This window comes from Culicoides brevitarsis, chromosome 1 (assembly GCF_036172545.1).
Source record: "Culicoides brevitarsis isolate CSIRO-B50_1 chromosome 1, AGI_CSIRO_Cbre_v1, whole genome shotgun sequence".
Taxonomy (NCBI): domain Eukaryota; kingdom Metazoa; phylum Arthropoda; class Insecta; order Diptera; family Ceratopogonidae; genus Culicoides; species Culicoides brevitarsis.
Window position 1 is genome coordinate 35,575,903 of NC_087085.1, and position 125,057 is coordinate 35,700,959.

At 27.1% G+C, this 125,057-nt stretch overlaps 6 protein-coding genes across 8 annotated transcripts; 4 read left to right on the forward strand and 2 right to left on the reverse strand.

Annotated features, from left to right (window-relative positions):
• Positions 1–758: 758 nt before the first annotated feature.
• LOC134830326 (cytoplasmic 60S subunit biogenesis factor ZNF622) lies at positions 759–2,102 on the forward strand. The gene is made up of 2 exons (XM_063843773.1): positions 759–923; positions 984–2,102. Exons 1-2 carry the CDS (start codon positions 848–850, stop codon positions 2,057–2,059), a joined length of 1,152 nt encoding a protein of 383 aa, XP_063699843.1. The 5' UTR covers positions 759–847; the 3' UTR covers positions 2,060–2,102.
• Positions 2,103–3,781: 1,679 nt separating this feature from the next.
• On the reverse strand, positions 3,782–35,712 carry LOC134837354 (serine/threonine-protein kinase minibrain). 2 transcript variants are annotated; one of them, XM_063852762.1, is made up of 10 exons: positions 34,832–35,712; positions 18,643–18,755; positions 17,898–18,035; positions 10,873–11,041; positions 10,454–10,621; positions 9,148–9,321; positions 8,971–9,083; positions 8,340–8,916; positions 5,475–6,152; positions 3,782–4,321 (listed from the first exon to the last, which is right to left on the reverse strand). In XM_063852762.1, exons 1-9 carry the CDS (start codon positions 35,475–35,477, stop codon positions 5,494–5,496), a joined length of 2,757 nt encoding a protein of 918 aa, XP_063708832.1. In that variant the 5' UTR covers positions 35,478–35,712; the 3' UTR covers positions 3,782–4,321; positions 5,475–5,493. The 2 variants fall into 2 exon arrangements, with proteins under 2 accessions (XP_063708832.1, XP_063708907.1); XM_063852837.1 differs by lacking the exon at positions 34,832–35,712 and adding an exon at positions 29,142–30,020 and having other exon boundaries at positions 3,784–4,321.
• A 10,207-nt stretch (positions 35,713–45,919) lies between these two features.
• On the forward strand, positions 45,920–97,678 carry LOC134833292 (adenylate cyclase type 9). 2 transcript variants are annotated; one of them, XM_063847577.1, is made up of 7 exons: positions 45,920–45,956; positions 72,651–72,943; positions 84,540–85,670; positions 86,828–86,928; positions 86,991–89,900; positions 97,091–97,129; positions 97,195–97,678. In XM_063847577.1, the coding sequence occupies exons 2-7, from the start codon at positions 72,699–72,701 to the stop codon at positions 97,416–97,418; spliced, it is 4,650 nt and encodes a 1,549-aa protein (XP_063703647.1). In that variant the 5' UTR covers positions 45,920–45,956; positions 72,651–72,698; the 3' UTR covers positions 97,419–97,678. The 2 variants fall into 2 exon arrangements, with proteins under 2 accessions (XP_063703647.1, XP_063703638.1); XM_063847568.1 differs by lacking the exon at positions 45,920–45,956 and adding an exon at positions 48,678–48,896.
• Positions 97,679–99,828: 2,150 nt separating this feature from the next.
• Positions 99,829–100,590, forward strand: LOC134836882 (COP9 signalosome complex subunit 8). The gene has a single exon (XM_063852152.1). The coding sequence runs from the start codon at positions 99,952–99,954 to the stop codon at positions 100,507–100,509; it is 558 nt and encodes a 185-aa protein (XP_063708222.1). The 5' UTR covers positions 99,829–99,951; the 3' UTR covers positions 100,510–100,590.
• Positions 100,591–101,143: 553 nt separating this feature from the next.
• LOC134838193 (large ribosomal subunit protein mL65) lies at positions 101,144–103,217 on the forward strand. The gene is made up of 2 exons (XM_063853668.1): positions 101,144–101,720; positions 101,781–103,217. Exons 1-2 carry the CDS (start codon positions 101,275–101,277, stop codon positions 103,138–103,140), a joined length of 1,806 nt encoding a protein of 601 aa, XP_063709738.1. The 5' UTR covers positions 101,144–101,274; the 3' UTR covers positions 103,141–103,217.
• Positions 103,218–103,955: 738 nt separating this feature from the next.
• LOC134837061 (TBC1 domain family member whacked) lies at positions 103,956–108,003 on the reverse strand. Its single transcript, XM_063852376.1, has 3 exons — positions 107,860–108,003; positions 106,640–107,053; positions 103,956–105,743 (listed from the first exon to the last, which is right to left on the reverse strand). Exons 2-3 carry the CDS (start codon positions 106,916–106,918, stop codon positions 104,913–104,915), a joined length of 1,110 nt encoding a protein of 369 aa, XP_063708446.1. The 5' UTR covers positions 106,919–107,053; positions 107,860–108,003; the 3' UTR covers positions 103,956–104,912.
• Positions 108,004–125,057: the final 17,054 nt, after the last annotated feature.

A 125,057-nucleotide genomic window follows, 5' to 3' on the forward strand; every position in this document is an offset into this window, starting at 1 on the left:
CAAATTTTTATCCATTTGGAGCAAGATTTGACAAAATTGGCTTTGACACAGTTTTTTTGCTCTTGATTTAGTTTTCAAAACAAAACTATGTCAAAGAAAAAATTTTTTTTCAGTTTCAATTTTTTTCAGTTTTGAGTTATAAAATGATTAAAAATGATAAATTAGACAAATTTTTATCCATTTTTTTAAAACAAAACACAGTTTTTTTGCTCTTGATTTAGTTTTTAAAACAAAAATGTCAAAGAAAAAAATTTTTTTCAGTTTCAATTTTTTGGCAGTTTTGAGTTATAAAATGATTAAAAATGATAAATTAGAGCCCTCTGACAAATTTTTATCCATTTGGAGCAAAATTTGACAAAATTGGCTTTGACACAGTTTTTGACACAGTTTTTTTGCTCTTGATTTAGTTTTTAAAACAAAACTATGTCAAAGAAAAAAATTTTTTTCAGTTTCAATTTTTTGGCAGTTTTGAGTTATAAAATGATTAAAAATGATAAATTAGAGCCCTCTGACAAATTTTTATCCATTTGGAGCAAGATTTGTCAAAAATGGCTTTGACACAGTTTTGAAAAAATAAACTAAACCAAGCTGCAAATTAAGCAAATTTTATAAATTTTTATTGATTAATTTAGATTAAAAACTTAATCTTTAAACTTTAAAAATATTTGAATATTCTTAAGAAAATTTTTTAAAAATAATTTTTAAAATATTTCAAAAAATAGGAAACACATTTTTTATTTGTATCGGCCTTAGTTGAGTCAAATTGCGAAATAAAACGTGTTGAGCACCAAAACATTGAAAACAAATCAATTTTGAAGCACTTTCAACGTGATCATCTCGTGAAAAGATGTCAAATTTAACGTGCTTAAACTGCAGCGTTCGTTTCCAGACGTTCGAACAACAAAGAGATCATTTCAAAACAGGTAAATTTCCTCAATCATTTCCTAAAAATCAAAATTTTTCATTTTTTCACATTTTTCTAGATTGGCATCGCTACAATCTCAAACGAAAAATCGCCGAATTGCCTCCCGTATCAGCAGAAGGTTTCGAAAAACTCCTCAACGAGCAACGAAACGCCGAAAAAAGTCAATCGGAGGACAACAGTTTATACTGCAAAGCCTGCGGAAAATTGTTCAAAACGATAAACGCGCACGACAACCACTTGAACAGCAAAAAACACAAAGAAGCCTTGAAACGATTCGTGGAACAGCATGCCGACGAAGATGTTTCCGTCAAAGCCACGGGCGAATCAAAGTACGAACAAGCCAGACCGTTTGTAGCTGAGGCAGAAAGCGACGACGATGACGACGACGACATGGAAGTAGAAGAAGTCGATTCTGACGAATGGGAAGCCGACGAGAACTTTGAAAATCCCATCGCGAACAATAATTGCCTGTTTTGCGATCATCACAGCAAAAATATCGTCAACAACGTCAAACACATGTCACTCGAGCACTCATTTTTCATTCCGGATGCCGAATTTGTCGTAGATCTCGAGGGGCTTTTGTCGTATTTGGCGGAAAAAATTTGCAAATATTTCATCTGCATCTGGTGCAACGATCGCGGAAAGACTTTTTACTCGATGCAGGGCGCCCGCAAACACATGATCGACAAAGGACACTGCAAAATGTTGCATGAAGGAGCTGCCCTTGCGGAGTACGTCGATTTTTACGATTACAGCACGAGTTATCCGGATGCCGGCACAGAAGGAATGGATATTGATGCCGAAATAGACCCGGAGGAAAATACTCTCGATGGAGACGATTATCAATTGGTACTTCCGTCGGGCATCACAATTGGACATCGTTCGCTTATGCGATACTACAATCAACGTATTAACCCGAATAGAGCTGTGGTCGTGAAAAAATCCGATAAAAAAATGCACAAAGTCTTGGCTGAGTACAAAAGTATCGGATGGACTTCGACAAATCAGGAAATGGCAGCGAGAAATGCACGAGATATCCACACCATGAAACGCCAAATGCAGAAATTGCAACAAAAAATCGGCATTAAGGCAAATAAGTTACAGAAACATTATCGCGCGCAAGTCATGTTCTAAGAAAATTCGCTGAAATAAATCAAAAAATGATGAAATATCAAGAAAAAAACTAATTATTTTTTTATCAATCATTTTTTTAAGATATATTTTTTTTAACAAATTGTCATTTTTTTTACGATACTTATTACTTGTTTATTTTAGTCTTAAAACTACATTTTTTTTTATTTATTTATTACTTTTATCAATACTTCTCTACCCTTTCTATAATATTTTTTTTTTATTTATCTCAACAATTACTTGACATTTTGTTTTTTTTTTAAATCAAACGTTGATTTAATATTTTTTATTTTGTTGAAACATCAAATCCTTATTTTTGAAATTATTCATCCTAAATATTTATTTTTTTTAATAATATTTTTGGAATCCAGAAAGACCTTTCACACGCCTCGTTGAACGCGAAAAACACGAAACGACGTCAAAAAATGAGTTTTTTTGTTAAATATTTTTTTGTTTGGTATCATAATTAAAGGTATCTTTTTTTTTCTTTAAATATTTGTAGGTACTTTTTTATTTTTTTTTTATATTTTGTAATATTTTTTATTTTATTTTTTTTATTTCACCATGAAAATAATGTGTCTCAGGTATTTTTCCTCCAAAAATGAATATTTTGTTACAAGAGCCCAAATTTATTGTTAACTTTCTGCGCTTCTTTTCTGTTTTGAACAACCTACGACCGTTTTATTTATTTTTTTTTCATAAATACCCTTTTTTATTATTATTATTTTTTTTTGATAATAATTTCTATAATAATAATAATTGTAAATGACTTGACTTCTTTTCATTTATATTTTTTTCTCGACTAAATCTAATTTTTTTCTTTAAATTTATATCATATATATAATATAATATATTATTTTAATTAAATTTTAAGTAGGAAAATGAAAAAATTCTGGCAGTATCATGTATATCATGTGTTCACTTGTTGTGTTCTTGTTGTTCTCGTATTGTATATTTTAATTGTTTTTTAATGCAATCATATTTTTCTTACATAATGATTACAATAAACATACAATATGATCGATTTTTAATATTATTTTAATTTTTTTTTAATGATAATAATTAATTAATGTATTATGTGTGATGTTTAGAATGATTTATTTTATTATGTGTGTATTTAAAATTGTTGAAAAATTAGATTATGTTAAAAAAATAAATAATAATAACTATTATTATTTATTATGAATAAATAAAAATGAAAGTTATCAAGTCTTGTCAAGTCATAATTAGTTTCAGTTCTTATAGGACTCGTATTTATTTTTTATTTATTTGACGCGATTTATTTTTTTAAAAATTATTTCGAGTAAAAATTTTGTAACTAAAAAAATCTTACCATTGAAAAATTTTAAATTTGCCAATTACTTACCAAAAAATTTTTAAATAATTATTTTTTTTTAGAATAAAAAAAATTGAAAAAAATATAATATAATAAATATTAAAGTACGGAAGCCGAATTTCATAAATAATAATTAAAGATTTAAAAATTTATGTTTAAAAACATTTTTTTTCTGTTTTATTTATTTCAAATCATTTTTTTTTGTTTTGTTGCTTTATGATCGAAATTTCTGAAAAGCAATGATTTCAAATAATAATTAATTAATTTAACTTAAAGTTATCACTTCTTAGCCAATAATTTTTTTTTACGTTAATATTATACTTAATATTTATAATTATTTTTTTTACTTTTTTCATGTTTTTTATTATTTAATTTTTTTATATTTATTTATTATGTACAAGAATCAAGTCTTTGTTTTATTTTTTTTTCAGATATTGTTCGTCAAAAAATTTCCAAGTAAGGGCATTTCGTCTCGCGAATGAGGTTTTAATCTTCATTTTTTTTTAAATATTAATTAATAATAAATTGTTTAACGACCTCGTAAAAAATCGTCAAATAGGATGTTTTTTTTATTTAAAACTATATTTGCATTTTTTTTAATTAAAATTAAAATAATAAAAATTGAGTCGAGACGGATGATTTTCGTCATTTTTTTTTACAATATTTTATTTAATTATATAAATTAGGTTAAAAATTTTACTACAATTTTTCATCATAAATCGTCCAATTTTTTAATAAATTTATTATTTTTTAAAAATTAATTCTTTTTTTTTTCAAATAAAAAAATATTTATAAACGAGGTAAAAAAAATATACAATAAAATAATTTTTTTCTTGTTTCCCGATCGTTGTGAAATGCCATTTTGTTGATCCTGTAGTGTTTTTTTCTCTTTATAAATATGTATGTACTTTATACGTGTTTAAGTTTTTCTGTAAAAAAAAGAAGAAGTTATTTTCGGTTATTGCTATTTTTTTTTTCTTGTTATGTTTGTTGTTTTTTTTTTGACTCTATTTTTTTTCGTAACAGCTATCGTCGTTATCTTCGTAAAAAAAAGTCTTTTCAAGATAATATGTGATATTGATTTTTTTTTTAAGTAAGAATATTGTAATAATGTCTATGAATTATATTATTTTTTTTTTATTTTTATCCAGCAATTCAAAAACTCATTGCCACTGTTTAAAAATTAATTTAAAGTCTCAGTTTTTTTTTTCAGTTGGATTCGTCGGATTATTGTTGTTGTTGTTTTTTGTGTTAATTAATGTATTTTTTTCCGTAAAAAGTTTTTTTTTCGTGACTTTCGTAAGTTTTTTATCTTAAATTATCCTGTACTTATTTATTTTTAAGTCTATCAGTATTATCACTAATTTCTGTTTTTTTAGCATTTTTTTTAAATTTTTATATTTACACAGGTTTCTTTGCTCATCATCATTTTTTTATACCAACTATTAATTTTTTATTTTTTTTCTGTTTTTTTTGTATCATAAATAGTTATGCTAGATAATGTTTATGCTAAATAATGTACTCGGTAATTATTTTTTTTATTTAATTATTATAAATAATCATTATTATTGGTCTTAAGTGAATAGCATTTTTCTCATATCGTAGTTTTTTTTTATTTTCTAAATTAATATTAAATTATTTTATTTTTTTTTGCATTATATCAATTAGGTATGATGACGTCGACTTATGTTATGTATGTTGTGTGTATGAAAAATCTATTTTTTGTCAGATATTTTTTTTTAGAACGCCCAAATTTCTTGTTTTGAGAAATTTTTGCGGCGTTTTGTGAATATGTATGAAGAATAAGTTAAGCTAAGCTTGAGTAATAGTTTATTATGTTGATAATAATGATAATTAATTTAAAAAATGTGTAACAAATAATAAATAGTTTGCGAGAAATGTTGTCACTTGATGTTTTTTTGTGTTTAAAAATAAAATAAAAATTCATTAATTTAATGAAATGTGAGTTTTTTGTGTAAATGTTATAAATAGTGCATAATATAATTATTTTAGTATGGATTTTTCGCTAGTTACAGTTAATCTGACAAGTTTACAGGTCCGAGTTTTCGTTAAAATGTTTACCTTCGCGTCGTCGTCTTCGTTAGTGAATGACGACGGGACTTTGTTGCACGCAAACCCCAACCATGGGTGATTCGTCGGAATCGGGATTATTGCTGCCATTATTGCTGGCTGCATTGTTGCTGTTTACGCCGCCAACGACATGCGGCACAAAACTCGCGCCGCCATTTCCGCTGTTCGCATGATGCGCCTGGTAACTGTGCATCGAATGCATGTCTCCGGCACTGACGCCCGGCAAAAGTCCTCCAATGCCTTGATTACTCACGAGATCGAGGGGCAACGAAGCAGGTGCGAAACTCGATGTGCCGCCCATACCGAGACTCTGACTCGTTCGACTTCCGCTGCTGAGGAGACTTTGGGGCATCTGCGTAAGTAATGCCGATGGATAAATGCCGCTGACGCCGCCGCCGCGCGCACTCCTACTGTGATTGACTGCTGAGTGACTGTTGATGAGTGAGGAGAGTGATAATGTGGGATCAACGTCCATTGCTAGCGGTGCTGATGATTTGTTGTTGATGTTGCTTCCCTGAGACATTAACACCAAATTGTTGGATGCTGATTGCGAATTCTGTTGTTGCTGCTGATTTGTTGTTGTTGAATTTATTAAATGACTATTATTCGGCTGGTATAAGTTCAGTACATGATCCATACGTTGGGAACGAGGTTGCTGTAGTGATAGGCCTGAGTAACGAAAAAAATATTTCATTAGATTAAATTTTTAAAAAAATTAATTTTTTTAATTAAAAACAAAATTTTAATAAAATTCTTACAAAAATTTTAAAATTCATTAAACGACTAAATATTTTTATTTCACTTTTTGTCAGATAATTTAATTAAATTAATTTTAAAATATTAAACATACATTTTTTTTATTGAAAAAAAATTTCTTTTATAATGAAAAAAATAAATAAAATAATAAAAATAAAGAAAATTAATTTAATGTTTATTTAAATTAAAAAAAAATATTTAAATTATTTTTATGTTAAAATTTATTTATTATTTTCATTTAAATAATTACTTATTTGTATTTAATTTATTTTTTTTCTAATTTGAACTAATACTTATTCATATAAAATTTTTAAATTAAATATCAATTCAATTTTTTTCATTAGATTTTAAAACTTTTAAATTTTAAAAATTTTAAAATTTTTTTTAAATTTTTTATTTAATTTTAAAATTTATTTTTAAAATTTATTTAAAAAATTAAATTTTTAAATTTTTTTTTATATTTAGACAAATTTAAATTTTTTAAATATTCAATTCTTATTTTTTTTTAATTTACTTTTTATTATTTAAAAAAAATTAAAATTTTTAAAAATTATTTAAAAAATTTTCAAATCTCTTGATTAATGTTTCTCGAAAAATTTATATAAATTAGAAGAAAAAAAATAATAAAAAAATAAATTTTCGTTAATAATTTTTAATTTTTAAAATAATTTTTTTCAATTTTTGAGAAAATTTTTGAAATAATTTTAAAAATTATTAAGCGTTAAAATTAAAAAGTTTAAATTTTAAATAAATTTAAAAAAATAATTCAAAATATTTTTAAAACATTTTAATTGACAAAAAGTGAAATAAAAAAATTTATTCGCTTAAATTTTATTTTTTAAAATTGTAAAACACAAAAAAATGAAGACAAGCAAGCAATGAAAATATTTTGTTAGTAATAAAAAAAAAACATTTATCGACAAAATGTCCAAAATGAAAATTTAACGATATTGATAGTATGTCGCGACACACATCAACTGTCAATTTTGCAGCGAAATTTATGACTTGCCAATTTGCAAAATAAATCATTTATTCAGGGAATTTTGAATTTTGGGCCGAAATCGAGAGAGAACAGTTAGATTCATTGATCGAATTAAATTTCCTCAAAAATTATTTTTTAATTTTTATCGAATCTAACTGCCCTGTAAAACACATTGCAAGCACGAAACACATAAAAAAGTGTAAAACTACTGAAAATCAGCTACGTACTTAACAAAAATTTACCTAATATTGTTAACAATGCGTAACGGCTTGTGTGTCATACACCTTATCTCTTTTTTTATTTTTATTTTCTTTCAAACAACTTCTGTCACAACTTGCGCTGTTTTTTTTTGTATAATATTTGTTTTAAATAATTCTACGCTTTGATCTCTATTCGTGTACTTGATTACGTGTCTACTACATTTTTTTTTTATTTTATATTGATAATTCCAACGAAAAAGGGTAAAAAAATCTATTTGACTCTATTGTTACTTAACGAAGAAAAAATTGTAAAAAATGTCAAATTATTTTTTTTGGTGGTTGGATCCATGTCTCTTGATTGACTTTGTTACGAAAAAAAACTTTGAGATCATTTTTGGCGGTTTTTTCACATTTTCGATTTTTTTTTTTTGTGTTTTTTTAGATTAGATAACTGTTGAATTTGCTCGGTTGAGTCGCGTGCGAGCTGGGAGTCGAAGTTGTGTCCTGTGTAGGCACTTCAAGTCATCGGCGATCATCTTAATTGGCAGCAAGAAAAAAAAGGAAGGAAAGAGAAAAAATTGTTGAAAGTCGTCGCAAATATTTAATTTTTTTTTTTTTGATGAAACAACAAATCAATGTTGGCCCAAATGTCTTGTGTGTGTGTGCGTGCGATGATAGATGGAATTAAATTTATTGAATGAAGAGCGAAGTTCAAAAAGCGAGCGCGCAATAAAATGTAATGACAGATAAGTGATTGATTAATTAATTCGCCGTCGCACGTGAAATGTGGATATTTTGAATTAGTTAAAAGCACATAACAGCACATTTTCCACAAAAATATTTTTTTTTTAGTGATTTTTGGTTAGTGGATGATTTTTGACGTGAATTTCGTGGGAAATTACGGAAAAAATGACTCACCATGCCCTTGGTCTTGCGAACTAACAGAAGGACTCGTGCTAACGCTACTGAGCGAGTTTGCGGTATTCGTGCCCTCGTCAGTGGTGCGTTTGAAAAAGTTGTGCTGCAGCGCGTAATACGGTCGCACTCGCGTATTTGGATCGTAATCGAGCATCCGCAAAATGAGGTCTTTGAATTTCAGGTAGTCCGATACGCTGTGTCCCGGTTCGCCGTGCCTCCTGCCGCCAGGACCTCCCGTTTCGACACCCAAAATATCATGGAGCTTCCGGGTGCCTGGCAGTTTGTATTTTCGCTGATTTTGTGTCTTCTTTAGCACGTAGCTGCCGTCGGAGGGCAACTTGTCAAAGTATTTGCGTGTTTTGTGCGCTTGATCGAGAATGTGTTTCGGCGGCATGCCCAGCACCTCGACAATCTTGTTCATCTGATCGATCTCGTTGGAGCCGCTGAATAGAGGTTCGCCTGTGTGCATTTCCACGAGAATACAACCGAGAGACCACATATCGATGGCAAGGTTGTACGGGATGCCCAACAGAACTTCCGGCGATCGATAGAAGCGAGATTGGATGTATTGGTATATCTAAAAAAAATAAAAATTAAAAAGAAATCAAAAATATTAAAAATAAAAACTCACCCGTTGACCCATCTGACACGAACTACCGAAATCGACAATTTTAATTGCCGACCTTTTTGGATTACAGAGTAGAATATTTTCGGGTTTCAAATCACAGTGAATGATATTTAATTCTGCGAAGAGAAAAATATTAAGTTTATTCCGTGAAAAATGAGGAAAAAATAAAAATCAACTTACCTGGTGTACCTAAAAAACACAGAGCCATGCACAATTGCTGGGCAAACTTTCTCGTGAGATTTAGTGATACACCACGAAAATTTGTATTGCGTAATAAATCGTATAGGTTGTATGATAATAATTCAAATACTAAACATAAGTGATTGCGCCACATAAAATGTCGTTTTAGTTTCACTGAAAAAGAAAATAAAAATATTTTTATTAAGAAAATTTTTATTTTAAATAAATTAGGAATTTTTATTATTTATTTAAAAAAAAATATTTTTAAAATTATTTTTTCATTATTTATTTTAAATTAATGTTTTATGTATAATATTTCTAAATTTAAAGAAAAATAATATTTTGTAAAAAAAAATTAATTAATTTTATTTAAATTAAAATAATTTTCATTATAAATTTTTCATTGATTTAAGATTTTAATTTAGAGAAAAAATTTAAATATTAAAAAAAATTAATTTAATATAAAAATTAATTTATTTTTGATTATTTAATTTGATAAATATAATATAATAAAATAAAAATTCACTAAATTTAATTTTTATAAATTTTAAAATAAAATATAAATAATTATTAATTTGTAAAAATTTTCATGAATTTACGATTTTTTTTTTTAAATTTATTTTTAGCTCTCTTTTATTATTTTTCTATCATTTAAAGTTTTGAAATTGATTAAAAATTTAAAATTTGTTTTATTTTAATTTAAATATTTTTCAAGTAAATCTGTAAAAATTTGTGAATATCAATTAAAAAAAAAATATCATCAAAAATTTGAAAGTTTTATTTTAATAAATAAAAATAAATAAATATTTTATTTTTAAAATTAAGAATATTTATTTATAAAAGTAAATATTTATAAATATTAAACATACATTTTTTTATTGAAAAAAATTTTTTTTATAATGAAAAAAATAAATAAAATAAAATAAAAATAAAGAAAATTAAATTAAATGTTTATTTAAATAAAAAAAAAATATTTAAATTATTTATTATTACGAAATTTGATTTTTTTAAATATCTAAATTTTTTGAAAATTTTAACTCAAATATCAATTCAATTTTTTTCATAATAAAATAAATAAATAAATATTTTATTTTTAAAATTAAGAATATTTATTTATAAAAATAAATATTTATAAATATGAATATTTTTTTTAATATAAAAAAAAATAAAACATTTTTTTAAAATAAATTTTAATTTATTTTAATATTTTAAATTTAATTTTTTTGAATTAAAAAAAAATAATCAAATTTTTTGAAATTCAAATATTTTAAAAAATTAATTTAATAGAAATTTTAGTACAACTTACCAATATAATATTTATTTTCTGCATCTGCTCGATTCATCATTTCCAGTAGTTTAACTTCGATTTGTGCCTGATTCAAAAACGGTTTCTTATTCTTAATTATCTTTATCGCTACATGACATTGTTCCTCGTGATCGTACGCTTTCACGACTTGTCCAAAGCTTCCTTTGCCTGTTTTTTTGTGCAAAAAAAAATAAATTGATTTTAGTCATAGTTTTTTGGTTGAGCGGAGGATAATCCACGAAAATTCCAATTACTCATGTTGAAAAAGCAATTTTAAAATTTTATTATTAAACTCTGTGTGTGTTCGTTGACCATCGGTGTAATGTGTGCTCACGTTGATAATTCATCAACAATTCATTGGAAACGTGGATATATCACGAAAAATATAATAATAACGATAATAATTTTCAACAACTTACCAATCGACGAGTCAATTTCATATCGATCTAAAAATTTCTCTCCAGTTTTTATGATATAGTCATGATTTTCATCGTCATAACCGTCGTTATAGAGTTTTCGTTCCTTTTTATGTGACGAATCATCACCCTGTGTTTGTTGAGCACGTCGTTTCTTCTTGGTATAATAAACCTAGAAAAGAAAATTATTTTTATTTTTGCGTACTTTTGGCTGGAGAAAAGGAGGGAAAACAAATATTGGACGAGATCTGTGGCGCACTTTGGATGACTTGATGGTGCGGGATCAATTGTACGTGTTTATCATGCGAAATATTATTAGAAAATTTTACATTGACAATGTCATTCGTGCCACTTGTTTGTTTATTCGAACGCAATTTGATTGTTTTTCCGAGGAAATGTCCTTCTTATTATTCCTCTTCTAATGTCTTTGTTTGTTTTGCGATGTAAAAGTCGTGATTTCAGGCAAAAAAATGTCCTTTCGTTAAATTTGTCTCCAATAAAACTTTTCATTTTCCGCAAATACTCGGAAATTCACCATGCTCGTACCATAGAATCCTGTACTAAATGCCGCCGCGCGTGGGAGTGTGTACGTGCTAACTCATGTCCCGTGTAAGCAGAACAACGAGGACGACAACGACGTACGGCAAGGATAAAGGGAAATTTTTTAACAACACGTGTCATTCGAGTTTTCCTCGTAAGTTGCGTTTTTCGTCATCGACTTTCGCAAACAAGTGGAATTTCGAGTGAGACACCAACTGTGGAGTGACGAAGGGAATTTCTTCGATGACTTACAGGAAAGTTGTGGACATCATCAGGGAAAAAATAAACACGTGACATGTTTCATGATAAATTTTATTATTTTTTTTTTCGTTTCATGACTGCTGGAAAAAAAAGAATTAATGAGGCCAGAGGTTGTTTCCTCATTCAATCAATCAGGTTTGCAGCAAAAAAAAAAGAAAATGAAGAGCAGCAACAATCGCTCTTGTGATCAAGAGGTTGGAGTGGAAAGCAAATGGTTGTTAATCATGGTCAGAATAACGAACAAATTATTTTTTTTCTATTTTTTTTTCACTTAGGTCGTTAAAAATTGCAGTTTTTAGTTGATTTATTTTTTTAACAATTTTAAAAATTTTTTAAAGAAATAATTTTTAGTTTTTGATATATTTTTAAAATTTTTTTCAGAATTTTTTTTTATTTTCGTTTAAAAAAAAAATATTAAAAATAATAAAAAATTTTTAAAAAAATTTTCTTAAATTTTTTAATTTTTTTTTTAAACTACCTAAATTAAATTTAAAAAATCAGAAAATTCAAATTATTTTAATTTATTTTTTTTTAATATTTTTTTCTCTTTTTTTAATTTAAAAATTAATTAATCATTAAATTATTTTTGATTAATTTTACTTAATTTTTGTTTAAATAAATTGTTTAAATATTTTCGGTTAATTTATTTTTAAAAAATATTTACAAATTAATAAATCTTCTTTTTTTTTAATTAAAAATAATTGATTCAAAAAAATTAAATTAAATTAATTAAACAAAAATGAAATTTAAATAAAAATTTAATTAAATTTTAAATTTCCAATTAAAATTCAGAAAATTAATTTAAGAATTTAAATGAGAAATTCTATAATAATGAAAATTAAAAATTAAATTAAAAAAAAAATAATTAAATAAAAATCCTTAAAAATTGGTAATTTTAACCAAAATAAAAACATAAAAAATAAATATCAATAAAATTATTTATTTTTCAATATTTCAGCCGATTTTCTTTAATATTTCAGCCGATTTGATATAAAAAAATTGATTGAAAATAAAAAAAATAAATTCAAAAAATTAAAAATAAATTTAAAAAAAATTAATTCTGAAATTGTATTTCAAATTAAGTAAATTTTTTTTAATTTAAAAAAAAAATAATTATAAAATTTATTTATTAATTAATAAAATTATTAAAAAAATTCTCGAATTTTAAGACCTGAACAAAAAAAATTAAAATTTTTAACAACCTTCCTTTATTTTCTTCACCATGCCTGGCTTTTGTCACACATGTGACGACGTTGACGACGACGACGACAACCGATAACACAGAGAGAGAGTGCTTTGTGCAATTGTACCTAGGTCATTATAATGTGACAACAGCAACGAATCGTCAACGACGAAGAGTTACAGATAAAATTGTGTGGTATTTGACATGATGATGTATGATCTCCAACCATTTTTCCTTGCACACACATTGTATTATTATTGTTATCTGGAGTATTTTGAAGGAGACGACGACGGAAAAACGTGCCAAGGACACAAGTATCCTCTTCATCGTTTATATATCTTCCAGACATCAGAAATTAAATTAATTTTTTTTTCTTCTCTCTTTCTGTCAAGCATGTTCATTTGAATATTTTTGTCTCCATTCTTCGTGAGAAGATTTTTTTTTATTTTATTTTTTTTTTCATAAAAAATGGTTGTAAACCACGAAATTCCCCTGACACATTTTTCTTTTCTTCTTCATTCCATGAAAAAAATTTTTTTTTTCTAAATTTTGTTTATTTTATTTTTTTTTGTAGATGTTTACGCAGCATCCAAGGAGCTGAAATAACGAAGCATGGAGTCGTGCCGATGGTGAATGTGCCACAGACGAGGCTTCGTTGTGTTGGTAAAAGTCCTGTATGTGTCGTACAGCTGCGGAGCCGGAGAAATAAAATCGATATGGGTGGTAACGAAAGCCGCCGCGTCGTTATTTCGATGACGAACGACGATGATGATGATGACTGTTGTGTACGGAAGGCATGACGAGACGCGGCAAGGAAATGTGGGGAGATGGCATGAACGAGAATGTACGCAATACAAAGGATATTGGGATGGGTGCACAACACGTTGGCTTGCTACTGCCGTTTCACCCAAATAATAATAATAATAAAGTTTGGCGCGATACGAGCTGCACCAACACAAACGCAGGCACAATTCCCTGTACAATAGACGGGATAAAGAGGATGAATGTACGTGGCTGCAGCTGGATCGAGTCTCTCTCTCGCATACAAAATCAAAATGGATGCGGTCTTGATATCAATGATTATCATCATTTTAGTGGCATTTTAGTGCATGCCCTGTTTTTTCCCTCGTCACACACTCACACACACACACAGGACGTTATCGCCGTTTGCTGCACATTTTGATTTGATTATGCGATGCCGCACTTTTGTTCCCTTTTTCCTTCCATATCGTGTGTCGTCATAACATATTCATGCCACTGCCACCGAAATTTTACATAGAAGCACAGGCAAGCAGCGACTTTTCGCAAAAGATGCATTCCTGGTGCACCGAATTCCTTGCATCCCCTACCCCCGAAAATCGTCGAGGACGACGAGAAAAAAGTTTTGAGGATAATTTATGCAAGTCTCACTACTGCACAATTATTTTTAAATTTAAATAAATCATCGTCGTGAAAGTGATAAATGAAAAAAAGGAGCGCCAATGCCGTTTTTCCGATGCAATTTTATGATAATAAATGGAGAGAGATAAAAATTTATAGAAAATCATGAAAATGAATGAAAACGAAAAGGGAGAAAGACGGAACAAAAACACTCGAGATTTATTACTTTTCAATTTTGTTTGCATTTGAAACAAAGCGAGCGACGTTAACTATGTCAATAATAATAAAAATAAGAAGACGTTCGAGACAACAAAAGCCAAGAGGCAATTAACTTTTCTTCTTCTTCTATTTTTTTCTCTTTCCCGATAATTTGCACCTTTTTTTTGTTTTAAGCAAAAAAAAAAAAATAAATTTTCGCCGCAAATGTGACGTCTATTAGATAAATACCAATAATAATATTTTTTTTTATTAAAAAACTTTTGTAATAAAATATTGACCATCGATGACAAAAAAAAACTATCGTAATGGAAGCTCGTAACATATGGTCCAAATGACACTTTTTTCTCTTTTTTTTGTTGCGAAACAAACGCAAAATACCGATAATTACCCATCATGGTTTTTTATGACGTGACAAAGAATGAGGAGATGTGTCTGGAAAGTTTAGAGAGCAAGAAGAAAAATAGCTGAACGTGCAGTCTAATTTTTTTATTGTTGGTTGAGTTAGAGGTATGCGAGGACAAACGAGACAAACGTCCCGCAGAAATGTCTCAAGAATGAGAAAAAATTCCGTTAGATTTTTTTTTGTTAAGAATTTCATGGAGAAATGGAATTTTTTAAGTCTGTCTGAATTTTTTTTCTATTTTTTTTTTTTTTTTTTTGAAGAAATATTTTAAAGAAAATAATAAATATTTCGATAAATTTAAAAAGATTTTAATTTTTATAATTTTCATTATAAATTAAAAAAATTAAATTAAATTTAAAAAAAATAATTAAAATAATAAATAAAATTAATAAAAATAATTAAATTAATGTTATTTATTATTTATTTATTTTTATTAAATATTAATAAAATAATCAAAAAAATTATAATTTTTTTTTAAATTTTATCATTTTTGAATGTTATTTTTTTTCAAAAAATTTTAGATAATAAAAGTAATTTAATTTTTTTAGGTTTAATTTAATAATTTTTTATAAAAAAATAATTGTTAATTAAATTGATTAATTTGTTTGTTAAAAATTTTTTACCGAATTATTTTTTTTAAAATTAATTTTATAAAAAAAAAAATAAAATTTTATTAAAAACAGCGAAGATTCAAAATAAAATTTTATGTTTAAAATTGTCATAAAAATTAATTTAAGGTTTAAAACGTTAAAAAAATTATTTTAATTAAAATTTTATATTTTTTAATTAAACGTTTGATAAGAAAAAGATATTATTTTATAAAAAAATATTTTAAATTTAAAAAATTTTTAAATAAATTTAAATAATTTTTTTTAATTATAAAAAAAACTTTTAAAATGAGAAAAATTGCGAAAAGATTTTGAGAATTTCTCGTAAAAAATATTTTTAAAAAAATTTGAAGGCTTAATTGAATTAATTAATAAATTATTAAAACTAAAATATTAAAAAAAAATTAATTTAAAATAAAAATTTCTTCATATTTTATAATTTTTCCCTTAATTTAAGTAAAAATTGTAAATTTTCGAGAAAAAAAGACGCTTCGGTAAATTCTCTTCACTCGAATCATGAATTATAAAGCAAAAATGTCTCCAAAGTGCATAACAGCACACACAAAGAGAAAAGTAAGTAAACGACTTTTTTTGCTTCTCTCCACATTCCACGTACGCTCCTTTCATTCCTATGGTTACACAAAATCCCGACCTATCCACCTGATACTACATTATGGTTTACTGCCTGCCTGCACAAAAGAATGCACATTCCATTGTATTCGCTGTGTGTGCATGCAAAAAAGCAACAACAACAACGTCTGTCTTCAATGTGCGGTTTTTTTTAATCTGAAGCTGAGCCAAGACCAAATAATAATAAAAATAATAAAAAAATAGGGGAGCACGCTACTACTCTTGGGCTCGTTTCATCTCGTGTATATCTTTTCATTATTATTATGATTATTGTGATATGTTGCAGTTTTTTTTTTGCGCGCGCGGTGCATGCACGAGATATCTTAGATAGAGAAGCAGACCGTTTCATTACACACATAAAAAAATAAAAAAAAGAGGAGGGTCGTTGAACTTAATCATCATCTCTCATCCAGCATATTTACTTTTTTTTTATTATTATTTTGCTAGTCTGTGTATGACGCGACGAGAACACAGAGCGAGAGAGAGAAAAGAAGAAGCATAATAAAGAACAATAATAGATTACAAAAAAATGAACTTTAACTGCTTGTAACGAGACGCGCATAGGGGCAGTGTAGACAAATTTATTGTGATTTGCAAGTGACATAGCGAGAAATTTAGTGAGAGAGACATGTCTGTGACTAAATTTAGCAATCGAGCATCAAATGTCGCGTGATGATGGAGGCGGCGGGTATTTTTTTGTAAAGTTTTTCCTTGTTTTCTTGTCTGTTTGGCTCAAAAGTAACTGGAAAAAGTTTGCAATGAGTTGATATTGGTTCCTTGTTGCAATTACATTGTAAGCAGTGATGGGATTTGAGGGATTTAAAAATTGTTGATAATCGAATTTGATGAAAATTTTGTAAAAAAATATTTTTTTGCATCCAAATTTTTGAATTTTTGAAATTTTTTTTTGAGTTTTGATAAAAATTTTAAGAAAAATAAATTTTTTTAAACAAAATTTATTATCTTTAGATTTTTTGAAGTAAATTGAGGTTCAATTCTTCAAGTTTTTCCGATTTTTTTAAAATTTTGTAAATATTTGACAAAATTTTTGAAAAATAAAATATTGTTTCAAGAAGGCTCTTTTGATACTTTTTAATTATAATTTTAAAAATTTATTCTTGTCAAAGAAAAATTTAAAATTTTTTTGATATTTTGTATCAATTTTTAATTAATTTTGATGAAAAAAAAATTTAATTTTAATTTATTTAATTATTTTTAAGTAATAATTTTACGTTTAAAACTCACTTTTTCGAAACAAAAAATTTTTTAAAAATAAAAAGTATTTTTTTTTAAGTAAAAAATATTTTTTTAAAAAATTTAATAAATTTTGAATAATTTTATTAAAAAATTTGAACATAAAATTAATTTTTGAGTGATTTTTAATGAATTTTTAATTCTTTTTGGACCAAATTTCAGATATTTTCAATTAAATTTTGTCAAAAAATCCGCAATCCATCACTGAATATATTGAAAAAGCATCTCGTCTCACGTACCATGTCACATATGGCAGCTACAGATACGGAAACGAACGAGCATTCAACAAAATGAAAGAAAGAAAAAAAAAATGTAATAATGGATCTTTTCTAATAAGAACGCTCATTGTGTTTACAGAAAAGAAAAAAAAAATCGAGGAATTTTCCGTTTGTTGCTGTTGTTTCAAAATAAGACGAAGAAGAAAAAAAGTAATTTTTCTTGTTGTAAAATGAAAACTCAACCACATCCACGTACAATTGATTTTCCGGCAACATCGTCGAAGTAGAAGAAGTTTTTTTCCCTGATTTTTACTTAGACATGACAAAATTACCTCATTAATGTGTTTATACGTCTTAATTAGATCAACACTCAATTTTCTCAGAGGTGCTGTTTCAGGATCACGAAAATGTGTCGGTATTCTGGCTTGCATTGCACGAATGTCTGTTGATGAGGTAGGACTAAGGGAGCGCTGAAATTTAAAAAAAATAAAATTATTAATTTTTTTATTTTAATTTTTTTCAGAAGGTTTAATTTAATTATTTCAATTGTTGTCAATTAATATTTTTTAAAAATATTTTTAATGATATTTTTCATAAATTTTGATTTTTTTTAAAAACTTTGGGCGTTAAAAAAATTTTAACATTAAATTTGATCTTAAAATTATAGAAAATTCGAAAATTTGCCAAAATCGATTGAATTTTAATATTGAAGTTAATGTGCTAAATTTTATTTATTATTTTTTTTATCATAATGAACAAAATTGGAAATTTTTATTATTTTCATTTTAATAAAAATAATTTAATTTAAATAAAATAAATTAAATAATTAATTAAAAAAATAATTAAAAAAAATAATGATTTTTATTTAAATATTTTAGTTTTTTTAAATTTTTTTTATTAATTAATTAATTAATTTAATGAAATAATTAATATTTTTTTTCATATTGTGTAATTTTTATTTTTTTTAAATCAAATTAATTTTAATAAAATTATTTTAAATTTTTCATCTTAATATTTTTTAGAAAATTGACAAAAATTAAAATAATTAAATTAAATTGCCAACTTTTAATTACTTACTTGATGCACATCACGATGCGACGCCGGTAAATGCTCTTCAGCAACCAATCGGCCATAGAGAGGTGCATGACGTTGTCTTGTTGATTCCGGTATTGGCCCCGTCACATATGAAGCTGCAAGAAAAAAACGAAGAGAAAAATATGTTTAGAATAAATTTCGGACTCGTAAAGACAATCTGGCGACAATTTTATTATCGAAAAATCTTGATTTCCCAATGACGATGGTTTAGTACTTTGTATGCCTTGTACCTGATGAATGCTGCCAAAAAATGTCAAATGGGCTTCCCACTGACATTTTTTTCTTCATAAATTTGAAGGGGATGACGATAAAGAGGACAATCACCTCACTTTTATGGAGACATTAAAATTTGAATTAAAAAAAAATTTTTTTTCGCAATAGCGTTTTTTTTTTATTTTTAGCAGAAAAATGTGACTTTAATTGGGTCACAAAATAAACGGAAAAATATTCAAAGGGCAGTAATTAACGTGAAAAACAACGATGTTTACCGTTCTGGATCAATATTGAACAGCAAGGTAAACAAAACATCTTTAATTTGCTCGAACCAAACAAAAGCCCATGGACGACGATCAACTACGCATTCAATTTATTTATTTTTAAACCGATATCGACCGTATCCTTCCTACTACGACGACGACAACAACAATAAAAGGAAAAAATGAGCATATTAAAATAGACACGAGAGTGGGTTGTGCTCATGAACTATAAAATTAGATATGGAAGATTATTGTCGGTCAGTGATAAGAGAATGACGTAAATTTAAAAATAATGGAAAAAAACTCGAAATAAATGTCAAAAAATTGTTACATCATCATCACAAATTATTTTACATGAGCTTGTCTCAAAAACAATTTTTTTTTTGTTTTCACGTCATGTCAGTTTTTCTGTGATGCGAACGAAAATAGAAGTTGTCGTGAATTTCGTGATCTATATTTTATATTTATCTACATGAAATTTAGAAAGCAGCATGCAATTTAGAAGAAGAAACAGAAAATGATGAACAACGGAATGAGTGACACAATAAATAATACTTGAAAAAATAAAAAAAAAAACGAAGAAAGGAATTTTCCGCCCACACAAGAATTTCTCTCAATCTTTAAGAAGCATTATTTTTATTGAAAAAAAAAAAAATAAGTAAAATACTGAAATGAACAAATTGCACTAATCTCGGTTGACAAGACACACTCACCTTGTCCCACATTTTTTTTTGTCAACCTACCATCTCGCACACACACCTTCAATAACTCTCAAAGATTAGCTCGAGATGCTTTTATTTTTTGTTTGGGATTGTAGCTGAAGGCATTTTAATTCATTTCGTTGGTAGAAAAAAAATTCGTGACAACTTATGGAAAAAAATTTCTCATAACAAAATAGGTTTTAAAAAAATTTAGTTTTAAATTAAAAAAAAATAAAATCTTATAAAAATTTTAAATTAAATTAATAATTAATTTTTTTTTTAATTTTTTTAATTTTTTTTTAAATTTTAATTTTTTTTTTTAATTTTAATTTATTTTTTTTTTAATTTTATATTTAATTTAATTTTTAATTTAATTTTTTTTTTAATTTTAATTATTTTTTTAAAATTATATTTTAATTTTTTTCATTAAAAATTTTGTAAATGTCAATTCAAAAAATGACCGTTAAAAATTTGAAATTCGCTTTTTTGCTAATTCAATTTTTATTTAATTTTATTCAATTTAAATTTTATTTTAATTAATAATTTTATTTAATTTTAATTTAATATAATTTTGATTTAATAATCTTAAAATATTAATATTTAATTTGACTTTGAATATTTTTTTTAGTCTGGTTATTAATATTTTTTATGAATTTTATAATTTTCTTTTTAAAGTTTTGTTAAAAAGAGCGAAATTTCAAATAAAAATTTAATTAACATAACCTCAAAATAACTTTAAGTTCAAATAAGAGAAAATTTTGACAGCTGTCATTTTTTTTAATGTGAAAATTGATTTAAAAAAACAAAAAATTGACATAAATATTGTCTTGAATTAGCAAAGAAGCGAATCCCAAATTTTCAACGGTCATTTTTTGAATTGACATTTTCAAATTTTTTAAGGAAAAACGTCAAAAATTCTTATATTTTTGATTAATTTTAAAGAAATTTTCTAATTTTTGGATTTTTATTAATAGGTAATTTGTAATTATGGAAAATTATGGAAAAAATTAGATTAAATATGAAACAATTTCACTAATTGCTTCATTTTCATTCAGTTAATATCTTTTGTTCCGAGAACGTTACGCAGCAACCTCAAAGTACGTCAGAGACTAAGTGATTTTCTCAGAAGCAAAGTCTTTCTCTAAGACATCGCATTGAGAAGAATTATCGATTACCTTTCCGAGAATCCGAGACGAAGTGAGAGCAAAAAAAAAAATAACGAGCAGGTAAATAAATATTTTAAGGGGAGTTTTCTCATGTTTATTAATGAATGTCTTTTGTGTTCTATTGTTTCTTTTCATTTTGCTCGCTGCCACACAAAAAAAAAATTGCCAAATTCGCGAATTCTGTACCGGTTTCTTCTTCCGTTGTCTTCATACGTCGTTTTCGTGGCGCGGCAACAACGAACCAAAATAAAATAATAATTACGTTTCGCATGTTTTTTTTTTCGAACACACATATTTACTACGCGAAATCGACCACGACAACGACAACGCGACGTCTGTTTACAAGCAGTGCGCGTTCTTTTTTCGTCCATGGGACACACGAAAAAAAGTTTAGCTGTTGCTAAGCCGAATTGCCGAAGTAATATAATGGACGTGCGCTCTTTCTCGCTCTATATTTGTTCGACGATGTACGACGCGCGTTGTCGTGACACATACGTCAGATATTAGCGCAAAATTGCATGTGATATGGATACATATGACGACAATGAGTGTGTGACACATTGCGAGAGAGCGAGCTTAGAAATAAAGCAGTAGCAAAAGTTTTGATGGGAACTGTCAAAAATACGTTCCCGGCAATCAAATCAAGAGACAATTAGAGATAATTTATGTCTTCTTTTTTTGTTTGAAACTCTTTCAAAAGAACCAGAACGGAGATTTTTGAACTCGACCTTGAGACAAACTATTTGTCAATCGGTTTGTCGATGATATTGGCCGAGAATCAAGAAGGAGAATGAGAGATGAAGCGCGCAAAAAACAGACAATTTTCCGAGAAACGAGCACAAAAAAAGGAATGAGGTGCTTGCCTTATTAACACACAAAAAATGAAATAAAATAAAAATAAGCGGAATGTAACAAAAGAGGGAATCTAGTTAGCATAGCACGACATCTAATGAAACAACAAATGAGGTTAATTAAGCGCGGAATGTTTGTATAATGTTCGTGTCTGACTCAAGCTTTGGAGCTCGGGGTTGAGTGACAAATTTTTTTTTAAGGTTGCCTCGCGACAGACAATTGTCTGATACACAAATTAATTTGGAACGAAATGTTCAAGTTCAATTTGAGATGTTCTTGATAAAAATTTGTTCAAAAGTAATTTTAAAGTTAATTTTTGGCACTTATTTTGATCTAATATTGGTTTGTTTAAATTTTCGCGCGCTTTTTTAGATCGATCTTTTATTTTTTTTCAAATGTCATCTGGGTCAATGTCATATTTAGCGCCAAAAATGAGATAGATACAGTTAACTTGTGCATTGGGTTTCCCGCCAAAAGTTTGTTTACATTAAAAATGGACGACTTAAAGAATTTTGAGGTTAGATTTGCTTAAATATCTTTAAATAAGGTAATTTTTGTTCGATTCTCTTGATTTTTTGGTATCTAAACGAGATTTTAGTTCCTTGATTTTCTGTAAAAAGTTTTTTAAAAAATCAAATTGATTCAAAAAGCTCCAAAGAAATCTTTAAGTGATCTGTTAAGATCTTTTAAGATCTTTTAGACCTTTAAGATCTTTATTTTATTGATCTGCTAATTACTTTCAAGATTACCCAAAAAAAAGTTTAAACTTTAAAGAAATGAATTTTTTAAACAATTTAAAATACCTCTGAAAGCAAATTTTTTGTTAAAAAGAGTCAAAGATCTTTTTGAACTCTTTTAAAACGAATTTCAAGACAATCTAATTAAACCTTCTTAATATTCAGAAGTCTTGCATTTTTAATTTTTCTCAGTCACAAAGCGAGACTTGACGATTGTGAATAAATCAAGTTGTCTCAGTGAGAAGAGAAAAAAAAAACAAATAGTAACAAAATACTGCGAGTCATTGGGGTTCAATCAACTTTTTCGGTGGTATTAATATACGACTTCTTTCTTTTTTTTTCTTCTCATTTGTTTGTATTTATATTTTTATTATTGTACAGCATTCATGGACTGACTGCCAGTTCTATAAATGAAATGAACGACAAAAAACACGTTCTTTTAAATTTTATTTTGGAGATTTCTTTGACTTTTCTCCGCAGTACGTGTACACGAGTGTGTACGAGAAGAAGTGACTGACCTTTCTCTAAGAAAGCAAAACAAAACAAAAGCCATGAATTTCTCACAAGATTTTCGTCTATTCACTACTTTTTTTTCTGTTTATTTCTTTGTTTTTGTTTGGTGCGATGTGAATGATATCATCTTCAGAGCTGGAGAGATTTGGATCGTGCTACTCGTTTTGAGTTCAAAGACTCGCGCGTTAAAAATTTACATTCTGTCAACATCGTAAAAGTGTTTGACCTCGTGAACTTTTGAGCTCGTAATAGCGCGTCACTGAATTAAGAGCATTAATAAATGATGCTTTTATAAATAGGTTTTAATAGAAATAGAATAATAACGGCTTTGAAAATTTCATATGAGAGATGCGTCGAACGTTGTTGAGTGGCGATAGCGTCAGACATCATGTTACGATTCACGTCTAGACATATAATTTAAATTAATGTCATTATTACGGCACAAAAATTGTTTTTTTTTCCTTCTAATTCTTCGCCGCAAATTGAATTAGGAGAATCCCTTCTTCGGCGGTTTTCTTGCACAACCATTGATTATTGGTTATTTCCTTAAATGGACTTAATGCCTGTGAGTAAAATGAATGTAAAGCGAAATGTCTTTCGTCGAGGCACGACAATTTGAGTTGTTAGCGGATGCATGCATGCAGCGCGAAATTTTGTCCGGAAATAGAATAATTTGATATAAATGTGAGTTTGCTCACAATACGCGTGACGTGAGTTGGATGTGAATGCATTTGTGACTGTAGCGCAGGAAATGACAATATTTTTGTTACTTTTCTTCGCGGTATGGCGTGAGAAATTTCGCATTTGAGATTGAAATTTTTACAATTTACCTGAAGATTTTTTTTCAGAAAAAAAAAATTTGTTGAAAGTTTATAAAAAAATAAATAATATGATTTGATTAATAAATAATAAAATAAAAATTAAATTTTCGCTCATTTTTAATTTTTTTAAAATTAAATTAAATTAATTAATTTTTTATCTTAATTTTAAAATTTTTTAAATAAAAAAAAAATATTTTATTTTTTTTTAATTTTTTAAATTTTAGGTATATTAAATTTTTATTTATTTTTTTATAAGAGAAAATTTTTTTTCGTCAATTTTTTTAAAATTATAAATATTTTATTTTTTAATTTATTTAAATTTTAATATTTTTATTTTTTATCATATTTTAAATATTTTTTTAATATAAAATTTAGCCTTAAATTTTTAAAATTATTTTCTAAAGAAAATTTTTAATTTTTTTATAAGAGAAAATTTTTTTTCGTCAATTTTTTTTAAATTACTTTAAATTTTAATATTTTTATTTTTTATTATATTTTAAATATTTTTTTTTATTTTTTTAATATAAAATTTAGCCTTTAATTTTTAATTTAATTTTAATATAAAATTTTTAAAATTATTTTGTAAAGAAAATTTTTAATTTAATATTTTTTGAAAGGTTCATTAAAGTAAGATAAAAAATTAACAAATCGCTCTGTATTTAAAAAAAATATTTTTTTTACTAAAAATCTTCACAAATTTGAAAATTTTAAAAAAATTTAATATAAAATAATTTTTTTAATTGAATTTTTTGCCTTTCAGAAACTATTTTTTATGTAAAAAGCTTTTAAAATTATTAATTTAATCAAAAAAACTAAAGAAATTTTTTTTAACGAATGTTTGTAAGAAAAATTTTCAATCAATTTTAATTTTCTTCCCTTATTGCAATCCAACATTAAAAATCCTACGCTTTTATCACCAACAAAGGTCAACTTCTACCCACAATTCATCTGAAAAATGATTTTCCTGTCTATCTCTTAAGCATTTTCCAATCGCATTTTCCTCTTTTGATGGAAAATTCCATCCATAAAAGGTCAAAGTTACATTTCAACACACACACACGCATTTTGTGCAACATGTCACTTGTTTGTGCATTCATTACTTACTGACTCACTATTATTCCGTATTATTGATTTTTACGTTTTGTTGTCTGGTTCGGAATTTTGCATGAACTTTAACATTTTTTTTAATTTTATTTCAATTAAAAATTTTTTTTTTCATTCCAGATATTCGACAGTAAATTAAATTCACACTAATTTCCCAAAATAAATGCAATTTGCGGCTAATTCGTGTCAGTTACACTACACTGCAAGCAGCGAACAAACAATAATCGTTCCGATGCTCACACAACCGAAAAACTTTAAACAACTCAATTAGCTGGAAGGTGTAAAAGCAACAGATTTTTATCATCTGCGGTTCGTTCAAAGTCCGGTAAACGGCTTTAACGTGTCAATTATAATGAAGTTTTCTTACGAAACGTAATCAGATTAGAGATTTTTTTTATTAAAAATCATCTCTGAACCAAAGATGGCAAGTAACGGTCAAAAAAAAAATTTTATTAGAAATTATTGACGTCATTTTTGTCGTGATTCATATTTTTTTATTCGTGATTTCTTTCATTTCTCGCACATGAATGTCAAAAAATGGAACCGGGAATTCGTTATTCATTCGCAAGTAATTCATTTATGTTGCAGGCAGACAAAAAAGTGCAATATTTCACTATTAGTCTCCATAAATTTGGTATGCAAGCACGCTTGGTGGGCACTCAAACCGGTACTTGCAGCATTTTTGTTGTTGTTTTACCAAACAACTCTCGCAAAAAAAAAAATGAATAAATAAAAAAATGTCTATTTTTATCTATTTAGGTCAAATCAATATGGGTTGAATTAATTTTTTCGTGTGTCATATAGGCCAGAACTCGTCATTTTGCTGTACATAGATGTGACAGGCATCCATAAATTTTCATATATAACCGACAGACCGACATGAGAGAGAGTTATTACTGGCGAGACGAGAGCACAGTTGCAGCTGATAATAAACTACAGAATATTTATTACATACTTCTGGCCTTGGATGGATGTCTCTTTGTGCAACGTACATCATCTAAGATTACATAAAAGTCGTCCGTTTGTAACAATCATCACATTTCGTCGTCGTTGTCGTCGTCGTTATTATCAACTGACGTCTCAAGGCCGCTCACTTGAATCTCGCATAAGAACTGCAAGAATATTGAAGGTTTATCACGCGATTCAAATTACAAAACAGCAAATTTATGGGAAGAACATCGTTACATAAGAAAAAAAAATAAAAATAAAACGTTACAATGTGGCACAAGTTGAATAAATAGTGTAACAAATGTTTAGAATGCAAGTCATATTAACTGACATTCACTTGCATTTATTTTATTGCACAGACGATGAAACGAACAGATGCGAAGTAAATTTTATTATTTTTTTTTTGGTTTTCAGTAAGAAACGTTGTTTGTTGGGTTTTAACTGGAATTCATTAGTCATCTACGATTTGTGAGTATATATTGCTGGCTGATAAACAAATAAATGTTTTGTGGTGTCAGATGATTGCGATGTGACGCATTGTTTTTTCTTTCCTTGCGGAAATGGTAATTTTATAAGGTTTTTTTTTGTCAGACAATTTGTAGCAAATTTGTCGAATCATGATGTTTTGTGCTTTTTTCTGGATTTTATTAAAGGGATTTTTTTGCATTATTAATTAATTTTTAAAGATTTTATAATTAGCTCAAAAGTTGATTTTTTAAAAATTAATTTTAGTTAAAAAAAATAAAAATATTAAATTTTTATTAAATTAATTTATTTAATATATTATTTAATTAATAATATTTTTAATTATTGAAATTTTAAATTAAATTTAAAAATTATTTTAGAAAAATTGTCAAAACGATTAAATTGATTTTTTTTTAATTTTTAATTTAAAATAATATTTTTGTTAAATAAAAAACAATTAAATTATCTTTAATTGATGAGCACTTAATTGTTGAATTAATTTTTCAATTTAATAAAATATTTTTTTTTATTATTTACTTTATTTTAACTTTTTTTTTATTGCAATTTCATTATATTTTAATTTTAATTCAATTTATTTAAAATTTTTAAAATCAAAAACAATTTACTAAAATATTATTTTATTAATTAAGAAATAATTTTATGTTAGATTTTTTTAAATTTAATATTTTTATTAAAATCAAAAATAAATTACTACCTACTTTTTTTAATTTAAATAATTAAAAATAATTTATTAATTTATTAATTGAAAAATTAATTAAAAATTAAAATTAATTAATTAACTAATAAAAGAATTTTTAAATTAATAATTACATATGTTAAAATAATAAAAAAAAATTAAATTATTTTTTTTTATTTTTAAATACTTTAACAAACATCTGAAAATAATTATAATTCTTAAATAAATAAAAAAATAATTATTTTAAATTAAATTACTAAAATTGAACGAAAATTATTATAAAGTTATTGAAAATTAGAAAATTATTAAATTCAAACATTTTTTCATTTTTTTTTTAATCAAAATACTTTGAAACAAAAATCCTCAAACACTCATTAAAATGGAAATAATATGCAAATTTTAACTCAAAATCATGTAGGACTTATAGTCCTTCCACAAAGGAACCAATTTTGCAAAATTCCATTTAAACAACAAAAGAATCATCAAAATTTAACGGAATTTATTATATCGTCAAGGCCAACCGCCGACAGACCTTTTATTTATTTAATAATAATATCAAAACAAACAATAACGATCGACTTTCCTTTTTTCCAGAAATGTGTCAGTAATTCATAACAAACAAGAATAAAACGACGCAATTTCCCTCAACAAACTTTTCCTCTTCTCTCATTTCAGAGAAAAAAATGTCTTGAAGGACTTCTTTTTTTTTAAACCCACACATGAATAAAAAAAATTGTATTAAATTTCTTTGATAAATTCATTTTTCATGAAGTTGGATAGAGGAGATACTTTAAATTTAATATCATTTATTTATTTTTTTTTGTACGAAAAATGCCGAAGAGCTGATAGGTACGTCGTGAAACTTACACCATGACAACAAACAGGTCGAAGTGCATTAGGAAGATATTGCGCGCAATTTTATTACATTTATTATTGTTGTTCCATATTTTCTGACGTAGGTACAGTTTATTTTTCCATAAATACAAAAATTTGTACAGAAAAATAATTTTCTCTTTTTTTTTCATGGAATGGAGAATTTTCATTGTCAAGGTAGATTTTTTTTGTTTGAAAAAAAAAAAATAACAAAAAATAAAATAAATAAAAATACGTCAATGGAAAGTTTTTTCCTGAAAATTTTTTCTGCGTTTCGGGAAAGAACGTTAATTTAAATATTATTTCAAAACAAACAAATCCCGAGGAAAAAAAAATAAAAATAAATACACGTGTTTTTATTATTTGTTGTTGCTTAGGACACCGTTTTATATTAAAAAAATCTAAGCTCTGTATTTATTTATTATTTTTATTATTATTTGTATATGTGTGGAGGATGATGCGATAAGACGTCGTCAATTTAAAATTGTTCTCTGATCACGTTTGCGCTAGTATGGAAGTTGACAGAGATAATAAGAATAACAATGTTTTGAATTCCTCGGCACATGTTTTGACTTTGCACCGTTCATATTGTTTATTTATTACGCATTTATTTGTATGTACTTTCAATATTTTCTCAGTAAGCCTGATAACAACAAAAAAAAAATAATTTATCGCTTATCAATAGATTTTTTTTCCACAGAAAATTTTTTTTTCAATAATTAAAGCCTGTCAATATGTCGTTTTTTTGTATGGAAAAAAATAAATAAAAAAAAACAGTCGTCATTACCTCACTCAATTCATTCAAGGAAAAAAAATCGAGTTCTTATCGAGTGAGAGAGAAGAAGGTGATGCAACAGTTAGTCGTGTTTTATTTAGTTTCAGCTCATTTCGCAACCAGTAGTCACACTTGACAGAACCTTATCTTGGCGCCGATTTTGTGCTCTAGTTATTTTCTAAAATCCGCGGTGTTCCCGTCAAGGCCATTGCAATATTTTAACGAACAAAAAAAAAACTCCCACTCACAAGCATGACTCATTCCAAAAACTCCAATTTTATTTTTTTTCTCGTTCAATTTATGAACAATGAAAGTTGCTTAGGTTGCCGTGCCACAAATACACGTAAACTCACCGTCACGATAATCAACATTATCATCGTCGTCGTCTTCGGGCGGCGAATGGTGCTGTTGCCATTCCCAATTGTTCTGCGAGCGCACCATATTTTGATTGTTATTGGAATTAGTTGTTGTTGATGCAGGGATGAAACAAACAGCCGCTGACATATTATAAAGATATTTCCTTGTAGACTTGAGAAATGTCGTTCACACTTTTTGTGCGCCGCGCCGTCGATTCTTTGTTTCCGAGCCAAAAAAAAAAATTGAACGCACTGAATTTTATTTTATTTATATTTAAACTTTTGATGAAGAATTTCTCACGTATGTGATTTTTTTCTTCTTTCAACGATGTTGCGAAGACGAGTTGAAGGAACGACGTTCAATACATAAAATGATTGAGTTTATTTTTAACTCGATTTAATTCTTTTATTTCCTCTATTTTTTTATATCTTTTAATTCTTTCGTCGTCGTTAGTTAGTTAGCCTCTTTCACAGCAATTAAATTTTCACTAACATATTTTTTTTTTGCACAACTTTATGTTCCTCTTTTATTATTATTTTTTATTGCTCCATTTTTTTATACGAGCTCATGTAATAATAATAATAACTCTCTAGAATTTTTTGCAGCAGTAATTTGACTGTTACGTATTTTTTTCTATTTTTTTTTTATTTGACCAATTTTCTTTTTTCTCTTTTTTTTTGTTTTTGATGATTACACAAGTATTTCCTTTTTGCTTTATTTTTTTTTATTTTCGAATAAAGACGAAAAAGTATCTAGTAATTATTTTGCCGCAGAAAGATTTTTTTTTCTTTCTTTATATAATTAGCAAAATACTTTTTTTTTAGTTTTTTAGGGAATTATTTTTCTCCCTTATTTGGTTTGCAGAATAAAATTGCAATAGAATGCGTGATGATAAAATTTAAATAAAAAAGTTTCATAGAAAACAGAGAGACTCTTGCATGTCTTGCTGTCTAAGAAACAACACTGAACTGCTCAGTGCATACGGTAAGAAAGTAAGGTGATCAAGTTGAGTACTCAAATTAGGGATGGCGGAGAGGAAATTAACGGTTTTCGGTATTTTTGATTGATTTTGTTCAATAAAAAAATAATTAAAAGGAATTAATTAATAAAATTAAAATGAATTAAATTAAATAAAAATAATTAATTATTTATTTTAATAATAAATTAAATAAAATAATTAAATTAAATTAATAATTAAATTAGTTTTATTTTAATTAATTTTTAGTTTTATTAATTTATTTTTTTAAATTTTAATTAATTTAAAATGAATTATAATTTTAATTTATAAAAAAATTAATTTAATTTTTTAAATTATTTTTTTTAAATTTTAATTAAATTAGAATGAATTATAATTTTATTTATAAAAAATTATTTTTTTTTAATTAATTAATTTTGCTTTTGATAATTAATTAATTTATTTTTTTAATTAATTAAATTAAATTTTTTTTTTATTTATTTTTTTTTAAATTATATTTTATTTTATTTTAAAAATTTTAAATTAAAAAAAAATATTTTTAATGGATACGTCTGGTACTTTTTTAAATTTTTATTAAAAATTTTGTTTTTAATTAAAAAACAGTTTAAAACATTTTTTTAAAATGACAAGAAAAAAAATTAACAAAAATTATTTAAATTTAATATAAAAACTGGATATATTCAATAAATACCGTTAATTCCAAAACACATCGAACAACACTAAATTCCCATACAAGTGAGAAAAAAACCCTCACTCAACAAGAGTCTCGTAATATTTGTGTGTCACGTCACATCATACACTCGCTCGCTCGCACATTGCAGAATGAACCTACATCCATTGACGCTACATTGTCGTAGGCAGATTATATTTTTGCCCACACAAAAAAGTCGTATTCGCAACTCAACACAACCTACGAAATCGACACACTGTCACGCCACACAAACAAAGGCGTCGTGATCATCGTGTAATTCAATAAAATGAGAAGAGAATTGTCACTCGGACCATCAAGTTCTAAGTTAAGTAAATTTTTCCAAAGACATCGAAAACACACACACAAAACGACAGATTTTTGCCCGAACAAAAAAGTTAATTAGATTAAAATGGAGTGACACAAGAGAAAAGAGATAAATAAATATCGTGGTCGTATGCGCGCGCTCTCATCCGCGCGAGAGAACCAAGTGGGTGAGTGAACAAATTAGCTGAAAGGTGGTCTGGAAGTGAATAAAAAATTTTTTATCGGACACGTTTCCGCACACTCGATCGACATCATCAAATTTAAAATTTAAAGAAAAAAAATCTCAGACAAAATTTTGTTTACAGGAAAATTCATTTCTTTTTTTTTATTTATTTATTTATAAATAGCGAGATCAGGAAATAGGGGAAGGCATGTAAAACACACATATGAATATTTTTAATAATATCAGCTGATTGCTTTCGTGCGAGGTGCCAAGAAAATATTTTAAATCGGATTTTTTCTTTCAAGGCAAGTTCCTTAGCCGAGTTAACGATTGAGCTCTCATGAACTCACTTTGAAATTTTCCTGTTTAATTTTTTTAAATTTTTTTTCGTATGAGAATTTTAATAAAATAATTTAAATCAATAATTATTTTTAATTTTTAAAAAAAATTTTTTTGTTAAAATTATTTTTTATTTTAAATATTTATTTTTTGCAAAATTAATATATTTAAGTATTTTTTAAATTAAATTTTATTTAAATTTTAATTTAAAATAAAATATTTTGTCGATAAAAAATAGAACAAATTTTCATGTAATTTTTCGTTTGATGATTTTCATAAACAAATAATTATTTTTATTTTAAAAATTATTTTTTTTTTATTTTTAAATATTTTGTCGCAAATTTGGATAAAAAAAAAATTATTTAATTTAATTATAAAATTTATTTTTAATATTTATTTTTATAATTATATAATTTTAAAATATTATGAATTTTAAAATAAATAAATAAAAAAAATTATTTTAAAATAGAATTGAATTAATTTGAGCTGAAATTAATAAAAAATTATAAACTTCGATTTTGCTTACTTGACCTAAATATTTTTTTTTACCTAAATATTGATAAATTTTAATAAGCTTAAGCCAAATTTTCATTAAAAATATCAAAATAATAAAAAATAATTTTTTACTAAATTTTTCAAAGCAAGAAAAATGACAAAATATTAGAGAAACTAATTCAAATCGCTCAAAAAATAATTTTTCTCTGACAAAAATTGAAAATAAATTTTCCAATACATTTCCGTATGTGCAAGTAATTAATTATAGAAACCCAAAGTAATGAGATGACCGATATAAATTTGCAAAACCACAGTATTAATAGCATGGTATCATCACCACGATCGTAAATTAACGTGCAGTTATATGCAGAAAGATGAGTCAGCTGATGATGATGCCCAAAAAAAATAATAAAAAAATCAAATTCTGAGAAACTTTTCGCACAAAGCAATTTTTTATAATATTTTTTTTTTGTTTCTTGTTCTTGTCATCGTTTCATATAATTAGATACGTTTCGGACTATTTTGGCATACATTATATGCGGAATATTCCGTACGTTCGTTGATTGCATGGAAAAAAAAAGTCGTCAAATGAACTGTATAGCACGGGGTTCAAAGAGCAATAAACATTGTAATAAGCAGCAACAGTCTACGGTTGACGTCAACTTTTTTTTTTCAACTCGTTACATTGTTTGCTCAGACATGGCGCGGGCGAAATATTTATTTATTAATTTTTATGGTGTGTTTATAATGATGTGTTTTCTTTCATGTCTTTGTGTTTAGAAAATTTTCTTGTGTTTATTTTTTTTTTTAATTCGCGACCCATTTTCGCGATGTGCACTGTGAGAACGAAAAAGGGGAGTGTTGATAAAATGCTGATTTTATGCAAGTTATCATCGGCACTCTCATTAAAAGTTACAAGTTTTGCTCTCGTTAGTACCTCATAAAGCAAAAGAGAGTCTCCCATAGTTTAATAACAGTAATAAAATGCATAAAAGGCTGTCATGGTTAAATGTTTATAATTATACGGAAGTTAATATGGTAAAATATTACAATGGAAATGGTAGTTGCATCGTTAATGAATGTAATTTAATTCAATATATGAATAATTTTTTCCTCTTGATGCAAGATGATGCCGCCGACATTCACCGACTTTCAATTTTTTTTTTGTTGTTTGAAAATTAAAAGTTAATTATTATGACGAAAAATGAAGGTTAAAAAGCGTTCAACCAACAACAAATACTTAATAATAATTAGTACAGTTGAAAAAAATGTTAAAATTAAAGATTTTCAGTTACAAAAATAATTTTTATAAAAATAGAACTGTTACTTCATCCGCCGTTGTTGTGTTCAAATTTTTGCGAAACTTAAAAAAAATGATTATTTGAAGAAAAAAAAAATATGAATAAATGTTAAACAACAACAAAAGTGTACAAGATTGATAGTTTGAAAAACTTTTTTGAAATATTTGACGAGCCAAATGACATAAATCACTTTTAAATATTTTTACTTTGCTCACGCTTCACAGAGCAAATTTTTTATGATATTTAATGGAAAATGAGTTATTTTAATTTTTTTGTGAGAATTTTTTTTTTCAATATATTTTTTTAAAATTCTAATGTAAGAATTTATATTTGTTTAAATTCTCAAAAAAATTGATTAAATCAAGAAATATTTTTTGATCAAAGAAATATTTTAAATATTTTTTAATTAAATTTTAATTATTTTTAATTTTAATTAAATATTTTTTTATTTTTAAAATATTTTTAAAATTAAAAAAAAAATATTCTAAAAAATTTAAACTTATTTAATATTCATGGTAAAATATTAAAAAAAATAAATTTAAATGTTTAAGCGATTTTCTTCAAAATTTATTTAAAATTAACAATTTAAATTTAAAAAAATTAATTTACTAAATTTAAAAAAAATATTTAAGCATTTAATTTTTAAATATAATAATTTTTTTTCTCAAGTAGTTGTAAAATAATATTTATTTATTTTTTTTTGATTTTCGATTCAAATCGCATTAAAAAAATAAATTTAAATTTTTTTTTACAAGAAATTGGTTCAATGATAAAAATTTGAATAAAAATATTGATTTTTTCAAAAGAAACGCGTTAAAAAATTTTTCAAATGAAAAAATGTAATTAACAGACACACCTTTGTTACTTCAAATTGAACAAGTGACATTTTTTCTGAATGAATATTTGATAATATAGCGCCTTTTGATATCAATTCAAAAAAAATTGTCACGATTTTTTTTTATCAAAGTATTTTTTTTTTTTGATAAGATGCAATAAATTTAAAATAAATTAAAGTGAATAATAATAATTAAAAAAAAAAATAAACAACCGGGATTTTCCGTCTTGAGTCAGTCTAAAATCTGATTAAAGGAAAAAAAATAATAAATGCATGGCGATGACAAAAAGTGCTCAATAAAATGGCGCGGCGCCTATTAGATGTGCCAATTTTTTTCTTCGTCATTTTTAATAAAATAATAATAATAAAGCACATGAGTGAGCATGCGAGCGAGAGAATGCAGTTACATCATTTTTTATTATCATTACTTGAAAGAAGAAGAAAATTGTCATAATTTATGTGAGTTTTTTTTCTGTGTGTGGGGGCGTCTCGTGGAATTTATTTATTGCATTCGTCGAATATTTTTTGGGAAATCAAGATGAAAATTTTCGAGTTTACTCACGTTTCTGTTTGGCCTTATCCATGAGCATTCTACTTGCGGGATCTTTGTTCAACCAATAGAAGCTTTGTTGCTGGTATGTCGCTGCGGGATTTTGTCCGGATTGTGCAACGACAGTTGCTTGCTGCGTGCCGCCCGAACTGCCGACAGTTGTCGAGGCTGCTTGTTGCGCTGTCGTCGTACCACTTGCGGTCGGTGGATTTTGCGTTTCCTTTGGATTATCCACTTTTAATGTTTTTATGCCACTCACAAGGTTATAATTCAGTAGTGTGTCTATGTCTACACTGACACTGCAATTGTTCAAGTTACTCAGCGAATAGCGGTGATGCGGATGATGGTAGTTTTTACCGGTTTCCGGATAAATGCTCAAGTCGTAGAGTTGCTGTTCGATGGAGCGACTTTGGTGCGGAATGCGTGGCGGAGGCGCGTGTTGATGATGAACGTGCTGCTGCTGCTGCGGTCCTTGCAAGTAGTGAAAATGCTCCTGCGAAGTCGTTGGCGCGAGATGAGATGAATGTTGATGATGGAGATGATGCGAATGGAGATGCTGCGACGATGATGATGAAGACGATGTTGCTGAGGATGATGAAGAATTAGGCCCCCCACTTCGTTTATTCAGTGTAGCAGCCAATTGAGGGGGGGCTAACATCGAGCTGCACTAACGAACGGCATTCAACTAACAAAAATTAATGCACGAATGTTGTACTGGCTCAAAATTTTCTTCTTTTTTCACTTTTTTCCTCTTTTATTTTTAATTTTTTTCTTTTAATTAATTTTTCAAAAATTTATTATTTTTTTTAATTCACTTTTTCTTTGCAATTTCTCACTTTTTTCTCTTTACATGCAATTTTTAGCGTAATTTGATGTCTCTCCTCCGCAGATTCCTGTCAAAAAAAGATAAAAATAAATCTGTTAATATCTCCAAATAAATACAATAAACTCTTTTGCTGCCACAATTCGTTATTTAGTTGCTAACTGATTCGCCTCGTTATTATTACGTACATTACAAACTATATCAAACAAGTCGTTGTGTGAAGAGAGAAAAAAAGATGAACAAAAGACGTCACATTCTTAAAACAAACAATTGTTGTTACTAAGGTCGCTCGATGTGACAGAGATCGCTCTGAATTTGTCAATAAATGTTACGGCAATAAAAAAAAATTGGTGTTCAGACAGCTGATTAAATGTTTGCACGACCAGGTGTCTCCTCGACGCAAGACAACAAAGCAACAATTTTATTTTTGTTTGATAAAAAAATTAAATTTATTGAAAAATTATTAATTAAAAAAATTTTTTCGAAGTTAATTTCGAATATTGTGATTTTTTTTAATTTTTTTTTTAATATTTAAAATATTTTTATTTTTTTTAATAGTTTTTTTTTAAATGTTAGTTGAATTTCAAAAAAAAATACCTTTAATTTATCTAAGCATTTTCGAAAATAACAAAAAAAAATTTTTTTCGAACTTAATTTCGAAAATTAAAAATTTTCGAAAAATAAATATTTTTAATTAATTAGAATTTTTTAAAAAAATTAATCAAAATTTAGATTTTTAAAATTTTCGATCTAAAACTGTAAATTAAAAATTTTAAGAGTTTTCGAATTTTTTTAAATGTTCTCCTAAAATCAAAAAATAAACAAAATTTTTATGTATATAATTTTTTTTTTAATTTTAAGCAAATTTAGTTTTTCGATATTTTTTTGAAAATTTGAGCTTTATGCAAATAAATTATTTCTAAATAAATTTTGTACATTCGAAAATTTGAAAAAAAAATTCGAACTTGTATAAAAAATTTGGAACTTTTATATTTGAAAATATTAAATTTTTTAAAAATTATTTTCCTTTTATAAAAAATAAAAATATATAATAATTTATCATTTTTAGAATTATTTTTCGAAATTTAATTTCATCAAAAATCTTCGAAAATTCGAACTCTAATGCAAAAAATGCATCATGCAGTTTTTTACACAAATTCACGATATCATAATTTTTTTATTCAAAACAAAAACGTAACTTTTCATAACAGTAAATAAATTCGGTAAATAAACAAATAATAGCATGTTTACCGTAAAGCAGAAAAAAAAAATAAAATAAAGAGAGCGAACTGCACGCTATATCAAAAAGTAAAAAGAAATGTAACAAAAATGAGCTTTTAACTAAATTGTAAATTATTGTGCTCATTTTTTGATTTATTTGCATTAGTTTTTCGCGGGAACTCTTTTAGCTTCACATTTCTCGTGTATCTGAAAAATTTAGTTATAAAATTCTCGCAGGTGTTCGAAGCGAACATTAACAACATTTTCCTCGAATCTCATACGTTTTCCGGGAAATCACAAAGTGCATGCGTGTCGATTTTAAATTGAACTTTAACCTTTATTTCTTTTCCGGGAAATTCGTGAATGCAATTTTTTTTTCGAACAAAAAGAAGAAAAAAAATGTTGCTTTGAGAGCATTTTCGTGTGATGAAGTAAAATTTTCTTCTTTTTTTTTTATTATGATCGCGTAATAATGTAACAAAGGCAGGTTTATGGTCACCAACTTCTAGTTCTTTTCTTTTTATGGATTCCTTGATGTAGACATAAAATTTCTTAAATTCGCAAGACGAAAAAAAGGAAGCCATAAAAAATACCAAGAAAAATGGGGTAAAGTCATGTTTATGAAAAAAAAAGTATTTTAGGGTGTCAAGCAATTTTTTTTTGTTTTGTAAAAAAAAAGTTTGTCAATAAAAAAAAAATTGTTGCAACAAAAATGTGACACACTGACATACAGTAATGACAATTCGATGCAAAAAGTATTTTTAATGAGGTTATTAAAGCGAAAAATTGCATTACTCATGTGTGAGTGTATGACCGATAAAGTAGCAAAAAATAACTTTTTATCGAGAATCTCCTCTCTTTTGACGAATAAAATTGTTTTTTTGCAACGTCAGACATTCCAGCCGGCTTCATGATAAACAAACACGAGGCACGACGAAGAAAAGTACGAAAGAGAGACGACGAAAAAAAGCAACTAATTGATTATAACAGTAATTTCGGACTTCTCTCCATCGTCTTTCGTGCAAAAGCAACCACGTGGTTCGTCATAAAATGAAGCAAAAGCCGGTTCTCAAAAGACGCATGATTTGCCAAAAAATAAAAAAAAAATATTTTCTGTTGCAAAATAATAAAAAGGATTGCGTATAAAGCGGACATTGACGCCAATTTCGGTATCATCATGAAACGAGCAACCATCATCGAAACACGATTTGTGTCTACACAGCTCGCCTGATGACGACACAAACACCTTGATGCCATGTGCGTGCATCGACGTCACTTGGCGAACCATATTGTGAATTTATTCTCAGCTTTGTCCGATTTCTCGGGTAAAAATTCTCAGACAGTGACACGAAACGACAAGTAGAGCAGGATGTAGGTGTTGTCGAAGATATGCTTTGCTTACATCCTCTTTTTTCAGTTTTTTTTTGTTGTTGCCTCGCGTGTTTCGTCGTTTTTTAATAAGTCGTCGTTGCTGCAAGAGTTGAGATTTCTTAGAAGGATGGCGTGCGAGTTTCACATATAAATTCAATTTTAAACATCCTTGTGCATTTTTGCTGCTTGTTCTAACTCGAGTACTTGTGCCTGAAACGGTTCCGTAATGAGAGTTGCAATTGAAATTAATTAATAACGGAAGTTCGTGAGGGAAGAAGATGATAAATGGCGAGCATGTTAGGAGCTTGAGGGTTTTAAAACTTGATTTTATAAGCAAAAAATATTAAATTGGGATCAAAATTTCTTAAAATTTACATAAATTTGTAAAAAAATTCAATTTTTATTTGCAGATGAAATTAATTAAATTTTATTTTAAAAATAAAAAAAAAATATTTTTTTTCATAAATAATTTTATAATTAATTAATTTGATTTAATTTAAATATTTTTTATTTAGATAGTTTTATATTATTTTTTTATTTAATTTTTTATAATAAAAAATAAAAAAAATATTTAATAAAAGTATTTTTTTTATAAAATATTAAATTAAATAATTAATAAATTTTACTTAATTTAAGTTTTAATTTATTATTTATTTTTATTTTTTTTAATAAATAAAAATTATCAAAGTTTTAATTAAAAGTCAAAATTCTAAGGCAAAAAACTTTAATTATTTTAATTAATTAATTTAGTGTTAAATTTCGTAAAAATTGGTCAAAATTTCAATTTTTTGAAAAAGATGAATACAAAAAATAATTCTTAAAAATATTAAAAAATGAAAGCTGTCAAAATATTTCAAGGCTATTTACCCAAATTTTGAGATAAAAATTATATTTTGAAATAAATAAATTTAAATACCTAATTAAAATAATTAAATAAATAATTAATTAATTAATTAAATTAAAAATTAAATAAATTTTGTAATAAATTTTCGTATTTCAGCGTAATTGAAATTTTTTCTTAGAAAAAATTATTTTTTTAAAATTTATTCAGATATCAAATATGACAAATGTCATTTATTTCAACTGAAATCTCATTTTAAATAATTTTTATTTTAATTATTGTTCATAAAATGCATTTTCAAGTCTTCATAATGAAATTCCCTCGAAAAAAATTGACAATAATTATTTTATGGTTACTCAGAATGGTCAAAATTATTCCATGTCTTTATTGTTTCAACAAATTCTAGGTAAATCCATAAACATTTATTTATGAATTCCTAACGCTTCCGTTATTTTCTCTTTGTTTCACATCAAAAAACATCATCTTTTCTGCGTCTTTTTTGCATGGCGGCATATACGAAATCGAATCAAATCGATCATCGAACCAACCTTCAATGTTCCATTCACCTTATTATCGTCTTTGCTGCTTCTCTTCGCACACAACGCTCTCGCTGCTCGTCAATTCACATCATCATCTCACATGTACGTAAGTATTAAAATTTTAATCAATACCAGAGAATTAAAAATCTTTCGTATGTATTTTTATTTTTTTTTTCGTGTATTCGTCATTTTTGTATTTCAGTTCGACCAACAAACATGATATTCTTCTTCTTGTTCGGCATATTCTTTTTTTCATTCACATTTTTTTTTTATTATTATTGTAGCAAATAAACATAGCCAGCCAGTTCTCGTGCACGTTGAGAACGTTGACGACAACGACGACGACGAACAACGGGCAACAACATGAAAAAACATCCAAAACTCAAAAGTGTATTGACCTATTCACTTAATGGCCCATTCACAATATGTCGCGCATTTTTTTTCTCTGTTCTTCACTCGTTGTGTGCGCTTTTTATCGGGAATTCCTGCGTTTTTCGTCATTATTTGGCATTACACGGCGATTTTGTCGAATGAAAATGTCATTTGTGTGATTTAAAAATATTTTTTGTCGCTTTTTTCGTAAAATTATCACAATATCACTGAACATAAATTTTATCAAACTTTGTTTTTGGGTGGACTTTGTCTCGTTTTTGTACGATTTTTCTCATAAATTTAAATAAATTCTCACTTAAATTGTTAAAATTTTGCGGAAAAAAATCTAAAGATCACTTTTTCATATAAAATCCCGTGAATTTCGTGACATTTCATGACAAACAGAGTCAAAACATTCCGCTGGCGTTGATAAATTTTTGTAGAGGCAGCCGCCATGTTACATGTTTTTCCATATCATGTGTGTTTGTGTGCGTGCTAATATGTGACTAATACATACAAAGAGCGCTGCTTGCCTGAACAAGGGTATTGTTTTTGTTTAATTTATGCCTTTTTTCCACAATCAATTAATGTTCTTATCATTTTATTTCAATTTATGAATTTTTTGCTGGATGTGAGTCACTGAAATTGTGGCTTTTAACTCAATTTTTATTCACTTTTCGTGCGGGGAACCTACCTATTTGTCTTGTGATATCCAAAAAATTTGTCGTGCCAAAGTTTCACTTTATTTCGCGAATTCACTTGATTTATTGTTGTTGAATTTTTTATTTATTTTTATTTTATTTTAATAATACTTTTTATTATTTTTACACAAAATATTTTTTTTAAAACACTACAATTTATTTTTTTTTAGAAATTTTATTTCTATTTTTAATTATTTATTTTTTTATCATTAAAATTTAAAATAAAACGTAAAAATAACATGCTCCCATGTTTTTCATCATTAATATTTTTCACGGTTATTCAGTTAAAATCATGTTAATTTATTTTTGCTGCTCACGTTATTTTTTTATTTTTAAAACGATCGCACACTTATCATTTCTCCTCTTTTATTCTCGACTTTTTTTTTATTATTATGATTTTTTAGAGACCATTCAACTTTGGTTTTTTTGAGACGAATTGAAGTGATGCAATGGAAATCGTCACTGCTAATGCATGCGGGTTCGAGATAGCGCCCCCTTTTTTCAATTTATCAATCACTTTCGTCTCGTGAACTCTCTGGCTTTGTAGCTTGAATTTTTTTCTCTCTCTTGTCGGACACGGAACACAAAATTGATGAAAAACTTGTGATTTAAATGAGAAAACATAAAGAATTCCACTAAATTTAGGTGCATCTATGATTCTTGCTTCACAATTTACATAGTTTTTTAATTTATTTACTTATATTTACTTATTTTAAGGGTTTTCTAGGATCCAACCGTGTAACTTGACTGTCTCTTGCTCGAATCAAAGTGACGTTTAACACTTGTTCAAATCGACCCAAGTGCACATTTTACGAATTAATAGAGGCCCAAAGCACAATTGGAATTGGGTCTGTCACAAATTATTTTTTCATGTTGGGAATTTAGATGACTGAATTTCATTTGATTTTTCTGGGGATTTTTTTGTGAATTATCTTTTTTAATAGTTTTTTAGAAACTTTAAGTAAATTCAAGTTAAGTTTCTCTTATGAAGTTTTTTTATAGAATAATTAAAGTAATCATGTTTATTAGGTCGGTTGATTCCAATTCGATTTCGATAAAAGTGTCGCCATTACAATAAGAATCGAGTTGCCAATCGAGTTGTTGTCGCATATCATATTGAAACAGGGGATTGTTTTTCTATGGGATCTCCAATTAGTCGATTTGAATACGAAAAATTGTTATCTTGAATTAATTAGTCTGACAATTTTCGCCAATTTGAAATTTTTGTATAAAATTTAACACATTTTTCCAAAATTTGACAGTGCATAAAAGTTTCGAATTAATTAAGAAAAACTCCAGACAGTTCAAAGCAAATAATGGCCCTCTGACAAATTTTTATCCATTTGGAGCAAGATTTGACAAAAATGGCTTTGACATAGTTTTTGACACAGTTTTTGATTTGGTTTTTTCTCTTGATTTAGTTTTCAAAACAAAACTATGTCAAAGAAAAAAAATTTTTTTCAGTTTCAATTTTTTGGCAGTTTTGAGTAATAAAATGATTAAAAATGATAAATTAGAGCCCTCTGACAAATTTTTATCCATTTGGAGCAAGATTTGACAAAAATGGCTTTGACACAGTTTTTGATTTGGTTTTTTCTCTTGATTTAGTTTTCAAAACAAAACTATGTCAAAGAAAAAAAATTTTTTCAGTTTCAATTTTTTTGCAGTTTTGAGTTGCAAAATGATTAAAAATGATAAATTAGAGGCCCTCTGACAAATTTTTATCCATTTGGAACAAGATTTGACAAAAATGGCTTTGACACAGTTTTTGACACAGTTTTTTTGCTCTTGATTTAGTTTTCAAAACAAAACTATGTCAAAGAAAAAATTTTTTTTTCAGTTTCAATTTTTTTGGCAGTTTTGAGTTACTAAATGATTAAAAATGATAAATTAGAGCCCTCTGACAAATTTTTATCCATTTGGAGCAAGATTTGACAAAAATGGCTTTGACACAGTTTTTGACACAGTTTTTTTCTTGATTTAGTTTTCAAAACAAAACTATGTCAAAGAAAAAAAATTTTTTCAGTTTCAATTTTTTTGGCAGTTTTGAGTTATAAAATGATTAAAAATGATAAATTAGAGCCCTTTGACAAATTTTTATCCATTTGGAACAAGATTTGACAAAAATGGCTTTGACACAGTTTTTGACACAGTTTTTGATTTAGTTTTTTCTCTTGATTTAGTTTTCAAAACAAAACTTTGTCAAAGAAAAAAATTTTTTTCAGTTTCAATTTTTTGGCAGTTTTGAGTTACAAAATGATTAAAAATGATAAATTAGAGCCCTCTTCAATATTAAAAAACCTTGGAGGAATGATCAACTAAGAGCTAAATTTCAAAGAGAACACATATTTCGCAAAAATGAGGATCACAAAAAGTCTATTTCTGAAAAGAATGAGAAGGACAATTGACAAAGACACAAAGTTAACGTTGTATGGCGCAACAATGTTGAAAATGGCAAACGAGAATGACTTCAAAGAAATGCAAGTGATGTGTAATAAAGCATATAGAAGCATCCCTTTGGAAGACAGATATACAAATGTGGGTGAAATGTTGAAGACTCTTGATATCTTGGATGTGAAGCAAAGAATTTATTATGATGCTCTGCTCTTTATTTACCAAATGAAGAATCAAATGTTGCCGAATTATCTGTCAAGAAACCTTAAACCTATTTTACACAAATCTTTCCAACTCACCCATTTACCATTTCGACTAATTTCGAATAATCGTAATGTACCATTGTATATTCATCTACACTTCTACGGTCTACATTAAACACTTGCTACACGGAACTGCTCTATCTCTCACTCTGTGTGAAACACACAATGGGCAACAGTAGGCACAACAATGTCTACAAGTGCCACACAGAGGAGCATGAATGAACGGAGCAGTGTCGTAACGCCAAGACTTGAATGAAAAGGCACACATTCGACTTGGATCGAGGCGTTTCTGCTCCGCTTTAGGACGTCGTGTCTACAGACCAGAAATTAAAAAACCATTTAAATATACAGACAACTTGTTCTTTCGTTGTGCGGTACGTTGTTCGTCGTCGTCGTCGTGTGGCTCGGCACAAAATCAACGCTCGTATAGCAGGAAAAAGCTCAGTGTGTTTGTGCGGCGGCGGAGAGTTAGTCGTGTGGAGTAGTATTTTTTTGTTGTATTTTTACTACAAGCAGACTCGATTTGTTTATCATCGAATGCAGTCGTGTAGAAATTGTTCGTGGCAAAAACACAGATTTTTTTTCTTTCGAAGCCTTCACTCTCTGCTGCTTACTTTTGTGCATTATTTACGATTTAATAAGAAAAAATAAATAAATTAAAAAAAATGTAGTGCATGCAAAAAAAATATTTATTCTCACTTCTTCTTAAAAAAAAAAAAAAATTAAATTTAAAATTGAGCGAAACGAAGATTAAGTAAGAAAAAAAACGTAAAGTGATAAGAACTCCTTTTCGTGATGTGATGTGATAATAACAAAACACGACTAATTAGGAAAGTCAGACCTTGTAACGAGCAAAAAGAATCGAAAAGAAAGTGAAAAGGAGATTAGGACAACATAAGAATGAAGCAAAAAATATTGTTTCTATGGCATTTAACAGCATAATAATATTATGTGAGCAACATTTCTACTCAACTCTTCTCGTACCGAGCTCAGCCGACGACACAGTGGTGAAGTTGTAGACATAATATACTGAAAAAAAAAATTATAAAATACAACCACACGATTACCTATAACGTACAACGAATGTGTCTGTGTATAAAATAAAATAAATATTATTAAAAAGGGAGTACTCTGCGACAACAACAACGATGATGTCTCCCGAAATATACGACACGAATGTGTGTTAAAAGAGCATTTTTGGTGTCTTGTCTTAAAAAAAATATAAAAAAAATAAATAAATTTATATTATTTTTGCAGTGTAAGCGTGTACCTGCGTCGTTTCAACTATATACGGGGATTACAAGTCACTTTAATACGGTGATGTGATGTTATTGTGTATTGCGAAACACACTCACTCACTTAGCGTTACAAGTGTTTTATTTTTTTTTTTTCGAAAAAAAAAATCATGCATTTTCATTACAGCAATTGTTTTGCTCGAAAAGGTTTTACTTGGACCGTCAAATAAACACTGATTAATTTTTTTTTTTTTTTGTGACATCAAATGACCCGAAATCCGAAACTCATGGAATTTTTTTTTGTATTAAGTAACTCTCAGGTGAATTCTCTCGCGCAGAGGCTCTTAAATTATTTTTACAAGTAAAATTGAAAAAAAAAAAATCTTAAGACAATAAGTTAACAAAAAAAAAAAAATGATAAGACAAGTTACTTATTTTTTTTTTATTTATTTAAAAAAATAAATAAACGAATATGCGCGCGCTCTGATCTTTGTCTCTAGCGCACGTGGGTACCTATATCGCTATCTATCATGATTACACATGTTCGTACATTTTCTTACACAGACAACTGATGAGCGAGCGAAAAGTTTGTCCGTATGTAGCTCTGCGTGAAATTTTCTCTCTGTTTATATTATTCCGTATGTTCTACAAAGAAAAAAAAAACAGATGAGATAATAAACAAGAGGCATAAACAGACAAATTTCGGTATAAGTCACTTCAGTTACTGTTGAACCATTCAAAGTGTTGGTCGACAAAAAAATAAAAATTAAAAAAAAAAAATAATCGCGAATTTTTTAATAATTAAAAAAATATAAAAAAAAATATTTATTTAAATAAAAAAATAATTAATTAATTATTTATTTAAAAATTAAAAAAAAAATTAAATTGAAAAAAAAATTAAAATTTTAATTTAAAAAAAATACAAAATCGTGAGTGACAGTGACTTGGTAACAAACAATTAACATACTATATCATTTACATCCTCACTCTCGTGTTTTATTTATACAATGATACGAAATGCAACAATAAATATTAAATGTCTCTTCCACGACACAATCTGTATATTTATTTAAAATATTACATTAAAAAAAATATTAAATCAAGATTATTATTTTTTTCCAGTAAATTCTGCAATGTAATTGTAACAATAATAAATAATTTTAGTCTGGTCAATGATGATGATGATTAAGATTTAAAGTGAAAAAAAAAATAAATAAATAAAAGGAACACAAGAGCAACCCCATAACTGACAAGATAATAATTTTTACAGTGAAAATAATAAATAATAATAATAATTAAATTCTTCTTGTGTATGTTCATAATAATAAAATGACAATGACAGTGGAAGCAGATAAATAATAAATTACACAGAGTCAAGTATGTTTCTCTTTCATATTTTTGTGACATGTGAGAATAATAATAATAAACCGAAAGAAAAGTAGAAAATGACAAAAATTACTACCTTGCAAGTTAAATAATAATAATAGTAATAAAAGTTGAGATTTTTTTTAAAAAAAAAATTCCTTTTAATTTTTTTTTCTTTTTTTTTTATCACACGTTGATAGATTTATAAATGTATCGCAGTTTACCTTCGTAATTGTCACTATACGACGCGATATATTTGTAAACTACTTACTTAGCGAGTGTCTGGCAAGATAAAATTTTTCGACAGTCGATTATTATTGTTATTAATGTTCGCTCAATAAAATATAATAAAATAATAACATTCAAAAAGTGTTAATTTATTTTTTGCACGAACATGAACTTTTTGTAGTAAGTGGGAAGCGCCTGGTTATTTTTTCAAAAATTTTTTTAGCAAACTTTCGGTATAATGATGATTAAGAAATTAAATATTTATACGAAATTGTTGCTTTGAGATTTTTTTACAAGTTTTTTTTGTTGTTGTTCAACAAAGCCTTTAATTGTATTTTTTGTGACCCAATTTTAAATTATAATTAAAGCTGATTTATATTAAATTTTGTCTTTTTTATAAAAAATATTTTTTTTTTAAATAAAAATAAATTGAAAAAAAAAACGAAAATAAATTTATAATAATTAAAAATCTAGAAAATTTTCTTTGCCAAACACAATATTTGTAGATTTTGGTTGCTTAGCACATTATTTGATAGACACTAATAGCAACTGACAACATTTTATTGTTAAATTATAATTTCCGTGCTAGACCAACAAACCAACAACAACGCCTTCTAGCAAGCTAAAAATAAGTTGGATGACTTTGCACTAAAATAATAAATAATAATGGTACAATATTCGCAATTATTATTTATTGTTGATCAATATAAACAACAGAGAGCAGTGACACAAGTACACCGAGTAAAAAGGAACGAAAAATTAACGAATTGTTGCTTTCAATGTCAATATTTGGCGGCTAAAGCGAGTCATTTGTAAGCAAACATAATTCTCATTTTTTTTTCTTTACATTGATTGATTCTTGATTATGATTTATTATTAGTAAATATCGGAAAGGATGTCCTTTTCTTTGTGTACTTGTTTGTCATATAATAGTTGAATGTAATTATTTGATACAGTGGGTTTATTTGATTTTTCACATTTTTTTTTTAAATATTCGATTTATTTTTTTTTTATTTTTTTAGTTTTGAAAATTAAAAGTATGAAAATTTTCAATAAATTTTTTTTTTAATTTTTAAGAAATTATTTGACTTTAACTCATTGATGAAATTAATTTTAATTTTTTAAATTCAAAAAAAAAAAAAAAATAAAAAAATAAAATAAAATAAATAAATAAAAAATAATAATAATCTATAAAATTAAAAAAAATCAAATTTTTTCACAAACTTTGGTCGAAAAGCCAAAGATTGAATAAAAAAAAATAAATAATAATTAAATGAATTAAATTATTTAATAAATTTAAAAAAAATAATTTAAGTAATGATCAATAATTTTACACAAAATCGTTAATGAAAAAAAATTATTTAAAGTATTAAAAAAATTATTAGAATAAAATTTTAAATAATTAATTAAAAATAGGTACCTATTTCATATTTATTCAAAGGTATTTTATTAAAAATTAAAAAAAGTAAAAAAAAAATTAAAAGTATTAAAATTAAAATAAAATTAAAAAATAAAATTTCTAAAAAATAAAAATTAAAAATATTTTTAATATATACCTGAGTAAAAGTGAAAAAATATTTAAACTAATTTTTTTTTTATTAAAAAATGAAAAAAAAGAAAAAAATTAAATTAATATTTCACTATTCTACCTTTTTTGCGAAAAATATTTGTTTTCCTTATTAATTTTTAGAAATTTATTTAAATTTTTATGTTTTTGAATTAAAAACACTTATTCAAGTATCAAAAAAATAATTAATATCGAGTCAAAAGTTTTAATTTAATATTAAAAAATTAAAAAAATTTTTTTTTACAAATTAAAATTTAAGTCAATTTCTAAGTTATCTAAACACTAAATAATCTAAAATATAAAACTATGCAAACCAAATTTTTACTTGGGATTCTTTAATAGAATAAAAACAAAGAAAAACATTGCATAAATCAATTAAACTCCCTGTAAGCTCATTGCGAAAAAAATCCCAACGAAAAACCCGGCACAAAAACAATTCAATTGATTCATCAACTTGTAAAACATTCATCTACTTCAACGCAATCCGAGCGCTGGTACTGACATTATTACTCACAGATAACAAAAAAAAAACTCGTTATAATTTGCTTCGAATCACCGACATTAACTCACGTTTTGCGGCAATCATATTTTTTTTACCTAATTTGGTTAGAAAAAAAAAATCAAGTCTCTAATGCATAAAATTATGTCATGTTGAACATGCGTTTTTCTCCTTACAAGACTATATTACGTCGTCACTACTGTGTCTCGGCTGTTTAAGAGAAGCTTAACAAGTTACAAATCCAATTAAGAAAAAAAAATCCAAAGAACAATTCTCACGAATAGAAAAAATTAATATTCATGTTCTTAAATTTTCGTTACAGGTAAAAAAAATGTTGTTGTTGTAATACAAGATAAAATGTGAAAAAAAACAGAAAATTAATGTTAAAAAAAGTGCAAGTGACTGCTTGAGTGTAAACAACATGTAAAAAATAAAGCAAATGTCTAAATAAATTTAATTTCATAAAAAAAAAAATAATAAAAAAATTATAACGTTCAAAAAAGGCAACTAATCGAGTAGATCAATTCACACAAATTATTGTGAATAAAAAAAAAAGTGTTTATTGTTTACAACTAATTAGCAGCAAAAAACATCATCGCCTAACATTTTCCTATAAAAAAAGGAAATTTTTCAGGAATAAACAAAAAAAATGTCAGAGGTGAGTTCATTATTTGCCATTTTTTTCAACAGATGTAACAAAATGACACCTATTAGTGTTTTGTTTTTTTTTTGCTGAACGTAATTCGAGAAATACCGAGACAAAAATACGAAATTTGATTCTAAACACCGTATCTCTCGACATTCCTTTGAATATAATTAATATTAGTTGGCAAGAGTTTATATTTTGAATCGTGTCGTTTTGCATATTTCTCGACTTTTCGAGTGAATGAACTACTACTGCTTGCTTGGTTTGGACTAAGAGGAATAATGAATGCTGAGTTGGCGAAACATTTTCCGTTAATTGAGCGAAAAGGTGCCGGTCATGGAAAAAATGTTTTAGAAAATAGCTGAAATTGTCAGATAATAAATCATTTGAGTGGGAGTTGCACGGGATGTTTTTTAATCGTCGTGATGAATGGATGAAGAAAAAAATATGTTAGATAATAATCGAGAGAGAAGCAGATGTCATTTTACTCGTGTGTTGCTGGAATGATCTAATCCACGTAAGAAAGTTGTTGTTGGATAATAATATCTTTTCATTGTTAGTTTTTCCTCCTTCTTCGTTTTTCTATTCATGACGATGATTTACAAAAGACCAGTCGTTCGCTGAGTAATTTATCTTTTTGTCTGCACGTCGCGTGGTAAGCTACCACGGTAAAAATGATAAATTATGTAGGGTAAATATGAATAATAAAAAAGAGTCCTGTACTTACCGCTTTCTTCGTCGTCGTCGTCGTCGAGTCTTAAGTATAAATTGTCTTCCAAATACCCGTTTTTAGTGGATAAATAGATGGATAGAAACGATAAGGAAATGAGTTCAAGGTCAATTAACACTTCTTTCCGTTACCTATTTATTTATTGAAAGAAATGAAAAAATGAAGAAGGGAAAAAATTTATCATTCCTTAATGCTTTTTTTCTTACCTGCAAGAGAATTTAATATAAATATTTTGTTGGCTCGTGCCACAAATTCGATTATAATGCTTCCTTATTATTAGTATTTATTATTAGAATTTATTGTTCAGGCAGTCTTGAACTCAATTTTCATGGCAAAGGGCTTCCATTTATTTGTGAAAACAGTCATTAAAGCGTTTATCGTTAAATTTTGTGAAATTTTTGGCAAGGACTTAAAAGAGAATAAATTTCTTGAAATAACAACAATTTCGTATAAATTGTTTAACCAGATGTTCATTTTTATAATAAATTATTTTTCATTTAATTTTGACAAAAATATTGATAAATTATTTTTTTTTCTTTTAATTAATTATTTTTTGTCAATTTTTTACAAGAAAAAATTTATTTTAATTTTTATCAATAAATTTTTATTTTATATTATTTTTTTTAATAATTTATTTAAGAATTTATTAAAGTTTGGAGAATGTTAAAATTTCATTATTTATTAAAAAATTAAAATTAATTTAAATAAATTTAAAATTTAATAAAATGTTAAATTTTATTAAAAAGACACTTTTAAAAAAATCCGTATTTTTTGTTCAATTTCAAGCTATCGCTGTTGAAATTTAATTAATTATTAATTAAATGAATTAAAAAAATTATTTTATTTTATTTAAAATAATTAAAAATAAATTAATTATTAAAATTTTAAAAATTATTAAATGATTTATGATTTTTTATTAATAAAATTATTTAATTTTATTAAAAATAATTAATTAAAAAAAAAATAATTTTTTATTCAATGTTCAAATTATTGATGTTGAAATTTAATTAATTATTAATTAAATAAATAAAAAAAAATATATTATATTTTATTTAAAATAATTAAATTTAAATTAAATTAAAAATAAATTAATTATTAAAATTTTTAAATGATTTATAATTAAATTATTTATAATGTTAAAATTTAAATAATTTAATAAATAAAAAAAATATATTTAAAATTAAAAAAAAATAAATATTTAAAATTGGCGCCAATAAATATTTATTTAGGATTTTAATAAAAATTAAAAAATTAGGAAAAACCATAATTTTTTTTTGTATGAATTTTTTAATATTATTTTTTTTTGCTTCTACAGGAGATTTTCTTTATTTTTTTAACGCAATTTCCAATTTTCCAAGAAAAAATGAAAAACATTTTTCTATTAACGTTTTCTTTTTCGAGAATGCCAACAATTTTCCTTTCCATTACGTTTTATAGTATCAACTTTGCATACAAACAATTGTTTTGCCGCTCAAGAAGAAAAACATCAAGAACGTCTAAAAATGTATTCAAAGCAAATTCAAAGAGGATTTTTCTCGCATAACAACAAGCCACTTTTATATTTTATTTTTTATTATGATATAACGACAACAACAACAACTTCTTCCAACATTTTCCTAATTCAATGTCAATGTTTCTCTTTCCGCACACAAATTTCATTATCGTCGTTGTGTCATGTTTACTTGGTGCAGAAAATAAATCTTTTTTTGTTTTGCATTTCGTAAAGTAAGTGAACTAAACACAAATTTCGTCACTAATTCGCACTTTTTTCTTTTGTTCGGTGTTCGACGTGGCCCAAGCTAAAGATAGAAATGAAATATTTACGAGCGTTTATCGTAAAAGTAAATATTGGAACAGGGCGTGTGAGAGCAGATGAGAACTTATTGACTTGTATTTCTATTTTTTTCTCGTTTTCATCAGCAACAATAGTGTTAATTGTGTTCACGAACTTTTTTTTCTTGTTCGTTCATCACACGATTCTTCTCGTTAACTTGGCAATTCTTACTAATTTTCATTGTTTATTTGTTTGTTTTTTCTTATCATTTACTCGTTTTATTGTTATTTTTATAGACACCCACTTTTTCTTCATCATCATTTTTTCTCGCGTTATCACGACGAGAAGGAGAGCGAAAAACGTCAGAAACAAACTTTTTTTTACTCGTAGAAATTTTTTTTTTAGTATTAAACGTTAACACCAATTATATTTTTCACTCATAATTTTTCCATTATTATGACATTAGACGCCTATTTTCTCAATTGTACGACAAACACAAACACTTAAATTAATTGAGTTATTCAATAACTTTTCTCTTTTACGGCTTTTTTTATATTCGTGTACTGTTTCACGTCGACAATAACAATGAAAAATAAAAAAAAATGTTCAAGTAAAAAAAAAATTCTAGGAATATTTTTTTTTTGTTATTTATTGTAGATAAATGTTAGAAAATACGAAGAAATTCTAAAGTCAACAAGAAGGTAAATATCATGAGTGAGTGAGCAAAAAAAAAGTATTTTAGACAAAAAGGTTATTCTTAGAAGTTGTTAAGAGTGAAGGAGTTGCACGAAAAAATGGCTAGAGTGTTTTGGAAGTTAATTTTGTGTGTCAAAACTTTCAAGATTTATATTTAAATAATTGACGTAAGAAAAATATAAAAAATTTATTTTAAGAAAAAAAATTGTAATAAAAAATTATAAAATATGGAAAAAATAGCTTATTATCAAGTCAAATATATAAAATTTATTTTTTTTTAATAAATTTAAATAAAATAAATTTTAATTTAAATAAATTTTAATGATTTTTTAAAAAAAATAATAATAATTTTTTTTAATAATAAACTTTTTTATTATTTTTTTAAATTTAATATAAATAATTTTTTTCAGTATTATTTTAAAAATTTATTATCTTTAAAAAAAAATAATTCAAGTTATTTTTTTGATTTTTTAACTTAATTTTATTTTTTTTTTAAATTAAAATATTTATTTTTTTAATTTTTAAAAATAATTAATTTAAGAAATTTTTTTTAAAGAAAATCAAAAATAAATATTTGAATATTTCTTTGATCAAAAAAAAAAATAATAAAAAATAAATAAATAAAAAAATAAAATAAAAATAAATAAATAATTAAATTATAAAAAAAAACAAATTACCTAATTTAGAAAATAAAAAAAAATAATTTAAATAAAAAAATCTTAAGCTTCTTGATAAAAATTTTTTTGTTTTTAATCCCATTGAATATTTAAAACTCGTAAAAAATCTTTTGCCATAGAAAAATAAAAAATATCTGCTTTTGATATTTTTCGTATTTTATATTTTTTTTTTGTTAACAGAACTTTAATTTTTCACATTTTACAAATTTTCATCCAGACACATTAAAAATCCTTAAATAGATAAAGATAAATTGATCCTTTTACAATTTTTCTTCTACTCGTCGCGATGAACATTAGACAACTTACCTAATATTTATTCAAGAGCAAGACGACTTTGCATATGAATTTTTAACCATTTTCAAATATTTCTCAAAAGAAATTATTCAAAATGTTTGATTTTTATTCCAACTTTTTATTCATTTTTTGTCATTTCGCATTCATACAGTCGCGCCATCTCAATCCAAATATTTTTGTTTATTCTGATTAAAAACTTTTTAAATCAAATTCGACTCCGCCGAATTGTAACAAGCACAACAGCAAGCAACGAGTAACCAAATTAGCTCGAATTTACAGAAAATTTTTTGTAAATATTTCCACACACAGAGAAAGAAAAAGTTACATAAAAATTTGTCATCGTCGGTTGTTGTTTGAGCAAGACAAATATTTGTGTTGTTGTTGTTGCTTTGTCTCTCTCGTCAGAATAAAATGTCAGAATTGCAGATGCCACGCGATGGAAACAGAAGGTAATGAAATAAATTACGAAAAAAAGAAGAGAAAAAAAGGAAAAAGGTAGAAAAGTTTCCGAATTACATTTCGAGTCATCTTTGTGAGATTTAATTACTTTTTTTTCTGTGAGACGGTTGTTTATTTGTTCGCTCGCGGCGCAGCACGAAAACTTTAAATCAAAATTTTAATTGACACGAAAAATTGGATTCAGTTTTTCTGCTTCTTGGTGTGCAAATCATTTCCGAGCTTGCTGCGAGACGAACTGCTTTGAGCAGAAAATTTAAAATTTATGTAAATAAATTTATAGAACGTTCATAATCGGCATGTTTGTGCTGATTATTTGATTTTATTTAGCATTACAAATCTCGCTTGAGGCGAAGAATTTTTTCTTCTCCGCTTTACGGATCGATATCTGCAATGAACGATTTCTGATGAAATTGCACTTTTTGCTTAATTATCATAAATTTACACTCAAAAGTGAGTCTGCGACGTCAACTGTGAACAATTAGAGTAAATATTTGGCGTTCTCCCAAAGAGAGAGAAAAGTGACACTGATAAGATTCATTTTTCAGCTTTTTTGTCTCTCTTTTTCATTTTCTTTATCTTTGTTTTATGTTACAGCAATTTTTGAACATAAAAAGCGATAAAAAGTAATTTGCTGCGAAAGTTCCTGTTTTGAGCTATAAATCGGTGATGTAATTTAGTCACTTGAGTCACGTTCTTTCACGGAATATATTTGCACAATTGTGACGCAAACTCGCCAGTAGTCGACACAGAAGTAGGTAGTTCCATTTTTCGCTCTATTTATTTGCTTTAGAATCATTTTTTTTTGAAACTGAAAAATTTGCGATAAGATAAACAACTTTTGTGCACATGACAAGACCTTAAAACGAATTTTTCTCTCGTTATTTCATTCATAAATTGAGTTATTTTTACACAGAAAAAAAAAATCAAAAAGATTTTATCGGAGTATTAAATTACTTCTATTGACTATTCCACACCTGCGAATGACTTAAAATTGCTTATTAACACCTACGAGCTACCAGCTACCAGTGGCATGTAATTTCGTGAGAGAATTCGTTACATTTTTCATTAATTGGGAATCAAAAAAAAAACGAGGCCTTGCAGCAGTAAACAACAGAACAGCAATAAAAACATAAAAACTGTGATTTATTGATCTCGAGTCTCCCTTAAAAAATGATAAATGTGCGACAATGAACAAGCTCCAGCCAAAAAAGTCACTTGGCAAACATTAATTAAACAATTTCATAAACTAGTTAAAACCACCATAAATAACCACGAAAGTTTATAATGTGTTGTTTTCACACATCGTTAATAATTGTGTTAAAATTATTATTGTAAATTATTACAGAAGAGCATTTTTTTTGTGAATGAAATCACGGCACACGAGCCACAAAACACATCCACAATATTTCCCTCGCAATTACATGAAAGGATTAACAACTGTGACATTGAAGTGAATAACGGGCTGGGCTGATGCAATTACTGAAAATGTTTCATGTGTGATGAACGATATTATATATAGTTTGAATTAGCGAAGAAGCGATTTTCAAATTTTATAAAGGTAATCATTAAAAATCACTTTTTTTATGTCCTAATGTATTTATTATAATTAGCAACTATTGTGAAGATGAAAGTATAGAAAATTATCTTAAAAGACTCGAGGTCTCTTGTGAAATGAAACAAATTAATAATAAACTCGAAATTGCTAAACTTCTTGCAGTCTATGGCGGAAAAAACCTTTATGAAAGAATAAAAGTCTTATCTACATCTGAGATTCTCGACAAAGTTTTTAGTCTGAAGCCAAAATCGCTCACGAATTCAAAAAAACGTTGAAACGGGGGACATTGAGAAGCTCCTACGACTGTTATTTCTCTTTTGTTTTCATCGAAACAACTTATCTGAACCAAAAATGTTCAAGTCATATTAAAAACTATCTTTAACATCATCAGCTTCATTATGCGGACCAGCATTGACATCATATTTAATCATGGAAACTTGAGTTAATAACCATAGGCTGAGAAGACTTTCTTTCTGAATTATCCTTCGGATCACTTAACTTCGACTTAACTACTCGGCAGTTAGTTTAAAACCTTAAGTGAGTTTTCTCATTCCTTTATTGAAAGAATTAATTTTGACTCCTTAAGAGGGTAATTTAAACCCATTGGAAATTTTTCATACACAGACCAAAAAAAAAATAATCTCTTAATAGTTCTTTAAAGGATACCAATTAACCTCAGAAGGGGTATTTTTTTCGGTCTGTACTTGACAAATTTTTGATGGATTTTAGTTAACATTTTAATGAGTCAAAATAATTCCTTGAAGAGGTAAGTTAATCCATTTGGAGTTTCAAAACTAACTTAAAGGGTTAAATTAAAAACCGAAGGGTTAACCAAGGGGTAACTGACCCGTTTTTCAGTCCAAAGAATTAAACATAGTTTTAAAATAATTTTTCAATTTTTAAAAGCTTAATAAAATAAGATATGAAACACTTTTCAAATTTATAACGTCCTTATGCTGAACTATGGTACAACTCCCACAAACTTTTCTTGCATAGTTTTCGCGGTACTTTGAATAAGAATGGCGCAAAACTAAAGCGCAGTGACTCGTAAAAAAGGGTTCAAAGGTTTCATTTCTATAGCTTTGTGATAATTCGTAAAAAGCAATTAAGTCTCATAATCAGCTAAGCAAACAACAAAAACCCGCGTATCACATGAATCGCGCACTACACTTGATGATTCATTCGTACGTTTCGCGTTCATCAGAAGCAAGAAAAAAAAACTTTTTCACCACACACGTTCAAACCAGATGAAAGTAACTAAAACAAAAATTAAACGTGATTAACGACGACACAAACGCCACAATTCATCTCATTACAACATCTCTTTGCGAGCTTTCGAGTGTTGGATGGCATTGAAATACCTCTTCACGTTGTGTTTGTCACATACACCCATTTAGCATGTGTGTTAGTTGGCTCAGAAGTCATAAAACGCGTTGTCACACTCATAATTTTATTTTATCACTGCTACCGGAACATCATCGTACGTTTGTGAGAATTGTTGAGATATGAATTACTGTCGCTATTGAATAAGAAGCTCATTACCTCATAGGCAGTTAATTTGCAAAAAAATCCAATTCATTCGGAAATAATGAAGGAAAATTTATGGGAGTTATCGATTCACGGATTTTTTTTTTGTCTTTGTACCGGCGGCGAAAGATGACAGAAATATTAATTATTTTAATCATGATCGGACATGGCGATAGCGAGACATCATGCTTAACTGATATAATCTCACTACCACAAAAGAAGAAAAATTATTAACTTATTAAAAAAGTTTATCATCGTGTCATCATAACTTTTTCTTATCGCTCATGTTGTTTAAAGGCAAAAAAGACAAGATAGAGACTGTGATGATAATAAAAAGGGTGGCGGCTTTGTACGGATGTGCGAGAGATATCGCCGAGTTATGGAGTGATAATGTGATTAAAGTGAAGATGTGACATTTATGACCGAAAAAACACTTTTTTTTACGTGCAAGGAGGTTTGGTTAGGAAGGAAGAAAGTTTGTATGTAGAAAGTGTGTTATTAGGAAAGTTTTCTAATTCCAGGCAACTCCCTGTGGGCAAAGTTTTTACTTTACTTCGAATTAAGTTCTCATTGATCGATGTAGTCAGTAAATTTAATGAATTTTAGCTTTCGGGAGTTTTAAAAAGGTGAAAATTAACCAAATTTTTATAAAAAAAATATATATTTTTTTTAGTTTTTCTTCAAAGTTTTTTACTTCGGAACTTTTTTTACATTTTTTTTCAATAAAAATTTATTTTTGAAGTGGTTATTTTATATTTTTTAAATTTTTATTTTTGTAAAAATTAATTAAAGAAAATTAAATTATTAAAGGAAAGTATTTAAAAATTTAACTTAAGCTTAACTTAAGAAAGTTTAAATTTTAAATTTAAATTTTTTTTTTAAATTTTTAATTCAAGGAAAACTTAATGTTTTAGGTCAAGAATAAGTCAAACTTCGAAAAAGTCCTCGCTTAGAAGTCAAAAATAAAAGTTGAAAAATTTTCTTAAGTCGAAATGTTAAGTCAATTAAGTCAAAAATAAAAAAAATAATTTTCTAAAAATATCATTATTTTTAAGTAAAAAAAAATTTTTTTTTGCCAAAATTAAGTCTCTGAGGAAAACATGAAAATTAATTAAAGATTTTTTAAGGAAAAATTAAACATTTTGGAAAAAATTCAGTTATTTATTTTGACTTAATTGACTTAAGAGCTTGACTTAAGAAAAAGTAAATGTACTTGATGAGCATTTACTTTTGACTTTTAAGTAAAAGTCCTTAATTTTTACTTATTTTTAACCTAAAGCATTAAATTTTATTTTGAATTAAAGTATTTTTTTTAAAATAAAATTCAAAATAAACAAATAAAACAAAATTTTTGACATAAAAATAAAATAATTCTAAAAAATATTTAAATAAAAAAAAATTAATTAATAAAAAAATTTATCCTCAAATGACTTTTTTTTATTTTTTTTTGTTCAATCACGAACATGTAAAAAAATAAAAAAAAAATCAAACAAAAACTACAAATTCCCCATAAGACTTCAACTTACATATTTCCCGAGAAATCCACTCACCAACATTTCCATTTAATCTTCTTTTCCATTAATCGTTTTGTCCATAAACCTATCTCTTTTTTTATTAAAGGAATTCAGATAACACCAGATAATACTCTTCAGAGTTTTGCGAATAATTTTCCTCTTTTTCATCATAAAAATTTATTTACTCCACACGTAAATCGATTTCTACATTTTTTTTGCCTGTTGTAGGTTACAGGTCACTTACGTAGCATCACATCAACGTCATCATCGCTCTCTCTCACATATTCTCGCATATTAATAATATATCGAATGGCAAAAGGTTCGATGAAAAAAAAAGTTGAAAATTATCCAAGATAATTCTTTCATTGACGGCAATAACAAGAGAGAGAAAAAAAAGTTTATTGTTAACGACAGGTTATTTTTTTTGCTTGTTTCGATTAATTCATACAATAATGAATAAACAGCGCGCCGTATAATAATGATAATAATGAAGCCAACGCACAATGTTCTCGTTTTTACGAACTCTCATCAATTTTATAATGTGCCGCAATGACATGTGAGTCTATAAAAGTGTTTTACGATCGGTCCCGGTCAATTTTGTCTCTACGTTCATTCATCGTTCGTCGTCGTTGTCTTGTCAATATTTAATGATGATGATGATCGGTGATTCACTGCGCCATGAAAATTGACAAGAGATCAACGTCGAAGTGTTTTAAAAATAATTACGAGGCGCCTCCACGTAATTAGAATGATTTCTCTTGGCACGGAAGTCAATTAAAATGACGCGAGATCGTGACGTGACGTGATGGGTGATCAGAAAAAAAAATAATTAGACGGCGCGTCATTTTGTGACACCTGTCAAAAAATTGGCATCCTTGACATTAATTTAAAAAAATTTTTTCCTCGTCGTCGTCATAAAATAAAAAAATAAAAATTTAAATAGAAATTGATCATTAATAAACATTAAAATATTTTCCAAGCCAGTCGCTCGAGAGAAAATGAAGTAGCACGATTAAAAAAAATAAACACGTGTTTTATTCATTAAAGTTGTAAAAGAGACGCAAAAGACGTAAAAAAATGGCAACATGTTTATCCGTAAAAATAATAAGTTTGCTAAAGGCAGAAGAGCATCATCTCAATAGAATTGAGGCAACTTTGTGGTCTGTCGACGTGCTTTTGTTCGCAGCAGATAAAAATCGGTAGAATGAACTTTTGTGGAAAAAGCAGAAAAAAGGTAGAAAAGCAAACTTAACAAATTGAATTAAAACTTTGTAAGAAGGTTTCTCTTCCATAGAAAAATAATATGATATGACTTGATGCGACGTGTTGTTGTTGTTGTTGCGGCTGCTGTTATAAAAAAGTGATATAAAACCATTCTTAATTAAATTTCTTAAAAAAAAAGTAGAAAATATCATCTCGTCTTTTATTGATGGAACATGCTAGAACTAGATATTACTTACTTTTCGGTATGGAATTCAATTTTTGATTGGGGCAATATCCGACCTAACCAACCTCCATTTGTCCATCGCACGCAACTTTTGCCTCGCAAAGGTCTTCAAATAATTTTTTTTTTCAATCAGACAAGAATCGTAAATTGAATTGAAAATAAAAAAAAGGCGTAGGAGAAGTTTTTTCTTCATTGAAATTGATTGGATATCGATATGATTTGAAATTTCTTTCACATTTATTTTTTTTATACAAACAAATAAATTTAATGACTATTGTAATATTTTGTATCCACTATTCGGTATTCGAGGTTAATAAAATCGTGACCTATCTTGAAAATGAGAGGATCCGACGGTAATTGGACAGAAAATTGACTGAATTGATATTTTTGTGACGAATTGTGAAAATTTTGTGTTTTGCAAATTTTTGCGATGTTTGATATATATTTATTATTATTATTTTTTTTAAATTTTGAAAAAAAAATTTTTTAATTATTTTTTACTGAAAATCAGAAAAAAATTTGTTAAAATATGATCAAAAATTTTTTTAATAATTTTTTCTATAAATTTTTTAACTTTTAATTTATAAAAAAAATAAAAATAATAATTATAATAATGCTAGTTTTTTGATCAAATTTTTACTTTTAGAAAATTAATTTTTTTAAATATTTTTTTTTTTGTTAAAAAAAAGTTATTATTTTGTTTTTCAACAATTATATTTTTAATAATTTTTTTTTAATATTTTTTTTTTATAAAATTAATAGAAATTATACAATTTTATTTTTTACTAATTATTTAATTAGTAAGAAAAAATTAAATAAAAATTTTTCCACAGATTTGCTTTTACTTATTTTTTAATTAATTTTATTTTTTTTTTAAATTCAAGATTTTTTTAAAATTCAAATTTTTTTTTAAATTAAATTAATTTTAAATAGATTAGATATTAAAACTAAAAATAATTTACCTTTATTGAAAATTTTTAAATTTTTTGGCTTAATTTACTTGAAAAAAAAATTGTGAGAATTTATTTTTTCACAAAAAAAAATAATAAATAAATAACAAGGCGTCTCCATCCCAAAATATCCCGCTTTTCTTTCATTATTTATCAAAAAAAATGGTAACTTGACAACATATCAGTCTATCTCTAAAATAAACAACTTGAAAATTGAATTGAGACCCAAATCAAAATAAAATATACGAAAAAAAACATTGTCGCTGCGGTTTGTCATTCTGCGGTACGGATAGTAGGTACTCAATAAATGGATGGATGATACACATTATAATGTTCAACCATCATTATTCAATTTATCACATCACACGCAATTATATATTATTTTTTTTTTCTCTCTCTCTCGGGTTTTCGCTTGACTAATAATAGAATTGAATTAAATAATATGCGGATGGCACATTGAATTTATTTTTGTTATGCATGCCGGCAGCGGTGACTCTCGTCACTCGCTAAGCTGTTGTTATTGAAAAATAATAAAATAAACAAATTTAATACCTGTCATGCCGTTTTCAAATAAACATATCGCTCCTTATCAAAAATGAATGAAAATATGTAAATTCGGAACGGTCAAAAATTTGTTTACTCGTGTTGTTCGTTGTTATTATATTAAAAAAAATAAATAAAAAAAAATATTTATTTATTTTTTTAAAAAGAAGTGAAAAAAATACGTGAACAATGTAAAAAAAGTTGAAAAATATGCCCTTCAAAAAGTGTAATAATTTGCTTGTGGTTCATAAAAATAAGCAAACGTAAATAAAGCCAAAAAATAATAAAAATAATCATGATAAAGGTTTTATTATTTTTAGTTTTCAATAAAATAGCATTCGGAATTCTGTGAAGTGGAACAACATGTAAAATGGCTTATTTATTGTTATTATAGATTTTTATTTTGTCAGAGTGTTTGTCTTGCTTTGTGCATTGTTGTAATGTGGGAATAAAGACATACATTCAATTTTACTTTGTTTTGAGCCAGCTTACGATAAATATAAGCAACTTTGGCAAAAAAAAAGATTTTACATTAAAATCAGTTATAATATTATTGATTTCTTGTAAGCAGATAAGAGATTCATAAGAGCTTTACCCTTTGAAGTATGTAGTATTGCTTGTTATATTTTAGAAGAAGACTTTTGATCTTGAATTGATGAATTTTGATCAAATATGAATCGTGAGAGGGTAAAAGTTATTACATAAACGAATTTGAAAAATGTTGAGTTTTGATAAAAGGATTTGATTTTTTTATTGAATTATTTTTTATTAAAATTCTTTAAAAACATTACAAAAATGTTTAAAATGTCATTTCAAAAAATTGAGAAATTTTTAATAATTTTTATGATTCTCAATTTTAATGAAAACTTAACTTTAAAATTAAAATTATTAAATTATAAATTAAAAAAATTGTGAGATAAATTTTATCCATAAATTTTTTAAATTTTAAAACATCAAAAAATGAAGCAAATGTCAATTTAAAAAAAAATATTAAAAATTTGTAAATCGCATTTTGCTTATTCAAAATTTTTTTTTATTATTTTTTTATATTCAAAAATTTTTTAACTATTAAAGTCTTTATTTAAAATAAAATCACTAATGTCAATTTAAAAATTTTGCCGTTAAAATTTAAAAATTGACTCTTTGATTCAATTTTTTTTATTAATTTAAATAAGCGATATTTTCAAAATTTTGTCAATTTTCAAAACATTTTTTTTAATTTGTAAATGTCAATTCAAAAAATTACCGTTAAAAATTTGTAAATCGCTTTTTGCTGATTCAAATATTTTTTTAAATTCAAATAAACGTTATTTGTTTTTTAGTTTTGAAAAAAATAAAAAACAAAATTAAAAATAAATTTAATTTAAATTAAATTAAAATATAAAAAAAAATAAAATAAAATTTAAATTTTTAAGTTCATTCCTTTTCTATCGAATAATTTCATCAGAATTAACATAAAAAATTTTAAAAGACTCCTCCTTCTCCTGATAAAAATTTTCAAATAATTTCCCAATAAAATTTCAAGTACCCTTCAACTCCCTCGTAAAAAACTTCTTGACATAATACTTTTTATGTCTTCTATTTTTAGTTTAAAACTTAATTACAAGATTCAATTACTCGCGAACATCGATGATGCTGTTGATGATGCGATGATGTTTATAAATAATTAATGAGCTAGCGTTTATCAGTTAATTCTATTACTGCCACTCTCGTGTGTTTGCGATTCTTTGGGTAAACAAATAATAACAATCGCGTTTTCTGCGGAATTCGATCTCACATGATTTTCATTCACGCTTGCCTTTACTTCGGTAAACATAAATTTTGTTGCTAAATTTAAACTTCAGGATATTTGAACTTTCAATTAGAGCAAAAAAAAAGATCTTTAACCGTTTGAAGGACTTTAATAAATTTCGCGTGTCTGTGTTTACAATACAAAAAAAAAATCGAGCAAAAAATTGGATTGTTTACTCGTTTTCGTCAGAATCAATCGCGGATTGAATGAAACAGATCGATGTTTATTTTACAATTGACTAATCAAGTTAAATTCTTAATGAAATTATTCAAGCACATTGATTTTAATCTGATCAGGTGTTGTTGTTGTTTCGTCGGGCATCAAGTTCGCGGAATGGAATGCACTTACGACGAGTTATTTTAAACAATTAGCAATGGAATGTCATTATTTTGAAAGTAAAGAATTGGAGAAATAACGCGAAAATTGAGTGCAAATCACCGTTCAATGCCAAGCCACGACTTCGAACTATTATTAGAAACTCTTTCGCGAGAGCGAAAAAAAAATTAAATTAACTTCACATGTTCTGCACGTGTGTCACATTCGACGATGATGTGGTAATAAACTAGTTTTTACGAGTATTGGTTTTCAAGCTTGCCTTTTTCGCTCGCCATTTATCGACGCAAATAAATAAAATATGACTCGCAGTGCTTGGAATACGATCCTTTTTTAATGCGATTAGAGCGAGGAATGAGAAAGAGAGGAAAATTAATGAGGAGATCATGTATACCACAAAAAAAAGAGCAAAAAACGACACAATTTTCCATCATCATCAACCGTCGTCGTCAACGATGAAAAACAAAAAAAAAAAAAAAAATAAACGAGAAATAGCGGAACGGGAAAATAATACCCTCTTTATGATTGCCTTGTGTGCATGAAACGCAATAAAATACAAGTAAACAAAAATAAAATGCAGTAAATTTCATCTTTTTTTCTGCTTTCATTGGATACACGCGTCTTCCTGTTTAATACAGAATAAACATCTATTTATGTATGCAAAAAATCGTACGAAGAAAAACATTGTGGAATCCACTTAAATTCTATACGCGCCGCACACAGAAATTTAATTTCCACGCTGAAAAATAGTTTTTTACGTTTAGTGCATGAAAAAGTAAAATGAATGGCTGTGCAGAGACGCTTAACTTAGTTTTTCCTGTCTAACAATAATTGTGTTTGTGGATCAAAACAGTTTGAATGACGACCCACTTTCCAGAAGTGAATTGAAACTATTTGTTATTTTTAATCTGGAGTCTCTGCATAAAACGTAAACAGAAGTTTTTACTATTTTTCTGGTGAATTAGCGTGTGTTTTATGCTTTTTTAAATTTTCATATATGAAAAAAAATTAAATTTAATAAAAATTTATAGGTATCATTATAGTAAAAATTATTTAGAAATGAACTTCAAATAATTTTTATTTTTTTGATAAAGTATTTAGATTCTATTTTTAATTTTCAAGGCAAATTAAATTTTTTTTTATCGAAATTAAAATCTTAAAAGATAGAAATTTTGAATAAAAAAAATAAATTTAGTTTTATTTTTTAATTATTTTGATATTTTATCAGTTAAAAAAACATATTTTTCTTGATTTCGGTAACTTTTGTATTTTAAAATAATTGTTTTTTGTCAAAAATAATTCAAAAATATTTCAAAAAAAATTTTTTTTTAAAATAATTTTTTTTTTAAATTTAAATTTTTTGTATTTTTGGTCATTAAAAATTAAATATAAAGTTTTTAAAAAAATAATTAAATTAAATTTAAATTTTTTTATTAAATTTAAATTTAATTAGTTTTTATTTTTTTTTTTTTTTTTGAATTAAAAAAAAATTAAAAAATATATTTTTTATTAAAAAAAATTAAAAAACATAAAACAATTAAATTAAAATAAAAATTTTGAATTTTTTTAAATATTTAAAAAAATAAAATTAATTAATTCAAATAATTTTTAATTTTTTTTAAATATTTTAATAAATTTAAATCATTTTTCAAAACAAAAAAAAAATTTTGCAATTATTTATATTTTTCTTATTATTAATTATTTTTCATACATGAATGATTTTATTTTTTTTTTAAAACAATTTTTTATAAGATTTTTACCGCATTTCTGTGAAAAATCATTCATTTCCATTCTAAATCATATTAATCCTTTTTACAAGAAAAAAGGTTATTTTTTGACTGAAAAAGTTTTTTTTTTACCGCGAGCAAAATTCTTTCTACCAAACCCACAAGTACATGCAAAAAAATATATAATTTAAATTTCCTTTCAATCCCTTTTTCTGCCTCTTACACGTCAGAAGAAGACTTTAAAGCAATCAAGTGAAACCGAAGAAACCGCAAGAGTTTCAATTTCAAACGAACACAACCAACGGAGCTGCAACAAGTTGTCAACGATACAAAAATAAACTTTAACAAGTTGTGTGTGGGTTTTTCTTTTTTCTTGTCTTCCTTTTACGACGATGACGTGAAGAGTGCCGTCAGACTGATTGTATCCTTTTTTCATGCACGTTTCATTTAACAAAGTTAATTGATTGACAGAACTTTATTTTTTCTTGCCACTTTTTTTGCTGTTCTGCACATCAAAGTCACCTAAAATTGACGAGCTGCACGCACGGATCATCACCCTTTTATTTTATTTTTCGAAAAGTTCGCTTGTGCAAAAATCAAGAGAAAAATACGAAAGAATCACTCACACAGGAAATGCGGTAAAATGTTTTCTTTTTGCGTCAGTCACGTAATTGACTTGATTATATAAAACCTTTTATTAAAAGCTTTTCCTTTTGAGTGAATTCCCGGCAATGTGACGATCGGCGTGTGTGAGAGAAACCTAAAAAACAGAAGAAAATTACGCAAAATCAATTAAATTACTTACGACATTTATGCGATTTCTTATTCCGTTTTCCGTGAATAATTAACCAAAAAGATTTTTTTTCTTCTTAAATTAAAAAAGTGACACTTTTAATGTCTTCTTAATTGACTTCATTGCCTAATGAAATAATTTATGGCAAAATAAATGAATCAGAATTCGTCGTGTTTGCATTTCTCATCGTTTTATTGTTTATTATTATTATTATTGAATTATTTGCAACACACTAGTTATCAACGTTGATCGTCGTCGTCGTTGGTTTATTGATAGAGGAAACTTTTTTTTATATTTATAACTTCGATGTTTGTCGACTCATCATCGACTGTCATAAAAATACAAAATAATAACAAAAATGAGAGATAGCCGAGCTATGAGCAATAAAATTGAAAAAAAAAGAGTTGTAAAGTAAATATTTGTCCGTTTTTGTGTTGTTTTATAATCAAAATAATAATAATTTGCTTCGAGTTATTTTGAAATGACTTCATTTGAGAAAAAATTGTGTTCTGGTGTGGAAAATGGGGGAAAATTAATTCCTTTGAAACTAACGAGACTTTTAATTAGTCCCTTGGGAGGCTAATTAAAGGTCTCTAATGCAGTTAAGTTAGAACCAAAAATTAATGAAACGGGGAATTTTTAAATAAAAATATAAAATTAAATATTTAATTAATTTAAATTCATAATTAAATTTAAAAATAATGAAAAATATTTTATTTTTAAAAAATTATCAATTTAAATTAAATTAATTAATTAAAAAATTATTAAAAATAATAAAAAATATTTTTCAAGTTAATTTTTTTTAATTTAAATTAATTGAAGTTAATCTTTAAAAAAATTAAAATAAAAGCATATTAATTTTAATTTTTTTAATTAAATATTTAATTTATTTTTTTTCAAAGAACAAAATAGATTAATAAAAATATATTTAATTAATTAAATTAATATTTAAAACATTTTAAACAATTAAAAATTGTAAAATATTAATTAACTAAAAATTTAATTAAAAAACAAAAAGAAATATTTTATTTTAATTTATTTCATAAATCTTTAAGTATTTTGAAATTAATTCAATAAATAAATAATAAAATAAATTAAACAAAATAAAATAAAATAAATAAATCTTTAAAAAAAAATTAAATTAATTTAATAAATAAATAATAAAAAATCCTTTGATAATTTTTTTTTCAAAGTTCAAATAAATAATTTTAAGAATATTTTTTAGGTCCATTCAAACTCAAATGGATTAAAATTCCTCTATTTTAATAATAATGTCACAGAGTACAAAAGCCTACATATTTCATTAATTTTTGCCAATTAAGTAGCTTATGTTTTCTAAATTAACAACTTAATACCCTCATTCATGGTCCAGCTTTAAATTTTCGCCATAATTCTCTTTATTCATGATTTTGACCTAATTTTGGTACAAATTTTTGCCCATGCAAGTGACGACTACGGCAATAAAATTGCAAATCATCCAAGTAACTTTTTCTGAAATGTGTCACCGTCACACACAAACATAAACATAATCGAGTGAAAATGGACTAGACTCGTACCTGTCGCATTGCATGACATTGAATATTTATTATTATTCATACCACTTTGGAAAGCACATGCATTTACCGTAAAGTAAAGCGAAATGGGAAATTTCATGCAAAAAATCGTCTTTTTTCACATGCTAGTTGCTTTTTTGCGCACTCTAGCACGACACATCTCGAGAATTCTTCACATGAAAAGTGCATGACTTGAAATGACTGTGAAACGAGTCAACATTGTATGAGGACATAAATTTCCAAAGCAAAGGAAAAAAAATTCTCTACGATAGACAGACATGCAAATGTATTTAAAAATTGAATAAAATGTGCTTTAAGAGATTCTTGAAAGCAGCAAAAGGAGGGTTTTTGATGTAAAACAGAACAATTAGACGAGATAATAATTTTAAGCTCTTGAGTTACTGTTTGGACGACGATAAGAGGATCACAAAAGAAATTAATTAAGAGATGGAGCAAACTGGAAGCTCTTTGTTTGTCGAACAACAAAAGTTTAATAGTTCACAAACTATCAGATTTCTCTCTATTTCTCTCACCCGAATTTTGTGCGCTGGCAAACATACAAGAAACTTTTCACGTAAATTTCGATGTAATCCATGTTCTGTCAAGATTGGATTAAAAAGTTATCATAGAGCATGATTTTCTACAAATTTATAGGTGAATTTTACTTTTTGATGTCTTCATTGAGAAGAGTCTCCGTTGAGGCATGTTTCAGCTTAATTTTTTTTAAAAAAAGTTAATTTTTGTAAGAAAACACATGAGGAATAAAAATTTAAAGTTTCAATATATATTTTTGGGAAATTTATTAAAATTTAAATATTTAATTTTGTTTAAATTCAGACAATTTTTGAAAAATTTTTCACAAAAATGATTAAATAAAATGAAATAAAAAATTTAATTTAATTTATTTCATTTTTTTATTTTTATACCAAAAATTTTTTTAAAGATTTAAAGAAAAATAAATTTTAAGCTCTTTTCATTTTTTTCAATTTATTATATTTTTAAAATAGCTCCATGATTTTTTTAAAATTATAAAAACTAAAATAAATAAACATTAAAAAAAATAATAAAAATTACTATTAATAAATTAAATTTTTAATTAAAAATATTTTTTAGGTTAATTACATTTTTAATTGATTTTATATATTTTAAATTTATTTTTAAAACTTAATTTAATTTTTAAAAAGTTTATTTTGAAGAATGCTTTAGAATAATTTTTCATCAATATTCGCATAAAAAAGAATTTTCAAGATTATTCAATAAATTTATAATGAAATATTTTCTTTAAATATCTTTGAATAAAATTTTAAGTTATATGTTTTTTTAAAATAATTTTTTAAAAATATTTTTTTTAATTAAAAAAAATAAATTAAACAATAAAATTAAATTAATAATGATAAAAAAACATTTGAGTAAAAACGTTTAAATTTTTACTTTAATTTATGAAAATTTCCGTACAACATAAAACGTCAAAAGCAATTTTGATAAAAACATTTCATCAAATTAAAAAAAATACGCTCTAACTGCATTATTCGATGATTTCCATCACGAAAAAATGCATCAAAAGCAATTTATTAACATATTTGTAAATATGCCAACTTCCATTTGTTGGTATTTACGACAAGAACGAGAAAGAATGAACGTAAAACTTTATAATTGAAATGAATGCCATTTCCACTGCAAATATTTGGTAAGACCTGCAACTTTTTTTTTTCGTTTGCCATAAAGCAAGTTTCAGGACAAAGTTTAGACTTGTTAAATTTTTCAGTATGTGTGTTTACATTGCATGAAATTCCATTGAAAAAGAAGCGAAAAAAAGCGAGATAGAGATGCAAATTTAAGTACAAAGGAATAAAATTACATTAACATTTTATGCATGCAAAATTAGGGAAAACACGAAGACTTTTAAGAGAATTTCATCATTTTTCTTTGTGTTTTTCGCATCCGCTGACAGGAATAACAACAATTCAGAGCAAGATTGACAAGTTCCTTGCTGTGTCACGGTGAAAAAAAGAGAGAAAAAAAATGGAAATGAGTTTATTTTTTTTTCTGCTGTAAACTCACCTGATCCTTGTTTGCATTTGCGCGCGTATATGCTACGAAGCGATATGTAGGTCAGTGCTAAAGGTAAGAGCTACATTGTGAAACAATTAGACCTTTATAATCAACGCGGATGGAAACACACAGGATGTTTGAACAAGCAGTGTTAGAAGCATGAGGCATGTTTTAATATCTCATTTCCCTCGATGTTTTTGTTGTTGTGTTAGTTTTCCTCATAAACGGGCCCAGAAGGAGTTTGATATGATCCGTGCCTTGGAACAATATTAATTTTTTTTTATTGAAGGGGCTGAAAAAGAAAAATTCAAAAATAATTTATTTTTTATTAATTTTCTTTAAAAATATTTTTTATTAATTTTTATTTTTTTTTTAATTTAGGTATTAATTTTTAAATAATAAATACTAAAAAAAAATTTCTTCGCAATATATTGCAAAATATTGTCAATATTGCATTTTAAATCTAATAAAAAATTTTTAATTAAAAAAATAATTTTTATTTTTTTTTTAATAATTGTCATTTTCAAAATATTTCTCATAAATTAAAAAAATTTTTTTAACATTTATTTATTTTTCATAATTTGAAAAAAAAAATAATTATTTAAAATTAATGTATTATTAAAAAAATAATTATGAATTATTTTATTGAATTATTATTAATTAATTAATTGCAATAAATATTATTTAAAAATATTATTGTTCCAAATCTTGATCAGATCTCTTATTATTATTTTTTGCTCTAAAAAAAACATTTATTCACACACAAAAGGGGGATTATGATTTGAATGTGAATTCACTTCCCTGCCATAAAGAGAGAGAGAGATATTTAATCCTTTCGGATCTGATACGCAGTGTAACACTCGAGAGGCGAGTCCACAGCCACAACCAGCTTAAAACTTTCCCTTGCATATGTTATGCAAATTTTCCAGTAGGATTTAAACGTGTTGTTTATTCTTTTGCAAAGGAAAAATAATGCAGTGTGAATGTGTAATGAGTGAATTTTTTTTTTCGCATAAGCTTGAAACACACCTTGAAAAACAAAAGAAGAAATCTAACCTTGTCATGATCATACAAATTGGAGCATCATTCATAAATATCATCGCAAAATTTATTTGTCAGTCGCACTCTGTGATAAGGTCATATTAATTGACTCTCGTGCGAATTGTGTGCGAGTCCCCGTGTCTAAATTTAAAATATATGCAAATAAATAAATAAAAACAAGAAATTCTCTCGCCGCAGTCTCGTTGCAGTTCATTTAAATGTGAAACAAAATAAATCATATTTTAAATGAATGTATTTTTTAATGCCACAAATAAATCTTATCTCTATTGTCGCGTCAATCAGACAAACCGCTTATTTTGCCGGAGTTCTTGTTTTTGTTTACTCAAGAATTTCTTTAAAAAATCTTTAATTTTATTTTATGATTTTTATTACCTCTAATCGACCATGAGGAGTACATAAATGAGAAAATTTGTATTTTTTTTAAATAAAATTTTTTAATAAAATTTTAGTTCAGGAATAAAATTTTTATTTTTTTTTGTTAAATTTTGAAACATTTTACTGAAAAAATAACAAATTTTTAGTTACTTATGTCATAAAATATTTTTGAGGAGTACGAATATGTGAAAATTTGACCTTTACTCGAATTTTTATTAAGAATTAAGTTTAAATTTATAAGTTTTTTTCTTCGAACTTGAAATATTTTTAGTGAATTTTGCAAAAAATAATAAAATTTCGATATTTTTAGTTTTTTCATAATTTTGAGGAGTACGAGAAAGTAAAAATTTCATTTTTAATTCAATATTTTTAAATTAATTAATTTACTTCTTGCTAAAAATATTAAAATAAATACAATTTTTCATAAGTTTAGAAAAATTTCCTATTTTTTTTCGCAAAACACTATGTATTTTTAATGAGGAGTACAAAAATGTGAAAAATAATAGTTTCATTTCAATTTATTTTTTTTTCCTTTAATTTAAAAATAAACTAAAGCAACTGTTCAATTTTAATTTTGAATTCATCAAAAAAATTTCATCATTCAATACTTGAAATAAAACTTTTTTAATAAAATTCGCTTCTAATTATTTCGTTCTATATTTCATGGCTTTCATCAATCAATAGGAAATGCAAAGAATTTCATCAATTTTGATTGAATTTTTGTAGCGTAAAACAAGAAAGAAAAAATAAAATTAAATTTTTTAAATAAATCATCAGAAATTTTTTGTTTATTCGTTATTTTTATTTACTTTTCCCAAAGTTGTAGTTCTCTTTGTGAGTGAATTGTAAATAAAAAAAGAACCTTGACTGCTACTATACTGGATTACAGGAACGCCTCTAAAATTCGAATAAAAATTTAACAGCTCACATTCGAGAATTTATTTCCAATTCTTCTCGTTATCGAACACACGTCGCCGTCAGAGGAATAAAACGTGACTGAATTAAAATATTAGAAAATCTTTGTTCTGATTTTTTTTTATTTTTTGACATTGAATAAATCAAGAATAAATTTTATTGAGACCACACTGTAAAAAAAATTCAAGTAAAATTTTTAAACAAACAATTTTTTTCTGTGTGTAAGTTTATGATGATTTTAAGTTATGTTTAAAAATTATTAGAAAATTTACAAAATTTTGTTTATTATTATTTCATATTATTACTTGAAAAAAAAATAGCAAAATTTTGTTCTGGCAAGCGTTACAAAAGAAAATTTCTCAATAATAGGTGCGCTAATTTATTGATGGTTATCGTAACGAGACCACACAAAAAGAAAGCTGTTACCATGAGAATATTTTTTTTGGATAGTATTCAAAAAAATAAACAACTTTTTCCACTTTATTCGACGTGAAAGCAAAACAATGGCAGGAAAAATGTCAACTTTAACAAAAATTTTGCAAGTCTCTTGTGTGTGGTAAATTTCTATAAATATCAGACACATCCTGTTGTAACTGCCTCCGATAACTTATGCTCCGTCTTCCTTTTTGCCAAAATGGATGCTCTCACATAAATTTCGTCTTAAACGAGCCCGCACTAGATTTATTACCCGCAATTTAAGTGTACAAGATTTTTTTCTCTTACGTTTGTGAGTTTTGTTAATATGCGAAAAAAAAAACTAGATGAAAGAGAATGAATAAGTTATTGATGTACCTATCATGCAAGCGAACAAAAAAAAGGCAAAGAAAAGAGTTCGAGAACGTGCGACGATGATGACGACGAAGCATGTGTAAACATTGTCGAGTCAAAAGATCATGAAAGTTCAGTAAACTTCGCGACGGCGAGTTTACTGCTAGACTTGTAGGAGTCACATTTTGAATGAATATTAACGAGGCATTTTTTGTTATTTCTCCTTTCAGTCTGCAAACAACTCATCGTACAACCATCCGTCGGTTTCATTTACACCAATGCCCCCCGGAGTGATGGACGGCAGCAGATGCAGTTCCGTCGAAGACATACAAATTTCATTAGCACCACACATCCAAGAGTACCTAACAAAGCACGGGCGGCGACATTCGTGTTGTAGCGTAACGTTGCCCGTGGCATTCGAACGTGCTGCTCCAAAAGCATGGATAGATCCGCATTTCGATTCTGCCGTGCTGGAGGGACAATATCTCGCAAGCGTTTTCCCACAAATACGACTAAGGTTTCGGTGAGTAATTAATTCAGCGAAATTTAATGCAAATCATTCACTGTAAAAAATTCATGTCTCGCAAGCTAAAATATTCGCGAAGATGCTATTTTGAAATGTGCCTTGGGGCAAAAATTTCAGAATGTGCATTGGGACAAAAAAATTAGAATGTACATTGGGGCAAAATTTTTAAAATGTGCATTGGGATGATTTGCTCAAATCCTAATGCACATTCTAAAATTTTGTCCCAATGCGAATTTTTAAATAGCATCCCAAAGCACATTCTGAAAAATTGCCCCAATGTAAAATCTTGTTGGTCTCGCGAATATTTTGGCTTGCGAAACATGAATTTTTCATAGTGTTCCTCCTCTTTAGTGTCGTCGACGTCGTTTTCTCAGAAATTCTTTATTAAGAGTGTCACCAAATTTAATGTAAATTACTTTTCTATACCTATATGCATGACGTGACAAACTACAAAACAGACAAATAAATCAAGCATTACTTATCCGCACTTTAGGCGCGCGCGAAGGATACGAAAAAACGTTCATAAGAGATAAGAGACAAATTTAAATAAATGATAAAGAAAAAGCGGAAAAATCCTTAAAAGATGGAAAATTAATGTTAATTCACTTGAATTTTCCCACACTTTTCGTCCCTTTTTTCCATCTTTTTACCATAATGAACAACAACAACAACAATATTGGACTCATCAATGTCGATTTTTCGTTGTTTGCCATTTACAAATTAAATTTGTTGAATAAATGTTGTTGCCCTTTTCGCTTCCAGCAAAATATATTTTTTGCTTTTACCAAAGAAGATAGAGAGAAAACTCTCGCATGGGAAATCAAAAAGAGCAAAATCAAAGAACTTTTTAGTTTTGTGAATAAAACAAAATATTTTGAAATATATAATTCGAGCAAAGACAATCCAAGAAAAGGTTGATTAATTGCCGTGAGCGTGAAAGAGAAGAGACGACAAAGCCATGTCTCTCTTTGAACAATGATAATGAGTTGCGTTTTGTGTCTCGAAAGGAAATCATTTGCGATTTTATTTTTGCTTTTTTTTTTATTAATTATACGAAAAAGCACCGCAATCGGAGACATTGTAATAATTTCCGGAACAGCCACCAAAAAAAACATGTCATTAATAAACATAATAGACTGGCTTGAATGAATGACACTCGCCGCATGATTTTCCGAAAAGATAAAAAAATAATTTGTGACCGTTTTAGGTTCATCGACGGTTTGTTTTTTTTCTTTCATGGGGTGTTAAAAAGAAATTGACACAAAAGGGGACGTTTTAGTGAAACGTTTAGTTTAATGACCTCTTGGAATAATAATATTTAATAAATGGCTAAATATGAGACGTTCAATGGAATGAAAAGGGAAAAATGAATTGTTACAACTTTTTTTTTTGAAAGTGTTTCGTGGAAATCGAGCAGAAGAAAGGTTTTGTAATGCCTTTTTTCTTTGATATGGCAAATTATGAAATAATATTTATTAAAAAAGCTTTTGTATCAACATAAAAAAAGTGTGCTTGAGCGCATTTTAAAAAATACTCAGAAAATACAAATGAAATCGAAGGTTGATATGTTTGATATTTAATTGCATACTTTACAATTTTTTATTAAGATTTTTTTTTTATTTTTACACCTTTTTCAAAATATTCCGAAGCTCGTTCATTTACATTTTACTCTTAAAGATTCATTTATGTCATTATAAAATTTCACTGCCCTATCAACTGAAGCCTTTTTCTTGACTCTAAACGAATCTCCTTTTCAAGTTATAAATTATTTTTATTTTTTAATTCACTTTTTTGTGTTCACGATTCAAGTTGATCATAAGACAAAGTTTCTACAATTTTTAACAAGAGATCAATGAATTGATATCAAATATATGTTTTGCTTTTGAAAACCATGATGTTTCGTCGAAAATGTTTTTTACGTTCATTTTTCTGGCTCGAGTTACTAAATGTCTTAGAACACAAAAGCTGTTTCTCGAATTACCTGAGTAGTCGTTATGGCAAATTAAGCCAATCTTACTTCATACACTTCTGCGTCAGTATCTTGAAAGTGTGCCTTCTATTTCAGAGCACTTGAGCTTAGACAATGTCGTCTTAATAGAGATGACTAAGTTAGAACTTTCTGTTCTTTCTGTTATTCCATTGATATTTATATTGTGGTTTGATGTACAATTAGTTAGTATAAAATTTTTTTACTCATTGAAGCTTTAAAATTTGCTTTAGATTTAACAATGTTTATAAAAAAAAAGTTTTTTTTTCAGTTTTTGAATTTTTTATGAATTTAATAAATAAAATAAGAATATCTTCAAAATTTTTAGCACTTTGGTTAATTTTTAAAATTCAACTTAAATACAGACAGACATCCAAATTCAAAAGCATTTTTTATTTCAAAATGAAATGCGCTTGAAAAATGGAGTTGCCTGGTTGTTTACGTACCCTTTTGTTTTTCATACGTTCTTTCATCTTCACAAACTTGCTTGGAGGCAACATGTGCATTCACGTGTTTTTTCCGTTTACACGTGACTCGAGTAACATTTTTTTCATGTAAAATTTTCTTTACTTTAAAATACTTCGTTTAAAAAAGAAACAAAATATACCTGCAAAAACTTTGAGTTTTGCAGAAAAGTATTCCACTTTGCGCAGAGCACAGCAGCATATGATTACATTTTTTTTTTCAAACAAATTACTATCTAATTTTATACACATTAATTCTCCGTCAGCCACGGTATAATATGCGCTATAATTCTGTAAAATGAGTCGATATTATTATAATTTACTCCGTAATGCACGCAGACACTCAGGACAAGATACTGCATTGCTTGCATTTCTCTGTTATTAGTACCATATTTTATGGGTTCAAATTGTTACTCGGCAACAGGTGTGTGTTTGTGCATTGCATATGGAATATTGCAGTAATTCGATCTTTTGACATTCTCTTCCATTAATTTAGTTGAGGCAAGTTGATTCTAATTTTGTCAGTTAGTGAGTAGCTCAAGGCATTTCTCTCGTTCCAAGTTCTGCGCTGCTAATTTCCTAATAGCATGATCCGATTACAATTCCAGCAATGCCTCGAAGAGACAAATTCCTTCGTTAGAGCCAAGTCAGCTTGGTTAAATTAAATTTCCGTTTAATATTACCTCTGCCTACCTGCCGGTTGTCATTGCTGTGCAGGTCGATCTATCACACACAAGTCAATCAATCAGATGTAAAATGGACAGGGGATGTACTTTTCTCTCGAAATCCGGATTACTTGGATGTTGATGATGACAACACGATGACTTTGCTTCGTATCAATTTCAATCATGTAATAAAAATAACGAACAACAGAATCTCTCGTCGGCGCAAAAAAGGATGTTATTTGTCCGGGAAAATAAATATTGATATTTGTGAAACCAGAAAATGAATTTCCAACAATTTTTCTTGCTCTTCGTGACTTGAGTCGCTAGCAACGACAACGACGACGGAAACGAAGAAGAAAGACAACATTAATTTTATCTTCAATTGACAACGACGACGAAGAAGTAAAGAGCAAATATTGAAATTCTAGAATTTATTTTACTCTGTCGTAAAAGTGAAACGTGAAAAATGATACCGAACTGCATAAAAGAAGGAAAAAATTCACTCGAGTGCTCGGTTTGCAGTCGCTCGTTTGTCAGTTCAATCATCAAATTGGAAAACAATCGACAGTATAATTGAATAAAGAGAGAGAGAGGGATTTTATCCTCTTCAATATTCATCATTTTTAACCTTTTGTCAATTCCAATCACAGGGAAATGATTCAATATTTATGTAAAGTCAAACAAGTCGTTTGTCATTTTTTTTATTGGATTATATTTTTTGTGTGTAAAAAAGTGTATAAAAAATTTTTCAGTCTGTTCGTTTTTTTTTTAGTTAGGGTTCGAGTAGATTTAAAATAAAATATTTAAACAATCGGAAGGAGAAACCATTTATTTTTTATTTCAATTTTTATCGTGAAAAGTTAAAAAATTTTCCATTCAAATCTCAATAATCTCAAATTTTAAACAAAAAAAATTAAATTAAAAAAAAAAAAATTAAAAAAAAAACTTCAAAAAACAAATTTTCAGTGAAAATTTTTATTCTCGCTAAACATCTGGAATGTCAAAACTAAACTTTTTCTCTATGGAACATATGCTCCGAAATGAATCATTTCTTCAAACACTAATGACCTTCAAATTTGGAAGGCAAAATTAATATAAAGAATTTAAAAATAAAATAAAATAAAAATAAATAAATATTTATTTTCGTCAATTTAAGCCTTTAAAATGTTCAAAAAATTTCAACTTTATTTTTTTTTAATATTTTTTTTTTGTTTTACATTTTCTTGCTAATTTTTTTAAAATAAATTTATTTGTTAAAAATTTTAATCAAAAAATTAATTTTATTTTATTTTTATATCAATTGTTTTATTTGGTCGATAAAATTAAATTAAAATTAATTAAATAATTTAATTATAAATTATTTTTTCTGATTTTTTCTAATTAAAAAAAATCTATATTTTAGTATAAAAATTAAATATGATTATTTTTGATTATAATTTTTTTTTCGTTGGAGAAGAAAAATTGTCTATCGAAAATACGCTCAAATAATTCATATTTTAGAATCTCATAGAAAAAAAATTCAATTCACCGCGTTTTAGAATGTGGAAAATTCCTCTTGCTCAATACGACATATATGAATAATAAAACATTTCATTTTTCAATTTTACCGTATTGCGAAGTTTCATTGTTGCAAAATTCACGAGAAAAGAACACGTCCCGTTGTCAGAGATGTTAACCTGGAGACATGTCACACATTTTGCATGCCTGTATAATGAGAAACGCGTCTAATACAATTTTAATCAGAATTCCGTTTCATTTCGTTTTATTTGTAATTTAATAATAGATACGCACTCACATTGTGCTCTCGAGTGAATATGATTGGCAGGTTATTATAAAAGTTTACCTGATGTGCTCAACAAAAACGCGCAGTTCATTCACTCCCACTCCAAACTTTTTTTTAATGTCTTTTGTCTCGACGACATAATTTAATCCTTTTTTATTCAATGTGTGTGCGAATAATTAATTATTTTTAATCTCACGTAAATAAATTTTAACGATTAAAAGTTTTTTTTTTAATTCGAGCGGAAAATTTATTTATTTTTTTAATTAAATTATATGCGAATTTGTTAATTACCAACAAAATGTTGGGAAACCATTTCAGGTCATGAACAAATTATTTTTGGTTTTCATGGAAAAAAAATTATGTTTCATTAACATTTCATGCCACATCATCAAAAAATGTCATCATGGAAAATAAATTGCATTGTTGGTCGTAACAGTTTTCACTCAATGTCATTTTCCGTCATACGATTTTTTTCTGCTTCTTTTATTTATTTAGTAATAAAGTCAGTAAAAAAAAAATAATATGAGGCATTTCCGTGCAGAGTTGACGACATTTTAGCCTCCATTTAAAGAACTACATTAAAATTTTATTGCATTCATCAATTTTTCCTCCAAGATTTTATATGTAAAAGGAATTTTCATTAAAATTCAATTCATTTTTTCTATTAATAGAATGCTTAAAAGCACTCCGGATGGCAACAGTTGTTGTTAAATTTAAAAAAGTTATTGATTAAAAAGTTTAAAAATACTTTCGAAGGGAAGATAATTTCCTTACAAATAAATCCATTTTTCATTTCCTATAAAATTGGTAAAATTAAAATCACGCGGCTCTCAATGAGACGACGATAAGAAAATAAATTTTATCGGAAAATTACAGCTAGATTTTTTTTTCTTGTTGCCATCACCAAATCCATATTTTGCAGTTAATGTTCTGCCTCTTTAGTTAAGTGCTCATAATCCATAAAAAGAGCATTACAATTTTTTATTCATAATTCTCGTGTTCAATGTGTAATAAAAGTTTAAGAGGCTTTTTTTAATTTTACGAGGATTTGTGCGCTTTTTAATTTTAAAATTTCACGTGAATTTGCGCGCATTTTTTTATTTTAATATGGGAAAAATTCTCTGTTTTGAATAAAATTTATTTTGATTTTTTATATAATTTTTTTTATGTATTAAAGAATATTCAAAATTTGAAAAAGTCCAAAACAAAAGTTGTTTCTAAATCAAAATATTTTAATTGAAAAAATTTGAAAAATATATGTGAGCCCTCATAATAAGAATATTTAATATAATTTTTTTTTAAATTTTAAATTTTTATATTTATAATTTAAATTAATTTAATTAAAATTAATTATTTATAATAATTATAATTAATATTATTAAAATTAATTCAATTTATTTTTAATTTAATTTATTGAGTTTTATTTTTTATTAATTTATTTTTATTAGAAAAATCCAAAACAAAAGTTTTTTATTAAAATCTTAATTTAATATAATGAAAAATCGGTATGTTTAATAATTTATTAAATTATTTAATTATCAATTTAATTATATTTATTCATAATAAAATAAAATTAATTTAAATAATTAATTGAGACGGAGAACCGTGATTAGCTTAAAAAAAATAAGCCCTCATTAAGAGGATTTTGACTCAAATTTTTTTTGCTAAATTTAAATGGCTCCTTACAATTTTTGTACAGAGTTGTTTCTAAATAAAATTTTTGAGACGGAGAACCGTGACTAATGGTCATTTTGACTTAAATTTTTTTTAATAATTTTTTTTGTGAGCCCTCATAATAAGAGGATTTTGACTCAAATTTTTTTTGAATTGACATTTACAAATTTTTATTGTTTTACGTCAATTTTTATTTATTTTTAAAACAAAAATTAAAAGTTTAAAATTTTTTATCACAAGAAAAAGTAATTTTTTTTAATATTATTAAAAAAATTATAAAACTTAGAATGACACAATTTCCCGTAATAGCATCACCAACATCGATTTTTCATCAAATGTGTCAGAAAAATTCCATTAAACAAATTCCATGAGACCATTATCACATATTTTAAAAGCTTTTCTGTGATTTTCCGATAACATTGTTGCTGCAGTTACAATTCGACGCAAAATATTTCCAATTATAAATTTCAATTTAGTGATTTTTGTCTGCAAATCGCTTTATCTTCTCGTTTTTTTTTCGCTCGAATGTTTTTGATAGTTTCACGTGAAAAAAAAAATTGGGGATTTTGTAATAAAATTTTTGCATCACAAACATCAAAGATAAAAATACTTTAAAAAGCCACAAAATATTCATAGTTGATGGAATTCTCTTATGCCGCTTACGTCAATGAATTGTTATCCTTTTTCCTCTTTTTTTCATCATCTTTATCAATGAATTACATTTTGGCAAGAAGAAAATGATGGAAAATCAAATTTTTTACCCTTGAAGAACGAGAAATTTGATTACTTACTTCGGCAGATAATAAAATGGAGTAAGTGCAAAAGGGAGGCGTGGAGGTTTGTGTGGCAAAAACACATGAATAACATTTTATTTTATTTTAATATAAAATTATTGGCGTATGTAAAGCAATTTACCGAGTCATTTTGTGATGCAGAGCGAGAGATAGATTGATATTTACCGCAAGCAATTTTCGATGAACGATATTGGAAAATAAACAAAATTAAATTTTCTTCGTGACTTTAATAATTTTTTGCACGAAACTTTTCAAGTTAAGACTTTTCTCGTGAATTTTAAATCCCAGCGTGTTACTATCAACAATTAAAAACAAATGGAGCTCCAACACAATTTACATTTAATTGTATTTTAAATGAGTTTTGAGCTTTCTTTTCTCACTCTGTCGCAATTACAAGTGCATTACACGACATTGCACGTGCCAGACGATGCCCGATGGGTAAATCGTTGACAATCATTTGTCGTGAGCAAAAAATTATTTTTTTTTCTTGTATTTTTAACAAATGCATTAAAACGATTTTTTAAAGAGATTTGCATGCAAATGTTCAATTTGAGAGAAAAATTTCAAAATTATTGCAAGGGACGAGACACAAGAGAAGAAGAAATGATAATTGAAGAGAATTGGTCTGTCTGCAGCATATTTGTCATCATTTTCTTCGTTTTATCTTGATTTTATCTTATTCTATACGGAGGTACGTGTCGCATCAAATGATCATCGTCAAGAACAAACATTCACTTTAATTTAATTGATTCATCTTTGGTTTTGCTAAGGGACTTGATAAAAATCTCAGATTTCAATATTTTGGGTCGATTTGGGGAATTGGGGAATAATGTCGAAATGAGACGAATTATTTTTTTTCGGTAAAATTTTGTCTTCGATTTTGACCTAATTTTTTTTAACGAATAGTTCTCAATTAATAGACAAAAAGGTTGAATTAGCAAGAAAAGTCTGTTGTAGTATATGATTTAAAAAAAATGTTAAAATTAATTAAGATATCAAATATAAATTTAAATTAATTAATCAAAAATATTTAAAAAATAAATATAAAAAAAATTATAAATAATAAATAAAAAAAATTAAATTAAATAAAATAAAACTTGAAAAAATATTTCTTTGAAATTTTTTAAAATTTTTTAATTAATATTTAAAATATGTTTTAAATATAAATTAATTATTTTATTTTATTTTTCAAATTTATTTAAATTTAATTTAATTATTTAAAAAAAATTTAATTTTTAAATATTAAAAAAAAAAAAAAAAATTTTTAAATTAAATTAATAATTTAAATTAATTAATTTTAATTTAATTTAATTTAATTTAATTTAATTTAATTAATTTAATTTTTATTTTTTTTTAATTAATTAAATTAATAAAAGTTGGAAAAATTAATTTAAATAAATTAATTAAAATTTAAAAATATGTAATTAAATTTTAATGAAAAATTCTAATTTGTTAAAGAAAAAAAATATTTGAATTTTAATATTGATTTTCATCAATTTTTAAAATTTTTTTTTAAACATCTTTTTAAAATATCGACTAAAAAAGTCTCTCAAAAACAATATATTATTAAATAAAATAATAAAAAAAAATTCTGTCTGCTCTTTTTTTTTCAAATAATCAATAAAATGTTCCATTATCATCCCACAACAATGAACAATAGAAGCATTGTCAAAGTTTTTTTTAAATAATGGAATTGATGTTTTTCTATTTGAAAAATCGAAAAAAAATCGAAGAAATCCCCAACAACAGGTTAATTTGAAAATGAATTTAAAAGTCACTAAAGGTCATGAGCATTAGAAATGCCTTGCGGTTACTTTTCGTGTCTGAAAGGAGAAAAAAAAATGTAAGAACTGAAAATGAACAGCTTGGCATGCGACTGCATTATCGTCATTCGCCCACACATTTTCTTTATCGGGATACAAAAAAATTGTTGAAATTCCTTTTAAAATGTCTCGAAGTTATTATAAATGAACAAGTTTGTAGATAATTTTTTCTATCCTTCAATTTTAGGAAATTTTGTGACATTCCTGAGCGCATTTCGGGTCGAATAATTTTTTTTAGCGGTCTAGACATTTTTTTTTTGAGTAAAAAGGATAAAAACGGATTAAAAGAGCGTGTTACAGAAAAATGAGTTATTGCTGTCTCCTCGATGTTGAAGGGAGAAAAATAAATTTTTATTCCTATCATGTTTCGGGTTGTTTCCTCTCGCATTGCATTTTCAAGTACATTTCAGAATGTGGATTGATGTCCTTGTACGTTAACCTACTTTACTTTTACGTTTTGTGGAAATGCCACTTACAAATGCAGAAAACGATAAGTTTCCCATTTTATTCGTTTAAATAGACAAATAATGGGATACTTTCGCATCGTTGTCGACGATATTGAACGAAAAAAAAGGAGCGACATAAGCAAAGTAAAATATGCCAGATGGTGAATTGATCCAAATTGTTCTCATGATAATAAAAAAAAATAGGACGGTCTCTACCTTTTTTTGTCAACATTCACTCATTCTCTACTATCTCTTTGTCCTGTCCTGTCCTCGGCTTTGTTTGTTTGTTGAACAGATGATTGTTGAATTGTTGTTTGAATGAAAGTCATGGTTGGTGACGAGAATTGATAAAATGTGTTGTGTGTGATATTTATTTCACTTTTTCACACAATAAATAGAGGAAAAAATACATTTAAAAACATTTTTTCTCGAAGCTCGACAACACGCAGCGGATTGAGAGGGTCATTCAAGTGGCTCGTTCGTGTAAGTGTTTTGAATGGAGAAGGGATGAAGCCCAATTTTTCATGTGTAACGGCGTGTTTTCTTTATTGCATTGTGAATGGTAACAAATGTTCCGTTGATGTTCACATTGATATGGTGACATTGGGAGATTTCCACTCGACCTGCTTCGGAGTGAATTGAATTAAATTCTCTGTTAATTCTTTTTTTCTGTCCTCGTTTGTGACTTTTCATGGAGTTGGGGAATGTTTTACGTTGATTAAAGTATGGAATTTTTTCTCAATCGTTTGTTGCTCATTTTTTTTTTATTTTGATTCGAATAAAAAATTATAAAAATAAATTAATTGTTTTGAAAATTTTTGAAGATTTAGGAATAATTTTCAAAAATTTCTGAAATTTCATCAATTATTTTCGAAAGTTATTAAAGATTTAGAAACAATTTTCGAAATTTATTAAATATGTAGGAAATTATTTTGAAAATTTGAGAAATTTTTAAAAATATTGTCGAAAATTCATAAGATTTTATGAACAATTTTCGAAAATTTGAGAAATTCGAATCTCAGAAGAATTTTAAACAATTTTCGAAAATATGAGTAATTTTTTAAAATAATTTCGAAATTAAGAAGAATTTTGAACAATTTTCGAAAATTATTTAAGATATATTAACAATTATCGAAAATTTAAGAAATTTTTTAAAATTATTTCAAAAATAAGAATTTTGAACAATTTTCGAAAATTTGAGAAATTCGAATCTCAGAAGAATTTTAAACAATTTTCGAAAATATGAGTAATTTTTTCAAATAATTTCGAAACTAATAAGAATTTTAAACAATTTTCGAAAATTTGAGTAATTTTGTATAATAGTTTCGAAACTAAAAAGAATTTCAAACAATTTCGAAAATTCTTGAAGATATATTAAAAATTTTCAAAAATTTGAGTAATTTTTTAAAATAATTTCGAAACTAATAAGAATTTTAAACAATTTTCGAAAATTTGAGTAATTTTTTAAAATAATTTCGAAACTAAAAAGAATTTTAAATAATTTCGAAAATTCTTGAAGATGTATTAAAAATTTTCAAAAATTTGAGTAATTTTTTAAAATAATTTCGAAACTAATAAGAATTTGAACAATTTTCGAAAACTTGAGTAATTTTTTAAAATAATTTCGAAATTTAGAAGAATTTTAAAAGATGTTTAAAATATTTTCGAAATTAAAAAAGATTTTAACTTTTTTGGAAATTATTCTAATGGTTTTTCGAACATTTATATTATTTTAAAAAATCAGACAAATCTTTCGAAAACTCGAAAAAAATCCATTAATCAAAAACAAAAAGCATTTGAATGTGAAAACATGTAATTTACAAATGGAGACACCTTGTAATTTTTTCGACGACGCTCCAAATGAAACTGATGTGCGGTCAGCCAACAAAACACGCATAATTACAAATGTTCATCCCGCATAACAAAATTAATAAAACAAAATTTCCTTTTGTTCCAGATTCGCACTGACATACATCCTGCTGAGCTCATTAGCATGGCTATTGTATTTCTTGGCGGGCGGCGGACCAGCAAACCAATGGTATCAATTAACAGTAGCACTATCGCTTGTGTGTATTTTCTGCATCGGCACTATCTGGATAACAGACACAAGTTTATATCGGGCACACGCAATTTGGGTTGCCAGCATCACGGCGTTCCTTCTGTGCGTCGCCAGCTTGTGTTTCATGAAGTTTTCCGATCAGGCACTAAGTCCCCTGGGACACTTTGGTATTTGCATCGAGATAATTTTCCTCATTTACACCGTTTTCCCGTTTCCGTTTTGGGCCTGCATCTTGACGTCGGTCCTGTATTCCGTCACCTTTGAAGTATTAGCGTATTGGACGCAAAGTGATTATTATTACGACAATTTCTACGACAAATCCACGACATTTACGCAGAAAATCATGATTATCCGGATTCTGTTGCAAATTTGCGTGCATTTGGTTGCGATGCACATTCTCGTGATGTCCGTGATCCGAATGCGAGGCACTTTTATGAAAGTTGGGCAAAATCTTCTCGTGCGAAGGCAATTGGAGATGGAAAAACAGCTCAAAGAGAAGATGATTCATTCGATGATGCCGCCGCGCGTGGCGGAACTTCTCATGCGCGAAGGCGGCGCCAGTTTCGATCAAGAAGTTAGACCGCGTCACTCAAATCCCTCCGACTTGAAGTCACTTTTTCGACCTTTTCACATGAACAAGATGAACAATGTCAGTATTTTGTTTGCCGATATTGTCGGTTTTACGAAAATGTCATCCACAAAGACGGCAGAACAGCTCGTGGAAATTCTGAATGACTTGTTTGAGCGATTCGATTATCTTTGTTTGATCAATGGATGCGAGAAAATCTCGACTTTGGGCGATTGTTATTATTGCGTGTCGGGATGTCCTGAGCCGCGAGACGATCATGCAATGTGCTGCGTCGAAATGGGACTCGGAATGATTTCGGCAATAAAGATTTTCGATGCGCAGCGAGGCGAAGGAGTGAATATGCGAGTGGGAATTCACACGGGAAGCGTCTTGTGTGGCATTGTGGGAACGAAGAGGGTCAAATTCGATGTTTGGAGTAATGATGTTTCGTTGGCCAATAAGTAAGTATCCTTTTATTTATTTTTTTCTGTTAGAGGCGCTAAAAATAAAACAAAAAAAATAGAAAAAAAAATTATAAATTTACAAAATTATAAAAAAAAAAATATTTTTTTTAACTTGAATTTTCAAGATTTTTTTTAAACCAAATTAAAATATTCAAATTTGAAAAATTAAAATTACGGATTTTAATTTTTTTTTGTACCAAAATTTAATTTTATTTTGTCTTCCAAATGAGATGATGGCAAGATAAAAAAAATCATTATTTTATTTTTTTTAATAATGATTTTTTTTATCTTGATAAAATTATTTTGACCTTTTACATTAAGGTTTGCTATTTAAAAATTAATTTTAACAAATTGAAAAAAAAAATCAAAAATTAAGTTCAGTAATTTAGCGAAAAAATAATAATTATAAGGTATTTACGTCAAAAACGATTTATTTTAATAAATATTTAATATTTAAAAATTATTTAAAAAGTAAGGCCGCTCCAAATTTATTTGAACTTTTTGTTCCAAAAAAAAATGGGGGGGCAAAATAAAAAAAAAATTTTTTAAATAATTTTTCATACAAAATGACAAAATTTTAACAGTTTTTGCTGATAAATCAATAATTTAGTTGATTTTATTTGATTTGAAAATTTAAAATTTATTTCAGAGTACCTATTTCAAGTTAAAAATTTAAACAAAAAAATTTTGTAAAAAAAACTGTCAAATAATTTTGAAAAATATTTTTTTTTAAAAAAACTTTAACGAAGAAAATTCATGTAAGAATACGATTTTCAATACAAATATTTTTAAAAATTGAAAATTTTTTAAAAAATTTGTAAAATTCCTTTAAAAAATATGAAAAAAAACAAAAAACGGTCAATTTTGATGAAATTTTTAACTTTTTTTTTTATTTTGCCCCATTGGATTTTCGACTTTTGTAATGGGGCATGGGACAAAAAATTCAAAAAAAAATTAGAGCAGCCTAATGTAATTAATTATTCAAAAATTTAATTTTTTTTTTAATATAAATATATTTTAATTGATGAAAAATAAATTATTTAAAAAAAATTTAAAAAAATTTTCAAAATTTTAGAATTTTTTTTTATATTTTGAAAAAAAAATCTATTAAATTTGATTAAAAGTTACATAATTAACACAAAATTTCCTTTCAGAATGGAATCTTCTGGGCGCCCTGGACAAGTGCATGTCTCAGAAGAAACCCGCAGCTTCCTCGGCGACAGTTTCGTGCTCGAAGAAGGCGAAGAAGTCTTTGGTAAGTCTAATTTTTTTCAATTTTTATCACATATCCGAATGATACTTACCCCCAATTCGCAGGTCATCGCACATTTTTCGTGCTGGGACGTGTTAATGATCATTCATCGCGTCTTCCTAGTCAAGTAAATCTCAAAGTTCCCGACAACGGTATGCACCTTATGCATCCTGACGACACTTTTTCCAATCGCAGCACCCATTTATCGCAAAGTGTCACGAATTTATCGTCTCCCAGTCAGACACAATTTCACGTTCCGCCAGCATCACCCGTCGTTCCTCAAGGACAATCTCCCGTTTTGTCGCTCAGACCGCGATTAAAGTCGATTGGGCGTATAAGCGGATGTTTCGCACCCGAAGCAACATCGCCTGAACCTCCGCATCACGCGAGTGTCGAACGACAGGATTCTTCAAAGTCGAATAAAAATGTCCCCGTTACACAAGCCCTTCCAAAAATCATGCTAAATGCCAAATCTTTTGATACAAATGACGACGACGGCGACAATGACAGCTTAAATGGCGACATCGAGAACGGGCATTTCAAGGGAGGGCGCGAAAGTCGTTCAAACAGCACAAGTTGCATTCGCCCATCGGCAGCTTCGCGTCTCCTAAACTTCAAATTACCGAAATTGATGCGAATGAATCAGCAAAATAGCAGCAACAATGGCATCTCCAATACCAATTTAACGAGTTTAGATATAATTAAAAGCAACTGTGATAAATCCGAAGAAGTGCCATGTATCGAAAAGAATAGCAGTAGTGTTAATTTAGCGAATAATCATCATCATCCCAACAATGCGACGTATCAACAGTTACCGGTAATCTCGCTTGCGCCTCGCCAAAGTTGCCATGCGCTCGATGTGCCGAACGGAAATAATCGTCTTTGTCGTTCCGCCAGCAAGTCCCATCATACGAATCACATTAGTGCGGACAACAATTCGTCCATCAGTCAAAATTCAAACTCGCTTTTCGATGATATTATAGATATAAGGTCCTACATTTCACAATCGCGCAGCGATATTTCTCCCTTTGGGCGTACCGGATCGTATCGCTCGCAAAGCGGAAGACATGCGCTTCACAGTACGACGGGCGGCGGGGGCATTACAGGCACACAACTTGAAGTTCCTCAACTGGGGCGTCCCCGAAGTTCGACAATTGCCTCAAATTGCCTCGAAGTTTCGGGTTCTGTGGATCGCAGCAGTATTTGTTCGAATCCCTTTGGCGATGATAGCGTTTTTTTGCCATCAGCAGCAGCAAGTCGAAAGGATTCCGGCATTCGAAGTAACAGTCGACGAAGTAGCGTGCAACAAAGTATGTTTCCAATGAACACCACGACAGACAAACATCGCGTTTCGGGATATTTCACGAGTTCCCAGTCGAGTTTGTGTCCTCATGCCGACAGAATTCCCGAAGATACGCATTTGCCATACGAAATGAGTGAATCACATGCGACGCATCCCGATCCTTTGGGTGCCTGCCTGCAACAATTGCGAAAACAATCGGATTTGCAGCTGATTCGGTGTGTTCGGGACAACGCCAAGTCCCAAAATAGTTACCTTGTGAAGCCACCATTGTCGCGATTCACGCTTTTTTTCAAGTCAAAACAGCTCGAGACTGAATTTCGTTCGAAAGCGCATCGTTTGAGTTGCGATCAAGGTATTGACAGTCCTCCGACGCTCGCAACACCCAAATACAACACATATCTTGACATCCTCGTGTCGTTCCTCGTGTACATTTTCATCTCGATTAGCCTATTTTTGCTTCATCCCGGCACTTATATGGGCTCCTATCGCATCTGGGTGTCAATTTTCATCATTTTTAGTTGTTTGCATCTCTTTGCATTGTTTTTGTGCAGCAAACAAATGTGCCAAAAACGCTCGGAAAAGCTTCAGCAACAACGTTCCGTCTTCAATTGCATCTCAAATTGGTATCCGTGGCACATGTGTGGCGCTTTGATACTTTCCATGCCCGTAATTTCCATCCTCGTTAACTTTGCCATCATGAATATCGAGAATTTTCGCATGTTCGAGTTCCATTTTGGCTTCCTGCTCTTCGTCACGATCCTGCATTTCTGTAATTTCACGCAGCTGAATTGCTGGTGGCGAAATTTCTTGGCTTTTATAACGTCAGTTACCTTCGTTGGCATTGCCGTGGGTCACATGTTCAACATCAAGCATCAAAATACCCAGAGACACATACTTGCCATGAACAATCAATCAGCGGCGAATTTCACGGATGTGGTCATGGGAGCACTGAGTAACGCCTTCGACATTGCCAATCACACGTTTTTCATGTCAGATGCGGCAAACGAGACATCCACGAATGCTTCGGACGTTATTCAGGCACGTGGGAGTCGTTCCATCAATCCCGCTGACGTTGATTGGTTCGACAGTTACCGCATCGAAATTTACTTGGATCTTTTTTTGCTGCTCGTGCTCGTGTGGTTTTTGAATCGTGAGTTCGAGATCGGCTACAGACTGAGTTTTTACGGCAGCGCGATCGCGAATCAAGACAAGATGAGGGTACAAAATATGAAAAATCAAGCTGATATGCTGTTGCATAACATAATCCCGAAACACGTGGCAGAAGAGCTAAAATGCACGGCAAAGTACTCGAAAAATTATCATGAAGCGGGAATTGTGTTCGCGAGTATCGTGAATTTCAATGAAATGTATGACGAGTCGTATTTGGGCGGAAAAGAGTATCTGAGAGTGCTTAACGAGTTAATTGGGGACTTTGATGAGCTCCTTGGCAGGCCGGAATTTAAAGCGGTAGAGAAAATTAAGACTATCGGAAGTTCGTTCATGTGCGCAAGTGGCTTGAATCCATCAAGTAGAGGCGAAAATAATGAGCATTTGATCGCTTTGATGGATTTCGCCATTGCCATGCAAGCTGTTATCGATAATTTTAATCGAGATTTGCTGGAATTTAATCTCATTTTGCGTATCGGATACAATATTGGAGATGTGACAGCGGGTAAGTAATTTTAAAATTTACCTTTTGGCACGTGAATATCGAAAATGTGTAAAAAGTTGTCGTCAACGATATTTTTAAGTGCATTTTTGACCAAAAAATTTTAAAATGTGCATTGGGGTTGAAAATGTAAATTGGGTTAAAAGTTTAAAATGTACATTGGGATGAAAAATTTATAATTTTGGAATGTGCATTGGGTTAAAAATTTTAAATAAGCATTGGGTTGAAAAAAGATTAGGACGAGAATAAAATTTTTAATGATTGAAAAATTAAAATGTGCATTAGGTCAAAAAATGAAATTAAAAATTTTAATTAGGTAAAAAATTGAAAATGTGCTAATTTTATTTATGGAAAAATTTGATTGTGGATCGGGTCAAAAAATAAAAATGTTTATTGGGTCAAAAATTTAAAATTAGAATTAGGTCAAAAAAATTAAATGTTCATTGGGTCAAAAAAAGTTCCTCATCTAAAATTTACAGTTATTCGAGTTAACATGTAAAATTTTCATCCCAATGAACAATTTGAGCTTTCAACCCAATGAACATTTTAAATTTTTAATTCAATGCAAATTTGAAAATTTTCACCCCAGTACACATTTCGACAATTTTAATGAAATCCATCAATTAAAATTGAATTTTTCTTCGAAATGCGATGAAAATATGAAGCAGGATCAATTTATCACCCGGCAACTAATTGACCGCTCGTTTGATTTGTGGCGATAGATTATGCAAACACAACACACAACAACCGATGACGAGAAATGTAATGAAATAAAAGAAGTGAAAAATTAATTTGTTGCATGCGCATCACGTTTGCTTGTTAACTAAAATGACATGTCGTGTGCATGTAAATGATTGCCGACAGGCATCCAGTGTTTGTTTGCAACGCGCGCGCTACTTTTTTTTTGCGAATGTGAAGCAAAGTTAAAGGAAATTCTGTTATTTTATTTAAATGGCAACGATACGATGATGATGAATTGAAATAAATGCGGATAAATGGCCAGCGGTATGCGATTTAATTGAAATTGATGCGAGTATTTGCACAAGTTTCGTTAATGAATTGATTTAAATTGACAGATGATGACACAAATTGCGGAAACCAAAGTGAAATAGAGATAAATTAATGCAGTTGCAAGCGCATTTTAGCACATGAACTTGATTTTTCAGCGGATTTTATGAGTTAAAATATCATTTATTGAAAAAAATTAATTGGAAAAATAGTTTAAAAAATTTTTTAAACATAATGTGAAAAGAAAACTTGAAGAAATTTGTTAATTTTGACCATCAGAATTTTCAAGTTCTTGCAATAATTGATGTGTGACGTATTCAAGAGTTTCGACGACAACATTCGATAAATCCGATGTAACTTTTGCTCCTTGTAAAGTGACGCAAGATTTGAATTTTGCTGGAATTCTGATTGTTCTTGCAATAATTGACGTCAATTTGTAATGGAAAATCTTGTCCAATTTAAACAAATTTATCTAAAATGAAAAAAATAATTTTTTTTAATTTTTTTGGACAACTAAAAACATTAAATTTAATTATTTTTATTTATTTAAATAAAAATAAAATAAATTAAATTTAATTTTTTTTTTTTGAAAACTTTTGAAGAAAACATTAAATTTTAAAAAAAAATTTCTTTAATTAAATATTTTTGAGTTTTTGTCAAAATTTTTTTCAATTAATTTTAAAAAATATTATGTATCGAAAAAAAATTTAAATTAAAAATTTTTAAAATTACAAAAATTCAATTTTAGCTGAGATTTTAATTAAAAAAGAAAAATGTTTGAGAGTTTTAGTTTGAAAAATCTTACTTTTTCATTAATTCCAAATTGACGTCTATTCTCCAAGTATTCATTTATACATTTTTCTACTTCCATAAAAACTCCCTTAACCTCATGGTTTGCTTCAAATTTACAAATTTTTATGGATTTTACACTATTTTCCTTAATTTGGGACAAAAATCCAACTATTTGATTGAAAAAACTTTCATCTCCATCAAAAATTTTATTTGTAACAGAAAATTCAATTTTTGAAAATTCTTCTAAAATTTTATCAATTTTTTGATCAGTGACATAAATAAGTTCATTCACAATTTGGATCAACATATCAACCATTTCTGTGTAATTTTCTCCTGTCAGATCTTGATTTTTTTCTAAAATCCTTGAAATCTCGAATTTCGTTTGACTTATCACGAGCGATATTTTTACCACAAAATCCGTGACAGAATTTGTCACATTTGGAATAATTTTATTTGAGAAAGTTTTTTCAATTTTATCGACTGCTTTCCAAAATTTTGATAAAAATTCATTATAATTTGTATTTTCTTGCGAGAAAAATGATGGAAAAATCAAAAAAATACAAAAAATAAATAAAATTTTACGCATCCTAATTTTTTTAAACTTATTTTCTTCAAATTACGGAACAAACTGATTATTCAAAAAACATTTTGGAGTCTTAAACTTTAAAAAATTTTTTTGATCGTCAAAGAATGAAGAAAACTAAATTTTTTGTTTGTTTAGGCGACACGTTTTTTACCGAAAATAAATAAGTTGCACAAAAAAAAAAAACAATTTTTTGCACCAGAATTTTTTTTTATTGCACAACAAGTGTCAAATGACAAAAAAATTATTTATTCCTTTTTCATTTGCAAGCCAGTTCGAAGTAACTGCTCATTCAAATCGTACATTTTCAGGAGGCTATTTTTTGTGTCTTCATCCAGAATACTCAAAAATGTTTTCGGGATCAATTTAGTGTTAGTCGTTAATGCTTCTTGCACATCGGAGACGACCATTTTCATGCTTTCGCGATATTTTTCCACCAAACTGGAGTATATGCCTGTCCATTTAGAGGAATCTACGCCAGTTACGACACGTGCTGACTCCAAAATGTCTCTATTTGATAAAATTATGCTGGCCCATTGCGAAGAAAATGTTTTTACTGCGTCCGTTAGATCGGTGCTTTGTAAAGTTTCGAGAGTTTGGTTCATTTTGGTTAACATTTTTTCGATTTGTTCCATTTCTAGAGCAGTCATTCCTTGGAAAAGCAGGATGATGCACAAAGTTGCAAGAATTTTCTTCATTTTGAGTTGATTTTGTAGTTTGAAATTTGAAACTGAAGCGAAAAATCATGAAGTTTCAATATTTATACCGTTAATTATCGAAATGTCTGTATGTCAAAGAATGCAAAAATTTGCGTTTCCTTGTTTAATTTATCTGTTTTAATCTGGCACGTACGGCTTTGACAAAATATTTTGTAACTTCACGTTTTAATCTGCGTATCTTTATAAGAAGTTTCTTGAAAGAACTTTTTGTATTTACAAAAAAGTTAAAAAATATAAAAAAAGGTTAAGCCAATATTGAAAATTGTTGCATGTTTCTTCCAATTTTTTTAAAGTTTAGAAAAAAATTAATATTTAATATCTTTGCAAAAATAATTTTTCGAACAATTATTTGAAAATTTATTATTTTGTTTAAAATTATTATTTTTGAATTATTATTTTTTTTCTTTTAATATTTAAAATTTCTAATATTTCAAAATTTTTACCATTGAAAATTAAAAAAACTGAAATTTTGTGAATGTCAATTCAAAAAACTGACTGTTGTTTATTACTAAAAAATAAATAAATAAATACAAAAAATTCAATTAAATTAATTTTTTTAATTAATAAAAAATTTTTTAAATATGTATATATAAAATTATTTAAATTTTTAATTATAATTAAATTATAATAATTTAATTATTTATATTTATTTTTTTAAATTTAAATTTATTTTTAATTAACTATTTTTTTATATGAAAATTAATATTTAAAAATTATTTAATAATTATTTTAAAAAATTAATTTAATTTAAGAAAAATAATATATTTTTTTGTTTAACTATTATTAAATTTTTGTTAAATATAAAAAAAAATATATTTGAGACTGGCTCAAATTGAAAAAAAATCATTTTTGCCTTTACCGCTTTCTAAAAAATCTAAAAAAATCATCTTTGATGTAAATATTTTTAACATCAAATTAAACAGAATTTCAGTCTATAAACAAAATAAATTTCCAGAAAATTCTTTAAAAAACCAACAACAATTTTCTAAATGGAAAAATACATCCATCTTCCTTGGCAAAAGACATAAATGATGATTATAATAACAGTAATTAACCGCCTATGCACCAACAACAACGAAACCATCCTCGTTTGTCGCTCGTCAGACATGAAAACAGATTCTGCCGTATTTATTTACCGTCTAAATTTAGACACAGAAACCTAAAATAAGGCGCGTGGGCAGGTAAAAATAAAACCACACTTGCTAACCTGTTGAATAATTCGTGCACACAGAATTCGCACACAAAACGTATACAAAAGTTTACATGAAACGGAAATCGTGTAAAAATAGAACTTTTTTTTTATTGTTGAGAAGTTTTTGTTTAAATTTTTCTTTTGTAATTTTTTAAACAAAAAAAAATTTTTTTTTTTCAAGGGAATCCTTTTGTCTCCCAATCCGAATAAAATAAAATAAAAAGTTAAAATCCGATAAAATTGATTCAACAAGAAAAATTTCCCGGAAAAATTCTACCTTTTTCCCCTCATCATGTCGTCGTCGTCGTGTGTCGTTGCTCGACAAAGTACATAACAACATGAAATATTTACCTGAAATGAGGTCAAATGCAAAGAAATTGATTTTATGTGTGGCTGTCGGAATAAAAGTGTGGAAAAGTGAAAGACAAATTTACCCAAGTTGACGGATCGGCATTTGTCAGTCTCCCTGGAACGAAAGATATTTTTTTTTCGTTAACGAGACAAGGGTAACTGTAAGCTTTTAATGAAATCAACAAAAAATCGTCTCGATATTTTTCAAATTTCTAAAGGGAAAATATTTCAAGATTGAATTAATGTCCTTTTACGAGGATCGAAGACGACGTAAACATGTTTACCACTCAAACCTTCCTTTTAACACTCCATCGATGGAGACGCCTTGTTTTTTTTTAAATTCAAATAAAAAAGCAACACGTACCGTGTCAATGACCGCTTGCTTGGCGAAGGAAAAATCTAATAAGCAAAAAAGGGACGAAATCACGACAGACACAAAATCATAAGTAAAAATATCCTCAAGTCAATTAAAACGAGGAAAAAGTTAATTTGTACATCTCTTAATTAAAAATTACGTCAAGATTGCCTCGGATACACGAAAATTCTCGGAAAACTCTTAATTAAAGCGACAGTAGTCAGGAAAAAGGGACACGAGTGATAAATGAGCGGTTTAGCATAACATAAAATGATGGCATTGAAGGAAATCGAAATAAAATTACTTTCGATAATTAACTGAATATTTTTAGAGCTAACGAATGGGCGCCGATGTCTGATGAAATTAAAACCGCATGAGGCAAGTAAATATCCGATGATACAGTGAACGATTACAATTATTGCTGCTATTCATTTTATTTATCTTTTTTTTTTGGGATTAATTTTGTGCGTTTATTGTGCGATAAATTGATGTCAAATTTAGCCTCAGAATTAATTTTTAATGCTGGCTGGTTGGTTGGCAGGCATCAAGTTGGTTGTCACATGTTATACTCACCGCATGATATGTAGTTTTGTGTTTGCGGAGGAAATGTTGTTGTTTGAGAGATAAATATGAAACAGAATATTTTGTGTATTTGCCTTGTAAATGCAAATGAAGAGTCTTTTGTTTATATTTGATGGACAAAATTGAGGTTTTTGTGTTCATTTCCAAGAATTTATGCGGTAAATGACTGTCGAAAATTTACGTTTTGCTGTGTGAGATTCAATTTTTCATTTAAGAGAATAATTTAAAAATTGTTTAAATATTAAATAGCTGTCAAAATTTTTATTAAAAATTAGAATTTTTAAGTAGAAAAGTTTTTTTCTTTTTATTTTATTTTTTTTTAAATTAATTAAAAAATCTTGAGCTTCCTTTATTTTTTTAAATAAATTTTGTCAAAAAAATAAAAAAAAGCTGAAAAATATTTAATATTTTCAATTTAAAAAATATTATAATTTGTGATTTTTATCTTTTTTTCCTTTATTGGGTTGCTTAAAATGTGTTTTTTTTTGAAAATTTTTATATTTCAAAATTATTTATTTTTTTTTATCTCAAACAAAAATTTTCCTTTTATTTTTATTGAAATTTTAAAATTTATTGAGATCGAAATCTTAATAAAAACTTCTTAAACATTTATTTTTGCTAAAATATATTCTTTAATTTAAAAAAAATCATTTTATTTAATTTCATCAGTAAATGTCAATTCAAAAAATTGACCGTTAAAAATTTGAAAATCGCCGTTTAGCTAATTCATTTTTTTTTAATTTTAATTAAAAAAATTTTTTTAAGGATTTGATTTAAAAAAATATTTTAAAAATATAATAATCATGAAATCTAATTAATTTTTTATTAATTTTAAACTAAATTAAATTAAACATTAATATATTTTAAAAACATCTAAAAAAAAAATTAAAAAAAAAAGTTAAAATAATTAAACAATAAAATATATAAAATATTTCAAAATAAATACCTAATTATAAAAAACAATGGAAAATAAAACAAAAAATTTCTTTTCAGAAAAATTCTTTCTCGTTCGAAAAATATTTTTCCCACAAAACACAAATTAAATTTATGACAAAGACAACATGTTTGTCTAGGCATTTACAAGTAATGTCCTGTCTATTATGCTAATTTTTTTTACTGTTCATGTCGTTTTCATTTACGTTCTTTGCGAATTTCACGCTTGCTAAATTCCTCCGAGACTTGAAATTTTTTTACTACACGGAACACAGGAAAAAAATAAATCAAACTAAATTTATTTGTCATTTAAAAGTTTTAATTACCTAGTTTTGTGATCGTAATTCAGTCGCACTTAGACATTTCTGTAACGAGCAGAGTATGAGAGAGCAACGAATGCAATTAGCTGAATCAACGTAAAATTTTATAAAATATAGTTAATTACCGTATCACTTACCGTGCTCTGATGCACTATAAAATCGCCGCACATTCTTCAAAGAGCTTATGTGACATTTACTTAAGGCGTTTTCTCTGTTCTCGACCCGCGACGCCTTGAAAATAAATTTTAATGACGACAACGAAAATTAATCCACAGAGTCGCGTTCGCGTGCCTCATTAACTTTTGATGCACATGTCTTTCAAATAAATTATTTGTCTCACGTTTTTGTCTCTTCGCAGGTGTCATTGGTACGAGTAAGCTGTATTACGACATATGGGGTAAATATTAATATTTTTTTTTTCAAAGGATATTTGATTGATTTTATTATTTTTTTTTCCAACAGGTGACGCAGTGAATATTGCAAGTCGCATGGATTCAACAGGTGTGGCTGGGCGCATTCAAGTCAGTAGTCATTGTCTCCCGTATTTGGAATCGACTTACGAATTCGAGTCACGTGGACAAGTTTACGTCAAGGGAAAGGATAACATGGAGGTATTTTTGTTGAAATGCAAACGTCCCGTGAACGACGACTTGCCGAGTGCTGAAGATGATCAAAATATTTTTTAATTTACAAAAAAAAAAAAAAAAAAATTGGGGAGACACAAGATCCACAGACTGAAAAATTATCGATTTTAATATAAATTTGTTTAAAAAAATATTTTTTTTAATTTAATGAACAAGAAAAATCCTTTTTAATCGCTTTAAACAACTACAATCAGTTTTAATTGCAAAAGTCATTCAAAAAAAAAAAAGTTTTCATATCACAAGTAATTTAATTGAAAAGTGGCAACAACTTGAAGAGTTTAAACTAATAAACTTCATTAAAAACAAACATCCTTACAAAAAAACTTTCAGTATTCATTTCAAGAAGAATTTTTAAAAGTGCCTTTTTTTCTTTTTTTTTATTAACTTTAATAATTTTTGAATAATTTTCCACAGAGATTTATTAAAAAAAAAAATTAAAGGAAATAATTAAAATCCTTCCTGCTTTTAAAATATTTCCGTTGTTGATGTTCATTCATGTTTATCATAAAAAAATAAAAAAAAATAAAACTCTATAAATATAATTAACTCATATTACCAAAAAACAACAAAAAAATGACAAAAAGGGCTAAATTGATGTTTATGTTAAATGAAAAAAAAAATGTTGGCATTGTGCTGTTGTGTAAAATAATAATAATAATAATATGTTGATGTAAAATGAAATGTTTGTTGTTATCCACATGAGAAAATAATTAAAACTGGGCAAAAATATTTTTTGTGGCAAGTGCAGAATTTGCAATGATGTTAAATGAAATAATAACAAATAATAAATAGTCATGTTGAGAGCGAGAGAGATCTATAAAAAAAAAGTTTATGATGATGTTGAATTATATTGAAGTAAAATAAACGTTTCAGATGAGTTTATATTGAATGTTGAGAACAAATGTTGAACAAAAGTTGTTAGTAGGTAATTATTATGTAAAATGATAAGGTACGATGATAAGGAAGTTTTACATAAAATGATAATTGAAAATGTGATCGATTGGCAGCAGAAAAAAGTTAGGTTTTTAAGAGAAAAATATATTTAAGAGAATAAAATATTAATTTATTTGAATGTAAATAATAGAGAGAAAAATAAATAGTAGAAAATTCTTGTAAAAAAAAAAGTTTTGCGGTTTTAATTATTTATTTTCTGGAATTATACAAGGTGAGTTTTCTTTTATTTTTATGGGTAATTCAATTAATTATAATTTTGTCATTGTTTTAAATATTGAATGGACTCCAATTAAAAGAAGTTTAATATTTTATTTGAAATAATTCGGAAAATAATGAAATTATTATGATTTTTATATAATGAGATATATTGTTTTATTCCTTTTTTTGATCCGGATTTTATTTATTATTTATTGAATATTTTTTTATTTATTTAAATAATTTAATTTAAAATTATTTTTTTTTTATTTTAAAAATATTTTCATCAAAATTTTATATTTGTATTTTATTATTTCATTGATTGAAAATTTAATATTTATATTTTTATTAAAATATTTAATTTAAATAAATAAAAATGTCTTAAAAAAAATAAAAATGTCTTAAAAACGGAAAAAAAAATTATTCTTAAAAAAATTGTTTTAATTTAAATTTTATTTAGGCCGTTCCAAATTTTTTCCGATGTTTTTGTCCCAAAACATTTTTTTTGAAAAAAATAAAATAAAAAATAAAAATAAAAAAAAAATTTGGAAATATTTTTCATACAAAATTTAATACCAAATAAATTTAAAATATTTTAAATTTATTTGTTAGGTACATTTAAATTTAATGATTTCATTGATTTGAAAAGTATTTGAATTTTTAAAAATTTTGAAACAAAAAAAAAATAAAAAAAAAAATTAAAAATTTTTGACGTTTTTGAAAATCGTTAATTGAAGACATTAAAATAATTTTTACTTTTATTATTTTAAGTTTTTAAGTCAAAGCTTTAATAAATTTTTAACAAAATAAAAATTTAAGAAAAAAAATTTTTTGACCAAAAAAAAAATTTTAAATAATTGAAAATTTAAGTTCATATCTTATAAATTTTAATTTTTGGAATTTATTATCGTTTTTAAATCAAAAAGTACCAAAAAATTGTCAATTTTGATGAAATTTTTAACTTTTTTTTTTATTTTGCCCCATTGAAATTTCGGCCAAAAAACACAGAAAAAAAATTTGGAGCGGCCTTATTGATTTGAAAATAAAAAAAAAATCAGGAGTAATTTTTTTTTATAATTTTTTTTTACCAAATTTATATTTTTTTATGAGTGAATCTTTTATACGTTTTTACTCTTTAAATTACCTAAAAAATTTTTTATTAAAGAAAATACTCAAAAATTTAAAAATTTGAATTTTTAATTTATTTTTCAGTCACGTGGTTCAAAAATTTCAACGTCTCATTTAAAATGTTCATCCCGTTGCACAATTTCAAACAAAAATCACTTTGCGCTTTGGGATCATTCATAATTTTTCCGAATCAAAACATTGCATTTTTTCTTGAAAAACTCTCAAAAAATCGAGTTTTCAGTAAGAAATTTCCACTCAAGTCCATTACTCAACAAAAAATTCACCAAAACCCGTCACAATGTTAGACGAAAAAATCGACCAACTTGTCCAAATGTTGGAAAAGCAGGAAATGGAAGCAACAAACATTTCGGCAACGATTTACACAGAACTCCTGGCCGCCTATTTGTATCAGGGCGACTTGAATAACGTGAATTACCTGTGGAAACGGATTCCGGCGAGCGTAAAACAGGGAAATCGTGAACTCGAACGCATGCGACAAATTTACCGGCATCTCGTCGACAACGATTATCCGGCATTTTATCGTGCCATGGACTACGAGTGGTCTCGTAATGTTGCCGAAATCATGTTTGAGCTGAAGAATAAGGTGCGACAAGAGTGTTTGAGCACCGTCGGCAAGACGTATGTCACAATTTTCCAAAGCGTACTCATGGGCATTGCGAATTTGACGGCGGATCAGATTGAGGAGACTTGCAAAACGATGGGATGGGAACTTACGCCGGGCAACGATCCGATTATCGTGATTAAGAAGCAAGCAACGGAGATGAAAGTTCCTCCGGCAACGTGTGAGGCGCAATTAGCGATGTTGACGGATTTCATTTCGTTCCTGGAAAATTAAAAAATTTTCTTTGTGATTAATTCTTAAGTTTTTTTTGGGCTTCAAGCACTTTTTAATAAAGTAATAATTTGATAAATTATAAAAAAATATTTTTAGTGGAATTTTATTTAAAAAATTAAATTTTTGTTAAAAATAATATTTTTTTCAGAAATTTTCTTATTAATTTTTATTCAAAAATTCAATTTTTCAGGAAATTAATTAAAAAAAAGTTAAACTTTCATTGAAAAAAAATTATTTGAGAAAAATTTATTTTTAAAAAATTTAAAATTTTAATCAAAAAAAAAATTTTTAAGTGATTTTTATTAAAAAATATTAAATTTGATTAAATTTAAAATTCTTTAAGAGAAATTTGTTGAAAAAAAAATTAAAATTTCATTTAAAAAATTATTTTTGAGACAATTATATTAAAATATGTTAAATTTTATTTATAAAAATTTAATCTTTACGGAAAATTTAATTTTAAAACAATTTAAATTTTCATAAAAAAAATATTTTTTGATAAAATTTCTTTAAAAAAATGTTAAATTTGATAAAATTGTTAATTTTTAAAATAAATTTCTTGAAAAAACTCACCTAAAAATATTCAACCGTCATTCGATTCAAATAAAAATGTCAAAAAACCTCAAAAGTGACATTTTCAAAACATCAAAAAAATATTTTCATCAATTTCTTCTTCGATTTTCTCCTTTTTTCGCATCGATAAATGCTCTTTTAGGGCTCAAATCCTCGTTCCATCGTACCTTCATTGAGCATTGAACACGCAGAATGTCGAATCTGCTAAAATTAAATCGTGCCGCCCTCAGATTTGTACAAAATACGAAACGTGGATTGGCGACACGAGTTATCGAAAATCCTGAAGAATACACGGAGAAGCCGGAATACCCTCCAATTGTCGATATTTCGAATGAAGCGAAGAAAAAACGAGCCAAGGAACGTTACCACGAGGAATACAAGCAAGTTGGCACTGTCGAAGAGAAAGTCATAAAATTAAATCTTCCCAAATATTATGGATTTCAATGCGTTGTCTTGGATCAGTCGGAAGTTTTGTACGACACACTCAACTTTGGGCAGTACATTACGCGAACGGTGAAGCATGAAACGCCTGAATTACCTGAGTTTTATAAGAAAAATGACGAAATGGTGTCGAAGCTGGCGGAAAAAGTCAAGAGTGAAGTCGAAGATGTCATTGGATTTGAGTATTCCGGGTATTTGTGAGTATTTTTCATTCGATTTTTGATAAATTTAGGTTAATTTGTGATTTTTTCTTTTAGGAGAGACTTTGTACTGAACAATCCAAAGGCGACACCTGAAGAAAAAGAGCGTTTTCTCGCTTCCAACATTTGTTTCCAGCTGAATCGTACTTTAGTTAATGCCTTACACGGAGATTTTCCTCATTTAAGTGAATGTGAAGTCGATTTGGATCCCCGTCACGAAGCATTTTGGTTCGTTGGAGGCATTGATCCGCCCGAACGGGTTCGTTCCTATCGTCGAGGCCACGAATGGACCAAAAAATTCGAAAAAGCTCCCGTCGATCGTAGTTTTCAGCATATTTCGCAGCCGTATCTCACATTGAGACACGTAAATCCGCTGCCAGCATTGGAAAATGTCAATTTAGAGGCGCTTAATTACGTCACAGATAAAGTCGAAGTGCCCGATCAGAAGTACGATCCACGCGTTTATGGCTACAGAACGACACATCGTCACGGCACAATTGTTCCGGGCTATTGGGCGGGCAGTGCTCACGAGTTTGGGGTGTTGTCGTACCAACGACGTGATGGTTTGCTGAAATTTGCGAAGAATTACACGCCGGAAGATGTCCAAGAAGCACTTCACATGCAAGGAATTACCTCGAGTTTCGCTTGGGCTTATGCGCAAGCAGCTTTTCAGGGATTCACGACTTTTAATGAGATCACGTATCCCTTGACAAGTCAAACCATCATCACAGATGGGCGTTTATTCTCGTTCTATGCGTACCAGATGAACACCTTGTTGCTGCATTCGGAGCATGCCAAGACAAATCCGCGTTACAACAAGTGCTGGGCGACGCCAGAGATGAAACTTTTCGAAGAAGTTGACGCCAGCGGGAAAGTAATTGGCTTTAATCCTGACGTTTTGAAGAATTTACTGCATTTTTACGTAAATGCACCCGAAAAACGCGAAGATGTCGATATGAAACCTTACCTCGATCCAAAAGCGCCACGAGCTGCTCTCATCGAAGACGAGTTACGACGTGAATTTATCGAAAAAACGTACAAACATCTCATGGCGAACCGTAAACGACACGAAAGAGTTCCCGAAACGTACTTGTGGGAGAAATTCTATAAAATTGACTTTAAAACGCGTCCCATGGAGCCGAGGCGGAGACCCTTTGAATTGGGCATTAATCCGTTCAGAAGGAGGTTGGATGACCATTTGCCGGAATATGTGCCGCGTATTTTGCGCCCGGGAGGTTATGGAGGCCGAAGACATGGCAAAAGTCAGGAGAAATGGCGCCCAACGTTCTATCCAACGACGCATAGTGATCGTCCGCGATCGAAAGTCGTGCCCAATTATCCAGAGCAACACAAATATGAGAAGATTAACGAAGAGGAATACAAGGAATTGGATAAGAGGTACAGGAAAAAGGAATGAAAAGGAAATTTTTGAACAGTTTTTAGTTAAATACAAATTATTTAGTTTAGAGAACTTGAATAAAAATGAATGAAAAATAATAAAATTTATGGTTTTTTGATTGAAAAATGAATTTAAGTTAAAAATTTTATGAAAATCATCAAAAAATAAAAAAAAAAAATTCAAATTAAAATTAGATTTTTTTTGAATTTGAAAAAAAATGATTTTAAAATATTTAACGGATATTTTTTAAATTGACATTTACGAAATTTTGATTTTAATTTTTTTTGAAAAATTTTGCATGAGGAAAATTTAAAAAAAAATCGTCAAAAAATTTATCTTGAACAATTTTAATAGAGATTTTAAAAAAAATCAAAAAAAAACGATCAATTTTTTAAAATGACATTTACAAATTTTTTATTTAAAAATTTTAAAAAATTGATATTAAAAAATAATAAAAATCTTTTAAAATAAAAAAAAATTAAAATGATTGATCCTCGAAAATTGTATTTTAAAAAATTTTAATTTTTTCAAATTGATATTTAAGAATTTTTCAAAATATTTATTTAATTGTTTCTTTCAAAAAATTTTTTTTTTCAAATTTTTCATCGAAAATTCATTAAATAATCTAAAAATAAAATAAAAAAAAATTTTATTTAAATTTCTAAAATAAAAAATTGCTTCAAAATTCAAAACTCCATATTTCGACTTCAAAAAATTTTTATTTTTTAGTAAATAATTTTCAAAAGGAAAAATATTAGTAAATTCTGCATTTTTTTAATCGTAATAATAATAATTATTAAATATAATTAATATTTATAAAACTAACCGTAAAAGTAAATATCGATATATATTAAATTTTATTTTTATATTAAATTAATCTTCAATTAAAGAGTCCTTACATCAAAATCATGTTAATTTAAAAATAAAATGTCCTCATATCTTACAAAAATTCTACTTCAGACACATTTCTTTTGTTTTTTTTTCTTGCATTGTGTATCAAAAATTACTTCTACTCGAACTAATGAATGACAATGACAATAAATGGGGGGATTTGTGCTTGGAAATGTATTTTTTTTATTTCTTGGCCGGATTTTCCCTTTTACGATTTAATGGAAAATTGGAAAGATATTCGATTTTTTTCAAAGACATTCAATTTTAAATGCTGAAGAAGATGAAAATTTGAATGAGACTCAAATTTCACCGTCTTCGAGGTCTCTCAAGCAGTTTCACACTTAATTTACCGCCAAAGCGAACAAAGATGATTTCACGCCGCAAAATCATTCAACGAGACCTGCTTCTTTTGTCGCACAAATCGATTCCCATTATTTCAGGTAAAGTTTTTTTTCTTTTGTTTGAATGTTAATCTCCTAGTTTTTTTCTTATTTTTATTTTTTTTTTCACTACTTGGTAGTTTTTTGTGTATTGCTATATCAATTTATCGCTAATATATTATATAAATTTTTGTTGTTTTTACAGTTTTTTTCTATAATTCCATGAATGTACGATGAGTTGCGGTGCATTTTATGATATATGTACTTATAATATGGGATAATATTGTTATTCGCATTATTTTATTATTGTACGTGTGCTGTGTAAAATCATACAGTTAAGATTATTTCATCCATCAGTAAATAAGGGGAGTAATGTTAAGTTATTTTTGTAAAAGAAAATTCAATTCAGCAGCAAAAAATTAGAATTATGAAATTTTATGACACAAAATTTACAGTCATACCGTTCCGTGATTGTTAGTAACGACAGACAGGGGCGCCCGAGGGCTCCTGCTCCTCGTCTCAAGGACTTTTGGCGGCTTTGCGGTGCTGTTGCTCTTGTCGCTTGTGTTCGTGGATCAGATCTTCGACGGTAATGTTGAGACGGAACATGTGATGCATGATAAAATCCTCATCCAGATACTTTGGCGGCGGATTTCGCAGCACTTCCAACGTCTCGCACTGTCCATTAGCTGCTTTTCGTACTTTGTGTGAGCCGAGTGCCGCACCGAGTATTACCAAAGCCACTTTGAACAATATCTTAATGCCCTCGCAGAGGAAACAGTCCCAAACACGCAACAACGTGTCCCAGGGCAACGTTCGCGTGAGTCCGCACAAAAACCAGTCTGTCATGTACATGAGAGGGTCGATTTTGTGCTTTTGCAAGTGTCGATAAACGGCGGGCGACGTCTTCTTCAGCAGCCCATGCAACATTTGGGCGTCGCGTTGCAGCATTTCGAGGCCCGGCGTGAAATAATTTTCGAGATATTTATCACAGATACTGACAAACACCCAAAATGCCTGTTCTGCGGGCATGTGCATCAGCAGGAAGGCAGCGATGGGAGCTTGTGCCTGGCAATATCCCACTTTTGGATTGTAGATTGAGTATGCTTTGAGAACGTTAAATAATTCCTTCTGGCCTGGCTTGTCTTCGTCCATGAACATTTCGTGTAGCGGGAATTGGCGATGTTGGTCCTTCTTGATTTCGTCGATGATGTGAGGGTCTCCGGGTTCCGCGAGTAATTCCTCGTAGCGATTTGGTTGATTTTTGTGTAATAATTCGGCGCCGGAAAGGTAGTACCATGCACGAGATCGCAGTGATGTTGGGATGCCTTTGCGACAACGTTCTCGAACCTGAAAAAAAATAAAAATTAAATTAGTAAAAAGAGAAATTTTGATCATTTTATCGAACAAAAAAAGGAAATTAATTTGAAAAATTATCAAATTTTGAGTCAAATTTTAATTTTTTTAATAATATTATTATAAACATTTAATTTTATGTAAAATGTATTTTTTTTTAAATTTATTTAATACTTAATTCGCAATTAAATTAATCGTCAAAATTATTTTTTTAATTTTCTTTTTAATTTTTCACTATTTTTTACGAATTCATTGACAATTTAATAACAAATATTTAAAATAATTTGCTTAAATTTTAATAAAAAAAAAAAAATAATCGAATAAAAATTAATTAAAAATGCTTTCCCTCAATTAAGTTATTAAAAATAAAATAAAATTTTATTCGATTAAATTTTGTTTTCTTCAAAAATATTATTTTGTTCTTATTTTTCACTTTCATAAGCAAAACCAAAATTTCAGAAAATAATTTTAAAAAAAAATCCAACTTAAATTTATTATTTTTTTAATTAAATTAATTTTTTTAATTTAATTAGATTTAAAAAGTTATTAAATAATTAAATTAAAATTAAATAAAAAATAAATAAATTATTAAAACTTAAATCTAATTTATTTTTTTTAAATACTATAAAAAATTTTTATAAGGATTTTTTATATTTAATTTTTTTGGCATTAAAAATTATGAGCAGATCAAACTAATTTTTTAAACAAATAAGTTAATGAAATAATTAATTTTAATATTTTTTTATTTGAATAAAATTTTACTTTTTTCCCCATATTTTAACATAGTTTCTTGGAAAATTGAATTTTGATCAAATCATTAAAAATCAACTTTAATTTAAAAAAAAAAAAAAAAAAAAAAAAAAAAAATTAAATAAAAATCGAAAACTCACCTTCTTATAATTCTTGTTCATATAAACATTCCAATTACTCATCATGTGCAGCCACTTTTTCTCGCGCGACATGATCTGGGCACGCGACAACACCTCCTTTGGTCTCTCGCTAAACTGAAATCCGCCATAAAACCCGTGTCGATCGGGACACTGACTGATCTGGCTGTACGACGACGCAATGGAAACCGAGTCTGCCGCTACCCCGTTGTTGTTTGACGCACTTTTGGGCGGCGGCGATGCCACTGATAACGTCGCCGTGCTCGAAGCTGATGATGCCATGCTACCTTTTTTTTGTTTGTGTCTCTTACTCCGCTCCTCGTCGATTGTTCAAAAGTAAGTAGAGGTTTGATGATTCACGCATAAAATGCAGTCAATTGTCTCTCGTTGTGTGTTTTTTCGCCTCGCAACCGCAAACTACGACAAAAAAAAATCAAAACAAAAAGTTAAAAATTTTAAGTAATTAGTAGGATCGTACAGAGAACGACGCGGTTCGCCATAAACGAGAATTAGAGTCAATTGAATATGCTAAACACGTTAACTACCTACTACTACTATTTTGAGCGACGACGACACACACACGTACTTCTTTTAAGCACCCATCAATTTCGCTCGCATCATATTCAATCATCACGATGCTCGGAACAGGCAGCATGAACGTAAACACACTGCCTCGTAAAATTGTTCAAAAACACTCGGACACACAAAGTTACACAATTTCTATCGCGTCGTATGCATGCAGATGTGGATTTTTCAAAAATATTGCTGCTGCTGGAGCAGAATGTGGGCGTCAAACAAAAACAAATTGGATACGCACCACCATTTGATCTTTTTCAATTGAAATTTTTCACTTTTTCAGCTTTTCTAATCAGAATCCGGAATTTCGTTGCTGCACCTCTCACTGTATTTAGTCATACAGATAGAGAGCGATAAGATAAACTCGTCCAACAAGTAATAACAAACAACGAAAAAAAAAAATTAATTTTACGATGTTCGAACATAATGCGATTCATAAGTCACCCCAAATCGTTTGACGGGAAATCTTTAATGTTCGCTACGAGTCGTGCTATAAATACACCATCGTCGCCGCTAGAACGTTTTGCACGAAACATAACAAACAAGAAAAAAAAATATTATTAACATACAGCCATTAAGTGACACGGATTGGGGACAGCGAAAGTGCTACATTTCACAAAGATGCGATTTTCTGGAACTTTTCTTACCAATTTTAGGACATTTTTATGTCGCGCAGATGCTTGATGCGGTTTTTTGATGATTACGAGATGTTTTGCGACGGAACAAGCGATAATACTGCGAGATTCACGGATTAATTTATTCTTTTTGCTGGCAATATTTACCACTATTGTCTTTCGTCGTACTTGAGATGTGGTTTGTTTTTAACGTCAAAGCTTTAAATTGAGTCGTATTAAAATGATAAAATTATTTTTTTAATTTTTTTTGAAAATTTCGAAATTTTTCATTAATTTTCTTCATTAATTAATTTATTTAATTTTTAAAATTATTAAAAAAAATATTTTTCATTTAATTTTATTAAAAAATCCAAAATTAACAGAAAAAAAATAAATAAAATTATTTCGAATGTCATGAAAATTTAAAAAAAATTCACTGGAAAAACCGTTAATTATATTTTTTATTTTTTAAAAATTATTTTTTTTTATAAAATTAAATTTTTAATTTATAATTTATTTAATTTTAATTTAATAAGAAAAAATTATTTTTTTAATATTTAAAAATTTTTTTTCTTGAAAAAATTGTTGATCGTTACAAATTCTTACCCCACATCGTCTTCCGTTCATTTTCATCACGATCTTTGTTTTGGTATACAAATTCGTTCAGCGAGTTCAGTTCAGTTTATTGAAGAAGTATCGCCGCGAAAGTAACAAAAATATCGTAAAATTATTAAAAAGTCGCTAAATAACTAAAGAAATTAATTAAAAATTGTAAAAAATATTAAAATAAAGTAATAAATGTCACAAAATTAAGAATAAAACAAAAAAATGTTCGAAAAATAAATAGAATTAAGTGAAAAAATTACGATCCTGTAAAAAGTAAATAAAAGTAACAAAAATTGTGTAGTACAGAACGAAAGTGAATATAAATAAAATAAAAAAGAGTCAATTTGAATACATAAGTGTCGTATGTCCATAGATACAAAAAATTATATATAATATAATAAAATATAATATAATAATTCCTTGTGTTGTAAAAAATAAATAAATAAACAGGAGAACAAAAAAATATTATTATTGAAGTGCACCAAAGAACCAGTTACAGCAAAAAAATGGTAAGTACCGTAAATATGATAAGTGCACGATCGTCGTCGATGATGTTTGTTGTTAGTATTTTGTCTCGCTAAATACTTGTTCCCGGATTGATGAACAATTATCTCAACTATGTGGAGCAACATTCCGATAACATTTTTCTATTTTTTTTTTTTTTTTTTTTTTTTTAATAAACATCCGATAATCGTTGATCCGATAGTTGGTTACTCGATCATCTATTTCCAATATAAAGACACATAAGTTGATACAGTTACACGCAACAACAAGGCAATCTGAACCACATTTTTTATGATGATAACGATTTTATTTATTTTTTTTATTTTACAGCTGTGTTGATATTATAATTTATAGAGAAAAAAATTTGAAAAAATGTCAAAGCAGTATAATTAGGTGATTTTAATTAAAATTTTAATTCATTTGCATAATTATTTGTCGTACATCGTCGTTTTGATTTCTCATCATCTTCATGCTTAGATCGACTCGCGTATTGGAAATAAATGCATGAGCTTCATTTATCTTCATTTGCCTTAGTCAATGATCTTTGCGTGTGTCTCCTTTTTTATTTTTTTTTATATTCAGAAAAATATGAAAAAAAAATTCTGTTTACATAGCGCTCTGTCTGATCTAATGTGAGTGTGTGTTTTCTGGTAAATTTAACATATTCAAGAAGAGGAAATCGATGCTCGTATGTCACAAGAGTTAAAACATCGAGAGTTTCAAGGGTGTGACGTGATAGTGTGATGATGAGTTTTTTGATGTTTTTAATTTTTTTTTTCATTTTCTAGAATGGTCAACTATTATTAGTTGATTAGTTTTTAAGAAATTTTGTATAAAATGTTAAGACGTGACTAATTGGTAGACAGATTAAATAGACAAAAAGCAGTGATGGAATCAGCAGTCAATGTACTACAACAAAAAAATCAAATTCTATAGATTATTTTTTGTTGAAATAAAATTCATTTTTTTTTTTGGTTTTTGATTAATTGGTAGACAAAAGATCAATTTTGAACAATAACTTGCGAATTTTACAAATATTATAAAAATTAATAAACTAACGTTCTTAAGGAAATTACAAACTTGTGCAATTTTAAAATTAAAATTAAATTTAAATTTAAAAAATCAATTTAATTTAGAATTTAGAAAAAAATAATAATAAATTTACTTAAAAATTTTATACAAAAATTTTAAAGTTGTTCATAATAATAAATTTGAATAAAAATAGTTTTATTTTATTATATGTATAATTAAAAAAATCAATTTTAAATTTTCATAAAATATTTTCATTATTTTTTTCATAATGAAAAAAATTTAAATATATTGCATTTAACACACAAAAAATTATTAAAAGTTAATTTTTTTGTTAAAAAATTGAAAATCAAACAAATTTTCTAAACTTTTAAGCAAAATTATTATTTTTTTTAATTTCAAAATTACATATTTTTAATTTTAAATTTGTATTTTTAGATATTTTATTCCAATTTTTTTCGATTGAGTTTTTTTTTATTTTATTTTATTTATTTTAAATTTAATTTAAATTTTTTTTACTGATTTTAAATTTTTTTTATATGAACTTTTTATTTTAATGTTTTAAAAAATTACTCAAGCTTAATAAATATATTAAATATAAAAGATTAAAAAATTTTAACTTTATTCATATATTTCATATTTTTATAAATTAAATTTAAAATATTATTTTTTTTCATAATGACATAATGATGATAATAAATATGATTTTTAATTAATTAATTTTTATTTAATTTTTTTAATTAATTTTTTTTTCTTAAAAAAGATGAGCAAAAAAATTTATTTTAATTATTTTAAGACTTCAAGTAGATTTTTTTTTTTATTTTTGAGCCCTTTTCTGAGTCGACATCCCTAAATCTCTCAATTCCTGCATATAATTCCATTTAAAAATCATCCAAGCAATATTTTGTTCAGTACGTTCTTCTTCATTCCTGCACACGGCACTTCTTTCCACAAACACGGACATCCATAAATTTTATGTATTTCTGAGTCAGTCTCTAAGTAAGTTAACTCAACTATACACTTTTATTATTATTATTATATTTTATTGTACATGCCTTCTATCTCTTGCACACTCCACACTCCGCTTACTCCATTCTCCGCGTACGAAGGAAACTGATACAAAATGTTAAATGACTTGCTGCTAATACGTGTTACATATGACCATAAACGGCGGATTTTGTTATGTCTCGTGTTGTTCATACACATATATGCAAATCGACCGAGTGCATTCAATTTAGACTTTGGCATGACGAAAAGACGAAGAAAACGAAACAAAATAAAAGAGAAAGACCGATGAATGCCACAACATGTGCGATTTTGCTGTTCTTATGTATTATGAGAAAGGGAATGGCGAAAAAAAAAAATATTCTCGCGGTTCGATACATTTTTCAAGCGATAATTTGGAAGAACCGAAAAAAAAACCAAACAAAACGGAAATGAAGAAAAAATCGATCAAGACTTTTTGTATTCACACAAGTTACAGTTATTGTTTGGTATTTCGGGCACAAAACATAATTTAACACGTCGATTAAATGTCTTGTCTTGTCTGCGAGGAAGGTTTGGTCACTAACGGCGATTTGGGTCAATACATTGTTCGGAGCGTGGAAAAGAATTACTAAAAGTAAACAAATAAACGAAAAGGTAAATGTCAGATTTAATGATAAGCGATTAATATCGAATGACTTTCTTTTCGCTCGTTATTTTAGTGGATTAAAGAATTTATTGCAGACCACCGAAAGACTTTTTTTGTGTTGCGAATTTTCAAAATCGAAACTATGAATTAACTTTAGTAGTAAAAATCACTTAAGTTTGACCTAAGTCAAATTAATTTATTAAATTTACAATCTTTTTTTTTTCAAAATGGTCAAAAATCTTAATATTTTTTTACTAATTTCAAGTTTTTCGTAAAGTAGGAAATCTGTTAAGTCAAAATTTAACTTAATTAAATTAAATTACATTAATTAGCTGATTAAAATTATTTTTTTTTAATTTTTATTGAATTTTAAATTATTTTTATAAATTTTAATTTTTTTTTTAAATTTTATTTTGACTTATTTTTAATTAAAATAAAATTTTTTAACTTGGTTTCAAAATTTAGCTTTATTAAATATAATTAATTTTTTTTTAGTTTGAAAAAAATATTTTTTTAAATTTTATTTTGACCTTAAATAAAACTTTTTATTTTGGGTTCAAAATTTAAAAATTTAACTTAATTTCATTTAATTATTTTTTTTAAATTTAAAAAATCTAACTTTTTTTAAAAATTTTTGATTAAAAATAAAACTTAATTTAATTAATTCATTAATTATTTTTTTAATACGTTTTAATATCTAAAAATTTATTTTTTTTTTATTTTTTTTACATTTTTTAAATTTTTATTTTTTTTTCACTTGAAAAAAACAAGTAAAACTACACAAATCACACAAAAATACTCAAAACATGTCATAAACGCATGTTTATTATTATATTATAAAGTCATAAGGAAACACATAAAATCCTAAAATAGACCCGAACTTTACGTTTAGCGTGTCAAAGTGTCAAAACTTTGCCACTAAAACCATTTTTATGACTTGATGAATTGATATCGACAAGATGACGTTTAGTTTTTGGAAACTTTTTTCCAACGCAAAACTAATTTTTCACACGAGTTTTGCCTTTTCATGTGTCTGGCATCGTAAATGTCTCATGTTACTGAACTGATTTAATTTTAGCATATGCGAGGCATTGTTCTAACAGGAACGTACAGTGGTTGATGTTTTAATAGCATTACCATGACTGACCTATTTTTTTGGCGTTATTTAATAGAAGAAGGAAGCACTTTCGGTTATTTTTACAGTCACAGAGTAAAAATGAAATTTTAGACGTAAAAGGTGATTTTTTTCGTGACATTCCAATTAAGTGCTCAACTACGACGAACCCATAAATCACATTTCTCGTATATGACCTACTGCTGCAAAACAAAAATATTACAAATCGATAATAATTGCATCCAATTATTCGCATTTAGTTGCGAATTGTTGTGCTCAACGATAAACAAGTTTATGTTAAATAATTCAGAAAAACCTAACAGACTTAAGATACAAACAAATAAATTAACATGTTGTTATTAGATAGAAGTCAAAACAATTAGAAGTTGAGTATCTTATGGTTCAAAGCTGGTTTCTGCGACTTTGTAGACAGAGAAAAACAAATTAGAACGCAAATGCAATTCTGGGAAACATTTTTAGTGTAATTCTATTAAGAAATATAAGAATTTATTGTTTAAGCTGTAGCGAAATGGGTCAAAAATGGGTGAAAATCTTCATGGGACAAAAAATGAAATCATTAGGGGATAAATAAAAAAAATAAATATTTTTGAATTTTTGGTTTGTAATTTTATTTATTAATTTTGTTAATTAATTTAATTTAATTTTTTTAATTAATTAAGGCCGTTACAAATTTTTTCCAATGTTTTTGTCCCAAAAACTTTTTTTCAAAATGGGGGGGAAGGCAAAATAAAAAAAAAAGTTTTGAAATACTTTTTCATACAAAATGAAAACATTTAAACAATTTTTGGTCTTTAAAGAATAATTTAGTTGTTTTCATGGTACTTACGTTAAGATTTGGTACTTTTAAGTCAACCTCAGAGTACTTCAAGGTAAAAATTTAAACAAAAATATTTCATAAAAAACCGTCAAAAAATTTGAAAATTTTTTTTTTTGCAAATATTTTTGAGAATGAGTTTTTCAGTTTCTTGAAAAAAAAAATAAATTAAAAAATTCTTGAAAATATTTTTTAAAAAATTTTTGAAAATTTCTTGAAAAGATAAGGAAAAAGACCAAAAAATGGTCAATTTTGAGGAAATTTTTAATTTTTTCTTTTTATTCTGCCCCATTGGATTTTCGGCATTTGAAATGGTGCAGGGGACAAAAACATAGAAAAAAATTTGGAGACGCCATATTTAATTTTGTTTAATATTATATTCGAATTTAAAAATAAAATTGAAGAAAAATCTAACAAATTTCCCAAAGTAATAATTTTTGATAAAAAAATTTTTTTTTGCACGTTACGTGAAAAATTTTTTCTTCTACATTTCAATAGAAAACTTTTTTTTTAATTTTTCAACTATTTTTGCTTGAAATTTGAATTCTACAGATTTTAATATACATTTTATTTCGATTCTTTTTAATTTTGTTTGTTATAGTATTTCTAAACAAACAATTTCAAAGAAATCATTTAGTTTCTAATTTTTTTCATTATTAAGTATACCATGGATTAGGACAGCCATTTCCGTTAACAATTTCATTACATATCTGGCCGTTTTGATGACAATTTCTTTTTTTGCTACACACATGAAGATCTTTGTCAAAAAATTGTCCTTGTGGGCAATTTTTTCTCTTTGCTTTTCCGTGATCGCACTTGTAGAAAATGGTGCAGGTACAGGCATCCGGTAAAAGTGTCAATTTATCATCTTTGCAATCATTTACGCAATCCGCTTCGTTAAATTCTGAGCAAACTGAAGTTGGACATGGCACATATTGTGCATCTATTAAGATCACAATAAAGAAGACGACGAACGAAATGAGAATTATTTTTGTTATTTTTAGAACACGTTTAACGATTCTTTAACTATAACTGATGATATTCAGTTTTGAGCAACAGCTTTTATACTAAAACAGGACGTGTGAAGTTTCAAAACAAAACCACGGAAGCACAAAAAAGACAGATAAAGCACATCTTTCGTTACAAGAGGCTTCCTGAATTAAAAAAAAAAAGTTAAACACAGAAAAACACGTGCGCTGCATATTTCTTCATTTTTCCTTCACGTTTGCTCCAGAGAGAATAATTTTTATAGTTAAGTTATAGTTAGTCAAATTAAAAAAAAACTGTGTAAAAAACGAATAAAAAATATATTTTTCCGAAATTTGTGGTTCAATTTTTCTTCCATTCATTGTGAAAGAGAAAATTCGTTAAGATTTTTTTTCCTTTTTTTTATGAAAATTTTTGTCAAACTTAAAAGAGGTACTGGGTTAAAGATTTCAGGAACATACAAACGCTTTCAAGTATAAAACGCGTAATTGACTGAAACAAATTGTACACTGGAGCAAAGTCTCAAAATGTGAACTGGGGCCATTTTTTTCCTTTTGTTTAAGTTGTAGTAAAATGGGTCAAAAATTTTATGTGATTTGTGGATTTGATTTTTCTGTAAGGCATTTATCAACATCATTATTGGGTACTTACTAAAAAAGCCAAAAAAAATTGTCAGAGACTGTGGAAATTCAGGGTTTTCGGGAAATAAATTATTTAATTCAATAAAAAATTAAAATTCATACTTAATTAAAATTTTATTTATAAATTTGCAATTTTTATTTATAAATTTGACAATTGGAAATGTATACAAATTAAATTTTATAATATAAATTTGGATTCTATAGATTTAAATTTACATTCTAATTATTTTAATTTTTTGTAACAGAATTTCAAAAAAAAAAAAATCAAAGAAAAATTTTAGATTCTATTTCCATGGATAAGGACAGGCATTTGTGTTTCTCAATTCATTACAAAATATTGAGCTTAGTAGAAAACAATTTCTTTTTTTGCTGCACACAAAAAGATCTTTGTCAAAAAATTGTCCTTGTGGGCAAGTTTTTCTCACTGCTGTTCCTTTATCGCACTTGAAGAAATTAGTGCAGGTACAGGCATCCGGTAAAAGTGTCAATTTATCATCTTTGCAATCATTTACGCAATCCGCTTCGTCATATGTTGAGCAAGTTGAACTTGGGCATGGCACAAATTGTGCATCTATTAAGATCACAATAAAGAAGACGACGAACGAAATAAGAATGATTTTTGTCATTTTTTTAGAACACGTTTTAACGATTCTTTAACTATAACTGATGATATTCAGCTTTGAGCAACAGCTTTTATACTAAAAAAAGGACGTGATAAATTCCAAAACTAAGCTTAATGAGGAAGTACAAAAAATAGGATTAAAAGTACGTCTTACAATTTAAAGTTTCTTAAAATAAAATAATTAAGAGGACAAAGGCACGTGCGCTGCATTTTTCCTTGTTTGACCTTCATTTTTTTTTGTGATGGAAAATTCTTAAAGATGTTTTTTCTATGAACATTTCTGTTTAGATTAAAAAAAAAGTCAAGCTCATTTGAATTTCTATGAGAAAAAAAAGTCCCGTCTTTTATGCAACTTTGTCATGAACGCGAATATCAATTGAAATCTAAATATTTATGAGTCAGCGTCGTTTCGAATCTAAGCAAGCAGATGATTTATAAATAAATGAATTTTAAAAAACAATCACATTGTGTATCGATAGGTAGATAGGCGCGCGCCTTTTCATTATCACGTGTCAATAAAAATAGCAGGCAAATGACCGATAAAGTATTTCGAATTCGTCATTAATTTATTAATGGGCTCTTTATTACACGATGACGCATTGTTCGACTAAGAATTGAGACGATAAGCTCTCTTTGTCTAAAGGAGGATTTTCTTTGCATTAAGGGATGAATAAAGAAAGACATCCGATTCCGATCCAGACATCGGCTTTATTCGATGTCGTCGTCCATATTGCGATATATGATAAAAAAAAAAACGGCAATTTAGGCTCTTTCTATTCAATGTTTATTCTTTGGATTGCAGCCAAGTGCAAAATCAAGTATCGCTTGTCTTCTTGCTAGATATCTAAGAATGGCAAGAGACTATAATGTTGAATCGAATGATCCATCTTGTTCTTTTTCATGATATGGAATGAAGAATTTTATCTTCAGAAAAAAATAAAAGAGAAAATTTCAAAAATGAAGAAAAGAATAAAATTTTCTTCTGGATTTGGTCAATTTACCTCATACGATATTAGAAGTTTTTTTATTCATAGTCATGTATTTTACTGTGAAAAACTAATGTCTCGCAAATGAAGATTTTGTACAAGACACATATGTAAGAGCTTGATTTTCAATTTCTTAAATATTTTTTTTATATAACTTAAACTTTAGAAGTCATTAAAAATCTAAGCTTCTCAAAAGATTGATATTTCAGCGTTTTAGGAATCTAAACATGTAGCATTTGTATAACATTATCTCATATCACAAATTTAAAAAAAATAGAGTTATATATTGTGGTTATATTTCTTGTCAATAAGTAAGTTTTCATTGTTGCAGCAAATATTGTTTTAATCTTCGTTTTACCTTTGATGCATTTGTAGAAGCATTAAAATTCTTTATTCTGGAATATGATCTTCTATTGAGCCAAAAATCTTTTCAAGTGAATTGAATTGGTAATTTTGTTCATTGGTTTGCAGTTATATTATTAAATATTCTTTTTCTCTCAACTTGCCTGCGCCATATTCGGGCAGATACTCACTCTTTCCTAATTATGCCAATGTCACCTGGATCCTATTGGCTCAGGTACAAGTCACAAAGTGTAAGATTTATTCCTTTGAAAGCTGGTTAAGAGTTTTGTAAACGAAAAAACTGATGTTTATAAAAATTTCCCGAATTCGGTATCATAAGTTTTTAAAGTACGTTTGTCTTCATAATTTGAATATTTTCCAACTTCATTATATTTTCATGTTCGCAACAATCTGGGATTAGATGGTTGTCTGAAAAAAAGATAAAAAACTAAAAAAAAAAGAAAGAAAACTTTCCTTTAATATTTTACTTCCAAATATATGAGAGAAAGTGCGAAAATTTCTTCGAAACATTAAGTTTTTACACTTTCTTATATTTATTCTCTTTTCTTTATATTTATTTTTGTGAAAGAATTTCAACAAGAGCAATCTGAACTAGAACTTTACATATTTATTTTAAACTAAACTTTAAGAGCAACTTTATTTGCTTTAAGCACGAATACTCACCAACTATGTTGTTTCTTAACGAAATTATCTCTCTTTAGTTGGTCTGAACTGTCACTGCATGCAATTCTGATTGTCACATAAACATCTTTATTTTTCTTCTATATTTTTGTTTATTTGTTCTTTGCAAATAAATACTTGACTATTTCCCATTAAATCGTATTTTTGCTAACCACTGATGAGGAAAAGACAAGCAAAATAATAAGCAAAAGTTTAAAATACAAAACAAACAACTTGTTGATTCAATTTGTGTGCTCATTTTATGTTTATGTCAATTTTATGTTTGTTTGTGTGTCTCTTTGGAGAGAGGTTGGCAGAAAAATTTGCGTACAATCGCATGTAATGAAATGAACAATGAGACATGTGTGGAATGCAGCTCGTCTAACGGCCATTTGTTAGTTTCTTGGAGCAAACAATCGAGCACAAGGTCAGAAAATGTCTTTCATTAGCATAACAATCGTCGTCGTCGTCGTTGGCCATTAGATCAAAGCCAGAAGATTTTCTTTTGAACATTATTATTCAAGTTGCGAGAGTAGGAAGAGGAATTATAATTGAGACATCGATCGATAAAGATTTTCTTCGAGTTTTTTTTTTCTGTAATCACAATGAAGAACATTCCATTGAAAAATTGCGTTCGTTCCACACACCGAGATTCCATTTCTTCGGTCTATTCAACGTTTCGCCATAAATTCACAATAAATGATTAGTAGTTGAAATATCTCATTAGATAAATATCTTCATTAAAAGTTTAAGTGCATTTACGGTTCTCTTCTCCTCGATCTGCTGTAATTGGAGTTGCAATCTTTTGCATTTAATCTCCGTATTGCGTATTGTGGATGAATAGCCAATAAAACGGAGAAATTTCTTCATCAGTATTGAACTATTTTTTGCTTTTACTGAACCGTAGGTGGTTCACAATTGCCCATTAAAGTGCAGTGCAGCCAATAAAATATGACATTAAATACAATTAAAACGCATAAAAATGTCATTTTTTGTTTCGGATGCGAAATTATGATAAACATTTAAATAACGAGTTCATTCATAGTTTTGCAATAAAAAAAATTTATTAACTTTGTGCATGAATGAACAATCTTTCTCTCGAAACATCGAAAGATATGTGTGACGCAAAATCAATTGAACTTTGCCGTCTTATCTATTCACGTGTCTCGTTCGAGAGACCTGAATAATTCAATTAAGAGTTTCTCTTAAACAACTCTCCATGTAAGTATGTAACTTCCATACGTCGACAAAAATTGAATGAAATTTCCTCTGTTTCTGTCGCTTGATTGTTTCACGATAAAAACTCATAAATTTTTGTTCAATTATTTGTATGAAAAATGCACTGCCGATGACAAGCAATTGTTGCGCACAGGTGATGTTAATTTCAACGCTTTCAGTATATGAAATGGAGGTCGACTTCATGAATTCCATTATGAGCTGTAATGTTGTTTGTTGCCATGTCATGGAACACGATAAAGCTAAGTAGAGTAAAAATGTGTGGAAATGTTAACAGCTCTCTATTAAATGAGTTTTATGATAATAAGGGAATTAATTATGGGAAAAGGTCACGATATTGTATGATTATTTGAAGGAATTCAGGACATTGGACAATCCTTGTCTAGATTATTAGTGTGGAATTTTTATTGGTTTATTGATCTTTTATAATTTTTTTAGTTTTCAGATTCTAAAAATAAAATAAAAAAAAATTAAATAAAATAATCAAATAAAAATCAAAAAAAAAAAATTTTTTTTTTCAATTTTAAGCTTGAAAAATTTTATAAATGATTGGTTTTTATCTGAGATAAGAATTGAGTTTTTATTCATTTTTATTAATATTATTTATTTTCTTTTTTTTAATCATTTAATTTTTTTTCAAAGCTTATAAATTTTTAAAAATATCAAACAAAATTATATAAAAATAAAATGTCAATTCAAAAAATTACCTTTAATTAAAAATTAAAAAAAATATATATATTTATTATTTAATTAAATTTTTTTTTATTTTAAACGAAAAATTAGAAAAAAAATATTTAAATATTAAAAAGTTTTAACTAAATATTTTTTAATTAAATTTCAATTATTATTAATATGAAGTTTACAAACTAAAACAACCAATTAAAAAAAATATTTTTTTTTTAATTTTTATGACTTTTGTTTTAATTAATTAATTCCAAATATTGTTATTACTCCTCATTATCTCTAAAAAACAAAAAAAAAATCTTACCAATATTCATAAATACCACGCACCTGTTTATCATCAATGACAATAAAAAAAAATCAACAAAAAATCCTCTTCCCTTGAACTTTAAATGTTTCTCGCTCGTGTCTTCCATTCATCGTCTTCATATTGACAATTTAAAATCTATTTTTATCTCAGAACAAGCGACGTCATTCGAAGTGTCTTCCTGACTCAACTTAATAATAAATTACCTTTTAAAATAGAAGTGCATTAACATGATTTTAGTAGTTCCCCGATAACACAAGAAGTTTTTAACAAATTGCCTAAATGCACCTTTTGAACTTTAGTTTTCTTTAATTAAGTCTTAAAATAGAAGATTTGGTTGAACAACGAAAATTTATGACAAACAAGAGATTTTCTATGCAAATTTGTTCAACAAAATTCAGTTTTGCATGAAATTCGATTATTTTGAATTTTCAAAAGTCACTTGCAAGAAATTGTTACAGTTCAATAAATTTTCCTTATAACTGAGGAATATTTGTTGAAATATTTATAGAAGGCTTTTGTTGTTGTTTATTAATAGAATTTTGTCTTAATTCGAAGCAATTGAAGAAAATCAATTTTCCTTTGTGTGAGATGAAAATTCTCTCGTTTCATGTTTTATTGAAAAATAAATAAAACCGACAAAACATGACATGTCAGTGCAACGAAGGCAAACATCGTGTTACTTCGGTGTCAATTATAATAATATCTAATATTTTTGTGGCGTTTGCATTTCCATTGTCATAAAATGCACCGACGTCGATGTAATATCATCATAATACGAAACACGTTTCAATTGTTTCCCTTTCGAATTTTATGCCGATCTCTGTGTCAAATATACCGACCAACTTTTAATTCCTCCCAGGATTAAAATAACAAAAATTAAACAGGCAGATGCATAAACTGCACTCGATCTGATTAAAAAAATGCAGTTCACGAGAGTTTTCTCACCCCGTTTTTTTTCCCTTTTGAAGGTTCCCCTTGCATTTTTTCGGTATGTGCGTTAATGGCGCCTAATTGTAATACAAACCAGATTATTTTTTATGCCTCATCACATCGTTTTGTTAATTAAGAATATGCTCGGCAATAATTTAACGGAGGCATGAAAAGACAGTTTTTTTTATCATATCAGGACCATCTTTGTTTATAAATATTTTATTTTATTTTTATTATCTCCGGCTGCATATCAGTTAAGAAAAGTTTATTGGATTTTTTTTACGAGCGACGCATGTTTTTAATTTGATGTAAAAATAATCGAATAAATGCAAAGTGGATGAAAAAAATTGTGTGGGCTCGGATTTCATACTTTAGATCAATAACAATGAGAGTGACACATATGGTTAGTGTTTGAGCAGTTCAGTGGCAATGCACTTACAGTAGTTTCAAGTATTTAATTGATTAACCACAAATTTATTGTAGTTCGTTTGCGCGTTGATAAATATCAGTCAGACATTCGATGACATCGATAAATTGGGTTATTGATGTGATTTTTATTGAGCTGTTTTTTTTTCGTGTTTGTTAACGTGTGGAAAGATTTGTTTTTTTTTATTTATTTGATAAAAAATGTTAGATTTGTTAATTGAAGGTTAAGATTTGATGTGAAAAATAATTCTGAATGAAAATATTTTAAAGTTACTTGAAACAATTTTTTAAAACTGATTTTCAGCTCTTGAAAGCAAAAATTTTATATTTTGAATTCCAAATCTAGAAGAAGAACTGAATCTGAAGAGCTGAAAATTTAGTTTTCACAAGAGTTATTTTTTAGTTTTTAAAGTTTAGCTCAAAATTGAAGCTTTGTTTAGAAAACTGAATATTTTAACATTTAAAGAATTTTTTTTCTTACTTTTTAGCTTTCAGACTTTTTTAGACTTTTACTTTATTTAGGTTTAGCATATTTTGAGAAAGCTTAGAATTTCAAAAAGCTAATTAACTAAGAAAACTAATATTTAAAAAATTGACAAAAATTTTCTTCTTTTTGAGAGCTGAAAAGTAAGCTGACAAAAACTAACAAAAAATAATTTTTTTATTCTTTAGTTTTTGAGAGCTAACTTTTCAGCTCTTAAATCGAAGAAGTTAGTTTTTGTCAGATTTAAAAAAGAATTGTTAGGTTAGCTTTATAAAACTCTAATTTTCATGAATAAATATTTTTTAAGCAATATTTTCATCTTTTTCATCTCAGCTTCAAATTTTAGTTCAAAAATGTCTTTTTAGTTTTTACGTTCATAAGAGCTAACTTTTTAGTTTTTTTTATGAATTGAAATTTTTTGTAGCTTACTTTTAAAATGTTGATCATGATCACCAAAGACAAATTACATTAAATTCTCCTCACGCGTTCCTTATCTTATCTTTTTTCTGTTATCTAAAACCACCTTCGTTCAAACAATCTTTTCCGTTATTTTGCACACTTTTGCTGAATTTTTCATATTTTTTTCTTGTTAGCTTCTTTACACATTTAAATTATTTAGTATCCGATAACATTCATTCTCGATATTCGCAGTTGCATGCAAAGTTGTAAAATTTTTTTTTGCACTACAACGTGCCATATGCCTTGCAACTTTTAATATGACACGACTAACGATGGCGACAACCTTTTTCTGCATATATTCTAATGCCAACACATTAGCAAAGTGTTTATTTTGTGTGTAATTTGAATTTTATATGAAATTATAAACATTTTGCAGCTTGTAAGTTGTGCAACGATCCACACTCACATGAGCTGGAGTGCTAAATGGCTACAAAATATCTGAACGCAAGTCTGTCTGGTACTCGTGTAATTGTGGTTTTTATTACAATTTTGCCAGTTTTTTCGTACTTGGGAAGTGTAATGAAAAAACTTAAATAATAATCATAACTTTTTGCTCATGTACGAGCTGAAAACGCACAAAAAAATAAGCCGCTAGACATTTCTAATATAATCTTGCTCATAAAATATCGCAGATTTTGCAACGTTCACACACATTTTGCGTATGGCAAAAATTAAAATATCTGATAATAAACTTTTCATGTTTAAAGCTGCCATAAATTACGAGCTGCTTTCGCATGTGAGCTTATGAAATTTTAATACAAAAGCGTTCGATAATGAATTTTATCAACATCATCGGATTTATATTGAATTAAATTTTGTATTTTTACATGACAACAATAACAAACACGCATTTTGTGTCTGGGCTCAACATCATTACTGCTATTGATACTTTATATAAATATAAATATTCTGGGTTCACCTCACCCTCAAAATAACAAACATGTGAAATGTATGAAAGGAAAGAATGTGTGTTTTTGTCTATTTTATTGAGTTATATGCGATGGTGTCAAACACATGCTTCTGATATCGATTCAAAATCAAAAGAATTTTTGTGTGGTAATATTTATAAAAGCTATGAGTGTTGGCCATTTGTTTGATAAATTGACGAAGGTGATTGATGTTGGATCGTCAAAAAGTTAAAAGATAAAATTCAAATCATTCAAAATTTCAAAAACTGACAATTTCTGAGAGGTAAGTTCGTCAGATTTTGAAAATCTAACTTTTCGGTTTTTTAAAACTACTTTTATCAAAAAACTAAATTTTAATTGATCAGAGCTAACGTTTTAGTTTTTGTTTAACCGAAACCTAAGAATAGATCCTCTAAATTTTAAAAGCTAACTTTTCAGCTTTTAGAGCTAACTTTTATTTTTTTGGAGCTAACTTGTCAGTTTTTAAAATAAATGAATCTCAAAGTTAAATTTTAGAGCTAAAACCTGAAATTTTGTAAACTAACTTTTGATTTTAAGAGCTAACTTTTCAGTTTTTATAATCTTGGAGCTAACTTTAATTCTTTCCAAAGAAGTTAGACCCAAAGTTGTATAAAAACTTAATTTTCAGATCCATAGTCTAAGATTACAGAAAATTTTTAGATTTTGGAGCTAAGTTAAAACTATTCTTAATCCATTCTATTTTTTCTTAAATTTTGAGATCTAACTTTTCAGCTTTTAAAGCTAACTTTCCAACTTTTGTAATTAATCAATTTATGAATCTAAACTAAAGTCTAAATTTTTAAAAAATTAAATACTCAGATTTTAAAAACTTACTTTAGATTTTAAGAGCTAACTTTTCAGTTTTTAGTTAAAATCAAATTTTAGCTTTTGAAATCGAATAAAAATTAAACCTAAATGATATTTTTTTGCTTGGCTGACACCAAACGAAACAACACAACATAATTTTTGTTTCGATCGGTCATTAATATTCCCATATATACAACACACTTCACATTGTCCTAGACCATCTGTCTCCCTTTTTTTCGGAAAACTTTTGCACTATCGCATTGTGTTTATGCATTCGCACCATGCATGCATCCAAAATTCACTTGCAAATATTCTTAACTTTTATTGCTTTTAAAGTGCTCCAGCATCAGCAAAAAACGTGTAAATTTTCTAAAAAACACTGCAAAGCAACACAATCAACCTTCTTTCCCTAACTCTCGTATCTTTGAATTTTTTTTTGTTCACATCGATTCGCATGGAGTTTTATTATCTTGTTTTATGCCGTTTTTTAGTGTGCTTCCAAAAATAGCAGAAAAAAATATACACAAAATATTTAGAGAGAAATGTGAAAAAAAAATAAATAGTGCCAAAAATTGCATTGTGCGCTCGCATCCAATAACGGGACACGATAAACAAAAAAACGACACCCCTTGGATTCGATAAAATAAAAATGCAATTTTCAACGCCACACAATTTAAATTTCGCGCAGCATGTTTTAATTTCACGTTGTCGGAGCAGATCACAGTCGATCAAAAAAAAATTTTTTTTTTTGTGTTAACGAGCCCTTTTTAATGTAATTTTGCATTATTTTAATTCAAAACGATAAAAAATTATTTTTTTTAAGGGAACTGCAGACAAGCATTTTTTTGTAAATAAAAAAAGTGAATGAAAGGATTTCGTTTGCCAAAAAAATATTGAAAAAAAAGCTGTTGGCAGACAATTTATCTCCCCACTCAGATAAGTATTTTACGATCTTTCATTGAGTTGTTTTACAATTTTATGCCTTTTTG

Coding starts and splice junctions, on each gene's coding strand:
- LOC134838193 (XM_063853668.1), top strand. CDS start 101,275: ATGTCGAATCTGCTAAAATTAAATCGTGCCGCCCTCAGATTTGTACAA. Junction 101,721..101,780: donor TTTGAGTATTCCGGGTATTT/GTGAGTATTTTT, acceptor TTTTTCTTTTAG/GAGAGACTTTGTACTGAACA.
- LOC134836882 (XM_063852152.1), top strand. CDS start 99,952: ATGTTAGACGAAAAAATCGACCAACTTGTCCAAATGTTGGAAAAGCAG.
- LOC134837354 (XM_063852762.1), bottom strand. CDS start 35,477: ATGTTAGCCCCCCCTCAATTGGCTGCTACACTGAATAAACGAAGTGGG. Junction 11,042..17,897: donor CGTATAAACACATTAATGAG/GTAATTTTGTCA, acceptor TTTCTTTTCTAG/GTTTATTATACCAAGAAGAA. Junction 9,084..9,147: donor GTGTTTTTTAGGTACACCAG/GTAAGTTGATTT, acceptor TTCTCTTCGCAG/AATTAAATATCATTCACTGT.
- LOC134837061 (XM_063852376.1), bottom strand. CDS start 106,918: ATGGCATCATCAGCTTCGAGCACGGCGACGTTATCAGTGGCATCGCCG. Junction 105,744..106,639: donor TGAACAAGAATTATAAGAAG/GTGAGTTTTCGA, acceptor ATTTTTTTTCAG/GTTCGAGAACGTTGTCGCAA.
- LOC134833292 (XM_063847568.1), top strand. Junction 72,944..84,539: donor CAAATACGACTAAGGTTTCG/GTGAGTAATTAA, acceptor CTTTTGTTCCAG/ATTCGCACTGACATACATCC. Junction 86,929..86,990: donor AGAAGGCGAAGAAGTCTTTG/GTAAGTCTAATT, acceptor CCCAATTCGCAG/GTCATCGCACATTTTTCGTG.
- LOC134830326 (XM_063843773.1), top strand. CDS start 848: ATGTCAAATTTAACGTGCTTAAACTGCAGCGTTCGTTTCCAGACGTTC. Junction 924..983: donor AAGAGATCATTTCAAAACAG/GTAAATTTCCTC, acceptor ACATTTTTCTAG/ATTGGCATCGCTACAATCTC.